Genomic DNA, 144,179 nt, shown 5'->3' on the forward strand with positions numbered 1-144,179 from the left:
ATGGGACTTCAGCCTCCACTGGTATACCCCAGGGATGGGGGCCAGTTGGCCCAGATCCCCAACAACATGATGGACTGAGCCCAGTCACCCTGTCTTCTCTCCAGCGGCTGAAAGGACTCCAGGGAGAAGGGCCAGTCCAGGCCTCTCCTCAGCAGCAGGCATGTTCTCTGAGAGAGACAGAGGTTGGCGGGGTGAGTAATGCTCTGTTTGGAGCAATTTATTTGGGGTACGGTATGGATACCAGCATTGAAGGACTGGTACTACTGACTAACTTCGGAGTCAACCCGTTTGGGGTTCCCTCCTGTGTCAGTCTCTCACCGAAAGGGGAGAGATGTAACGGAATGACCCAGGACAAACAGAGACTTTGGAAGGATGAGGGGTACTCCTGTGCCAGCGTCATTAATAACTCTTATGTCTAGGGTCACCTTATGTCTGATAGGGCCATAGGGTGACTGAGAAATGATATCCTAAATTACAGGACAGGGGACATTACTGATAGCTCATATTGCAAAGTGTTGGTTTATTCTATGACTCATCTCTCTGTGTAGACTGTTGACATGCTAATTGAGTCTGGTCCAGGATCTCTAATTATGTATGCTAAATACTGTTTTGTGTGCGGAGACAGAACGTCTGTCTAAAGATATGGTTTGAGGAGAATTCATTGTGTGATGGTGTTTTATTTGAATTCTGTTAATGAAGGAATGTGACTTCTCAGGTGCAGTGATAATTATAGCCTGGCGCCGAGATGTCTGGAATGTTTAGCAATTAGCCATCTGAAGGTGTATTGAAGCCCCCCAGGGTGTGATGTGTGGGTGGAGAGTTTGATGGTTCCTTTCATGCTTGAACTGTATATAAACTTGAGAGCTAACCAATAAAGCTGTCTTTCATTTGAAACCAGAACAGAGCTGTGTGTCTCGTGTCTGGGGGGAATTCTTATGGATCGTGTTCGTTTTCCTGATTGTGGAGTGTCGATAAGCTGTCGTGGGTTGATGGAAGGTCGTAAACGGTGGTGACTGATACACGCGTTATATTACGTGATTTTGCGCAGCCGTAAAACTACGGGTGGGAGGTCGGCAAACGGTTAAACTCCCTTCCGTGGAAAAGTTTCATCCCTATTGTCCAACAAATTTAAACTAGGTCTCATCTCCAGTCCCCCCCCCCAAAAAAAAGTTTCAGCGTCTAACCTTGAAAGTTTGCTAGAAAGACTTGACAGAAACTGACTTGATACTTCTTAAAGCCCAACTCCAGACACAATAAAAATAAATGAAAAAGTGAAAATCTAGCACCAACAAAAATAAGCCATTGCAGTGAGGTCCCCTGAACTGCAAGGGTTAAATGTTCATTAGGTATCGGGTTAGTTAGTGGTCCTGCAAGGACTCCATGGCTCCAGGACCTCAGTCAAGGCAAGGTGTTGCAAGTCAGATGGCAAAACAATTTTCAGCATTCTTTGTACTTTCTTCTGAGTTAGGATCATGAAGACAGACACCTGAACTCTTTTCTCCTGTATTTATATACAGTATGTGCAAAAAAGAGACATATATTGGCAGCATGTGAAATTCCTGTTTTTCTTACACTGTTATTAGCATTGGCCTAGAACCCATAGCAAACGGTTTACATTTTGCACATTAGAAGCCTCTGGAAATATGCCTAGGCCTTTGAAGCAGTTTATGAGGAATTCCTAGCTATATCTTTTCATCTCCATCGAAATGCTCCATAAAAATAAATGCTTGGATAGGAAATTCCACACTGCATGATTTCTAGCAATATAATTATTTCTCAACATACTAAGGGAATGCTTCCTTCTAGTGTAAATGATGTATTTCCAAATATAAAAATGTAAAGTTGAATAGAATTCTGTACATAAGCTTGATTATATATATATATATATATTGTAAGATATCGGGGTGATTTAAGTGGTGCATGCGGTTTCCAGAAACGTGCCACTCCAGACTGTATCTTTTAAGGGCCTGGCAGCCCACTTGTATTTCAAGCAAACAAAAAAAAATCAAACAAACAGTAATCTTCCCTTGCAGGGGGTTCCACCATTACAGTATAAACACGCACTTCAGCCTCCTGGCCTACTCACTTGCTTCATGCTGTTCGTTCACGGCCGCATCTGCCTGCTACAGATGTGCATGCACAGACTGGCACCTGCAGCCTTTTTAAACCATGAGACATCCTGTCTCTTTCTCCTGGAGACCCTCCTACTGTGACCCTCCCGACCTCTTAGGCCAGACTTCCCAGAGATGTCTCCAAGTCTGAGCTCTGAGCTCTAATCCTGGGAAGAATATAAACCCAGCCATTAAGTGTGCAATCAGCATGCATGTCTTTGTAAAAACCAGGCTGAAAATGCTAATATACACAGTGACACAGGGTCACCTCCGGTAAACCGGAAATGCCAGTAGGCATTTCTGGTTCCGTTGCCATACAATTGTCCAACAAATTGACACTTAGGGTATAAATAGTACCATAACAAACATGGCGCCAGTAGCTTCCTGAAGACACAAGACTGATTGCGAAACGCATAGAGGCTTCTGGGTAACGCCACAGTCACTTCCTGCCGTAAACCGCATGGAATCAAGGCTTGGACCACACACCAGCCACGGGGAAATACACGCTATACACCAGCTCTATAGAGTATTGCTGGAAAGACGGTGCCGGTCTTTAGGCACATAAACATGTGAGTGAGCATTTTTATACTTTTTTATATTTAATAAAGCACAAATATATTGCGCAATGATGGATTTCTGCTTTTTATGATATCTTGAGATTCACAATTACGGAGATATATGAAGTAAACATTGGTATACCGGTTGAATAAACTACAGATTGGTTCCTAGTTGTGGAGTGGTTATCCCTGAGATAAATCAAAGGTGTATTTGCATCCAATTTCTGGTGAGTGTCCACTTCAGAAGGTGGTGGTGGCAACACAAATTGGTGCATTAACAGTTGTTCTTTTGTCACGGATATGGATTTGAGCACAAAGGATATAGTTGAACATCTCTGAAGAGATACACTGGGACTATTTATAACCTTATAATTTAAAGATTGACACAAGTTTGGATTTGTGTATTATGTCCTCTAGGTATATGTGAATGTACACATAGGGGACATCACTTGTTTTAGAGGTTTTTCTTCTTTTTGCCCATTCTTCTTTGCAAAATAGCTCAAGCTCTGTCAGATTGGATAGAGAGCATCTGTGAACAGCAATTTTCAAGTCTTGCCACAGATTCTCAATTGGATTTAGGTCTGGACATTGACTGGGCCATTCCAATACATGAATATGCTTTGATCTAAACCATTCAACTGTAGCTATGGCTATATGTTTAGGGTCATTGTCTTGCTGGAAGTTGAGCCATTGCACCAGTCTCAAATCTTTTGCAGACTCTAAGGCCCTGTACACACGATCAGTCCAAACTGATGAAAACGGACTGAAGTTCAGTTTCATCGGTCCAAACCGACCGGTTGTGGGCCCCATCAGTCTGTTATCCTTTGGTCCAGAAATTTAGAACTTGCTTTAAAATTGAATTGATGGACTGGTAACTGATAGGTCAAAACCGATGGTTAGTACGCAAAAGCATCGGTTCCAAACCTGGGCATGCTCAGAATCAAGTCGACGCATACTTGGAAGCATTGAACTTCATTTTTCTCAGCACGTCATTGTGTTTTACGTCACCACGTTGGGCTCAATCGTTTTTTGAACTGATGGTGTGTAGGCACATCAGACCATCAGTCAGCTTCATCGGTGAACCGATTAAACTGAACTTCAGTCCGTTTTCATCAGTTTGGACTGATCATGTGTACAGGGCCTTACAGGTAACCATCTAAGATTGCCCTGTATTTTGCACCATCCATCTTCCCACCAACTCTGACCAGTTTCCTTATCCCTGCTGAAGAAAAACATCCCCATAACATGATGCTGCCACCACCATGTTTCACGTTGGTATGGTAGGTTCAGGGTGATGTGCAGTGTTAGTATTCTGCCACAGATAGTGCTTTGCTTTTAGGCCAAAATGTTACATTTTGGTCTCATCTGACCAGAGCACCTTCTTCCAAATGTTTTCTTTGTCCCCTAAATTACTTCTCACAAACTGCAAACGGGAATTTTTATGGCTTTCTTTCAACAATGGCTCTCTTCTTACCACTCTTTCATAAAGGCCAGATTTGTGGAGTGCATGACTAATAGTTGTCCGGTGGACAGATTCTCCCACCTGAGCTGTGGATCTCTGCAGCTCCTCCAGAGTTACCATGGACCTCTTGGCTGCTTCTCTGATTAATGCTCTCCTTGCCTGGCCTGTCAGTTTAGGTGCATTTTTGGATGATGGATTGAACAGTGCTCCGTGAGATGTTCAAAGCTTGGGATCTTTATTTTATAACCTAACCCTGCTTTAAACTTCTCCACAACTTTATCCCTGTCCTGTCTGGTGTGTTCCTTGGCCTTCATGATGCTGTTTGTTCACTAATGTTCTCTAAGCTTCACAGAACAGCTGTATTTATACTGAGATTAAATTACACACAGGTGGACTCTATTTAATAATTAGGTGACTTCTGAAGGTGATTGGTTCCACTATATTTTAGTTAGGGGTATCAGAGTAAAGGGAGCTGAATACAAATGCATGCCACACTTTTCACATATTTACTTGTAAAACATTTTGAAAACCATTTCTCATTTTCCACTTCACAATTATGTGCCACATTGTGTTGGTCTATCACATAAAATCCCAATAAAATGCATTTACTTTTTTGGTTGTAACATGACAAAATGTGGAACATTTCAAGGGGTATGAATACTCTTTCAAGGCACTGTACAGCACACAAGAGGATAAATCAGGGTGTGATAAATATCTGTATTAAAAAGATCTCCAGGACTGGGGCCAGCATAAGGCAGCTTAGACAGCTAGTGTCTGAATTCCTAGCCACTTGATGGGGATTCCACACCAGACCAGAACGATGGTAGGTGTGCTGGAGGTGGAAGAGATTGGAAGCATAAAGTATGTTTGCTGGATTGGAGGGGGGGGGGGGGTTGAGGCATAGGTATGTTGGAGAATGGGGGATGGAACCAAGGGTTGAGAGAGGGAGATTGGAGGCATAGGTATGATGGATTGGGGGGGGGTGGAATTGGAGGCATAAGTATGATGAACCAGAGGTGTGCTGGAGGGGGGATGAAATCTTAGATGTGCTGGATTAGGGGGGGGGATTGGAGGCATATGTATGATGGATTGGGGGAAGGGGGTGGAATTGGAGGCATAGGTATGAGGGATTGGGGGGGAGTTTGAATTGGAGGCATAGGTATGATGGATTAGGGGAAAGGGGGAGGGTGGAATTGGAGGCATAGGTTTGCTGGAGGATGGGGGATGGAACCAGAGGTGTGCTGGAGGAGGAGGGAGGGGGGAATATTAGAAGCAAAGGTGGGAGGGATTGGAGGCATAGGTGTGGTGGAGAGGGGAGGATAGAGGTATGCTGGGGGAGGGTTGTAAGCACACCTGTGCTGATGGAGAGGGGGCTGTAAGCACAGGTGTGCTGGAGGGCTTGGAGGTGGAGATATGTTGGAAAGAAGAATTAGAGGCAGAGGTGTGCTGGGGAAAGGCATTGGAGGTATGGGGAGGGGGGATTGGGCACTCCTCAGGTTCTATAAAGACGCCAAAGCAGTGCCTGAGCAAGGCAGTCACAATTGGGTGGACTCAAACCCTCCTGGTCCACCCTCAGTGTACACCAATGTCTGACCCGCGGCAGCTACACACCAGACCCGAAAGATGATCTGGAGAATAGTAATGGCATAGGTGTGCTGGGGGTGGAAGAGATTGGAAGCATAAAATACGTGTGCTGTATTTGGGGGGAGGTTGGAGGCATAGGCATGTTGGAGGATGGGGGATGGAACCAGAGGTGTGCTGGAGGGGGGATGAAAGCTTAGATGTGCTGGATTGGGGGGGGGATTGGCAGCATAGGTATGATGGATTGGGGGAGGCAGAACTGGAGTCATAGGTCAGATGGATTGGGGGACAGGGGGGTTGGGGTGGAATTGGAACCAAAGGTGTGCTGGAGAGGGGAGGATGGACGACAAGGTGTACTCAGGGGGTAGGGTTGGAAGCAGAGGTATGCTGGGGGGGATTGTAAGTACAGGTGTTGTAGGCAGAGGTATTTTGAGAAGAGGAATTAGAGACAGAGCTGTGCTGGGGAGAGACATTGGCGGCAGAGGAGGGGGGATTGGGGACATAGGTGTGCTGGAGAAGGGAGGCATCTGAGGTAGAGGTATTCTGGGGAAGGGTTCGAGCTAGAGGTATTCTCGGGGAAATAGTCAAGCAGGAAGTGAGAAGTAATCCTTGCAAATTAACCACTTCTGGACCAACCACCACACATATACTGCAGTAGGGTGGCGCGGCTGCGCAAAACAAAGTACCTGTACCTGTACGTGCATGAGATACTGCGTACACCCATTGCATGCCGGAATCGATATCTGCCGGCAACCTGCGATCGCTCCACAGAGAGGCAGAACGGGGATCTGCCCATGTAGCAGCGTCAGTCTTCCTCTTCTCAAGTCCCTCTTCAGCCCTCCTGGCCCCTCCCTCCTGCAGAGTTCCCCCACAGCAAGTGGCCTGCTATGGGGGGCAACCAAGCCGAGCGGCTTGTTTTTAGATTCAGATGCAGGGCTGCAGTTCGGCCTTGCCCCCTCTCTTGATTGGCTAACTGACTTTGATTGACAGCAGTGGGATCCAATGGGGCTGCTTCTGTGTCTCAGCCATTCAGGAGGTAGAGTCCCAGATGGCTGAGGAACTCGTGTACATCGCTGGATAGAGATGGGGCTCAGGCAAGTATAAGGGGGGGGGGCTGAGGGGGGCTGCTGCACACAGAAGTTTTTTTTTTTATCTTCATGCATAGAAAAAAAAATGCATGAAGATAAAAACAAGCTTCTGCCTTTACAACCACTTTCATTTTAACATTTCACCAAAACTCTTTAGGATTTAATTCTACTGAAATGACCTGTTCTTAGGAATACAAATTTTCTGAACCTGAAATGTGGAACAATTCAGCATACTAAACTCTACTCTGCAATTAATAGGAGTGTACAATCTCAAAATGATGGAAAAAGAACCTTAACTGCTCAGTGCAAGCAATATTGAGACAAGATTATCACCTCATCTCATGGAGGAACAGCTCTGCCTAGCAATAAATCCTGAATGAAAATTTTCTGGCCTCAGCAAAAGCCCCCACTTTTTTTTGTATAAGTCTCAAATTGTATATTGTGCCCAATGTATTGTCTATTGTATACCGTATTTGAATGTCTGTGAAATGCAACGCACAAAGAGATAAAAATATTAAAATGTGTTTATTTTCAGTATTTTGTGACAGATGGTTGTGATGAAAAATTAATTATTCCATTCGTTTTCATAAACCTGTAACTCAAAATTTAAGAAAATCAAGGGGAACGTACAATCATGACGGCTATCTAGAAACAGCTCTAATTCAATATGGAATGAAATGGCATAGAGAATGTCAATGTACATATACAAAATATAATTATACAGAAAGAACAAACAATAAAACATTTTGGTATTGCTGTTGTCACAATAGTTGTAATAATACAAATGAAAAATGTTTGTGTAAGTTTAAATAGCTTCCATCCCCAGCTTGAATCAGAAAACTTCCTTACTTCCCACAGATGTGCATACTTGGCAAAGAATGTATGAAATACCTTCAAAGTTTAAGCCAAAGTCCAGGCAAAAATGAAAACCCATCAATCAAAATCTCATGTAATGGTGACAGATGGGGTTCACTTGATAAAATGCTTTATTGTCTTTACAGGACACGCATATTCACTACCCCAGTCAGAACTCCTAACCTAAAACTATTATATCAGCACCCAAAACTCAGTTGCTTACTTTCAGAACAGTCATGGCCTGTTCTGATTTTTATAAAAAATGTTATTCTTTGTCCAAAGTCTTATTTGGTTCTGGCCATACCTATGCACTGAGCCCTCAGTCTGGGATCAGGCTATCTGCAGAGACTAGAGATGCATGGAAGATGGTTCGATATAAGACGATGCGGGCTATCTGCAGAGGTTGATTATAAGTGTATATGAGTTTGGCTGGAGGAGGTACACATTGGCAAATGCTGGCCTCCTGAAATACATAAGCAACTGGTGTGAAGGCTTTATGGTACAGTTTTGCCCAGAAAGTTAGTAATTGGGAGGTAAGTGTGTGCAAGTTTGTTTTGTGAATTATACTTTCACTTTAAGAAATTCAAAACCATAGGGCTGAAATTGTTGTGTTGTTCTAGTGGTGTAGATTGTTCCCTGCTAACTCTATGTCCTTTTTCAGTCTGACCTGCTACCCACCCCAATGTTTATCTGTGTACAGCAGCTTTTGGTCACACATTCCAAGCTGCTTGTGGTGAGAACTAAACATCTGGTTGCCCCACGCAGCAGAACATCTGCTCATTTAATTATTTGTACAAGGAGTAGTTACATATTTCATAGGCAGTGTTGTTGTTGTTATTCATAATTCCCCAAGTAAATGCCCATGCAAACCCACATGACTAGTTAGCTGCAAGAAAGGTGGGAAAAGCAGTCCAGGAAATGTTACTGACATTTTTTGGAGCTGCTGAACTACATCATATGACCTGAACTAAGATATTCATACCAATAAACATTCTATATATATATTTTTTTTAATTAGCGCTTTATTAGCTGGATTTTGAGGCGGCATAGTGTATCGCATATACGCTACGCCGCCGTAAGTCAGAGAGGCAAGTGCTGTATTCACAAAGCACTTGCCGCCTAAGTTACGGCGGCGTAGCGTAAATGGGCCGGCGTAAGCACGCCTAATTCAAATGTGGAACAGGGGGGCGTGTTTTATGTTAATGACTGGTGACCCGACGTGATTGACGTTTTTAACGTACGGCGAATGTAAATTACAGTACGTCCAGCCCGATTCGCGTACGATTTACGCAAACAACATAAAAAGATAGGCCTGTTCTGACGTCCATACCTTGCATGGGCTGCGCTACCTAGGGAGCAGCTTTATCTTTACGCCGGCGTATCTCTAACGTAAGCGGTGTAACTAATCGCAACGGCGCACGTACGTTTCTGAATCGGCGTATCTAGTCATTTGCATATTCTACGCCAAACTCAACGGAAGCGCCACCTAGCGGCCAGTGTAAATATGCACCCTAAGATACAACGGTGTAGGAGACTTACGCCGCTCGTATCTTAGCCTAATTTAAGCGTATCTGGTTTCCAGAATACGCTTAAATTTACGACGGCGTAGATTCAGAGTTACGACGGCGTATCTACTGATAAGCCGGCTTAAACTTATCTGAATCTAGCTATTTGTCTGTAAGCTGTGTGTTTTAAGCATACTGTAAGCTTCTTAATGCTGTGCAGTCTGTCAGCAGTAGAACTGGGTTATTACAATGGTATTGTGAACAGCTTAAATTAGTTTTCAGACTTCAAATAACTTCAGCTGGGTATACACTAGTAAAAATTTGAACAAACATTCTTATTTAATTTGGGAAAGCATAGTACCAAGATAAGTGTAACTAACACATTATACTTACCTCTCTCTATCCTTTCTGCAGAAAACTCCTGGAGATCTTTATTAAGTGTTTACATAGCATATAATAGAATTCAACTTGCAAAAGGGCCATCAACAACAACTGATCAGCTACTTGTGTATAACTAGGTTGGCAAAGTGATAAATGAACTGTCATTTTCGACTAAAAATATCATTACAAACCCTTTAAAATATACATTTTACCATCCATTTGGACAATCATGTTGGTTGAATGTCATTCAAGTAAACAATCTGCGCATGTCAAGATCTAAAGCAGGCTGTATGATTAGTATGACATTTCTTGTTTTCATACCACACGGAGAAGGCAAGGGATGGTGTAATCGAAAAGCCACCTGTCCCATAGCAGCTGCATATATTGCTATAATCTACTAGCTCTACTACAAATTATATTGAAGCAACATCAATGTATTATTACCAATTAGGAATTTAAATGTGATTTTCAAACATAGTGGGGTTGATTTACTAAAACTGGAGAGTGCAAAATCTGGTGCAGCTCTGCATATAAACCAATCAGCTTTCAGGTTTTGTTGATAAAGTTTAATTGAACAAGCCGAAGTTAGAAGCTGATTGGCTACCATGCACAGCTCCACCAGATTCTGTGTTTTCCAGTTTTAGTAAATTAACCCCACTGTGTCTTAGCCATGATTAAGCACTAACCAATAGTGTGAAACACGTAGGCTGTTATCCCTATTTTTAGTGTGATTTGTAGTGCTATTTTTATCCTTTTTACTAATAAAGACAACCATCAAGGTTTTTTTTTTGAGTGCGGCTGTCCATTTATCTTCTCTATCACGTGTCAGCTATCTTGTTATCTTTTTAAATGAAAAGGACATTGACAGGTTTATTTACAGATTGTATATTTTTTTGTTGACTTTTAAAACGTATATATATATGTGTAATCTTCTCTCTCTCTGTACTAATTGAAATCTTGATCTTGATTTTTTTTTATAATGGCTCCATTTAAATGTATCGACTAGCACAAACTGGCATGAGGGAGAAAGTTACATTGCCAAGGCCAATGTAAACAAATACATAAATCCTTCCATGAAAAAGAAAGAAAGTAATTCAAATTCCAAAGCACAGATCTGTTATTTCACATATATATTCGGTTTAGTAAAATTACAATTGCACAAAAAACATTTTTCACTTCAAAAGGTACTGTTCTTTTAGGATTTCTTGGCTACAGTTCATGAAAAAGATGTCATCCCAAGAAATAAACACTTTATTGTTAACAAGCAAGTTTTCTTAGATTGCCACCATGTGTATCTAGCGCACAAGCCTCGAGCAAGGATAACTGTTTAGAGATTTTGGCTAGATTTTAAACCTTTTAAACAAAAAACATTGTTACTTTACAAAGTCAATGTACTGTAACAAAACGTGGTTTCTTTTTAAAAACAAAGAGGCACTTAGGGCAATGGCTGCTTCCTGTTTTTCACCCCAGAGACTTCACTTCTATTGCTTCATTCTAGCCAATAACCGGGTATATGGAGGTACTGAAAAAAAAAATAGAGGGAGAGGAAGCTTTAATCTTGCAATATAAATGAAAGTGAATTGCAAGTATGATACCTTCCATTTCAGTAGTGGTAGTCCATAACTAATAGTATATGAGCCAGATGTGGCTGTCAGCTGCCTTTGGAATAGCTGAAAATAGCATTGGAAACACTTCTTAATAATGCAGCCCCGGGGGAGAAACTTACAAAAAAATTATCTTGCCATTATTGTTAGACACCAATACTACATAATTTGAGCTCAATGTATTACCACCTCTATGTATGAGTCAATACTAGTGGCAATATTGACACCAGGTAAGGCTGGGAAATAACCAGATTCATACTGCCCAATATCCTTGCTTACACTGTTAGGGCCCTTTCACATGGGCGGATACGTTTTTAGACATCAGCTTGCTCAGCGGGGAGCCTGTGAAATAGGAGTGCAACTAGCTGAATTTTTCAACTAGCTGGAAACCTTGTAATAAAACTTTTTTTTTTGTAATTGTAGCAATTGACAGGTTCATCTCCTACTATACAGATGGAAAAAGTTGGAAATTATTTCTACAGAAATTCTTATGGTGATGACAAAGAGTTGAAAAAAAAATCCTCTCTTTGAATAGATATTCAATTAAATAAAACGGAGGGTGTATGGTGAAGTGGAAAATATGTGCGGTCACAGAAATAAATTAATATTAAAACGTTTCTTATAATATGCTTTACCTAATCGAGCCCTCTTTTTGGATACCTAAAAATAAATAAAAATAAAACAGATCTGTTACCAAATGTACTTGAACAAAGGAAACAAACACATTCCAGCCTATGACTGATGACTCCATATGTTTCTGCAGTCTGGGAAAGCTCAATAGAAACATCCATTCCACATTGGTAACACAGTCACAATGAATGGCATGCTTACACAATATGTATACAAATGTATTTGTTCTACAAATAAAGCCATACAAAGATAAGACACACATACAAATGTGTTTGCTCTACAAATAAAGCCATACAAGGATAAGACACAAAATAACTACAACATATGTTGTATAATTTTAATTGATTTCCTCTAAGTAAATAGCACCACATGATTAACTTCGTTGAAGGAGCCACATGCATGTACCTTCTATTATAGCTTGGTTTCTGAGTCCTAAAAAGGGTCTATTGAGTGTCGGTTAACACAAAAGTGGTTAGCCTTTGTTTTCTGCAGGAACCAGTGTCAAGTCTTTTGTAGACTTAGTGGAAAAAACTCCAAGCAGAATTTTGGTAGGAGAGTGTAATTTGTAAGATACAAGTACCTCTGTTATATGCTATATGAGCAGGAAATGCTACAGAGAAAGGCTTTCCTTACAGTTCACCAGCTGCTACAGCCTTTCTCTCCCAATCATATTCTTTAAATTCTAGCTGTAAATGTCTACAGGGCCAACTCCTTCAGTTTATATAATGCAGAGCAGTAGACCAAAGCTAGAAAAACCACAGGCAGTGGAGAGAGAGCCAAGAGTTCTCTGCAGCATTTGCAGCACTTACCTCCACAAATGCTGCAGGTTTAAAGCAATCAGCTTTGTTGAGTACTTCTTTAATCACCTCAGTATCAGCATGACATTCCCACTTCCTTCACAGACCATTTTTCGGTTTTCAGTTATGTGATAATTTGACAATTACTCAGTTATGCATTTTAAATTCCCCACTCTGAATAAATATAAGCCTGCCCCTGTTTAGGACAGCCATTCTCAACCGGTTTGTTGCAGTACCCTGGGGTGCCATCTGTTCCCTTTAGGGGTGCTGTGGCAAAATGCTAAAAACGGCTCCAAAAAAGGCAGGTGGATCAAGTACGGTAGTTTGATTCAAGCTTGTCTTATTTTACAGAAACCCATAGGTTGCAATACAAATACAAGCCTGCCAGTGTCCCACCAACCAATGACATAATTGGTTTCTAAAGAGCATGTCAGACACCTGTGCAGAGACTGAGATTCCCTCATCTGCTTCCAAGGCCACTAAGGGAAGTATGGGTCAGTGGGGGTCAGTGGGGGTGGGGAGATGGATTGTTGGGATACTTGTGGCTTTCTCCCTCAAGGTAAACTTTAATGTCTTCTCTCTTGTGCCCTGTGCAATTAATTGCAGGACCGAGCTGTACTGCTGCTCAGCAGCTTTTCCTTAGTCAGCCGGAGCTGATGGGTAGGACCAGGGGTGCAGCCACCTTTCCCTCATCACACAGGTGGCTGATCCAGAGATTGCAGCCTTGCATGTCTTCCATCTCCAGTTCTGTGGTAAGTGTTTGTATGCTCACTAAATGCCCTGCCACTACATACTTCTCAATGACCACTCTGCCACCAGGTACTATTTACTGACTGCCTCGCCACTACATACTGCTCACTGACCACCCAGCCATGTATTGCTCACTGACCATCCTGTCACTACATACTGTTCACTGACTACCCTGTCACGACACTGTCCTTCCACTGCATACTGCTCACTGCCCACCCTGCCCCTACACACTGCTCAATGACTGTCTTTCCACTAAGTACTGCTCACTGATTACCCTGCTACTATGCACTGTTTACTGATCACCTTGCCACTACGTACTGCCCACTGACTGCTCTATCAATACATACTGCTCATGGAGCACCCTACCACTACTTTCTGCTCCCTGACTGTCTTGCCACTAAGTACTGCTCACTGATTACCCTGCTACTCTGTACTGTTTACTGATCACCTTGCTACTACATACTGTCCACTGACTTCTCTATCAATACATAGTGCTCACTGAGCACCCTGCCACTAAGTACTGCTTACTGGCTGCCTTGTCACTGCTTGTTGCTCCCTGCCACTGTGTACTGCTCCATTACAACATTACCACTGTTCTGCTCACTGACTATCCTGCCGGTATGTATTGCTAACTGACTGCCCTACCACTATGTACTGCTAACTGACCTCCCAGCCACTGCCTACTGCTTAATGACTGTCTTGTCACTACATACTGCTCCCTGACCAAGCTGTCACTACATACTGCTCACCAACTGCCCTGCCACTACATAGTACTCAATGACCACCCTGTCACTACATACTGTTCACTGACTGCCCTACAACTACTGCTCCCTGACTGTCTTGCCACTAAGTACTGCTCACTGATTACCCTGCCACTATGTGATGTTTACTGATCACCTTGCCACTACATACTGCCCACTGACTGCTCTATCAATACATACTGCTCACTAACCACCCTGCCACTACATACTGCTCACTGACTACCTTGTCACTGCTTACTGCTCCCTGCCACTGTGTACTGCTCCATTACCACATTACCACTGTGCTACTCACTGACTATCCTGCCAGTATGTACTGCTCAGTGACTGTCCTACCACTATGTACTGCTTACTGACCTCCCCACCACTGCCTACTGCTTAATGACTGCCTTGTCACTGCATACTGCTCCCTGACCAAGCTGTCACTACATACTGCTCACCAACTGCCCTGCCACTACATATTACTCAATGACCACCCTGCCACTGGATACTGTTCAGTGACTGCCATACCACTACTGCTCACAGATCAACATGCCACTACACACTGAACATTGACCAATATGTACTGATGACTAGTTGCCCTACCACTATATACTGCTGACTGATCTAAATATTGTACAGGTACAAGGCAACTCTGTGTCACAAGCTATGCACCAGCTGTGCGAGGGCCATGTTTGCCCACACATGGATGCACATGTTTTCCATACATTCCTATACAGGCAGACCTATTCATGTCAATTGGAATGCAGCGGCTGCATTGACAGGCACCTGCACGAAGGTCAAATTGGGAGCAGTGGCTGTGTCTGCACAGTCACTGCATCTTAATTGACATGAAAAGGACTGTCTTCATGCAGATGCAATGGACAACTATACATCCCAATAAGGGAAAATATGGCCCTTACATATGTGTAGGCTTAGTTCATGTGAACGTAGACTGCTATGCCCTGAGACTGTGCATAATTATAAATGGTAGCTTGAATTAAAAAAATACTGGTTTAGGGGTTAGGTAAGCTATTGTGTATGATCAGGTAGGAGCTAGTACAGCCCAGGTGGGACAGTTTGTTTGACACAAAACTGGATGTGACAAAGTGTTGAATTTGTGCAGAGAAAATCTCAGGGACTACAGAGTTCTGAAAGTTTGGAGGCTTGAAATTTCAATATCTTGTTGTTTTCCTGAAAACCCCATGCAAGGGTAACCTTGTTTGAGTTTCTGAGTTTTACTTTTAAATAAAAGTGGGCAAATAGTCCTAAAATGTACTTTACTGACTGGACTGAAGTTGGTGGAAAGCACTATATCTTAGTGAACCACCCACAACTGATATTTGCTGCCTTTCCCATTTTGAATACATATAGCCAGATTCAGAGAGACGGGTGCATCTTTAGTTCGGCGTAGAGCATCCCATTTGCACTACTCCGACGTAACATAGTGAGGCAAGGCCAGTATTCAGTTACGTCGGCGTAGCGCAAATGGCCCGGCGTAACCCCGCCTAATTCAAATTAGGCAGGTAGTGGGCGTGCTACATGTAAAGTAACCGTGACCCCATGTAAATGAGGGCCGTTGGTACGGCACATGCGCGCGCATGCGCGCGCATGCTCAGAATCACGTTGCAAATACTCAATGCTTTCGACGTAAATGTAACCACGCCCAGCCCCATTCACGTATGCTTACGCAAACGACGTAAAATACGATGGCTGTTCCGTCGTCCATACCTTGCATGGGCTGTGCCATCTTTTTGGTGGTTTATCTTTACGCCGCGTATGTCTTCCGTAAACGGCGTAGCTTACTGCGACGGGCGTACGTACGTTCGTGAATCAGCGTATCTTGCTCATTTACATATTCGACGCGTAAATCCACGTACACGCCCCTAGCGGCCAGCGTAAATATGCACATAAGATACGACGGCGTAGGAGACATACGTCGGTCGTATCTTAGCAACAGTGAGGCGTATCTCATTTTAAGAATGCGCGCAAAGATACGACGGCGCTCATTCGGACTTACGACGGCGTATCTACTGATACGTCGTCATAAATCTCTCTGAATCTGGCTAATACTGTACATTTGCATTTGAGTACCAACCCTTTTTTGTCTCATTCCTTCCTATACACTTGTGATTATTGTAGGCTACTGTACAGCTGAACAATTTTCAGGTGTTTTCAGTCATTTTAATTTAAAAAAATGTTAAGCTTTTTTTTTAAAAAATGTATTGCAAGCATTTTGCATGTGTATCCAACCTTCTGGCGTTTTTCTTTTAGCCAATGGAAAAGCACTGGGGGGAAAAGACCAGTTCTAAAAGGCCAAAAATAAAATGAAATATGCCTGGAAAAAATGATTAATTGATTGATTAATTAAAACATTAAAATTCATTCCTATTAAAGTCAATGGGGCCACAAATACCCCAAATTTGCCTCAAAAGTAGCTCATGTAGCTTTTAAAGTGTCAAACAGTGAGCTACAGAACCCGAACACTCATATGTGATTGGCCACTATTGATATACATGGGATTTTTGATTGTGGAAAGGCTTTAAGCTTCAAACTACAAAATTCTTGACTGAGAATGGAGCCCTAAGAATGACATGATATACGCACTCATGTTGTGTCAAAATTTACTACACACAAACATACTAATTTAGGTAAAATTGTCTTACACAATTACCAATGATCTTACTTTAAAACAGTAAACCTTTACATTTAAGTTGCAACAGATGGGGGAATCTACTTCTCCACTAGATACATTACTTTGGCCTGGCACATATTTATCAGTTTAGTATTGAAGACAGTTTTGATGCAAAACTACACAAAGTTTAGTAGAGTATAATGTACATTCCATGTGGTCAGTTAGAGCAGAAGATTTGAACTAAAAAAAAATAAGTTACTATGATGTTTATTCAAGATAATATAATTGGTAGTTCTAAATTATCTTACTTTTTTATTGAGAAGGTCTTCAGAAGGTTTGTATGTAATCTATAAGTAAACTCAGGGTCAGGGCAAGGGCATGGCAGAAAGAACATGTGCCCCAAATGCAGTGATGTAATGTGGAGGGGGCACCAAAGGTGCAGCTAGCATTGTGCATCCAGGGCACATGCCCTGCATCTCCTGCGTGGTGCACCAGGTCCCCGCTGCTGTTATTGTCGACACCCACAGCAGCCAACCTCTCCCTGCTGGCTGCCACCTATCACAACACTAAAGCAATATCAGAGCTGAGGGAGAGAGTCTGGGAGGAGGCCTGGCATTGAGCCACACTTTATCTTAGGTCTGTGATGGGAGTGGAGATTTGTGGGGGGAATAAGAGGACTTATGGTGGCATTTGTACTGTAAAGAAGGAGGGGGGGCTTCAGAGGGGATGTGTATGATCTGTGCTTGGGGGGTGAAAAGAGGGGATGCAAGAGGATTTGTGCTAGAAGTGGGGGTTAAGGGGGATTGTACTAGAAGGATGGAAGGGGGAATATAAGAGAGGGTGGATAGGATCTGGGCTTGGAGGGGAGTTTAACAGGATTTGTGGTAGACGCAGTGGTTAGGAGTAGAAAAAAAAATGTTGCAGGGAGGTGATTAGGGGTGGGGATGAGAAGAGGATTTATGTTATCCTGATATTTTTACTAGAAGGCGGGAGAAAGGATTTGGAAGAGGATGGATAGGATCTGTGCTTGAAGGAGTGATTTGGGAGGGGTGTAAGAGACGTTGTGCCAGAAGGAGAGATTGGGGGGAGCAAGATTTATGCTGGATTGGGGATGGGGGGATAAGAGGTGTTATGATGCTGTTTGTACTAGAAGGTAGGGGGAATTTGTGGGGGAATAAGAGGATTTGTGCTAGAAATTGGTTTTGGAAGGGGGAGGATTTGTGTGTGTGTGTGGGGGGGGGGTGTAGGGGTGAGGGGTTGGGGGAAACAGGGAATTTGTAGAAGAAATTTTTTCCCTAAGATTTACAAATTTTTCTATTTGTATTCAACTGGAATAATGTGTGTATCCGGGGTGAACATATAAGTAGGCTCCTTCATGTCTCATCTGAAATTTACCTTTGAGTATGCAGCAGCTTGCCTCAGGATATCGAGTCCAGAATCTGAGAGTTCATCTCCTCGTTCTTGGGACTCTGGGGAGTAATAAAATATAACAAAATAATTAAAATGACAAGATCTTCACTTTGTATTGCTGTAAAGGTCAAAGTTCTTTGCAGTCCCAAAATGTTTGAGATTCACATGAAATACTATGCACAAGAGTAATTGCAGAATAAAACAGTTTGGCTGCCTACAGATGCCCAAATGTGGCCTGCCCTTTGCATCCAATATATCCATGGAATAATCTTGCTAACTGAAAAAAAACACCAAAAGGTGAACATTTCCAGTGGGCAAACATGCTTGTTGGTGCTTATGTAGCAGTGAGTGGGTCACAAAAAAAAACCCTTTCACACTGATCTGCATTTTTTGCACAATGTCGGATTAGCGCAGTGTACCCATGGTTTCTGTTCAGATTACTTGCTCTTTGCCATAGACTTCTATTAGCTTCATGCAGGACTTTTGGCGCTCTTTCAGAAAATGCACCAAAACAGCCTGATCTAATAGAAGTCTATGGCGAAGCACAGGCAGCCCGCACAAAAACCACAGTATACCTGTTTATCAGGAGAAGTAATTAGTGTCTCACTAATGTGATCTGCCTAATATTGTCAATATCCACAAGACATAAACTATTAGTGGGACTGTAATTGTTAATCTGATGTACAATGTACTGTACATCTGTATTTTATCCCATATAGGTGTGATCTGGCCAGACAGACATGATGGATCTTTCATGATCTCTGTTTATCTATTTAGACAGACTTTAGTTTTTAGGCGCCTGGAGAAAACCAGACTCACACTTACGCTGATGGCAGCCTGTTTAGAGACATGGATAGTTTTCTAACTAAATATAGTAGTGCATTCTTTTGTAATTCCTAATTTCTCTCATTCCTTAATGAACAACTTTGTTTTTAGGTATATGTTTATTTTTCTGCCATTAGATGCAACCCAGAACTTCTACGTAGATATTCTACTCCCTCTTGCATGCTTAACATACTGATATACTGTATTTGAAAACAGAAAACGCTTTAACATTTAATTTGCAACAGATGGGGGTTTAACTTCCCCCACTAGACACATTACTTTGGCCTGGCACGTATGAATCAGTTTAGCATTAGACAGTACTGATGTAAAACTACACAAAGTTGAGTATAATGTACATTCCATATGGCCAGCTAAAGCACAGACTTTGAACTGGAACCAAACAAATTGCTAAGATGTTTATTTAAGATAATAAAATTGGTAGCTCCAAAGTATCGTACTTTTTAATGAGTTAGAAGGTCTCTATGTAAACCAGATTTAATTGACTCTGCAAATTTGATTAGCCAGACTAATGTCTTTAATGTATTAAACAAAATATGGTGCATATACTTTGTTGGCTATTAGTCATCTAATGACATAGGCGAGTGAATGTTACCTTCAATACTAATAGGTTTTATTTCTTTCATTTTGGATCATACAGATCCTTGGAAAATCTATTTTAACCAGTGTATGCTTGCTTGTTATACATTCTTTCACTGCACTCTTAATACAAATAGCAGAAATAATGAATCTGTTTATTTCCCAGAAAGCAACTAGTTATACCCAATGCACTTATATTCAATTGCTTTCCATTACTTTTCTAATGGAAGGACAACTCTAGCATGTAAATGTAAAATAAAAGAAAGGCATCTACAAATTCAGCACTGATTTATTCTTACTTGGTGGCTGTAACACAGTTTTGATAGCATGGACCACACCATTTGTTGCCATCAGGTCTGCTTCAGAAACACCTTGTTTGTTGACATGCAGTGTGGAGTTTCTCTGTAAAAACATCACAGATCAAACTACAAGAACAGCTACTTATAAAAACGTATATGGGCTAATGGTAGATCCAAACTTAAAATAACAACATTACAATGATCAAAATCTGTAGCAGGGATAGATATATTTATATATTTATAATACCCGGAAGGGCAATTAAAACAGCTACAGACATGGATAAGACAGGAAAGAGCAGGAGGAGTGGAAAAGTACCTATTGGAAATACTCCAGGTAAAGGATTAGTGGTAGGATTGGTGGCACAAACAGAGAGGTTGCCTAAAATTATGAAAGGTGTGATTTTATTAGAGCAGTGTATGAACATGGAACTATGTGACCATTTGAATACCTGAATAAACAATATGATATAGCACATAAACACTTTTATAAATATTTAAAACTAAGACATGTCTTGCAGGCACAATTTGGCAACCAGAATCTCAAGATATCAAAATACCCCCTTATGGGAATTCTAAAGTCACAGGGGCCAAAAGGTACTGATATCAATGTTGTACTAATTTCTATCACAAGCTAAAATAGGTAGAGAACCATTGAAAGTAAGAGACAAATGGCAGGTTTTGATCTCAGAAATGACAGATAAGAAATGGGAGGAGATATGCACCTCGCATTTGTTGGTATCACCAATAGACAATAATAAGATGCCACCATTGTATATAATGCACCAGATATATCTTAGCTCTATTAGACTATATGAAATGGGTAGAAGGTCAACATCAGAATGCTTGCAATATCATGAAGATGAACAAGGTTTCTGCCAATTGATTTGGTCATGTAGGGAGGTAATGGGATATTGGAGTTAAGTAATAAAAAAATGAACTGAAATGATTAAAAGACCGGTGCCTTGTACCCCTGAAGTATGTTTGTTGGGGGTGTTGAATGATGAAGAATGGTCAAGACATGTAAAGATCTTTTTGCAAAAAACACTTTTTCATGCTCGAAAGCAAATTGCTAAGAGATGGATGCAAGTTATAACTCCTATCAGAGTACAGTATACAGCTAACCATATCATAGCATATGAAAAAGTTATGTACACAAGTAGGGGAAACCTACAAAAATATCAGAAAAATTGGAGTCATGGGTGTAGTATGGAAGGGAGAGATAGAGTAGATGAACAGAATGATTAATGCGGAAAATTGTAAATGTAATATTTATTATTATGTATGTTTTTGATATGCAATAGAGAGTATGAAAGAAAAAAAGAACAGCTACTTTGGAATGATGTCTTTATCTTATGTGGCATACATAATGTCTGATAATGCTAATATATGCAATTTTTTAAGGAACATGAGGAAGAAAATGTAACTCTGTGGCTCTACCAGGGTCATAGAGCCAACATTGATTACCCACACACTCTGGTCCAAAATGGGCTTCCTTAACATTGAAGTTGTTTTTTTACATGCTGAAATAATTGTTTAACTTGACTGTCTAATCCATGGGTGTCCAACGTTTTGGCCTTACCGATCACTTCTATAGATTATATACCTATCTAATCTATCTAAAGTAAAAGAGGGCAGCATAAAACTAGTACAATATTTGACACTGTTTTTGCTAAACTAACGCATCAATATCTGGTTAGATGGATTTAGTAGCAATTCTCAATGAGTTATCAAGGGGCTCATCAGATATTTTGGTTCTAATTTTGCCCTTCATGTGCTTCATTTTTGAAAATAGTTGCTCACAAATAAAGGTGCAGCTGAAAACTGACATTAATAAGGCGTGAATGTGAAGAGTAGGAGATTTTTCTTTGGCAAGGTAACACAGTAAAAAAACGCTGAAAAAAATGAATTGCCACGTTTTCACTAAGTGTAAATGCATTTTCCCAAAAAATCTAAATTCTTAACTAAGTTTATGATTTTGTATTGGCCCGCATTTAAAGCCGCCTTAGGATGCATGAACATCCCTACACTAAACAGCAGCTTATAGGCTCCAGTAATAAAAATGAAATCAAAGGTGACTGTATTGGTATACCACAGTTGCGCCCCATATAGTATTGGGGGCATTAGTGGTAGGTTGACTAAAGCACATAAACCCAAGATAAGTATAGTAACAAGTCCTATTTGCAATCTCTGAACACCCAATAAGAGGACAGTATGCGACCGGACTAAACTACGTGGCATGTTCACCAATGCCAGGAGCCTGAAAGACAAGACGGGTGAACTAGAGATACTGTTGAACGAGGAGGATTTAGATTTTGTGGGAATTTCAGATACCTGGTTATAGCTCTTATGATTGGCTGGAAACCATTGAAGGGCAACCATGGAAGGGTATTTCCTTTTATTGCAGGCATAGAGAGGGTAAAAAAGGGGGAGGGGTATGCCCATATAGCAAGAATAATGTACTAGTGAATGTGCAAAATCACATCAATAAGAAAGCTAGGAAAATGGTGGAATCCTTATGGGTAGAGCTCCAAATGGATGAAGCTAAGGGGGAAATAATACTGGGAGTATGCTATAGGCCCCCTAACCTGAGGGAGGAAGGGGAGACCGACCTCCTATCACAATTTGGATTAGCAGCCTGGGAAGTGTTATCATAATGGGACATAAACTGGGTGGAGGGAACCACACATTCTTCTAAAGTTTCCCAGTTCCCAAATGTCTTGCAGGACAATTTCATGGGTCAGATGGTAGAGGCACCAACTAGAAACAAGGCGCTACTATATCTACTTATTACCAACAATACAGACCTGATCATGGATGTGGAAATGCGGGGCAATTTAGGAAGCAGCGATCACAGGCTTCAGCACAAATCACACAAATAGAAAACACAAGGGGAGCACCAAGTCATTGAATTTCAAAAGGACCAACTTCCCTAAACTACAAACCTTGCTAGAAAATATAAATTGGGATAAAATCTTATAAACAAAGAACATGGAGAAGAGATGGATTTGCTTTAAGAGCATATTAAGTAAGGGCATTAGCCTTTTTGTTTTTTAAGTAAAAAAGGAAGGACAGACCATATTGGCCTCATAAAGAATGAGGAAGGACATCTGGTTACAAAGGATGAGGAGATGGCAAAGGTATTGAATTTATTCTTCTCCTCAGTCTTCATGAGGGAATCGGGGGGGTTCAGTAACCAAAACTGCAGTGTTTGTCCTCATGATATAACACAGGAAGCACCCTCATGGCTAACAGAGGACAGAATTAGAAATAGATTTGGGAAACTTAACATTAATAAATCACTGGGACCAGAAGGTTTGCACCTATGGGTACTTAGGAACTCAGTCAAGTAATTGCCAGACCATTATCCCTAAGACTACTGACTGGAATGGTACCAGCTGATTCGAGAAAAGCGAATGTAGCACCAATATTTAAAAAAAAAGGCCAAAATACATAACTGGGAATTACAGATCAGTTAGCCAGTATGAAAGCTCTGGGAGGGGATGATAAGGGACTATATACAAGATTTTAGTAGTGAAAATGGTATCATTAGCAGTAATCATAATGGATTCATCTATTAATTTTCTATGAGGAGCTGAGCTGCCATCTAGATAAAGGAAAGCCTGTAGACGTGGTGTATCAAGATTTTGCAAAAGCATTTGACACAGTTCCCCATAAACATTTACTGTACAAAGTAAGGTCCATTGGCATAGACCATAGGGTGAGTACATGGATTAAAAACTGGCTACAAGGGTGAGTTCAGAGGGTGGTGATACATGGGGAATGGTCAAGGGTGGGAAGTGGGGTCCCCCAGAGTTCTTGCTGGGGCCAATCCTGTTTATTTGTTCATAAACGACCTGAAGGATGGGATGGGACACTGAGCTAAGTAGGGCAATAACTGCCGCAGGATGTGAAAACCTTTCAAGAAGATCTGAACAAATGAATGGGGTGGGCAACTACATGGCAAATTAGGTTTAATGTAGAAAAATTTAAATAATGAATTTGGGTGGCAAACATATGAATGCAATCTACTCACTAGGGGGGGTCCTCTACTCACTAGGATGGAAAAGGACCTGGGGGTCCTAGTAGATGACAGGCTCAGCAATGGAATGCAATGCCAAGCTGCTGCTAACAAAGCAAACAGAATATTGGCATGCATTAAAAAAGGATTAACTCCAGGCATAAAGCGATAATTCTCCCACTCTGCAAGACTTTGATCCGGCCTCATCTGGAGTATGCTGTCCAGTTCTGGGCACCAGTCCTCAGGAAGAATGTACTGGAAATGGAGCGAGTAGAAAGAAGGGCAACAAAGCTAATAAAGGGTCTGGAGGATATTAATTGTGAAGAAAGGTTGTGAGCACTGAACTTAGTCTCTCTAGAGAAGAGGCGCTTGAGAGGGGATATGATTTGAATTTACAAATACCATACTGGTGACCCCACAATAGGGATAAATCTGTAAATAAAAAACTTGGCCACTCACTAAAATTTGAAGAAAAGAGGTTTAACCTTAAACTGCTTAAAGGGTTCTTTACTGTAAGGGTGGCAAGGATGTGGAATGTCCTTCCACAGGCGGTGGTTTCAGGGGGTGGCATCAATAGTTTAAAAAAATATTAGATAAGCACCTGAATGACTGCAACCTACAAGGATATACAATGTAATACTGACATATACTCACACACATAGGTTGGACTTGTGTCTTTTTTCAACCTCACCTACTATGTAACTATGTATTGTATTTGTGTATGGCATAATACTGTCCTTCTGTGAATGTTGTTTGTACATTGTATGCTATTTGTATTGTGTGTGCTCTGTGCTGAAAATAGACAATCTTCTGCCCCTTAACTTTCAATCATTCCAGAGTCAGCAGTCAGTAAGGGCAAGACAAGTGGCATCATAATATTAAAGGATAAGGGATGATTGTAAGTTATGCAGTACTTTGTGCTATTTTTCTAAATGTATTATATACATTTCATGTTTCCTTATGAATGCATTCTATGTTAAAAAAACTAACAAAAAGGATACAAATAATGAAGACAATTAACCTACCGAGATGGCTTCCAGTTTTCCACCCTGCAGAGACTTTAATCTTACAAGTTGACTAACTGATCCGCTGACCAGGATCTCATCACCAATGTGATACTTCAAAAGGTTGGAAAGCTCTTTGGCATTACCTACACAGCAACACAAAATATATATTATACCTTACATCAAAACTGATATACTACATAATACGGAATACTGCTTTAAAGCACCAGTGCGTGTAAACTCAAATTTCTCTTTAGATTAATGTAATATTAAACATGTTGTTTTGGATTGATCATGGCTCCAGCCATACTGTATACCTTTTGGTAAACAACTTTAAAAGGTAAACTAGCAAGCACCTTCATGAAGAACTGAGCCAGTGCAGGCCACTGGCCCATTTTGCACACCAAATAATTATTGGGGTCCAACTGTAGGGTTAACTGCTTCTGATGTGTTTAGTAATGACACTGCAGCTCATGTTATTGCTGCCAAAGGCTTCCAAGATATGTGTCTGCTTGGCAAATACAGCCACAAGCTTGGCTGAGAAAATTGCTTAGTTCAACCTTAGTTTAACCTCTTCTTCAGCCGACTGTTGGTTTCCGCTGAAAGTGAGTTGGGTGGCTTTAAAGCTGCCAGATCACTTTCACATGCACCAGAACATGCCTCCTTGATTTGAGAGCCACCATTTCCAATCCTCTGTGGCCAGGGAAGAGGCTAATCAAGCTAGATCTGTGCTTTACCAGACTTTATGGAGTGTAGGGAAGACATTAAAGGTCTAATAGTCCCCTGATTTCTCATTAAAGAGACATTTTTCATTGTGCTATTACATGGTCATTGTCAGTTAAGTAAAAAAAAAATCACAAAAATTGAAGTTACTAAAAAAATGTAAATCGTACAAAAAGAACAATTACGTCAGACATTAGGTATTGTTATGCAGGAATAAATGTAATATTTGATTCACGGTAAATTCTACAGTTTTGACCTGTAACAGCTTTTAAAACATTGCCTGTGGACAATTTTGGGTATTGTAGTTTGTTGCAAATTTCACAGCTTTGTGCAGTTGTAATGATTAACATGCTTGGTATGTATTTACTCAATGTAACCTCATCTTATATATTTTACACCAAAATTAGGTAATATACTGCAGTTGATTTACTAAAGCCAAATAGACTGTGCACTTTGCAAATGCAATTGCACTCTGCAACTGCAGTTATACTTATTTTCCTTAGTAAATGTGATTTGGTAAAGCTTCACTTTGTAAAGAGTACCCTATCAGGAGCAAGAAAATCAAAAAAGGGCATTTTTGCTTGCACATGATTGGATGATGCAAATTACCACATTTACTAAGCTCTGAGGAAAATTTGTGCAACCACACTTTCTAAAGTGCACTAAAATAATGTTACTGTATTTTTTACTGAACAGTTGTTTTAATATTGCGTGGTCTTTGCTTTCAGAATACATGTATATACTGCTTAAAGTAATCTTCAGGCCCAAAATGTGCCTATTTACATATGTGCAAAATACAAAAACAGCTCTGGCAGCAAAATAGATCATTTGCCTTTTGGAAGGCTTGAACAATTGTTATCATCTTTTATATCAAGCATGCAACATAATTTATACCCACTAGTCTTTGATATCCAATATACTCGTCACTCTAAGAACATGCAAGCATGCTGCTTGCCATGTTTGCCAAGCTGTCTGTAATATTGTCTATCCCTGATTGCAATCTTGCATTGTCTGCAACAAGAAACTGTGGAAAAATGCATATTTTTTTTGTCATTTAAAAATGTTGAATAATAAATCCAGATTTAGGGAAGCAGAATAAAAGACTCTATTGTTCTCTATTGCCGCGTACACACGAAGAAAAAAGTGTCCAATGATGTTGGACACTTTTGCAACATCATTGTGAACAAGTACAAGGCTTCTATACTAATATGTTTGCTATTTTTGTTGCAGTAACATTGTTTACTATGGTAAAGTAGAGACAATTTGAGAAAGTCAATAATCCTGTTAAACTCTTTTGTGCAACCATATCATTGAAGAGATGACAATGGTTGGTAAGTATGGGTAAAAATGGTCACGCAAAAGACCCCATATCAGAGTCTAATGACTAGTCATTTTAAAGAGAATCTGACATCAGAGGAAAGCAGATTCACTTGTCACCTAAGACCTTGTAAAAACACTGTTATTAAGAATTAATTTCCATTCCTCTGTTTAGAATGCCATCTCAAAAACAAAAAATGCTGTTTTGGTTGCTAACTTGATGACTACCAGTTATGACTTGTGCAAATTGATTTTATAGCGAGGAGGGAGACAGTTAAACAAAAACACTGTAAAAACAACACATATCTAACACAAGGAAGAAAGTTACAAATTCATGCTTCACCTCAAGGCAAGAAAATAAAAAAAAAAATCATATTTTATTAGTAAGTGATATGTCTGCCAAATTTTGTTAGTGTATAAAAGCCTTTTTATAGCTTCGGATAGGTTAAGATTGACGTCTCCAAAAAAAAGATACACACTTTTTATTTGTACAGTAATATTGGGAATTGTTCCAATTGTTCTGTGGACAACTATCTAGGAGTGGATTTATCTTAAGCCTAGTACACACGATCAGAATATCGTACAAAAAATATCGCTTTCAAAACGATTGTATAATATTCTGATCATTATTATACAGCTTTCGTCTGAAATTTTCCGAATGGACCAACATAAACATTTTTTCCGTACGATACCAGATCGTACGATTTTTCTTTAGTCAGTACAGTTTTTGTCCAAAAATACTATATAAATAAATTTAGACACTTCCGAATTTTTATTCTGTCGTACGAGAATTTGCATACTTTAGTAACCTATTAGTTTTCGATATCGGGACTAGCATGCAAAAAAACTAACAATCATCCATCCGATAATGTCATCAAGTGTACTAGGCTTTACTGGATAGATTTCCACTCACTTTCTTTTGTATCTACATGACAAAAAGTGACAATAAATCTCTCAAAAGAAACCAATAAAACTGACAGGGTTTAACCATTATCTAATCAGATAAAAAAGAAACAGACTTGTTTTTTTTTTTTTTTTTTTTTAAGTGTATTTTGTGCGTGTACTCGAGAGAGGAGCCGGACTGCAGGAGTTGGGAGTAGGCAGGCCTCCCCCAGAGGCAATCTGCCACCTTTCTCCATGCCCCGGGTGGCAATGGCAGGTGTGTGAGGGGGTCCTCCCACACAGCCCGCCCTACCTGCTCCGCTTTGAAGCCCAACGGGGCAGAGGGACTCCCTATAAGGGAGTGAGAGGATTAGCCCGCTCAACCAGCCCCGTTAGTCCTTCGCCTCTCTTTTTAGAGACCGCGTGGTCAAAGTGCGTGATGTTAACCCAATTTCAAGTGCGTGTAAGTGTGGTGGTTTTTGTGGGAGGGGGTGGGCGTACTAAGCGCAGGCTTACCTCGCATAGCACACCCATCGGGAGCCGGGCTGAGACCACCAAACTCAATTCACATGTAGCCGAGAGCGTGATCCGAACCCCTAGCTGCAGAGGTGAATGGCATGTCAGCGCAGTGCCAATCGTGTTGAGCCACCGCAGCTCCACCAGACTTGGTTTTAACCCTTTCGGTGGCAGCAACGTTTTTTGCATTTACATTTTTTTGCACGCTTTAAAAAAAAAAAAAAACCAGGGCTGAAAAACCTTAAGCATTATGTATTTTCTGAAAACAGACACCCTAGATATTAACGTAACGGTTTATGAAATGGAAAGTGTAAGTACAAAATACAATACAGTTAATTTTAGGGCACATAAACTCAATATTTTACCCAATTTTGTGGTAAAATATAAAAGATGAAGTTTCATTGAGTAAATAAATACCAAACATGTCAAGTCTTAAAATTGCGTGCACCTGTAAAACAGCGACAAATGTATTTTCTGAAAACAGACACCCTAGATATTAATGTAATGGTTTATGAAATGGAAAATGTAAGTACAAAATACACTAAAGTTAATTTTAGGGCACATAAACTCAATATATTACCAAATTTGTAGGTAAAATATAAAAGATGTTTCATTGAGTAAATAGATACCAAACATGTCAAGTCTTAAACGTCTTGTGTGAGCCTGTAAAACAGCGTCAAATTTCGGTACACTATATTTTCCATAGGTGATGCTTAAAAAGCCCCTAAAGGTCATCAGTTAAGAGTTGACTGTGAATAATGGACCTAGAATTATTGCTCTCACTCTCCCGGAGATATGTAACACAACTGACATTTTCCTGCATAGGCATTCCCAGCATGTGCATTTATGTGTGTATGTGGGGGGGGGGGGGTAGGGTTGGCTCATTACATTTTTGGGATTGTTTTTAAGTGCTTGGGTGTTACTTTATTCAAATTTTTTTCTTAACTAAACTTATTTTTTTTACCACATGGGCTAAAAAAAACTAAAAGGAGACTTTTCTTACTGAATATTTTTCCTTTGACTTCCTGTTGAGTCTACAAGACAGTGAAGGGGAAATCTCTCAAATGAGACAAGAAAAAGAGGGTTTAATCACTCTCTAATCCATAAAAAAAAAAAAAAAAATATTTCAACTTTAGCCTAGGTTCATACTGGGCTGAGGGAACTTGCACAATTTCACTCCCGCTGGCAGTGCCGATTTCGGCCGCGATTACAGAGACAACTGTGCAGGTTTGTGCACAGATGTCAATGTAAATAGCGGCCCGAAATTGCAAAAAGTAGTACAGAAAGTACTCTTTGAAATTGGTGCAGCGCCGCAGATGCGTCGTCGCACAGATTAAGATGTTGTTATTGCCGGCAGTTGCCGCCGATTTGACATGCGATTTGCCATGTCAAAACGCAGCAGTGTGAACCAGGGTTTAAATATACTTAAATAGCCACGGAAAATTTTACGTGACATGCCGTGTTGACTGGTCGCACTGCCTGTCAAACATGGCTGTATATGTTAATAGGGAACACTACAACCGCAAACCAAACGAGAATGAAAAACAAGAAAAATACAGGCATTTAGGCTAGGCTGCCTAGCTATGTTCTGAGAAGTGATCCATCATGGATCACTGGCTAGGTTTCGCTAGTGTGAACCTAGCCAAAAAGAGGGTGCCATTACTTCAGGAAGTACACTCACCATAAACATTGAGATACTCTCAGGACTTCTGATGCAGCGGATTATACAGAAAACAAATCAAAAAAGTTGCAGTGTTTGCTTATGTATTGATCAGCCCTAAACCTTCACCATCAGCTGGAATTTGCACTGGAGTTCAGGGCTCTGCTGTTCACACTTGTCCTGATAAGCTGAATATAAATACTTCAAAAACAAATAATAATTAAAACCACATTATGATTTTGTAAATGTATTTATTATTTTTTTTAGAAGTAGGTATCCTTAGTCCACTCAGATAATTATTTTCATGCATGTATGCGTAAATGTGTTTTAAATTGCATGAATGAGACCTTTCATTCTTTTATCAATAAATTTATATTATTGTGTTTATGGTATGTTGTTGCCTTGATGAAGGGGGAGAAGTATAGCCCCTAAAATATGTTGACTGTTGCCCAAAAATGTATGTTTGATTTAAAACCATACTTTGGACTTTAATACTATGATATGGGGCTTCGATTTTTAGATTCCAGTACAATCTTTACAATTAGAGTGTCCGGTGTCCAGTGGTAGTCCCATGGGATATCAGAACAGTATTAATAAAATACATTTTAATTACTAAAGTGTGACTTAAGCAGGCCATACATGGTTCTAATCTCCTGCTGAACTGGCCGAGATTTGCAACATGTATGGTAGGGACCGGCGAATGGTTCAGTCCGAGCATAAGTTAGGGCCGAACTTTGGTTGTTCGGGTGTTCTGGCGAACACTGAACAATATGATGAGTTCGGGGGAAATTCTAAAAAGCCGCGGAACCCTGTTAAAGTCTATGGGACAAAAGTGCTCATTTTAAAGGCTTATATGCATGGTATTGTGGTATTGTCATGAAAAGTGTTTGGGGACCTGGGTCCTGCCCCAGGGAACTTGTATCAATGCAAAAAAAAGGAGCAGTAATTTTAATAATGGTTAAAGTGAAACAATAAAAGTGAAATGTTCCTTTAAATTTCATACCTGGGGGGTGTCTATAGTATGCCTGTAAAGTAGCAAATTTTTCCCATGATTAGAACAGACTCTTCACACATTTTTTTATTTTATTTTGGTTCAAGGTTCCCTTTAATATTCATACCAGACCCAAAGGGCCTGGTAATGGACTGGGGGGGGGGGGTTTCCAATGACTTTTATCTGTATTGCCGGGACCTGACAATTCATTATAGCCGCGAGTAGTTTTAAATTACTTTTTTTCCTTTAGAAATGTCATTTTGTGCAGGGACTGTTCTAAACAAGGGAAACGTATGCCACTTTACAGGCATACTATAGACATCCCCCAGGTACAAAATTTAAAGGAATAGTTCACTTTTATTGTTTTACTTTAAGCATTATTAAAAACACTGCTCCCGAAAAACGGCTGTTTTTAAAACCTTGTCTTGCATTGATACATGTCCCCTGGGGCAGGACCCAGGTCTCCAAACACTTTTCATAACAATACCATGCATCTAAGCCTTTAAAATTAGCTCGGGCTGAACCGTTCACCCATCCCTACCATACACGTTGGAAATCGGTTCAGCAGGAGATTAGAACCACGTATGGCCTGCTTAAGTCACACTTTAGTATTTAAAATGTATTTTATTAATACTGTTAGGATACTGTCCCCATGGGACTTCCACTCCCCAAACACTTTTTATGACAATACCATGCATATAAGCCTTTAAAACTAGCACTTTTGATTTTTCATGTTCGTATCCCATAGACTTTAACCGTGTTCATACAAATTTTTTGCCTATTCGGCAAGTTCTGGTACAAACCGAATTGGGGGGTGTTTTTCCCATCCTTAGTGTATGGGCAGGCTGAATGTACCAAGTTGATCAGTAGATCAACTTGGGTACAACCAGCATGTCGGTTTTTACTTGCGATTAGTGCTAGCAGCCAGCAGAAAAATCCCTGTCTTCTCCTGACGTGGATGACTTACCCTGCCCTTCCCTGCCCCCCTCGCTGGTGGAAGACAATGGCCCGGTAGGAGGGATTCCCTGCATGAACAGTGTCTGTGTTAATGGGGGAATCAAGCTAATTTCTTTCCTGCAACCTGTGGCTGCAGGAAAGAAATTTGTTCCGTGTGTGGCTGGCCTAATGCCCCATACACATGATCAGTCCATCCGATAAGAATGGACCGACGGACCGTTGTCATAGGTTAACCGATGAAGCTGACTGATGGTCTGTCATGCCTACACACCATCGGTTAAAAAAACAATCGTGTCAGAACGCGGTGACGTAAAACACGACGACGTGCTTAAAAAAACTAAGTTCAATGCTTCCAAGCATGCGTCGACTTGATTCTGAGCATGCATGGATTTTTAACCGATGGTTGTGCGTACTATCGATCGGTTTTGACCTATCGGTTAGCAATCCATCGGTTAAAATTTAAAGCAAGTTGGCTTTTTTTTTACCGAAGGTTAAATAACCTATGGGGCCTACACACGATCGGTTTGGACCGATGAAAACGGTCCATCAGACCGTTATCCTCTGGTTAACCGATCATGTGTACGAGGCCTTAGGCTGGCTATTCAATATACAATTTTCTTGTAAAACTTTCCTTTAGATTTACCAAAACCATATACTATGGGGACAAACACTTTCAGCTTGTTTACAACAGGCAGGCCCTTGCACTACATAGTTGAATGCAGATCTAAATTTTTGAAGCACTATCAATTTTATTACTCCAAGTATCAGTGGCGGCTGGTGTTTTTTTTTTGGGGGGGGCCGCAAACAGCCAGCTGCACTACCCCCCCTGTCTGCCGGTTGGTCAGGCCCTTACCCCACCTAGGTGGTGGGCTGCGGCTCCGGTATCCTCAGGCAGGGCGGACCCCATCCGGGTGGTGGGCTGCAGCTCCGGTATCCTCAGGCAGGGTGGACTCCATCCGGGTGGCATCGGCTCTGGTATCTTCAAGCACAGTGGACCCTATCTAGGTGGTGGGCAGCAGGCAGCAGCTCCGTGTCCTCTCCTCCAGCACAGCAGCTTCTGCCGTGCAAGCTGCTGCGTGTCTCCTATCTCCTCCTTCTAGGCGTTAGGCATCCAATAGGATTGCCTGACATTTTGGCCAATCCAGAAACAAGTTTCATGACCCACTTCCTGATTGGCAGGGAGGAAATTTAGTGTGAAAATAGTGAATATTCATTCGTTAGCGTCACACAAGTGGCTCTAATCACGTACTTCAAGAAAAAACACCCAACCCCTGTATGTAGATCAGGGGGCCGGACGCATAGATGGGGGGCATGCCCGTGCACCCCTAATGGATGGGCCGCCACTGCTAAGTGTGCAAATAAAAACAGTCACAATATCTTTGTGACAGTATGCCTGTGAGAAAAATGAAGTGATGCAGTAAAAAAAAGAAAAGCTAAAAGAGCTAAAAAAACATGAACATTCAGACTACAGCTACTTTATGGCAGCATATTATTGAAGTGGTTAGCACTCTTGCTTTGCCACTAGGGATGTTATCTGCATGGAGTTTAAATGTTCTACCCATTTTTGCGCATGCTTCTAGGTGTTCCAATAAACATATGCAAACAAGACTTCTTTTTAAAAACCAAATAGAAGAAGCGGTTGGCAAGCTGTATTTACACTTCACTTCACTAGTAGAGAAAGTACCACACTACACTGGTAGTTTGCTAAGCCCTACACAATCCAGAGGTGGAGGAGATTTATCTGAGGTTTGCATGAAAGTATTACATGGAGGAGGCTAAATAGTCAGTTCACGACAACCCTCTAAGTTAGTCTTGGTGGAAAGTATAAGTATGTTGGAGTATAAGAGATCAAGAACAACATTTTATTTTAATCTCCTTCTTCTGTCTAATGTTCAGTTTGACTCTGACTTTACTCACTAAGATACACTGATACACAAATCTACACCAGTGTCAACCTTAAAAGCTCTGTACAAATATTTAGAAGTTGTGGGAAAAGAGATATGACAAGCTCACTTATCTATAAAGGCTTTCTATACTGGACAAATACTGAATCTCATGTAACATGTGCCAAAAGGGATCAGGTATTAGGGCCTTTTATGACTAATATTCTGATTAGTTTACTAAATATTTAAAGTGGTATGGTAAAACTAGATAAGGTGGTGAGGTATTAGAACCCCTGCCATGTCTTACTGCTGTCTCTGTCCCTACTGGGGAAGCTGGCAAAGACTAAAAATGATGGAAACATCTTAAATTTAGGGCTACCACCAGAACCAGAATAAACTGAAAAATCCAAATGGGGATACTAGTTATACTGTATTGACAAAGAAGGGATTTACTTAATTTTAAGATATGTCTTCAACTTCTTGTTGTGACTTTCATATAGGAAGTCAAGGGAAATTTATTTTTTGGGACACAGAATGTAACAAAAAAAAGCCAAGGGGTTTTAACCATTCCCTGCTCTATCATAAATGAGAATACAAAAAATATGGTTTTAGATATATTTTAATAAATTGAACAACCATTTGAATGGGTTTCTGTGTTTTAACTAATATAATATGAAATTATAGGATGCTTTGAATACTCTGTATATTCCTGATGTCCTAATTGCAAACAGACATAAGCTGTACTGAATTAGCAATCATACGCATGTATAGTATATCTGGTTAACCTGGAGAAAATGTAAACCATGCATACACAATTTTCCTGCAGATTTCTGTGAAAAGCAATGAACATATGCTACTTAAATCCAGCTTTGCTGTCAGTTGGGCTTAATCACTGACTGGATTTAGACCTCACGCTGTGCATTTTTATAGACCCCTCCAGCAGTGTCATAATATTTCTTGCTTAGACAGTATAATTTCACAGAAGGTTAGTATGGTAACATTTTTCCTATTAAAGTGTCGAGTTGGTATTAAAATACTTGATCTGCAACAATGACAATTCTTTAACTTGTGGATTTGTGGCTGTTTAGACTTGTTGAAAATAGCAAATATTGCATTGGTTGCCTAACTGTGTTCGCAAGTTGGTAACACATTATTGACTAATGCTGACAATAGGTATAAATAGGTAATTCAGTGTAGGCAATCTATGATGTCTCCTATACAGGATCAGTGCTAGACTGTTTTGTGCTCCAGGCAAGACCAGCTGCTTGCACCCCCCCCCCCCAAAAAAAAAAATACAACTTCAACATTTTTAAAAAATGGGAAATATTAAAACAGCCTGTAGCTCAAGTAACATGGTCCCACTTTAGGTGTCTGGCGGTGTGCCGCACTGGGATCACAGAAACCTTGTTCTCTGTATGTCCTGAGTACGGAGCCCTAACATAGGGTCTCACATCCTGGGCCTACTATGGAGGGGGACAGTAAGTCGGTTGGTGTACCTGACAGTACCTCAGTCGGAGGGGGGAGCATGGTAGGTCAGTTGGTGTACCTGTCAGTTCCTCAGCCAGAGTTGCGTAGGATGTTGGGATTGGCGGAGGAAGTTGTTGTTCTTGGTTGTTATAGTGACAGCAGTTCCCTCTCCTCTCGGTGCATGTACTTTGATCTCTTAGAAGAGAAGGGGTGGGGACACAACATTCAGGCCATCATATTTATTATAGGGAGGCTTGGTCAATTATTTGTTGATGAGTGGGGGGAGTAGAACAAGTCTATGATAAAACAGTTGGTTCCTCTCCCCTTTTCCCGCCATCACACAATCCTAATTATACAACAATGGAGAGCCAATTCCTACCCCGACCCTTCACATCTTTGGTCATGTGATTTTGAGTCTAGTCCTCTCTTGACTACTCTCATCCCTTCCGTTCTACTCCACCCCTCCTGGTTCATCCCACCTGTAGAAAGATGTGATGATTATCAGTGTAGTCTGGATGGTGAGAGAGAATGGGAGGAGCTGTGTGGAGAGTCATGAGAGGAGCTGTGCTGGGGGCAAGAGATATGGGAATGTACATAGCGTGTACAGATGATCAGTGTCTGCCCTCATTATTCATTTCTCCTCTATGGACACTTCCCCCCCTCCTTGGTGGAGGCAGAATTCGATGTCAGAGGGAGGGTAGAAGACAAGCTAGGAGACCCCCAAACACCCCCCATCCAGAAGCAGGCAGAGAATAGGGAAACCAGTAGCATGGATGCACCCTAGGAGTCAGTGCGTCCTTTGCAGCTGCCTTGTTTACCAAGAAATAGCGCCGGCCCTGCTCCTATAGTTACAATGAGCACAAATGTCCCTGTTTATTAGCATTGTGCAAATAGCAGTGCCAGTCAGAAACACATAATGGGCTGTCAAATATCTAATTTCTGCAACTTAGCTCATGTTACATAAATTAACTTTAGCTTCTTATTAGTTTTTGTTGGCTGCCAGTCTTTATAGATCACTGTATGCATTTTTTAAAGAGCAATTTCAAACAACAAGTTAAATGAGTTAATGAGATGACCAATATAACAGGGCAGCTACAGTATGCTAAAATCAAAAAGTTTGTCTTTTTGCTTTTCTTTTTGCATGGAAGATACCACAAAGAGCTTAAATTGGATGTGTTTGGAAATCATCTTTTACATCACCTACAGGAGAACCTCAGATCAGCAGATTACTAACAAAAGAAAGTGGGATGGGCTGGTGCACTACACCTATGCCTGGATTAAAAACATGAACATGTAGGCTAAGATATATGTATGCATTTTGTTTGTTTTTTTTGGCTGTGGCTTCACATTCAAATTGAGATAAAAAAATCATTTTATGTACAGTTAATGGTGGAAACGCAATGTTCAAATATGTAAATACCTCTTTAAATGTAATGATAACTGACACTTATATTTTATTATATATTATATGGACAAAGTATAGGCTTCTCTAAACTCAGGCAGGGTTCATTGGATCTAGTATTACCTCTAACAGAGCACACTACTTTGTCATAATCCCTTATCTGCTGTATGCTGGCAGCATCTGTCAAAGTGACATCCTGCCAGGCAATGCCTGCAAAGTTCTGGTGTGATGTCACTCAGCACAGACACAGAAGGCAGGGAAGCAGCAGTGTGGCACCTCTATGTAAGCTCTTAAAAACCAATAGTGACAGGGGCCCGGACCTGCCTACTAGGGACCAATGCATAATGGGGTACTTTCCACTGAACACCAATGTAAAAGGGGACACTTTTAAATAAATAAAATATTTAACATTTTTGAATGAGTAATATGGGGCACTAATAGGGGGCAGTAATGTACCACCAATGTACCTTTTACTCATCTCCCTGAGGGGAGGGCAGCCTTGTTTCAAAGGGGGCTTTGAGATTCCTGTAGGTTTGCCCCCCTCCCAACACATACAAACCCAGACATCATCATGGGGGCTGGATGTGTGGATGAGGAGCAATGCCCTCAACATGGGAACAAGGTGCCTTGCAATGAGGGCTTTACCCAGCCTATAACCATATTTGGTCCATGACATTACCCAGGGTCTCATCTCACTTGTTTACACAGCCAGGGATCTGTTATTTAGTAATAGATCTGTGGGGCAACATCGTTGGACAGATTGATTGTTGAGGATTTACATTGGGGGACATTATTCACAATGAAAATTTGATTAAATTATTTTTTTAATATTGTGTGTGATTGTTTACTTTTTACTTTTTTTTTGGGAAGAGTAAGAAGGGGACTAATCTACCCAGTATTCATTAATATTCATTCCCGGGGGGGACGGGGGGACTCAGGGACTTTTAGATCTCTAAATGTGCCCTCCCCTAGACAAACTCTCACATACTTTTGGGGACTGGATGTAGGGAAGAAACCCTTGTCCCCTGTCATTGGATGTGCCTTGCAAGAGGTGGGAGGCTTGTTAAAAGGCATATGTCCTGATATGGCTCAAAAAAGGGAATGAGGGCTCACATTATTTGGTCTCTCTTTCCTGACCATCTAGGCTGTATAACTGGATAATGGTCTGGGAGAAGGCATAATACAAGGGAGAAGTAAAAATAAACAAAAGCACAACCAGCATAGCAATCAACAGAGAGCCAATAAGAGCAAGATGGAATACAGATTGACTGTCTTTTGAATGACTGGTTGGTAATGATTGCTTACCATTTTATACGTAACTTTGCATGCAGCTAAGACTAGAGATGACAGTTTGGCATCAGTGATGTACCAGATACATTTTCTTAAGTTATGCCAAATTACTTACCAACCTTTTAACCCAAAGAAATTTTAAGTGGTCTTATAAAAGCAAGATATCACTGCTCACAGGTGAGCCGGAAAGGCTTAATCCAAGGCAGTAGTCCATAAGAGGTGCACAGCGTGTGACTGCAGCAGTGGTCAGAATGAACACAAATTCAGATGGCTGAACTCCCAAAGACATTGTAAAAACTGGATTATTGGCAAAAAATTATTAAAAGCATCACAAAAATGCCCTGCCTATATGCCTGTTTTTGTGATGCTTTTAATCATTTTTTTTGCCAATAAAGCCAATTTTTACATAATCTTTGGGAGTGCAGCCATCTGAATTTGTGTTCATTATGAAGTGGTCTTAGTTTACCAGTAATGAACCAGCAGCAAACCTCCTCAATCTGATTCCAGTTTCATTATGTATACACAATTTGGATGCTTTCCATTTAATTTATATTGAAATTTATTTTAAGCAATGCATTTCTCGGTGTAGCCTGTTGAAGGTCAAGACACTATGCATACCTAACAATCTGTTTAATTCTGCTTTTGGGAGAGCATTGAAAGCTTCATCTGTTGGAGCGAAGACCGTGAAAGTGCCTTCTCTGTTCAGTGTCTCAGTAAGTCCAGCAGACTGGATTGCAGCCACCAATAAGCTACAAAAACAAGAGTGAGACTTAGCATTTTAGTATGTCAATTTAAAAGAAGTACATCACAAGACCCATAAGAATCCCTTCAGAATATTATTGCCTAAAAGAAAAAGAAAAAAGCAACAAAGTTTAAAGCAGTGGATTAATGGATATTAAAACATAACTGCAAATACAGCTTTGTTTTATAAGACATCTTGCTTTCTCTGATTGACTGACACAAGTTGTAACTTATGCAAGAATTGAGCTTTCACTCTACATTTGATGAGAAAACTTTTCATATTCATTAATTTGTAAGAAAAGTGTGTTTTAGAGAAAGGTTATCTAGCATACAGATTGGGAATTTGGGTCAGAAAAAAAAATTGGTTTAGTGCACTAAAGCCTACTAAATGTGAAATTTTCAAGAGAAACCCTAAAATATTGGATGACTTATGACCCTTGAGACCTGAGTTGGAAGCTGATGTATAGTAAAATAATCTGGAAGAACCCAGTTAATATTATATGTTTCAAGAGTAAGCACTTGATTAAAACCAGATTTTGGTTGGATTTTTTTATTTAGGAAAATTACAAAAGGCTTTGTGGGTCTAAGGATTACCATTAATATAACCATATAACTCCCATTATTATAATGTGACCTAAAGCATAACTCCACTTTTGTTGAGAAAAAAAAACATTCCCCCCTGCGTGATCTATGTACTTTGCAAGGATTATAACAACCTTTGTTGCAGATTCCTACCTTTTGTTATTCTGAAGAAATCCATGAGTTTTTGTCTGTGCCTGTGTACAGTGGGTCTAATGGGAATGGTTTCATAATTATCAGTCAGCTGTGGCAGCTGCAAGGCACTAATGAAGAAAGCTGCTGGGCCTGCATCCCTCTAGACATACTCCTATTGGAAATATCTTACCAAAATTATATTTTTTTTGCAGGGGGTGCCTGAAATCGGACTTGTATCTTAGACAGACTTCTTGGAAAAATTGGTGAGCCAATCACACAAGCAGGAAATTATGTTTCTGGGGAGTGGTCAGTACACATTCTGGGCCAGATTCACGTAGGGCAGCGGCGGCGGAACGTATCGTAGATACGTTACACCGCCGCAATTTTTCATCGCAAGTGCCTGATTCACCAAGCACTTGCGATGAAAACTACAAGGCGGGCCAATTTAAATGGGCGTGTGCCATTTAAATTAGGAGCGCTCCCGCGCTGGACCTACTGTGCATGCTCCATTTCTTAACTCCCGCCGTGCTTTGCGCGCCGTGACGTCATTTTTTTGAACGGCGACGCTAGTAGCGTAATTCCGTATTCCCAGACGGCTTGCGCAAACGACGTTATTTTTTTAATTTCGACGCGGGAACGAAGGCCATACTTTACACAGCAATACGATTGCTGTGTAAAGTTAAGGCACCAAAAAAAACGACTAACTTTGCGACGGGAAACTAGACTAGTGGCGACGTAGCGAACGCGAAAAACCGTCGGGGATCGCCGTAACTCCTCATTTGCATACCCGACGCTGGTTTACGACACAAACTCCCCCCAGCGGCGGCCGCGGTATTGCATCTTAAGATCCGACAGTGTAAAACAATTACACCTGTCAGATCTTATGGCTATCTATGCGTAACTGATTCTATGAATCAGTCGCATAGATAGAAACAGAGATACGACGGCGTATCAGGATATACGCCGTCGTATCTCATTTGTGAATCTGGCCCTCTGTGTACAGAACAACTCCATGTAGCCATATTGCTTTGCATTTATAGAAATTTACAGTGGATGCAGATTGATAAGGAAAGGTAATTTTTAATAACATTCAATAACAATATGACTTATATCGCAATTGTACATGCTATATTATTTTTTCTCTATTTGCTTTTTCCCCCCACAAGAGTGGAGTTACCCTTTAAGTAATCTTAATTGTGACAGCCAACCCTTTAGACACAATTATTACAATACTGGTATAATGTTTTACATTTTAAGAACACAAGAATGTGTACCTGAAGCGATTATCAGCTTTAAGAACATCCATTACATTTCCTGATGGTGGAGTCAACAGCTTGTCAACAATAAACATAGTGCCATATCTTCCCTTTTTGTCATGTGCATTAATACAACTGTTTTCAATGCAAAGAGCCTATAAAAAGTGACAGAGTCAAATTGTGCAGTATTAATGAACAATAACAAAAACACTTTTGATTGGACCTGTGTCCAGACTATGCACCCTAAAGAATTTACATATTCTGAACAAGCAGTACAATTAAAAGCCATTATTTACCTCTGTAGCAATAGCATTGTAGGGAAATTAATTTCAAAGATCACAGCAAAGGTTGGAGTTTTCAAAGTCTGGTGCAGCTCTGCATAGAAACCAATCAGATTCCAGGTTTTAGTGTCAACGCGTATTCATTGAACAAACTAAAGTAAGAAGTTGATTGGCTACTCTGCACAACTGCACCAATTCTGAATGCTCCAGTTTTAGTACATTTCCTCTACTGAATTCTTAGCTCTATTCCTATTACTTTGTATTGGAGCAGAATTTTGGCTGACAAAAACTGACAGAGACTGGCTGAAACCTAGCTTTAGGGCTTTTCCTGTCCAGGTAAACAAGTCATAAATGGCTTGTTTTAAGCGCTTTTAATACTTGCTAAGAATACACAAGTACTTTCCTGTCCAAAGCCTGCGCACAGGTGCACTTTAATCAATTGTAATGCAGAGATCTTAACAATATCAATTCTGAAAGTTTTTTGCACTGTAGGGATGAGCTCCTGATTTGGCCTGAACCCAGCTTTGGACCAAATTATACTTCTTTGTCCTTGTGGTCTTAAAGGGGCATTAAATACCAGGATTGTATTACATACAGACTGCAGAGTTCAGGGGGGTTACACACAGAGTGCAGAGCTGTCATTTGTAAACACAGAAACCAGACTTCTGTGTTTACAAGTGATTGTGGTGAGCAGGCACCAAAGGGTCTGAGCCAAAGGTGGTGGAACTGAGTTCCTCCAAGTTCCCCCTGAAAAAAAGCCCTGTATATATATATATTAAGGAGGCAGCAGGTGCTGGTAATGGAATCACCCTGCCCCATTCATTTGCTGGCCGAAAAGGTCTGGTATCCATTTTGGGGATCCTCAAAGGGCCCAATGCCATTTTTTACAAAATAAATGAAGCCGTCAGGGAAATGTCAATTGCTGCAATTTAAATTACTTTTTTTCTTTCTAAATGTCTTCTCATTTATATATATATATATTTATATATATATATATATATATATATATATATATATATATATATATATATATATATATATATATATATATATATATATATATATATATATATATAGATATATAGATATAGATATAGATATATACAGTGTATATATATATATATATATATATATATATATGTATATATATATATATGTATATATATATATATATTTTTTTTTTTTTTTTGCAGTACCTCCTACACATTGTACAGATGTGCACAGACAGGTTTAGGACACCCCATAGCATGTTATTAAAATTTACTTCCAGGATAAGCAAATATTGTTTAAATACATTGTGTGTGTGTATTCTTACTTAAAACTTGGTACACTTTGTGCATTTGTTCCAAATCTGTGTAATAATCCATTGTGAAACTTTGTGTCTGTGCAGAAGCTTCCTGTAAAAAAGGACAGTCACTGCTGCTGCCTCTCCTTGTGTGGGGTGATTGGTCTTGCCATTCACCAGCAGGCAGATTGACAAGATTTGTAAATGGTAATTAATTGCAGCAGATAAAAATCAGGTCTCTGACCCTGCCAGCCTGAACTTTACTGTGTAGCAGTAATGTGTAAATCTCAGGACTGGATTCTGAGTCAGATCCTTTCTACTGTATATATTTTATGTGTATTTAGCTGTTTGACTGGAGTTCAGCTTTAATTAACCAGGATCCATAGAAAAACATATACACTTTTGTGGAAATACCAAATTGGTCATTGACACAGCAGTAAAATAAAAAAAGGCTCATTTATGACATGTTGGTACCACATATTACTACCTGGATAAAAATATTTTTCAAATTGTAATTTTTGTTTATGCCGGTACTATAATTTTTTAGAAGCAAGGGATATCTTACATGTTTTATAGACAAAGAGGCTTGAAGAAAATCAATAATTGTAAAATAAATTTCTAAAAATGAAAAACGTACATTCCGATATACAAATACTCTCAGTTTCTTCCCACCAGCTGTTTCCAGAACTTGGCCATGATAAAGATATTTGGAAGAAAGCTGATCTTTTATAATGTGATTCTGAAGTAAGTTGGTCATGTCTTTGTCAATTTTCGGTGCTCCATCTGAAGTACAAAAGTTGTAGAGTTTATACTATGCATCCACACTATATATAGCTCCATTCGTTAACTTACTTTCAATTTAATGTATACCTAACAGAGATTCAAAATAAATAATTGCTGGGAGCCTACTATGGGAAAACATGTAACATATTTGTGACTGACCACCATCAAATGAGAGATCAATTGAGATCAACTGAGAAACATCTTCTCCAGTCAAATCAAGTATATCAGGGTCATTGTCATGGCTAATATGCCTAAGGGAGTTGGGTTTGCAGGTGTTTGATCCTATTCTGACACATGCGAAGATACTCATGTCAGAGTGAACACTCCTTGCATTCCCCTAAGGTGGCTGCTGGATCACTTATACAAATGGCCTTGATACCCAAGGCCTAAATCCTAGTACACACAGACTAAATGCCAGCTGACATTTGCCCTGTGTATGGCAGCCAATCCAACAGTAAAAAAAGGTCTGCCGACCGGCTCCCTAATACTAATGGCTAAATGTGCTGACCAGAGTGGTCTGTAGGGGGGTCAACCTCTTGTCAGAACAAAATAGAACAGCAGGGGAGATCTCTGTACTAACAACGGATTGTTATTATATTCAGTGGTTGCCCCAGGGGTGTCCTTAGTAACACTTGGGTGTTGGGATCCCAGACACATGGGCACAGCACTAAAAACCTTTTTTAGTTAGGCCTTTTGGTTAAGTTCCAGGGCAATTTTTGCTACCAGGCCTCAGGGCCTAGCCAGTGCACATTGCACGGCCACTATTTATTTATTTATTTATTTTCTCCTCATGCTTGTGACTTTTCACTTTTGTGTGAATTTTTACGCTGGATGGAGGGTGAATCCTCTAGAAGGGAGGAGGTGTGCCCATTAGGTTCCTCCCCCCCTGAACCTGGGTGGTCTCTTTTTGGGAGAGCCCCTCGACCTAGCACTCACTTACGCTAAAGGAAGGATGGAAAGGAGGGAGCTATATATGAAAATAATAAGGTTGGAGGAGGAAATACCTGGAAGAGAGGTAAAGAAGGAATAAGAAAGAGAATAAAAGTAGAAAATAATGTATGGTCACCTAGTATAGGTATATGGAATGGATGTACAGTAAATCTGTGGGCATTTACAACTGTGGTAATAGATTTTCTGATGGCACCTCAGTAAATAATAGTTAATAATCTCAATTAAACTTTAATTTATGTCATTATGGTACACTGTGATCTAATTAGTAAACTATGGTTTACTGCACTTTCCATATAGTCATTGTTCTTTTCAAAGGTTTCCTCATAACTAAAGCAAATGTACATACAACTTCAACATTTATCCTAATGAACCTCAATCACATCATGATCACTCTCTGAAAATGTGTCAAGTCCCTCTAGGCACATGGTGAATCAAAATCAAGCATTATTGGTATACCATTGCTAAATAGATCCATGCAAACTACATTTGTTGGCATACTTGGAGGGGACATATGAAGATTTCATAAATTACTGTCATTTTACTGAGCTTGATGGCCTGTGGTATCACTACTTCTTCACTAATCTGCACTATAAAAGATAAAAAACAATAAAAAAGGACAGACCTTTAAATGCATTGTTGTGTGGAGCTATTACTGTAACACGTTCATTTACTGCAAGGTGAGAACCCAATCCAGCTTGATTAAACAAATCAATAGCTGTAGAGGCAACTGAATCTTTTCCTAGTTCAGATACAGTTTTAGCTGTGAAGTAAAAAAAGAAAACAATACATTTATTAATACATTCATGAATAGATAAATAATCATAATCACTTGGCAGTAGATAAACACCATAACAATGTTAACATTTACTTCTTGGTAAAATGGTACGTTAATAGTAATTGCACTTATAAATACAGATGTGCCAAAGTACTGCATATTGTCTGGCTTACGTTTATTCCCCAGGAAAGATGACTGAAATTTAAAAAAAATATCTATTTAACTTCTTTTGGGTCTTATTCATCCCTGCAGTTGTAAATTTCAGAATTTCCCATTCAATAATTTTATAATGTGGAGAATACCACAAATATTTTGCTATTAAGCTCCCACAATAATATTAACTATGTTTCATGTGAGCACACATTGAGAAAAAAATCCATTTGAAACTATTATACTACAGTATAGTTTGCAAAGGTCAGAGACTTTATTGTTAGCATTCGTCTTGTGTTTGTTTTGAGTGAAAACATAATAGAGATAAAGCTTAACTATTTTTTTTTACATGAATATGAATGAAGCACTTTTTGGGTAGTGTGGAAAAGACAAATTTACCCAACATTTCCACTGAAAAAAAAATGATAGAAGCCAGTAGAGCTTCCCCTCCTTTCAGAGCTTCCCCTCAGATCTACAGCAAATGCACGTGAAGCTTGACTTTTTTTTTTTTTACATGAATGAAGCACTTTTTGGGTAGTTTTGGATAGTTGAGAGTGTGGAAAAGACAAATTTACCTAACATTTCCACTGAAAAAAATCATAAGTGTAGTGTTCAGCCCCACTGCCTGCAGCCTGTAAAAGTTTATGGCAGTCTACAATTGTATTGAGTTGAATGTTGTACCAAGTAGTTCTGGATATTCGGGCCCTATGCATTCAGAGTAGACTGCCCATGCTCTCATATAATATAGTATATTACTGTATTATATAAAATACAATTTGCTTATGTAGGGATGAGCATTGCTTTGCACAGATTGCACATACAATTTATTCACTTATTTATTTTATGGTAGGGCTCTAAGCATTTTTAAGTATTAGTCTGAAGGCCTTAGCTTTCTTTCAGAATGTAAAAGAAAAACATACAGCACAAACGGTTCTTAGCAGAGAATCACATCAGTAAATAATACGAAAAAATGTGCATTAACGCAAGTAATTTTTTTGGGAAAATATTTGTATTATGGAATCCTGCCCAAAACTGGCCTTTTCTAAAGCTGGCCATACACTGAGAGAATTTCTGCTGGTTCCTGATGGAATAGCAGAAATGTGATCTATAGGTGGCCCTGTCGGCGCCAGTCCTCACAGCATCTTTCGATCTGAAAAATCAAAAAAGTTGGATGGAAAGTTGTTAGCCGAACAATGACTCCAGCCAATCAGCTACAGTTGCTTTTCAGGTAGTGTGACAGCTGTGGCTACCAGACTTCTATAGCCCGCAGGGGAGATTCATTCATCCACCTTGTTTAATGTGGATAGGGAATAGATTGATAGACAAAACAAGCATAATCTAGGAGTCTATGGTCAGTCTAACACATGTTAACTTTGTGTTGAAATGACAACAACAGCAATCATGTGCTACTGAGAAGAGGACTTCCTATGAAGCTCTGGTGGGTTAAGGCAGTGCTGGAAAATAATGGTGGCCACACAAAATATTGACACTTTGGGCCCAATTTGGACATTTTCACTGTACTGGTGTACTAACTTTTGTTGCCAGCGGTTTAGACATTTATGGCTGTGTGCTGAGTTATTTTGAGGGGACAGAAAATTTACACTGTTATACAAGCTGTACACTACTTTTCATTGTAGCAAAGTGTCAACAAAAATGTGAGGGGTGTACTCACTTTTGTGAGATGATGTGTGTATCTGTTTCCCCCAAGGTTCAGTTTCTTATGAAAATGCATGTCTATATATATATATATATATATATATATATATATATATATATATATATATGCAGGTGGTCCCCTAGTTACAAACATCCGACTTACAAATGACTCCTACTTACAAATGGAGGGAGACAACAGGAAGTGGAAATCTATCCCTAGGAAGGGAAATTCACTCCTGTAAGCATCATTATGGGAAAAAGATACCTCCACTGGAGCTTTATCACCAGTCCATGTGAACTGGGGGGGAAACACAAAATTTAGACGCTACACTGAAAACCCAGTGGCCTAATTACATTTTAGTTCTCATTGAGTAACAGTGGCCTTTTTAACTAATTTGAACTTGTCCAAGAGTCTGTGACAGAGACCTCCTATGCTGTTCATAAATAGGATTATTAACAAAATATATGTCCTACTTTTCATTTTACTGTCTGCATTTACTTTTTTAATAAAATATTCAGAGAAAAAAACATACCTGCATCTGGAATCAACAATTCATCAACAAAGTGAACGACTCCATTTGTAGCCAAAATGTCTTTTTTAGAGATGATAGCTTTTCCGTTGAGTGTGAGCTCATCACCATGGCAGCCAACTTCCACTGGAGTTCCCTCAACCGTTTCAATAGAAGATCCAGCAACGATTGCTTCTGAGCAATGGGCATTGTTCAGGAGGTGGTGATTCAACAGATCTGTAAACATATTTGTAAGTCACTTGAGAGAAAGAAACTACATACCAAAGTAATTTTATACTCCTCAGAGCACTGCAGCTTCAATCTACTTTTAGTAGTATTGTGACATTATATAACTATAGTACTCAAGTGGCATGTAAAATATCTTATGAAGTTTACAAAGATTAATGGGATCATTAAAAAAAAGGGTCAAAGAGCAATGGCTTTTAGTGTCTCCTTTTGCTCAAACCGTTGTTTTAAATTTTTATCTTTCTCCACTAAGGAGGTAATTTAAAAAACAAGCTTTAGCTACGGTACATACACAAATGTTTCACAGCACTGAGTAATAGCCACATATTTCACAGGCTTAGCCTAAAGCTGTAAAAGATAAAATGATCAACTTGTTGCTAAGAACATCACTGTCCCAAAATTGGCATTATGTCAGCTCTCAATAAAAGCTTGCCATGTCTGCATTCAGCATGCAAAATTTAAAACTTGGAAACGGTTCTGCTTGGATTTTAAAACAAGTGTGTGACATGACACCTTTTTAGAGCATTCCTGGGTGTAATTCATAACTATTTAAATACACAACAGGTCAGTAGCTTAAAACAAGGGTAGGCAACCTGGGGCCCTCCAGCTGTTGCAGAACTACACATTCCATCATGCCTTTGGGAGTAATTATAACTGCCAGCCTTGCAATGCCCCATGAGAAATGTAGCTGGAGCACCCCAGGTTGCCTACTCCTGGCTTGGGAACATCATCATCAAACAGAATCTGACATTAATACATGGATAAACACACCAAGTATGCACTTACAGGCTGATTTAGGGCTCATTCATACGATATGTGGTGAGCTGCGTTGATCTGCATAGCATTAATGCAGGCTCAACACACGGGCACCTAGAGAACAATTGCTCTCTATGTGCCCTGTTCACACCATGCATTGGTGTGTGTTGCGTAAAAATGCAGCATGTTGGCATTTTTATACAGTACAACGCATAAAATAGAGATAGGGCTCAAGGACCCCAAAAATCCAAAAGTCCAAGTAGCAGATCACTGCAAGAAAGGGGCGGGGAAGGACTATAGCGGTACGATGTATACAGGTAAACTCAGAAAGAGTACTTAAGTAAAAAAAATTACAAATTTATAAATATGATGACATCAAGAAAACAATTTTTTTTAAAAGGCAACTATACATCAAGACAAAAAACACAATACATCACAATAAACATCAAACAAGACCAGCCATATGGAACACCGAGCTGAGGTAGTTCCCCAGAGGGGAGATCACAGTGAAGGCCGCGTAGAGGAAGGTCTCAGCTAGTTTCGCGACTGGGTCGCTTCATCAGGAGAATTCTAAAGATAGCCCAACAGCTCAAACATCCAAGCCAACCATGAGGACAGTCTCCCGCGGCGGCCGAGGGGGACAGGTGTGGAAATGTCCAACACGCTAGGCCCTAGTACACTCGTTGTTCTACCCAGCAACAAGTTGCCTCTACCCTGTGAGACCTACATAGTCTCTCCTGTGTGTTCCCATGGTTGGCTTGGATGTTTGAGCTGTTGGGCTATCTTTAGAATTCTCCTGATGAAGCGACCCAGTTGCGAAACTAGTTGAGACCTTCCTCTACGCGACCTCCGACTTCACCGTGATCTCCCCTCTGGGGAACTACCTCAGCTCGGTGTTCCATATGGCTGGTCTCGTTTGATGTTTATTGTGATGTATTGTGTTTTTTGTCTTGATGTATAGTTGCCTTTTTAAAAAAAAAAAATTCTTGATGTCATCATATTAATAAATTAGTATTTTTTTTTTACATAAGTTCTCTTTCTGAGTTTACCTGTCTACATCGTACCGCTATAGTCCTTCCCCGCCCCTCTTCTGCAGTGATCTGCTACTTGGACCTTTGGATTTTTGGGGTCCTTAAGCCCTATCTCTATTTAATTGACTTTTAGGATGATGGTACTACATTTTTTGTATATGTTGTTTACTAAGAGGCCAACAAAATAAATCACAGTACAACGCATGTCACCACATGTCAACGCAGTAAAGCATCTTGCACATAAAGTTGGATTAAGTAACATAGCAGACAGAACTTCTTTATTGGAGGACAAACTAGTCACATAACTTTCATCGTTCATGTGACAAGACTCTCCTCTTGGCTTTTTTGTTCTGCACTCCTGCTAAAAGAAGAGATCATATATTTACTTTAGTGAAAACCTGTGTCTTGAAACAGCGCTGCTTTGCTGTGCCAAGTCCGGTGCAAGTATTAAAATTTTTGGGTGTGTGGAAAAATGATTCCCCCTGCTGCACACTGTGGTTTCACTTTTAATAAAGGATATACAAGCTTGTGGGAGGAACCACAGCGTGCAGTGGGGAAAACAGATATTGGACCCACCAAAGACTTTGGTATTTGCAACAACTGGGGATCAGCAAAGCAACAGTTTTTCAAGAAATTGGCTACTAAAAAAGCAAATATATTTACTCCTGAGTACCAGCCTGTAATATTCTTTTATTACAGTTGTATAATAGTTTGACTGAACCTAGGCTTGGTACACAGCGATTGGGGATGCAAAGGCTGCCCAAAGGTGTTTTGCTCATCAGTGTTTGTAAATGGTGCTGGAAAAATAACAGTCTGCCAATCCACCATTTATAAACTTACAAAAACAGGTTAAACAGGTATTCGTTTATGTATACAACCGTGGTCAAAAGTTTTGAGAAGGCACAAATATTAATTCATCACAAAGTCTGCTGCTTCAGTGTTTTTAGATATTTTTGCCAGATTTTTCTATTGTATACTGAATTATAATTACAAGCATGCGAACAGAAAAGGTACTGAAAAAAAATCAAAAAACGCCCTACTTAGCAGCACCACTCAGCGCTTAGAATATAGCTAAAAAGATCTATGGGAGTAGGTCATGTGATGTGAAATAATCCAATGTGTAGCAGCTGCCTAAAAATTAGAAAACATGCATAAACAGTAATATTAAAAAAAAAAAAAATATTACCTGCTTGGGCTTGTTTCTGGGTGCAGAGATCACACCGGTAACCCAGAGGCCCCGCCCACACAGGTGATTGCGGGATCTTATATCAAGTAAATGGTGGGGAGTAATAACGCTGGAAGTGGATGGTGGTTGAATGCTCATTTTGATCTTACATTTGATGAGTGCATCCCCATAAGGGGGATCAAATCCCCCCCCCCCCACGTGGTAAACATACCTTGGTGAAAGTAGCACTTATATTAGGACCATTGACCAATCACAGCCATTCTCTCCTGCCTCACTAGCTGTTATCTATATGAACTGTATATAGAAGTCTTTCAAACAAGGGTTTGATTGCAGCGCTGCTACAGTGTTATTGTGGACTCTTTTATTCTGAGTTTCAATATAATTTTTTATGGATAATTACAAGCATGTCATAAGTGTCAAAAGCTTTTATTGAACATGACAATAAGTTTATGCAAGACCTCTGAAATTTGCCCTGGCATTCTATCAATCAACTTTTGGCCCATATCCTGACTGATTTCAGCCCATTCTTGCATAATCAATGTTTGGAATTTATCAGAATGTGTGCTTTTTTTGTTCACATGCCTCTTGAGGATTGACCACAAGTTCTTAATGGGATTAAGGTCTGGGGAGTTTCCCAGCCATGGACCCAACATTTTGATGTTTTGTTCCCCAAGCCACTTGGTTATCACTTTTTCTATCGCTGCCTGATGCCCTCTACCTGCTCGCTCGTTGGCTGTCTGACGGTTGGTCCGGCACTTACCCCATCTAGGTGGCAGGTGGCGGGCATCGGCTCCTGTGTCCTCTCCTCCATCACAGTGGCTTGCGCAGTGAATCTCCCCCCCTTCCTAGACACCCAATAGAATCGCCTGTCCTTTCAGCCAACCGGGTGATGGGTCTCCAGACCCGCTTCCCGATTGGCCCGGAGGAGGATTAGTGTTACAATAATGAATATTCATTACCAGCATTTATTCATTTATTCACAATGACAGAAAATGTATCTTCACTCCTGTTCTAATACCAGTATGTGTAGAAATTAACTGTGGTACTTAAAGCGGGGGTTCACCCTTAGAGGGCACTTTTCCCCCTTAGATTCCTGCTCGTTATTACTAGGGGAATCGGCTATTTATTTAAAAATATGTGCAGTACTTACCCGTTTACGAGACGCATCCTCTCCGTCGCTTCCGGGTATGGGCTTCGGGAATGGGCGTTCCTTCTTGATTGACAGGTTTCCGAGAGGCTTCCGACGGTCGCATCCATCGCGTCACGATTTTCCGAAAGAAGCCGAACGTCGGTGCGCAGGCGCAGTATAGAGCCGCACCGACGTTCGGCTTCTTTCGGCTACGAGTGACGCGATGGATGCGACCGTCGGAAGCCTCTCGGAAGACTGTCAATCAAGAAGGAACGCCCGCTCCCGAAGACCATACCCGGAAGCGACGGAAGAAGATGCAGCTCGAAAACGGGTAAGTACTGCACCTATTTTAATACAAATAGCCGATTCCCCTAGACCGAACGAGCAGGAATCTAGGGGAAGAAAAAAAAAATTTTTAGAAATGGGTGAACTCCCGCTTTAATTTCAAAATATTGAAAATTAAAGATTTTAATATGTGAATGGTCGATTTTTAGCAAGCATGTTTTTTTTTTGAGATACTGATAAATGAGACGGGTTGGTTTTGTTATTCATCCTAGCACAAATAGTGTTTTACTATGCAGGTTTGTATGTTATATGTTTAGAATACTTTGCAAAACATAGCTCTCAGTGATTGTACAGTATACAACATGATGTTAAAAGGTCAACCTAATATTCAAAATATGATCAGATTTTTGCACAGGTAGGCTACCTTTCAATGCTTCTGGGTCACCAAGGATTCTGTTGAGTGTTTCCGGTGAAACCTTTTCAAAGGCTTCATTGGTGGGAGCAAGAAGTGTGTACTGTTTATCTTCAGATTCCAGCATATCAATGAGCCCTGAAGCCGCTATAGCAGCCTTAAACATAAAAAGAACATGCCATTAAAGTTATTTTTATATAGTGATCTTCCAATCTCTATTCTTTTTTTTTTTTTTTTTTTTAATAGACTACAGTAAAAAATACAATACAATGGCATTATGTATGGACATGCCATATTAAAGCAATATCATGTACCCACCTCCTGTAATTTACACTAAGAAAAAGACAAAAAGAGATGGATATTTCAGGTACTAAACAGATCATATTACAACTTACTGTAAACATTATATAGTTTTTATTCTATTTCATTAAATACTTTTACAAACCAATGCTATTAATAAAAAATTGTAATCATAGCTTGTGCCTAGAACATATAGGCCCAGATCCACAAAGATCTACCTATCTTTAGGCAGGCGTAGCGTACTTTCCATATCCAGAAAGAATTTGTTACGGCGGCGTAGTGTAAATGTGTCAGCGTAAGGGCGCGCAATTCAAATGACTAACATGTGGGCGTGTTTTATGTGAATTCAACTTGCCCCCACGTAAATTATGTTTTTTTTAATGGCGCATGCGCCGTCCGTGGGGGTATCCCAGTACGCATGCTCGAAATCACGTCGCAAATAGTCAATGCTTTCGACGTGAACGTAATTTACGCAAAGCCTATTCGCGTAGGTCTTACGCAAACAACGTAAACGACGGAAAAGTTCGATGCTGTCCCTACGTCCATACTGAACATTGCGTATGCCTCATAGACCCAGGGGTAACGTTACGCCGAAAAAAGCCTTACGTAAACGACGTAAAAAAATGCGCCGGGCGGACGTACGTTTGAGGATCGGCGTATCTAGCTACTTTGCATACTCTACGTGGAAATCAACGGAAGCGCCATCTAGCGGCCAGCGTAAATATGCACCTAAGATCCGACGGCGTACTAAGACGTACGTCAGTCAGATCGAGCCCACATTCAGTCGTATCTTGTTTTGTGGATACAAAACAAAGATACAACGGGGCATCGTAGAACTTACGCGGCGTATCAATAGATATGTGGATCTGGGCCATAGAGGTTATTCTTGGTTTACCAATCATACTTTTCTAAAATCTATCTATTCATTATATTTATCACCCATTGCCACCCAAATAACAGTGTCCCATCCTTTTAGAGACAAGGTGAAACTAACCCTCCCCAACTATAACTAGAGTTTCATCTTATCCCTGCAGGGGGTGGCACACTGGCATTTGCCTAGAAGGGTTGAGCATATTTGCCCTTGCTATTAAAGTGCTGTAGGTAGGAGGATTTTGTCTTGGGCTGGTTCCAGTATTGAACCCACCCTTGTGATTCCGCCAGAGAAATGTTCTGTGCACTCTTTTCATGCTGCTGCATATGCAGAATTATGTCCCCAATGTGGTTTTGCTGGATATCTTACATCATTATTCTGTGCCATGAAACAGGTCTTGAGATTTTTCAAGGGAGCTCCCATTGGACCCTGGGCTTACATGTGAAGGCCAGGAACCTGGTGGAAGTGCTGGTGACTCCTATATGTCAATACAATGCTATTAGAGTAAGTTGGATTAAAAAAATATATATATTTTGGATATGTATTGCCATCTTTAATATGTTTTATTAGAAGGACTGATTCATGTTTTTATTATCTTGATCCATAGACCATTGATATTTAGCCATTTAAAAGAAAGGAGATGCAAAATCTCATCAATATTTTGGATACCCCAAATATTAATGAGATTTTGCATCTCCTTTTTTTTTTTTTTTTTTTTATAAAGGAGATACATACGTACATTGGGGCGAATTTGTAATTTTATGAAAAAATGTTATGAAAAGTTTTAGCAGTATTTATAAATGTTTGTGATATCCATTCACATACACTTTCCATTAAGGACAAGCTCCTCAATAATCCTCTGCAGTCTCCCCTTCTGTTATTTTGGATTACTGCACATGTGAATGTTGAAACAGATTTGAATTACTGTATCTTATTCATAAAGTGCTATTCTAGTAAGTTCTTTTTTCTACATAACTTTTACTAAAAATGATTGAAATTTGGTATGCTAAATTGATGTATTTGTATTACATTAGATATTTACCCCCATATTTGCTTCTCAGGAAACCCACATCCAATTTGCATAAGTGTGAACCCAGCCAAAATCTTGTTCAGATGAACTGTTTCTATGCACAGACTACAAAAATGTTTATTCACAGAATAGTTCCTTTTTTGCTTTAACTTTTCTTACCAACAGCTGTTTTTGAACTTCTGCAAAATCAACAGTCATACTGATTTGCGAGGAAGTGGTTTTTATTCCTCCCACCATTGTCAGCTCAATAAAATGTAACTTTCCATCACTTTTATGGTGACTAAAACACAGTTTATACAAGTCCAGCATTTTCTAATATGGGAAATAACTTACTCGAAGGGTCTCCAGGCTGTCCTCAGTATCAACCACTTGGGCAATATTGTTTGTGATGGCTGTAATTACTTTATCAATCACATGGACTACACCATTTGTTGCATGATGGTCAGCTTTTATAAGTCTGGCACAGTTTACTGTAACAATCTTTAAAGAAAACAATAAAATATTAAACTTATACATGGCAATTGTCTTTTGTTTCCAATATATATATATATATATATATATATATATATATATATATATATATATACACACATGTTAAAGAGATCAGTAGTGTATGCAAACCCAAAATGTAAAACTGCAAAGTTTGGCTACCAAATGCACCTCTGCAGTGTAACAGAAAATTATTACTACGTATCCCTGTGCCTTTTCATGATTTTACCTGCCCATCCTGTCAGATATCACAAATATTGTAAAGATGACAAAGCTTGTTTGTTGCGTAGCTGTATAGTAATGACATTTTCACCCTTGCTTGCCTACTATTGCAAAGAGACAGTAGAAGGGTGTGCACATGCTATACGTTGCTGTTGGAATTTGTATGGCATTAACCACTTAAGGACCGCCTCCTGCACATTTACGTCGGCAGAATGGCATTAACCACTTAAGGACCGCCTCCTGCACATTTACGTTGGCAGAATGGCACGGCTGGGCACAAGCATGTACAGGGACGTCCTCTTTAAGTGCCCAGCCGTGCGGTCCGAAGCTCCGTGACCGTGACCGCAGGACCCGCGGACCCGATCGCCGCTGGAGTCCCGCAATTGGTCCCCGGAGCTGAAGAACGGGGAGAGCTGTGTGTAAACACAGCTTCCCCGTTCTTCACTGTGGCGCAGTGATCGATCGTGTGTTCCCTTTTATAGGGAAACACAATCGATGACATCACACCTACAGCCACACCCCCCTACAGTTAGAAACAGACATGAGGTCACACATAACACCTTCAGCGCCCCCTTGTGGTTAACTCCCAAACTGCAATTGTCATTTTCATAGTAAACAATGCATTTTTAATGCATTTTTTGCTGTGAAAATGACAATGGTCCCAAAAATGTGTCAAAATTGTCCGAAGTGTCCTCCATAGTGTCGCAGTCATGAAAAAAATCGCTGATCACCGCCATTAGTAGTAAAAAAAATAAAAAATAAAAATGCAATAAAACTATCCCCTATTTTGTAAATGCTATACATTTTGCGCAAACCAACCGATAAACGCTTATTGCGATTTTTTTTTACCAAAAATAGGTAGAAAAATACATATCGGCCTAAACTGAGGAAAAAAAATGTATACATTTTTGGGGGATATTTATTATAGCAAAAAGTAAAAAAATATTGAATTTTTTTCAAAATTGTTTATAGCGCAAAAAATAAAAACTGCAAAGGTGATCAAATACCACCAAAAGAAAGCTCTATTTGTGGGGGAAAAAGGACGCCAATTTTGTTTGGGAGCCACGTCGCACGACCGTGCAATTGTCAGTTAAAGCGACGCAGTGCAGAATCGCAAAAACTGTCTGGGTCCTTTAGCTGCCTAAAGGTCCGGGTCTTAAGTGGTTAAAAATAATAGTAAAAATCCTTATTCTCCCACACAGCAGTGTGGATTTATGCATGGGCTTGTAGGCACTACAATCTGAGACAGGCATGAACAAAACAGGAAATGACAGGGAATGGTCACATGGTATCTATTGCTCTATTTTCTAACTTTTAGATTGGCTTGCATTATGTCAATTGGTTTACCCCAGGTACAGGCATTTTGATTTATAGATTTACATATACTTTAAAAAATATAGACGGGGGGGGGGGGATACTAAAACAGGTACACACAGAATCTGATGCTGCTGTGCATAATAACCAATAAGCCTCTATGTTTTAGCCCTGTATTTACAGAAGTATATACCTAGCATGGAAAAAAAAACATGCAACCACCATATAGAAGAACTACAATATCCCATTAAACAATATCTCCAAATGTTCTCTTAGTTCCCCTGCAAAATCTCACAAATATCTTTGGAGTCTGCCAAAAAAATATCCTCCTAATGTGACTTTCTGTGATGATGCAGCAACAATGCTACACTGCTCCTAATACCGCAAGTTGCACTGGGATGCCATTCAGAATGAAAGCTTCAATATATTATCATTTTTGTTTTAGGCTTCAGATATATGTTAAGGTAAACACTGTAATAATAATAAGAAAAATATGCACATAGATAGCACGCATTATACATTAATCTTAATATGTATAGCAGCTACGAATTGATATCAATTAGATGGTTAGACATATGTCATCAAGTCATCATCCATAATTCTGTTTTTGCCTAAAAAAAGGCTTGAACATATTTTGTTAACCACAATCCTGGGTTAAATGCCCACAATTGACAATCAAATACAAGCATGTGAAGAATTGTGTGTACATTTATATGCACCATTTATTAATATTTTCCTGATTGCGGATTTTTATGTCGTCGTTGTAGTTCACTATCAAGCTATAAATCTGTGCTGGATCAAAATATACTTACACCATTGGGATAGTGGTGTACATGTATGTCAAGGTTTTGGTACATTGATGGTATGGTAATTCCATGTTTCATCTCATCTGTGAGAAGGCGTCTGTCGACCATATGATACCGGAGTGCGTTCAGAAGCTCAATGTTTACGTTGCTCACTAAGGCATCTAATATTTCCTGTAGAACATATGAAGAAATAAAAATGTCAAAAGGAAGCTAGAAAAATGGCCCATATGTTTTTTATTTACCACGTTTTCTGCTAATTTACATAACCGATTAATCCTACATTATTCTTATTGGAGAGTACTTACAGCTGGTAAAGCTTTCCATGCATCATTGCTTGGTGCAAAAATAGTAAAACTGCCAGGACCTTCAATTTCAGGCTTTAGGTTGGCTTTCTCTGAATATATTTGTGTTGTAGCTGCTTGAACAATTCCCAGGGTTTCATAAATGTTTGAAAGAGGAAGTGCTGTGGGTGATATGAAAGTTTGTTAAAGTCATTAGGATGTTAACTGTAAAATCTTTTGGGTTCCACATGTCCTTTTAATCCATTTTTGAATCCACATTAAATTTCTAATTTGCACCCATGCAAATAATCAAAAGGTCTATTTTGCATTTGACCTGTAGATGCAACTAGCAAGCTTTGATTTTATCATCTGCATTGGTCCACTGAGCTATAAACAACCGGGCCTACTTTGGCACTTCACTCCTTCATGTAAAAATAACATTTATTTTGGTAGAAAATTAATCAGAACCCCCAAACATTATATATTTTTTTAGCAGACCCCTAGGGAATAAAATGGCAGTCATTGCAACTTTTTGTCTCTCACGGTATTTGCGCAATCATTTTTCAAATGCCTTTTTTTGGGGAAAAAAACGGTTTCATGATATAAAAAATAACAAAACAGTAAAGTTAGCCCAATTTTTTTGTATACTGTGAAAGATGATGTTACGCAGAGTAATCAGATACCTAACATGTCACGCTTTAAAATTGCGCACACTCATGGAATGGTGCCAAACTTCGGTACTTAAAAATCTCCATAGGCGACACTTTAATTTTTTTTACAGGTTACTATTTTCGAGTTACAGAGGAGGTCTAGTGCTAGAATTGTTGCACACGCTCTAACACACGAGACGATACCTAAGAAGTGGGGTTTTAACAGCGTTTACATATGTGGGCGGGACTTGCATGCGTGTTCGCTTCTGCACGCGAGCTACCGGGGACAGGGGCGTTTAAAAAAAAAAATGAGTTTATTTTTATTTTACTTATTTATTATTTTTTTTTACACTTTTTTTACTTTTTTTTATCACTGCTATCGCTGCTATTTTGGTCAATCTTTCAGACTGCTCAGTCAGCAGCGTGTATCTGTTCATCTGCCGTTTTTAAATGGTCGAATCCATGGTAAAATGGCCGCGGATCTGACACTAGAGGCCAACAGGGCGTGGGCCGCAAAAGCATGGCCGCCAGCTTAGATGGGATCTACAGGAAAATGTCGGCTAGAGGCATACCCAGCGCGGCTACAGGAACAATCGTTCAGAGCGCCGCCATATCTGGGAGCCTGGAGAAAAAATGCGGAGGCCAATGAGCCGGCCCTTTTAGCAGAAAACCACAATGCAGCAGAGTAATGCAGCAGTCAGTACACATCAGCAGGAATCACCAGGAAAATGGCCGCCGAGCATCACTAGAGGCCAATACAAATGCGGCTACAAGAACATGGCCGCCAGTGCAAGTAAAGAAATACAGCATGGACACAGCAAACATGGCCGCCGACAGCATGGAGCAGGACACACAGGTAAGCAGAATCTCTTATGCAGCTTTATAAACTGATTTAGTAACTCATGGTTCCCCAAGTGAAGCTCCCCAGAGGAATCCCTGCCCAGCAGCTAGCTCAGAGAGTCTAAGGAGGAGGGAAGGAAGGGAGGGGAGAAGGGGGATAAGGCCCTTTACTCACCTCTCCAGGGATGCCCAGCTCTGTCTTCCTGTTGAAGCAGGGGATTACATCTTACCCTTCCTGAGAGTTGTGCTGGAAGCATCCTAGACAGACCATCTCCCGCATGGTAACTGTAGGGAGGTGACTGTCGGCCCGGCTGCTGCGACTCGGCCCTATAGACTGGTCATATGCATGGGGACTACAAGGATCTGGGATCCAGCCTGTCGCTCAGTCGGCAGTTGATCGAAGATCACAGGAAAAAAATAAAAGCAAAAAAAATAATCCAACACTGAATTTGAGATAAAGCCTCCAGGCCTATGGGCCCGAAGGGAGCCATGTCTTCTCCTTAGCTAGACAGGAAAAAACTGATCTGCGAGATGCAGAGAGAGGGGTTATACCCTAGGCGGGGCTGTAGGGTGTGTATGATGTGTTTAAACATTTACTATAAGTTTCTGCCTAGTCACTCCTAAAGTAAGGATAATACCCACTTTGTCAAGATTAATGCTGTGTCCGTCCATGAACGAAAGAGAAAAACAGACTGTCACACAAATAAATAAAACAACCAAAAATTCAAGTTACAGTAAGTCTTAAAACAAACCCACTGGAAATACATTGTCCAAAGGACATTTTCTATCCACATACCAATTTCATCCCCACCCTACACAAGGATACCACTGGATACCACCAAGTCAAAGGATACCACTGAAAGTGATATATGTACCCATAGTGTGAGTCACACTTTCAGCCATGGTGACACGAAGAACACATCACCATATAGAAGACCCAATGTGGAATCCACAACGTGAACAAAAAAAAACATGCTGCCACAAAGTAGAAAGCTGTAGAAAGCAAAAGGAGAGGGAGGGAGGGAGCAAGAGAGAGGGGAGAGAGATTTCCATCAAATATCCCATACATTTTGGAGGAAGACAAGGCACCATAACATTTACAGCAATCAATGTTGTGAACAGACCTCAAAGCCCGTACCCTATATGACTATTTAGCAACAACAGACAGAAAAAATTCCTACATCTGGAGTCCACAGCAGAAAAACTCTAAAAACCACTAATGCAAAAATATATCTATAACAGGCCTACCATGGAAGTTTGAATATAACGAAAAGAAAAATATATCCAGATGCTCCCTAACAAACATTTAATTGAAAATACATTTTAAAAACACACCATTTGAAAAGATATGTTAAACATAGAAAGACACTAAAACATTTACCTGCAGGGCACCCTTTCTCTCCGGGCACTTCTTCATATCCAGGACAACATTCATAGGCGATTATTCTATAAAAAATAAAACATACGCATTTTTAATTAAATACCACACCAGAAAATTTATATCGAGTCGCCTAATGTTCTAGTGCGCTGCGAATGCGGCCTCTCTGCGCTGGAACACGTACCTAGTACGTAATACACATGCTCGCGGCACGGCTATGCTGTGATTTAAATATAAATATAATCTAAAATCCTGATTATGTATTTATCCAAATGTTCATGGCATAAAGATGATAAAAATGAAACTGGTGAGCCAAAAAAAAATGTGTTTCACTCCTAATAAAATATCGCCCACCTTCGATCTATGAGATGATGAGGGGGTGAAATGAGTGATAATAATGTGAAGCGTGATCCAATTGGTAGTAAAACAAGTACCAAAAAATTAGTAAAAATATATATATATAAATATATATGATAAAAGGGTGCTGACAAATACTAATAAAATAAGTAAATAAGCCTTCTTCACAAACACTCAGTTTCATGTATGACTCATAAGGCTGAGGCAAAGATACCACTTCCCTAATCTATCGTAGCCATTTTAAAACCCTTTTTCTGCCATGCGACTTTTGGAAACGTATGCATTCAGGGTACAAAGAAAGCAATGTCAAGGGAGAAGAATCTGAGGGGATTGGTCGTGCAGCATAGAAGAGCCTGCAGGGCAGATCAGAAAATGTACATAGCCTGAAAAAAGAAAACGGACGCAGCCGCCACAATCAAGGACTGTTTTGCGCTATGGAGCCTATATTGTTGTTTCTTTGAGACCCATCCACCCCGTGAGTTCAGTGCTGGGGACCTGGGAAACACTTACCCTGGGAAGCTGGAGTGACGTGGGTAAACAGGCTTGCCGGGGATTGTCTATCCTGAAACAGAACCTGCTGTGCGTACAAGCCAGCATTATTGGAGAGGTGAGAGGCTTGTGGAAACAAAGCACATAGTTTCTTTTGCACGCATGCACTGCAGGATCTATTGGATTTTTATCTAAATTTTATGCACATTTATTTGGATCATTGAGTGTGCACAGTGACTCACATTAATTATAAATTTTTTACTTGCTTTTATTTTGCATGTTTCTGTCTATTAATACTAATTATTATATATTTTCGGTTGTTATAGTTGTTGATTGACCTATCACATATATTTACTTATTTTATTAGTATTTGTCAGCACCCTTGTATCATATATATTTATATTTTTGTATATATATATTTTTTTACTAATTGGTTGGTACTTGTTTTACTACCAATTGGATCACGCTTCACATTATTATCACTCATTTCACCCCCCTCATAATCTCATAGATCGAAGGTGGGCGATATTTCTTGGCTCACCAGTTTCATTTTTATCATCTTTATGCCATGAACATTTGGATTAATACATAAGCAGCATTTTAGATTATATTTTAATATATTATGTTATTATATTGATTATTAGCAAACGCCATTACCCCCCTCATTTATCAATTATTACCTGTGCGTGAGCACCCATTGTTGTGGCTGCTGCTTAGTGTTAATTTTTTATTATTTTAGTTTATATTGCTCTAGTTAGTGTGGTTTGCACATTAGTTCCCCCCATTATCCATATGCTGTGATTAGTTACAGCACAAGCCGATTAGCAGGTCTCGGCCAATGATTGACTGTGGGCACTCGCTGATCAGCTAAGTGATTCACTAAATAGAACTGTGATTGTAAACAATACTCTATTTACTGACAGAGAATCCTTATTAAAAGCAGCACACTGTACACACATTACACATAGTTAGGCACACATTTAACCCCTTGATCACCCTAGATGTTAAAGTGATTGTAAAGGTTTTTTTTAATAACAAACATGTCATACTTACCTCCACTGTGCAGTTTGCTTTGCAGAGAGTGGCCCCGAACATCCTCTTCTGGGGTCCCACGGCGGCTCTCGCAGCTTTTTTCAGCATTAGATAACCCCCTCTGGGAAGATCTCTTCCGAGGGGGTTACCTTGCGGGCGTGCTCCTGTGTCATACAATTGGTGTCCATAGACGCCAAGTGTATGACTCGACCCCGCCCCCCAGCGCCCGCGTCATTGGATTTGATTGACAGCTGCGGGAGCCAATGGCTGCGCTGCTATCAATATATCCAATCAACGCCAGGACACCGTGGAGAAGAGAATGCCGGGGACACAGCATTTTTATTATAATTTTTTTTACTAGTTATGGCGGCGATCTGTTTTTTTTGGGACCATTGACATTTATACAGTGATCAGAGCTAAAAATAGTCACTGATTACTGTATAAATGTCACTGGCAGGAAAGGGGTATCTGTCACGAGTGATCGCGGGTGCCCGGCAGTCATCGTACCCGCCGGGCATACGCATTGGCTCCGGGTACAAGCTGCGGGTGAGCGTGCTTGCTAGAGCATATTAAAGAGCCGACATACAACTATGACGGCTCGTCCAGGGGAGCCGACCTGCCGCAGTATAACTGTGGCGGCTGGTCAGGAAGGGGTTAATGTGGCCAGTCTGATTTAAGCCAGCCAAGCCTGCAGTCTAATGCTTGTTATATTGCATTTGTAACACATACTTCAAGCTCTCTGCTTGTCTGTCCTGCTCTGCTGTTTGGATTCCCTCATTGATGACCTTAAATCAGATATTGACTACTCTCTGAACACTGCCTACCTTTTGACTATGGATTTGACCCTAAATATTCGAGACGTTGACCTGTACCTGGACTGTCATTGAACCACTCTACCTGCAAGTACCTGTTTGCTGTGCTTAGTTCGTATCTGCCCCGGCGTGGAAGCCAGGCACTATAGTATTGTGTGTAAGTCCTGGGAGCAACAGAGTACCGGTAGGCCTGCTTGCCCTATGGGAACGGAGGCTGCTATAGGTGAAAAACACAGAAACCAGCTATAGTGTCTGATCACTGTGATCCAGTGAGTGATCCAGTCAGTCAGTGCTAGTCAGTGGTGGAGTAGGACGCTTCCCGACGAGTCTGCTCTCACCCAGGGCTAGTCAGACAGGCAGACAGACAGTTTCTCCTAGCTCAGCGGTGCAGCAGGACACTCTCACGCGAGTCTGCTCACCTTAGGGCAGTTACGCTCCAACACCAGTCGGCTCTCCACAGGCAGGGGTAGATCAGCTAGGCAGGGATCTCCCAGCTCTCTGCTGCAGCATCCGGAAACAACACCCAGGACGAGCACTGCCTCCCTCTCCGTGGGCTCTCCCTCTTCCTTCACCGCCGCTTCCTCCCTGTAGCCCTCCTCACCCAGCAACCTCACAGGTAAGGCCTGTTATCCTCTCGCCGTCCCCCCACCATCATCCTCTGCCTTGGGTACACTTCCGCGGCCGTCTATTTCAGGATAACCTGCGGAGGTGCCCAATCAGATCGGACAAATGGCCCAAGGTGACTGCTTCTCCTCGCAAAACTCTCTCCGCAACCCCCGGTCCCCCCAACCGTAAACGCCACCGCCGCATCTAAATTAAAACCCCTGGTCCGCAGAATCCAGGAAGTAGCTTTTCGCGGTGGCCGCGGCTAGGAAAGTCCCCGGCTTCAGCCGGGGCCTAGCAGCGCGCCACACCTACACCAATGACACCCCATCTCAAACATCACCAAACCCACCAATCCTCCACACAGACCCCCACTATCTCCCTGGTGGTCCTAAGAGGGACGCTACCATCTCATCTCGCCCCCCAAAACCTCAGCCACCGGCTTGGGCCTAGCTCCGGTGGCTATCTTGCTACACCCCAAACAACACTGACCCCCAACCAATTACCCCTATTCACCCCCCTCAGCCTTATTGCTGGGGTTTTCTGCTCCCACCTGCAAACTTAGGGGTTCGCGTACCCCAAGCCCCCCCCCTCCAGTAGCTTGTCAGCTTTGAATCCAGGGACGCCCACCATTCATCACCTGATCCAGGCTTTGCTCGATCGCCCTGAGGGATCAGGAAGGAATTTTTGCTGTAGATTGGCACAGAACGGCCAGGTTTTTTTTGCCTTCCTCTGGATCAACCTGGAGGGAAGATTTAGCGGGTGAGACCCACCTGGAAATCTTCCTCCCATCAACCTTCAAATACCCCCCGATCGATATCATCTTCCCCGCGGTTCTGCGATTATGGCTAATTTGAGATATACCACAGAAACCATTTGGGATTTTAAAACCTACTCATCGCAAGATTATCAGAGGTCACCATAAAAAATCTAAGGAGTATGCAACTGTTAAGAACCGATCGTCGATCGACAGTTAAACATTATACCCACTCTCCCCAGCCTAAGCGCATATCATGCGCTTTGCTCAACACAAGATCGTCAGTAAAACACTGACAAGAAATCTATGATTTCATCCTACAATACGACTTAGATTGCCTCTTTATCACTGAAATCTGGCTCACAACCGACTGTAACACTATTCTGGGAGAATTGGTGCCAGCAAATTACCGCATTCAAATGCAAAACAGAGTGGGTCAAAGAAGGGGAGGCCTGGCAGTGATCCACAAGACTCACCTCTCGATCACCAAACTAGTCCTCCAAAACTCGCTTCCATCCATGGAAACTCTCAGGCCTCGTACACACGACAGAGTTTCTCGGCAGAATTCACAGAGAAACTCGGTCAAAACCCAGATTCTGCCGAGAAACTCTGTCGTCTGTACACTTTTGGCTCGATGGAGCCGCCGAGGAGCTCGTCGAGAAAATAGAGAACATGTTCTCTATTTTCTCGTTGTTCTATGGGAGAAGGCGGCCCGCCGAGCTCCTCGGCGGCTTCATCCCAGAACTCGACGAGGAACTCGACGTGCTTGGCACGTCGAGTTCCTCGGCCGTGTGTACGGGGCCTTACTCTGCAATTGCAAACAAATCCCCAAGACACAGTCCATATTCTTCTCTGCTATAGACCTCCCGGTCCGAAAACGCACCTTATCACCTCACTGACGGAGTTCATCTCCACCTATACCCTAAACATCAAACACCTTTTGATGCTTGGGGACTTCAACCTCTGGGCCAACTCCTCACCAGACCCCGTCGCCGATGCCTGCATCGACCATCTGGAAGGATTAGGTCTGCAGCAACTAGTACATGGGCCCACTCACACCTCAGGTCACACACTCGATCTCATTTTCAAACAAGATGTGGAAATCGACGTCCTGGAGAATGAGCCGCAACCATGGACAGACCACCATGCCATTAAATTCACAATTACCAATAATGCCCCAGCAAAAAAAACAATAAAACCGGTGACAACTCACTGGACCAGATCTCAGAAGAAGCTCCACTCGGAACTCTTTAAAACAACACTAGGGAACAAAATAAAAACAATCCAACCACAGCTAACAGCCACAGAAACACTCTACGCCCTTAACAAGGCTCTACTACAGTCAGCCGACTTAGTAGCACCAAAACGCAAAACATGCATCCGGGAAAACAACGCCAGCTGGTTCAATGACCAGCTGTCGCTGCTAAAGCAAGAGCGCAGAAGAGCAGAAGCCGCCTAGAAAAGAAGCCCTTCAGAGGTAAACCACACCACATATAAGACAATAACCAAGAAATACCATAAAGAAATCTTTATGGCCAAAAAAAATCACATCTCCAACACCATCGCAAATGCCCTAAACCGCCCCCGCGAACTCTTCAAGCTGGTCACTCAGACTATGAACCCAGCTTGCTTAGAGGCCCCCAATTCTGATTCACAAGAATTTTGCAATGAATTATCGGATTATTTCATTAATAAAATTGAGAAAATCCGTGTAAGCATTCAGCAAAATAAACCCATTGTCAATCCCTCCCCAAAGCTTAAACCAAACACCCACATAAAACCATTGAAATCAACTAACTTCTCCCTAAAGCCCATCACCATCGAGGCAACAAAAAATATCATCGTACTCTGCGAAATAGCACAGCGCCCAATGATATCATCCCCACCAAACTGCTGAAAGAATGTGCCGATATATTGGCACCAGCTATAATGCAGCTCTTAAACCAATCATTCAAGGAGGGCACGGTGCCCACCTTGCTGAAACAAGGTATAATAAAACCAATTCTAAAAAAAAAAACTCGACCCAAAAGATCCAAGCAATCGTCGTCCCATAACAGCCCTAAATGTCTTCTCCAAGGTAATGGAGAAAGAAGTGGTACAACAGCTGCAACATCATTTAGACACCCATAAATTACTCAATCCGTTTCAATCGGGTTTCCGTCCGGGTCACGGAACAGAAACAGCGCTGCTCAAAATATGGGATGACGCCCTCGAGGCAGCAGACGAAGGAGAATCTTGTCTTCTGGTACGGTTGGACCTAAGCGCTGCTTTTGACACGGTAGACCATGGATTATTACTGACTCGGCTAACTGAAGTAGCCAGAGTCGCGGAATGTGATTTAGCTTGGTTCTCCTCCTTCTTGGAAAACCGATCACAAACAGTGAAACTGGGGCCTTTCACTTCTGAAAAAAGGACGGTATCGTGTGGAGTCCCTCAGGGATCCCCTTTGTCACCGGTTCTGTTCAATATTTATCTCCGCCCCCTCTTTGAAATCATCAGTAACCAGAAGTTACTATATCACTCTTATGCAGATGATACACAATTGTATTTTCGCATCTGCAACAAAAAGGATAATTCTCTTGGACTAGAGAACTGCCTTTCTTTAATAGAAAACTGGATGACAAACAGTTATCTTAAACTCAACGGTTCAAAAACAGAACTTCTCCTGTTTCAAGCCAGCCGGAAAAATCAGCACGTGACAACATGGACCCCCCTGCCCATTCTGGGCAAAACAATCACCCCTAGTCAAAAGCCTGGGAGTCATCTTTGACACCAACATGACAATGGATGCACAAATAGGGTCAGTAGTCAGCGGATCGCACCATTTGCTGCGCCTACTACGTAGACTCACCCCCTTCATCCCGTTTCAGTCGTGGTGGGAACAATCATCAATTCCAGACTCGACTATGTAAATGCCCTCTACCTTGGACTCCCCAAATTCCAAATCACTCGTCTGCAAGTCGTGCAAAATACGGCTGCTCGATTAGTGTCCGGCAAAAAAACATGGGAATCAATCTCACCTTCTTTGAGATCCCTTCACTGGTTGCCGGTAAAAGACAGAATCACTTTCAAGGCTCTCTGCCTAATGCATAAGTGTATTCAAGGAATCGCCCCCCAATATCTGTGCAAAAAAATAAAGGCTCATAAACACAATCGCATTCTGCGATCCACCAATCAAAACCTTGTGCAGATACCCAAAGCCAGATACAAATCCAAAGGAGACCGAAGATTTGCAGTCCAGGGACCTCGACTGTGGAACGCCCTACCAACTACCATTCGACTGGCATTGGACCACTTGGCCTTCAGGAGAAGGATTAAAACCCATCTCTTCTGAGGTCAGGCGGTTTCACAAAATGGATACAGCGACCAGAGGCGACTCAGTTTGCATGTGCTGCGCTATACAAGTTTTTCACTCACTCACTCACTCACTCACTCACTCACTCACTCACCACCTGTGTTAGAGGTAAGCATGACACTCTCTGGCTCCAACACTTTCTAAATCGCTTACTAAGACCAAATGTGTGGAACGGAATGCATTGCATGTCAATTTGACTCTGTGCATGGATAAATAAATAAGGGGAAATGTCATGAGGGCTGTTACTAGTCACATTAAAGTGAAACTCAATTCTGGAAGTTGTGCCAAAAAAAAAACGCAAGTAAAGAACTAGTCACTGGCATTGCCTATGGTCTCCCAGAAGTTGATCTTTCCCTGTTATTGACTTTGTGTGTCTTTGTGCGGGGATGATCATCTTGGTAGAGGCAGCCCTGAGCCTCCATGAAAGATCTGTGAAAAGCACAGCAGTGACATTGTCAAATCTTATGCAAAATATTCAGAGATCAACAGTCAGAGGCAGCAGTACCGTATATCACACACCTCAGATATACAGCTATGAGTGTGTAGTCACAGAAATACCAGGACAGGACATACACTGTTCTTTTTAGCAGAACATTAGGACAAATGGTCAATTTTTCAGGATACTACTTTGGCACAATAACATTTTCTAGATATTCCCTATGACATAGCACATTTTCATTTTTTTACTTCAGTTCCACTTTAGCTGGATTTCTATAGCATGTACTTTATATAACAAACATAGAGAACAGTATCATACAACAGGGCTCAAAATTTCAAGTCCTGAGCTACTAGCCAGGCCTTAAGGCATACTTGCCACCAGTTTCCCCGCCCAACCCCTACCATGTCCCGCCAATAATCCCGCCCCTAAACACGCCCCCCATAAATCTCATGAAATTACACTTAAATGTTTTATGTAGAATTAAGTAATAAATATTAACAACAACTTAATCCGTGCCCAAAAATGCAGCCTGCCCATGTCTACCAATGCAGCAAAATGTCCCCATTTTCCAGCCAGAGTCCCCTCACCCACATTGCAGCCAGAGTCCCCTCACCCACATTGCAGCCAGAGTCCCCTCACCCACATTGCAGCCAGAGTCCCCTCACCCACATTGCAGCCAGAGTCCCCCCCCCCACATTGCAGCCAGAGTCCCCCCACATTGCAGCCAGAGTCCCCCCCCCACATTGCAGCCAGAGTCCCCTCACCCACATTGCAGCCAGAGTCCCCTCACCCACATTGCAGCCAGAGTTCTTCCCCCCCCCACACACATATTAGCCAGAGTTCTTCTTTCCTCCCCACACACATATTAGCCAGAGTTCTTCTCCCCCCCCCACACACACATATTAGCCAGAGTTCTTCTTCCCCCCCCCCACACACATCTTAGCCAGAGTTCTTCTTCCCCCCCCCCACACACATATTAGCCAGAGTTCTCCCCCCCCCCACACACATATTAGCCAGAGTTCTTCTTTCCCCCCCCCCACACACATATTAGCCAGAGTTCTTCCAGACCCCCCCCCACACACATATTAGCCAGAGTTATTCCCCGCATCCTACCTGTGCTGGGTAGGAGAGGAGGAGCCGCCGCCGAATGGTTCAAACCGCGGGGAACATTACAGCTTTCAATTCAATAGCTGTGTGTTCCCCCGCAGCACGTGTCTTATACAGCCCCTCCCCTCTTGTCCGGGAATCTTTGATAGACAGATCACCCATCCAATCCTGGGATGGGTGATCTGCCTATCAGTTTCCCAGAGGGGAGGGGCTGTATAAGACGCACTCTGCGGGGAACACACAGCTATTGAATGGAAAGCTGTAATGTTCCCCGCGGTTTGAACGCCGCGGCGGCGGTGGCGGCTCCTCCTCTCCTCTCCTTGCTTGCCCCCCCTGCTCTCAAGCAGCCAGCCAGACACTCGCCAGCCCTCAAAATTTACTCGCAAAATGCGAGAGGCGAGTGTAAATTTTGAGGGCTGACATACAATATACAAAATATTCTGTCGAGTATGTAGAAATATTTATTTTTCCTTGCTGTGGGATCTCACAATAAGTATTTACATGTGGAACTTGCCTACTAAATTTTAAGTAAATATAAAGCTACAGCTTTTTTTTACATTGGATTGAGTAGGGGACCATTAAAACCTCAGCCAGTTATTTTCTTTTTGCCATCTGTTTCCAACTGAGGATATTAGCCTTCATTTATAGTTCTGTGAACACAACAAAAAATTTAAGTACATCTCTCCAAAGAGAGGGAAATCCCTCTCATCAGCTTTCATCAGAAGTGTCCCCGTTGGAAGATTTTCCCCTCTATTCCTGATCTTGGAACAGTCCAAAATGTTGAGGTTTTCTTCTCTTACGGTCATGCCGCATACACACTATCACTTTATGTGATGGAAAAAAACGTCATTTTCTGTGAAGTAAAAAACAACGTTTTTGAAACTTCAATTTTCAAAGACGAAGTTGCCTACACACCATAGTTTTTTCACAATGCTCTAGCAAAGCGAGGTTACGTTCACCACGTTTTTCCATTGAAGCTCGCTTCATAACTAGCTTCTGGGCATGCGCGGGTGTAAAAACGTTGTTTTAAACATCGTTTTTTGATACACATGGTCAATTTCTGTGAATTAAAAAACGACGTTTTGAAAAACGACACATAAAATTGAAGCATGCTTCAATTTTTTTGGGCGTTTTTCAAAAGACATAAAACGACGTTTTCCCCCACACACGGTCATTTAAAGTGACGTTTTTAAAAACGTCGTTTTTTTCATCACATAAAGTGATGGTGTGTACACGGCATTACAGTGACAGCAGTCACCATGACAGAGAGCGAAGTTCCCTAGCAGAAACACAGACAAAATAACAACCTGGGGTACATGCATAAGAGGCACTAGGCCTCATAATATTCATTTCCAGTGTTGGAAAGAATCTTATTGATCAAGCTCACTCCTCATTGGGACTACACACATGCACTGGAGCAGTGAGGAGGGGGTCTTGAGAGTAGTCCAAATATGTAAGAAGCAGTAAAGGCTGCAAACCAATGGTCAGAGTCCAACATGTTTTTTTTTCTTTTTTATTAGATAATCAGTATGTTGAGAAAGCCAACATTTTTCAGATGCTCCAGCTTTCTCACAGCGTATGTGTTATGTAATCTCAAAAATGGCTGGATTAAATTAGATTGTGATAATGGTTGGATGTATAAAATCAGATCCTACCACCAACACTTTGTACAGCATGCCACTCTGCCACTCACATGCCATCTATGTCTCTTGTATTGATGTAGCCTTCTTGTTACTTTATATATTGCTATTTCTTGTTAATTTGTGTGTAGCAAGAGAAAAGTGATCATTGCGCCACAGAATGTTAAGGCTTCATTTCCATGGACGTTTTTACAGCCACTTTTCTGAGCGTTTTTTGCAGCTTAAAAACAGCTCTCCATGTTAGTCTATGGCCTCATGCCCACCATGACGTTTTTCAGCTGTAGATGGCTGAGCCGTTTTTAAGCTCCAGAGTAGAGCTGTAAAAACGCTAGACGTTAAAAAACGCTCAAAAACGCTACCGCTGCGTTTTTGAGCTCCAGCTCAAAAAAATAAAATATTTAAAAAAACGAAATAAATAAATAACATGGACAGGCGTTTTTAAGCTGTAAAAAAGGCTAAAGAAAGTGGCTGTAAAAACGTCCATGGAAATGAAGCCTAAGAATATTAGCAGAATGTATATGTTAGGGATATACACTCACCTGCTACTTTATTAGGTACACCTGTTCAATTACTTGATAACACAAATTTCTAATCAGCCAATCACATGGTAGCAACTTAATGCATTTAGGCATCTAGACGTGGTGAAGACAACTTGCTGACGTTCAAACTGAGCAACAGAATGGGGAAGAGAGGAGATTTAGGTGCCTTGAACGTTACATAGTTGTTTGTGCCAGATGGGCTTGTCAAAGTATTTCAAAAGCTGCCGATCTACTGGGATTTTCATGCACAACCAACTCTAGGATTTACAGAGAGTGGTCTGAAAAAGGGAAAACATCCACTGAGCGACAATTGTGTGGAGGAAAAAGCTTTGTTGATGTCAGAGGTCAGAGGAGAATGCGCAGACTGGTTTGAGATGATAGACAGGCAACAGTAACTCAAAAAATCACCTGTTACAGACAAGGTATGCAGAAAACCATCTCTGAAAGCACAACACATCAAACCTTAAAGCAGATAGGCTACAGCAACAGACAATCGCACCGGGTGCCACTCCTGGCAGCTAAGAACTGGAAACTGAGGCTACAATTCACACAGGCTCACCAAAATTGGACAGTAGAAGATTGGAAAAACGTTGCCTGGTATGATGAGTCTCGATTTCAGCTGCACCATTCAGATAGTAGGGTCAGAATTTGGTATAAACAACATGAAAAGCATGGATCCATCTTGCCTTGTATCAACGGTTCAGGCTGGTGGTGGTGTAATGGTGTGGGGGATATTTTTGTGCCACACATTGGGCCCCTTAGTACCAATTGAGCATCGTTTAAACACCACAGCCTACCTGAGTATTGTAGTAGAGTATTGTAGCTGACCATGTCTATCCCTTTATAACTACAGTGTACCCATCTTCTAATGGCTATTTCCAGCAGGATAGTGCACCATGCTACAAAGCATGGTCTCTGATATCATCTCAAACTGGTTTCTTGAACATGACAATGATCACTGTACTCCAATGGCCTCCACAGTCACTCAGATCTCAATCCAATAGAGCACCTCTGGGATGTGTTGGAACAGAAGATTTGCATTATGGATGTGCAACTGACAAATCTGCAGCAACTGCGTGATGCTATTATGTCACTATGGACCAAAATCTCTGAGGAATGGTTTTCTACAACTTGTTGAATCTATACCATGAAGAATTAAGGCAGTTCTGAAGGCAAGAGGGGGTCAAACCCAGCAAGGTGGGCCTAATAAAGTGGCCGGTGAGTTTAGTTACCTTCTATACCTAATCTACTGGATTAACATGCTGGAAGTTGTTTTTAGTTAGCTTGTGTCTGAGAGGCATTTTTATTCTCATTGTTGAAGGTATACAGAAATGTTTATTTCAAGATAAATAATAGCTGAACTAAAACAGCCTTGTGATTCCATTACATATTACTAAATGGCCTGCTGTGTGCATAAACAATTCGTTGCTCAGATGAGTTAACATGTATTTAGAATTAACATTGGGCTTTGTTTTGATGAACACAAGACACATGACTGATGCAGCAAATCATGCCAACAAACTGTTTTATTTAATGCTAGCTTCCTAAACACTTTTGTACCTCTTTAGTACCGTCCATAAGTAGTTGCAGATGACAAAGCCATGAAAATTTAGTGCTGCCATGGACATAAGAATTTCGACATGAAACAGAAGTCTTCAATAAAGTTGCAATGGGGTTTCTAACGTTTGACCTTAGAGGTTAATACAGTAGGTCTCTCCTGCTGAGATTAAGATGCACACAGAGCTGCTAGTCACATCATAGCATCTACAGACTAACCCCTTCCTTAGCAGTCAAATGTTTATAGAAACGGGCTAATGGAAATGGCTCTTTTTACAGAATAAAAAATAAATACATAAGAAACATCATAAGTCAGGAGTTTCAGACCCAAGGAAAGAAAGACTTTTTTTTAAACTGTACAGTAACTACTAAAATGATTACTAGGCTTTACAATTACCGTATATACTCGAGTATAAGCCGACCCGAATATAAGCCAAGGCACCTAATTTTACCACAAAAAAATGGGAAAATGTATTGACTCAAGTATAAGCCTAGGGTGTCCATCTGCATGCCTCACTGTGTCCATGCCTCACTGTGTCCATGCCTCACTGTGGCCATGCCTTACTGTGTCCATGCCTCACTGTGTCCATGCCTCACTGTGTCTATGTCCATGCCTCACGCTGTCCATGCTTCACTGTGCCCATGCCTCACTGTGCCCATGCCTTACTGTGTCCATGCCTCACTGTGTCCATGTCCATGCCTCACTGTATCCATGCCTCACTGTGTCCATGCCTCACTGTGTCCATGTCCATGCCTCACTGTGCCCATGCCTCACTGTGCCCATGCCTCACTGTGCCCATGCATCACTGTGCCCATGTCTCACTGTGCCCATGCCTCACTATGGCCATTCCTCACTGTGATCATGACTAGACTGATGTTTAACATAGGAGTCTATGGAAGGGGTGCCCGGCTTTGAAAAATCGGTGCTTCCAGGCCGTAGGTCCCTCTGACAACAAACTTTGCACACTTGTAGAGGAATAGTGGGGCTACATGTGTGCCAAGTTTGGGGTCCAGGGGACCGGGTCCACAAAGTCTGGGAGATCAGGCACAAAAAGGTGACTCGAGTATAAGCCGAGGGGGGCATTTTCAGCACAAAAAAATGTACTAGAAAACTCGGCTTATACTCGAGTATATACAGTATTTGAAGCCATCATTTGGTGCTAATGGTTTCAATAGAACTCCACAGTAGGCAGTGAATGGGAAGCAAATAATCTATACAAAGGACCATTATTCTTGTATAAGTAGATATCCGTATGGGAATACATAATGGTAGTATACATATTTTACTTAAATTATTATGGTCAGGTAAATAGAAAATATTGCATATGTCTATTTTGTAGTCTTCTATTTAGCCAAGCTTTATACTCCTTTCAAATGTTTTCTAGCTTATTCTTACAAAAAGGTGTTGTTTACAGAAAACGATAAGCCAAGTTGAGATGCATACAAATAAGTGAGTCAGAGTAGTGCCTCATCCATATCCATATGACCCTGAGGTTTTATTCAGTGTGCCTAGATCTAATTTATTTTTTCCTTTCGTTCAGCCATTAGGTTGAACAAAAGAAAATGACTCGATTCCCCCATCCACACACTTATGCCGTGTACACACGATCGGATTTCTGATGCGATAAAATCCGATAGATTTTTTTGGGGGGAATCCGATGAAGCTGACTTTCATCAGTCTTGCATACACACTATCAGACTAAATTCCAACCGTGCCAAAACGCGGTGATGTAAAACACTACGACAAGCCGAAAAAATGAAGTTCAATGCTTCCGATCATGCGTCGACTTGATTCTGAGCATGCGTGGATTTTTCTCCAATGGAGTTCCACACAGACGAACGGAATTTACTATCGTTTTTTTTTCATCGGAAAAATTTAAAACATGTTCTATTTTTTTACACCGATGGAAAAAAGACTGATGGGGCCCACACACGATCGGTTTGTCCGATGAAAAAAGTCCATTATTAGCAGCCCTGAAGATTAATATCCTTCCCCAAATTATCTATACTTATCACAAACCACTACATGATATCCCTGTCGAGAACTCTTCAATCCTTCATATGGAAGGGGCCATGGGCCAGATGCTCTTACTCATGTTTTACTAGACATAGATCATTAGGTGGAGCTGGTTTCACAGATATTAGGAATTACTATTAGGCTCTGCAATTGAATCAAATTAAACACTGGTTTCCCTCTGAAAATGCCCCTCTGTGGGTAGATATCAAGCTAGCCATCGCCCCTAATCTACTTCTTTCGAGTGACAAGTGTATGTCTTGGGACCTTAAAACCCTGTAGCTAGGCAAGCATCGCTGCTGGCTTTGAGACATCTTAACTGGCTTTGAGACATCTTAACATCTTAACTCCACTACAAACCCCATTCCCTCTAAAAAAAATTAAGGCCATGATCCCTTCACTATCTGTTAAATACCTGCAGCGGCACGGCATTACAGATGCCAGTGTTCTCCTTAAAGGTAGCGTCCATTACTCATTAGAGAGCTTGTAGAGAGACCCCACATTTCCACGCAGCACCAATTTACATGCTTGCGGCTACTTAATTTTATCCCCAAATACCCCATCCCAATAATCATTCTGCCCCCTAGAGCCTGGAACTTTTTTACTTAAACTAAGCTTAAATCACAAAGGCTATCCCTCTTCTACAACATCCTCCAGAATAAACACACCTTTTGCAAATACAGCCCAGTGTTAAAATGGGAAACTGACTCCATACCTCCTTCTCCAGCACAATGGCGAGCCACTTTCAGTTCAATTGTTAAAGCATCCCATTGCACCATTTATCATGAAGTGATGATTAAAATCACCAATAGATGTTATTCAGACTAGCCAACATTTTTTCATCAGTCTCCCCTCTGTACTGGCGAGAATTTGGGCAAACAGGGAATCTGTTACATATTCTTTGGGGCTGCCCTAGCATTACCAGCTTCTGGACACACATATTTCAATTACTATACACCTGCAACAGAATATTAGTCAAACCACAACCAGCCATGGCCCTGCCTAATATTGGAATTGACCACTACCTCTCCTCCCAGCAACCCGTAGTCACCCACATCCTACTGGCACCACGACTAATTATCCTTAAAAACTTGAAATAATACACATCACCCAATCTTTCAGAGGTAGTGAGTATGGTTAATTATATCTACAACTTTGAACGCCTCTTAAGCCCTGTACACGCGATCGGATATCTGATAGAATCTAATCCGATTTTTTCGTCAGATATCCGATGAAGCTGACTTTCATCAGTCTTGCCTACATACCATCGGTCAAAAATCTGACCGTGTCCAAACACGGTGACGTAAAACACTACGACGTGCTGAGAAAAATTAAGTTCAATGCTTCCAAGCATGCGTCGACTTGATTCTGAGCATGTGTGGATTTTTGACCGATGGACTTCCACACAGACGATCGTTTTTTTCTATCGTTTTTTTTTTTACACAGGGAAATTTTAAAACATGTACTATTTTTTTTCACTGATGGAAAACAATCCGTCGGTCTTTTTTCATCAGACAAATCGGTCGTGTGTACAGGGCTTTAGCACTTAATGCCTTGAAATATGCAGAATTTTCACAATCATGGAACATATAAATAAATAAATAAATAAATAAATACCCTCCTTGCTTTTCATAACTACTGTTACACCCTTGAAATTTTGTATCTGATGCTTTTTGAGCCTTGTGACTAGTACTGTGTATCATATCATATACTGTTTGTTTCTTAGTTTGTATTTAAACTTGAATAAAAATCATCGATTCAAAAAAAGAGGAACCTTCTGATGTGGGCATCCTTTGTCATGTGTTTTAAAAAAAAAATTTTTAAAACATGTTTATTAATGATATTAGGATTTAAATTATATTTTTATCGCAGTGTACAGTATGCTGACAATACCAAATTATGCAAAAATCGAATGTAGAACAATATGTATCATCAATACAGGAAGACCTTGATAAATTAGGGGTGGGAAAGGGCAGGACATCTACATGCTAGATGATGTTTCATATTAAAAAAAATATAGTGCTAGAAATATGCATACAACATACATTTTAGGCTCCCTTGGGTAAATCCGTAATAGAAAAAAGGATTTGGGTAATCATAGACTTAGCAACAGGATGCAATATCAATCTGCAGCGAACAAACTTAGCAGAATACTCTTCTGTATTAAAAAAGGTTAAATATACAATAGATAAATACATAGTTCTGCCCCTTTATAAAACACTGAGCTGAATACTGTATGTAGTTTAGTTTTGATCATCAATCCACAGAAAGAATGTCCTTGAACTAGAAAGAGTTCAGGAAAAGAAAGCAAAATTATTAAGGGGTTTGGAGGACCTTAGTTATAAGAAACAATTACAAAAATGAAATGTATTAACTATTGTGCTATTGTGATTACAATGTATAATAATATATAATATATCGAAGGTGATTTTAAAAAACTGTAATAGCCAGTTTACTCTAAGGTCGCTAAATAAGACATCTGGCCATAATCTTAAGATTGGACAAAAATAGGTTGAATCTTAAACTGAGAAAGAGGTTCTTACTGTTAAAGCAGTATTATTAGAACGGGTGATGAATTAAAACAAAATGAGATATCTTTCCCAGTCTTCATAATATACAGGGCTTTGGGAATTTATTAAAGCTGGAGTTTAGCAATTTTTTTTTTTTTTATACATAACATACCTCTATGAAGTGTGTCCTTCATAGTGCTTACTGTAATCATCCTCCCTTCAGTGATGTAAGACCCTCCTCACAGCTGTGAACTTCCTGCACTACATGGGTTAAGAGCAGTGTCTTGTGGCTGTAAAAAGTCTCCTATTGGGCACTCTCCTCCATTAAAAACTCCTTGTATTGTTTTCACAGAATGCAACACGTTCTGTGAATAGGGGGAAGGCAGATTCATAGTTGGTAAGGTTGAATAAAGACACTAGTTCATCCAGTTCAACCTATGTACAGTACTTGGTGTATGAGTGTTCACCAATGACTTATTCTTCCATTCAGATCCATGTGAATGTGAAAAATGGGCACAGTTAGGTTCTGGGGGAAAAAAAGCTTGTGTTTCTTACTCAGGGCCGTCTTAATAGCATCATGGGCCCCTGGGCAAAGTAATGCTCCTGGGTCCCTACAATGGAGACAATTTTGGGGCATCGTGGGCTCAAGGACCAGCTGCTTTGGGGAAAGTACAGGGTCCCCCCATGCAGGGGGGGCCCCTAGACAGTGCCCAGGTGTGCCCTCTCATTAAGACAGCCCTGTTCTTACTATAATCCTGGGGAACTATATGGATACCCAAAGAACCAAGCTAAAACAGCAACATACAGTACTATCTGTAGCCATAAATGAAAACCATGGGTCTTCTAGATAAAATGATTAAACAGCTATTTATTAAGTTAATTATTTATGCATTTCAGAATGTTTTCTGGATTTCACAAAATACAACCAGCCAGTCACATGCTTTTATAAAGTCAAAAAAAGTCAACAGTTGATTCATTCTAAGGCCTCGTACACACGACCGGTTTCCTCGGCAGAATCCATCAAGAAACTTGGTGGGAGAGCTTTTTTGCCAAGGAAAACGGTCGTGTGTACATTTTTCATCGAGGAAACTGTCGAGGAACTCAACGAGGAAAAAAGAGAGCAAGTTCTCTTTTTCCTCGTCGGGAGTCTCAACTTCTTCGTCGTGTTCCTCATCGGGCTGGTTTTCAATGAGAAACTCGAGCGTGTGTATGCTAAGAAACCCGCGCTTGCTCAGAATAAAGTATGAGACGGGAGTAAAAGTAGCATTTGTAATGGAGATAACACATTTTTCAAGCTGTAACAGACTGTAAAGTGCAAATCGTTTCTTAAAGTGGAGGTTCACCCGAAAAGTAAATTTTTAACCTTAGATTGATGCTGATTTTGTCAAGGGGAATCGGGTAGTTTTTTTAAAACTACCCGATTCCCCTTGACAAAATGAGCATCAATCTAAGGTTAAAAAAAAAATTTCGGGTGAACTCCCGCTTTAACAAACTTTTACTTAACATGGGATGAAAGAAAAATCCTGGATCGCCGCACTCCTCAAAAAACAATGTCTTCATTCAAAACATGAAAAAACAACAAAAATTCATATGGAAAAAACATCCAAAATTCATGCAGTCAAACAAGAAGTGGACTAGGAGAAAAGACCTCAACAAAAATTCATATGGAAAAAACAGCCAAAATTCATGCAGTCAAACAAGACGTGGACTAGGAAAAAAGAGCTTAACTTTTACTTAACACGCAAACACATGAGATTAGCAAAAGCAGCCCCAAGAGTTGTACAAGTGGAATCGAACTTCCCCTGCCGTTGTATTTGTTGTAAGTCACCGCATTTGAGAACAAGGAGATTTTGTCTTGACCATGTGTACGCAAAGCAAGCTTGTCGAGTTGCTCGACAAGCCTAACAAGGAACTCGACGAGGAAAACGATGTGTTTAGCCCGACGAGTTACTCGGTCGTGTGTATGAGGCCTCAGAATAGCTAGGATTTCACACTCTCCTTGTCTGTCACTGCATACATATTATATGGACTGGTGGCATGCATAACCATTCAGAGCCTATAATATATAATGACTCTTTAAAGGTTTATTACAACTGTGTGCAAGGCCATGTCTACATGTGCTACCTGAACATTCTTCACAAAAACATAAAAGGCTACCATAGTGGACATCTTTTTCTGAAAATGATAGCTGGCTGTCATCCTCACCCTCTTGTTTCAATAGTTTGGGTCTATAACCACAAACAAAAAAAAGCAGTGAAGAAATGCTGATATTACGCTTGATACATAATTGTTCCTTTAGATGGACACAATTTATGCATCAATCTGAATATCCAGTCTAAAATATTTTTATTTGTGTAGGCTTATTTTAATTATTTAATTATTTTGCCCCTCAGTATTACTTATATTGTACTTATAAATCTGGAGAGTCAAAGAAGGTAGGTCACCCAAAATCGACAATAGTTACTTTATGAACTTCCTGGCCTCCTGCTGAAAACATGTTACCTCTTGGCTCACAAGTGTGTTTGACAGTTATAAACAACTGAGTGCTATATACAAAAGAAATGTAAGCAACTAAAATTTGATACACATATGCATATTTAGAGGCTAAGTTCATCCCCAAAGCTAGCACATTTAGATCTTCCTATTTCAGCCCATGAATAAATTTACTTGATTCTCTCATTCATGCTAAACTATATGGATATAGGAATATTCCCTGCCCCTCTGCCAGGACTAGTAGCTTTTGGTATACCCGAACAGTAAGGGCATCTGATTAAATGCAGTTTCCACCTGTCTCCTTTTAAAATTGAGTTTTGTTAAGCCAACCAGACCACCAGTGACTTAAATGTCAGCCGATTCAGTGGGATTTGGACCAAATCAAAGCTGTGTATGGCTAGCAAAACTCTCAAGCTAAACAGTCATACTCAGTAAAGACAAAGTAAAGATTCATATAAAAAACCTGTATAGTTATAAGAATGTAAAAGTATAAGCCAAACCATGACTATTTTCTTCAGTCATTGAAAATTGCTTGTATTACTCTTCTATTCATTGATGTCATAGACTTTTAAATCACATATCAAGAAATTGTGTTAAAGTATGGTTTTCATTTGGCAAGTTATCAAACACAAGCTAAGTTAATGATCTTTCTTCCAAACGGAGGTGTGATTGTCAGTACAATCACCCTGTATTGTTTTAACAGACACCAACTGGCAACAGAATATCAAGATAAATGTTCTGTGATTTAAAACTCAGCTGTTTGGAATGTGTTAGAAGAATGTTTTAGAAGAATGTTTTTAAAGATTTTGGACAGTGTAAAAGTACAATGCAGACAGATGATGCTGGAAAATTAAAATTAACTGCTCTGTCGTCATGATTCCTAAAGTGATTTCCCGTGTTTAACTTGCATGTAATGTTCTGATTGAATGTTTTACAGTATGTTTCAACTAACTGCTCATCTCTAATCTCATTGTATTTAATATTTCTAATGTAATTTGTAAGTCTGCACAAACACTGTCCAGTTCTGCCATGCAAACGTATGGAATTCTAGTGATAAAATAAAGAGCAGTCACGGTTAAAGTCTCCCAATAAGAGTACACCAAAGTCTGGTGTTGTAAAAAAAAACATAGGTTTATGATGATAAAAATCTGTATAGTACATGTATACATGTATTGAAAATCTCTAAATAAAACTGTTATTGATAAAAAAAAATCTGTATAGTATGTGTTCAATATATAATCAATATTACTGTGGATTCTTATGTTCTTTGTCCAAGACTGGTCATATACAGTAGGTACCAAAAAATACAATATGTGAATAAATGAGTTTATCAAGCCCAGACAAACTACAGTGCTCAGGAGTAGTCTGATAAATCAGGCATAATGTGGGTGGTAATTTAATGAATCTACCAAATGGATCATACACAATTGGTAAAAAAAAACCTAAAAGAACCAAATAAATAATGAAGGATTAGAATTGTAAAAAATATATTGGTAAATGACAAAACTATTTGGGATGTTTATCAACTTGACTCTCACTTACATCTCTTTGCATATTGCATTTTTAAACCATGTATATTGTGTACATTGGAACACTACTGCACGTTTAGCACTTTTTTGCATTCTTGCACTTTTTGCACTTTTTTTGCAGCTTTGCACTTTTTGTCATTTTTTGCAGCTTTGCACTTTTTGTCATTTTTTGCACTTTTTTTCTCTGATTTGCACAGTGACACTTACAATATTCAAGAGTGATCAGATATAAATATTTAATCAGTATCTGTTTGTGGGTCAACATATGTAGGCTTATAGTTTATTGACTATTTATTTTCCATTTCATATGAGCCATTTGATATCACATAGATAGCACTTTATCACATATGTGTACCGTCTTGGAGTTCGTATGCATTGATTTTACACTTTTAGCGCAATTACCCATTACTTACTATACTGGACCACATTGATGTTGCCACCCTATCCTCACCTGTACCTTGTGTAATAAGTCCCAAGGGGGATAGAAGAACTTTCCCTAGCTTTAATGCCAGTTCACACAGGGTTGGCTTCAAAGTCGTCTGACTCTAAAGCCGCCATGCACAGCGCGACCTTAGCGCGGCTTGCAAATTACTTCTCTAATAGAAGTCAATGCAAGCCGCTCGAAATTAGCACAGGGGCCCTTTTCTAAGTTGGTCCGACTTGAGTCGCTCCTTGTAGAACGGTTCCATTGTACTGAATGGAGCGTGACTTGTCAGGCTGACAAGTCGCCTTACAGGTCGCCCCTGTGTGAATCGGCACTGAGGCATTGCTGAATTCCTGCCTGACATTTTAATGGTTCACTTTGGGTACCTGTTATTTCACCAGCTTACATTAGTGGGGAACACCCCAGGGCTGCATTCTGAAAGAGACATACAGCAAAGCTAAAACCTCAAGTCTGTGAGGGTCCAGTAAAGAGCAGGAACACCTTAAAAACCCCAATGAAAAATGCCTAATGCCCATGGTTGCCCAAGCCATTATGACAGTCAGCCAGCTTGAAGATGTATTTCAATATACACTGAACAAAATTATAAATGCAACACTTTTGTGTTTGCCCCTATTTATCATGAACTGAACTCAAAGATCTACACAAAGGCCTATTTCTCTCAAATATTGTTCACAAATCTGTCTGAATCTGTGTTAGTTACCTGTGCCAAGATAATCCATCCAACCTCACAGGTGTGGCATATCAAGATGCTGATTAGACAGCATAATTATTGCACAATTGTGTCTTAGGCCTCGTACACACGACAGTTTTCCTCGACAAAATCCATCAAGAAACTTGGTGGCAGAGCTTTTTTGCCGAGGAAAACGGTTGTGTGTATGTTTTTCGTCGAGCAAACTGTCGTGGATCGCGATGAGAAAAAAAGAGAACAAGTTCTCTTTTTTCTAGTCGGGAGTCTCAATTTCCTCGTTGCGTTTCTCGTCGGGCTGGTTTACGATGAGAAACACTTTCGTGTGTATGCTTAGAAACCCGCGCATGCTCAAAATAAAGTATGAGACAGGAGCGCACCTTCGGTAAAAGTAGCGTTCGTTACCACCATTGTAACATTATTGTTTGGTCTTATCTGATCTGTCCCTTTATAATTAGACCTTTTGTATTTTTAAAGTTAACCTGCCTACTCACAAGCTAATTTTTTGGGTTGATTAAAAAAAACATAGGCAAGTATGAACGGTAAAACAAAATGACAATTTATTCTGGTAAAGAATAGAAATAAAATAAATAGAAGGCAGCACTGTAGAACAGCAAGTCCTATGAAGAACGACCTGAAAACCAGAAACAAGCGGACAGGAACGCACTGTAAAACAAATACGACCTGGCCACACGCCCTGAAAGACAAGATACGAACCCACAAGCACAAACTGAACCGCAGAAAATGATCTGAAAGCACGAAGACTGAAAAGTGCGAATCGTCACTCACCAAACTTTTACTAACACGTGGCAACACAAGATTAGCAAAAGCAGCCCCAAGGGTGGCGCCAATGTAAAAGAACTTCCCCTTTATAGTGCCGTCGTACGTGTTGTACGTCACCACGTTTGAGAACGCCGAGATTTTGTCTTGACAGTGTGTACGCAAAGAAAGCTTGACAAGATTCTCGACAAGCCTGACAAGGAACTCGTCGAGGAAAACGATGTTTCTTTTACGACGAGTTTCTCGGTCGTGTGTACGAGACCTTAGGCTGGCAACAATAAAAGGCCACTCTAAAATGTGCTGTTTCATCACACAGCACAATTCCACAGATGTCACAAGTTTTGAGGGAGCATGCAATTGGAATGCTGACTGCAGAAATGTCCACCAGAGCTGTTGCCCTTGAATTGAATGTTAATTTCTCTACCATAAGCTGTCTTGAAAGGCGTTTCAGAAAATTTGGCAATACACCCAACTGGCCTTACAACCGCAGACCACGTGTAACCACACCAGCCCAGGACCTCCACATCCAGCATCTTCATCTACAAGATTGCCTGAGACCAGCCACCCGGACAGCTGCTGCAACAATCTGTTAGCATAACCAAAGAATTTCTGCACAAACTGTCAGAAACCATCTCAGGGAAGCTCATCTGCATGCTCATCGTCCTCATCGGGGTCTCGACCTGACTGCAGTTCGTCGTCGTAACCGACTTGAGTGGGCAAATACTCACATTCACTGGCATCTGGCACTTTAGAGAGGGGTTCTCTTCACAGTTTTCACTGTACAGAGCAGATGGCAGACAGCGTGTATGGCCTTGTGTGGGTAAGCGGCTTGCTTATTTCAACATTGTGGATCAAGTGGCCCATGGTGGCGGTGGGGTTATGGTATGGGCAGGCATATGCTGTGGACAATGAACACAAGTGTATTTTATTGATGCCATTTTGAATACACAGAGATACTGTGACGAGATTCTGAGGCCCATTGTTGTGCCATTTATACATGACCATCACCTCATGTTGCAGCATGATAATGCACGGCCCCATGTTGCAAGGGTCTGTACACAATTCCTGCAAGCTGAAAACATCCCAGCTCTTGCATGGCCAGCATACTCACTGTACATGTTACCCATTGAGCATGTTTGGGATGCTCTGGATCGGCGTATACGACAGTGTGTTCCAGTTCCTGCTAATATCCAGCAACTTTGCACAGCCATTGAAGAGGAATGGACCAACATTACACAGGCCATGATCAACAACCTGATCAACTCTATGCGAAGGAGATGTTCTACACTGCGTGAGGCAAATGGTGGCCACACCAGATACTCACCAGATACTCACTGCACATTTTAGAGTGGCCTTTTATTGTGGCCAGTCAAAGGCTCACATGTGCAATAATCATGTTGTCTAATCAGCATCTTGATTTGCCACACCAGTGAGGTGGATGGATTATCTTGGCAAATGAGAATAATTTCTGTTATGCCGCGTACACATGATTGGAAATTCTGACAAGAAAAGTTCAATGTGAGCTTTTGGTCGGAAATTCCGACCATATGTAGGCTCCATCGAACTTTTTCTGTCGGAATTTCCGACAGCAACAAATTGAGAAGTGGTTCTCAATATTTCCGACAAGAAAAGTTCTTGTCAGAAATTGCAATCATCTGTATGCATTTCCGATGCGCAAAAAAACATGCATGATTGGAATCAATTTGACGCATGATTAGAATCATTGAACTTAATTTTTCTCGGCTTGTTGTAGTGTTGTATGTCACCACGTTCTTGACGGCCTTTATTTTTTTTTTGTGACCGTGTGTATACAACACAAGGTTGAGCCAACATTCCGTCGGAAAAATATCCACGGTTATCTTGATGGAATTTCCGATCGTGTGTACGTGCCATAACAGATTATTCACCCATGGAACTCTATATTTAAAGCTGAACTCCAGGCATACAGCTGACTACACAAGAAAGTTGCCTCTGATGTTTCCCATTGTGTAGGTCATGATATTGCTAGTAGTAGTTCTGTAACGTTTTGTAGATTCCCCAAGCCACTTCAATTCTAAGATACCCCAACATTTACCATATATACAACACATGCAGTGCAGACACCTATATCTAATTACCATTGACTGTGAAGATATTGATTGTCAAAATCCACACACTCAAGGTTCATTGGTTATGGGTGTCTGTGCTACCTGTGTGGATATACAGTCCCAAAAGTGTTCTATTGTGTTGAGGTCAGGACTCTGTGCAAACTAATCAAGTGCCTCCACCCTATACTCGCTCATCCATGCTTTGTGCACTGGTTCAAATCATTTGGTGGAGTGGGGATTATGGTTGTTGTTTTTTTTCAGGGGTTGGGCTTGGAAGAATGGTCAAACATTCCCATAGACACACAAACCTTGTGGATAGCCTTCCCAGAAGAGTTGAAGTTGTTATAGCTGCAAAGGGTGGGCTAACTCAATGTTGAACCCTATGGACTAAGACTGGGATCCATTAAAGTTTATGTGTAAAGGCAGATGTCCCAATACTTTTGACAATATAACGTAAATGTAAGGCCCCGTACACACGACCAAGTTTCTCGGCAGAATTCAGCCAGAAACTCGGTTCAGAGCTGAATTCTGCCGAGAAACCCGGCCGTGTGTACACTTTCGGCTGAGGAAGCTGACGAGGACCTCGGCGAGGAAATAGAGAACATGTTCTCTATTTCCTCGTTGTTCAATGGCAAATTTCGGCTCGCCGAGATCCTCGGCGGCTTCACAAGGAACTCAACGGGCAAAACGATGTGTTTTGCCCGTCAAGTTCCTCGGACGTGTGTACGGGGCCTAAGGATGTGATAATGATTACAGAGCTGCATTAACGTGTGCCTTTTATACAGCCATGAAGTTCAGCTTTAAATTTAAAAGGAAATCAACCAAGTTATTAGAAATTTAATTTTTACTGTAAAAAGTTACTTTGTAAGAAGCTTCTGGAACATTAAAACCACTCAACTACACTTTCTGAAAAAAATAAAAACAAAGCTATATTTCCACAAAGTCCCACCAGTTGACTTAACACATAGTCCCTGCCCTAAACCACGCCCCTCTGATGTGTAGAGGTCGGTGGAGTTGTTAGAAAGGTATAAATAAAACCAATCATGGTGAAACGCATTGGAAGGGTATGGCTTAAGGTGGGGACTATGTTGGAAGCCAAATGCTTTGATTAAACTTCATGGTGGGACTTTATGGAACTGTGGCTTTGTCTTTTGTTTTTGCAATATTTGCCATTGCCAAGCAGGATGAGATTCCAAAGCCAGCACCCAGTGCAGAGGAGGACTGTAGGAATATGCTTGGTGCTTGGATCAGTACAGGTTTTTTTTTCTTTCTGTCTACACACTCATCTGCACTGTTCTAATAAAGGCGATCATAAACAAACTTCACATAAAAACGCAAAAAATTAATTATAGATCAAAAATATTTATAACAAATATCTTTATTTTAATATAGTATATTTAAAAAACATAATATTTCCCATTTATGGATATTAAAATATGGGGCTACAGCCTCAAAAATATTAGTCTAAACAAGCATGTGGGTAAATAATTTAGATAGAAATTTTTACTGTAACGTCTAGATTTATGAAGTGACTAGCAGTAAGTATATTGTTTAAGCTGTGTACAGTAACTCTAACGTCATTGTATTTGAGAAAAAGATATGCCTGTCACACTTTCATAATGTAAACTACAATGCAAAACCAGACTCATTTAGTCTAGACATAGAAAATTCCATGTGGAAAATGCTTGCATAAAGAAATCCTTTTCTTTGTCTCTGTGGACAGCTCAGCTCTTCACAGCCCTCTCTGAATCTATATTATGTCTTTTATACACAGATTTTTATTGATGTACATTTTTCCAAACCAGGGTGTAAAGTTTGACAGCATCCATAACACAATACAATGTATTAGTAATAGACACCATCAACATATAGTTATTTTAGTCTTACATCCCAAATAAATATTTATTCACTTGAGCACATCACGGTTGAAATTCTCCCCATACAATAATATGTAAAACGATTTGAGGAGAAAAATATAACTATATATATATATATATATATATATATATATATATATATATTCAAAAAATATTGGGACACCTGCCTTTACACGCATATGAACTTTAATGGCATCCCAGTCTTGTGAAACGACGGGCCAACTCAATATTGAACCCTATGGACTAAGACTGGTGTCCTGGAAATAGCCGAGTTATTGGCATTCCTGCCAGTGTTCATCATGGCCACGCCAGACTAACTCCCATGCGCATGTGCGCACACAGATGCTCAGCAGTTGCCTGTACACGCCACGACTGTGTGGGTGCACCCCCCGGCCTATTTAAACCTGTCACTGGCACATACAGGTTGCTGGATTGTCATCAGCTTCCTGTGTCTCCTGTGTCTCCTGTATCCTGTGTATCCTGAATCTCTGGCTTGACCCTTGGCTTACGTCTGAACCTGTGACTCTGCTTATCTCCTCGCATCTGACCCCGGCTTGGCTGACTACTCTATTATCTTCTGCTCCTGTGTATGACCCAGCTTGTTCCTGTAAATTCCCTTGGACTGATTCCTATTTATTACCCCTAGCCTGGCTTCAGACTCCGTTCTTGGTTTACCTACAGTACTGCACCAGAACCCTTCCTTGCACGGCTACTGAGTCCACTCTTCCAGCCCACCCCAGCTACCTTCTGCCTCCATGCACCTTTAGGCCCCGCACTCCCTGTCTCATTCCCAGGGGTGCGGTGCACTTAGTCGCAAGGGGCGCCCTCTCAGCAATCCGGCCTCACACCAGAGACTTGACAACTGGGATGCCATTAAAAGTTCACGTGTATGTAATGGCAGGTGTCCATAGTGCATCCATAGTGGGCGCAGGAGCGCCGCCCTCTCTCTCCTGCACCCGTCAATCTCCAATAGATTAATGGTCGTTTATAGCTCCCTCCGGAAATTCGTACAGCAGGGTGAAAATACAGTAGAATTTTGGATAAAAATGTCACCCTATTACAAGAACCAGGCCATTCATGATATAATCATCATGTATTTTTCAAATGAAAGCTGTACATTTAAAAGAATGAAAATTACTTTTGAAATTACTATAACATGTTAAAGCTTAAACTATTTTTTATTCAATGGGTTTAGATCTTCTAAGAGTGTCTCCCTTTAAGCAGCCTTGCATTATTAAAACAAAAGGGATGAATCGTGATAATAAGTATATGTAGCCTTATTTAAGGCTACCTGGTGATCCTGCCACAAAGGTCCTGGTTCAGCTATTTGTTTTTATTGAGGTAAAAAATTGTGTCACCTCCCCACCAACTATAGTCCCCCCTTAGTACAAACCCCCTCCACTAAGTACAGACCCCCTTCCCTCAGTATAGACCCCCCCCCAATAAGTACAGACCCCCCTCCTGCAGCATAGATGTCCCCCTCATTAAAGACCCCTCTCATAAGTATAGACTCACCTCCCTCAGTACAGACCCCTCTTATCAGTACAGACCCCCTCCTCCTGTACAGACCCCTCTCATCAGTACATACCACCCTACCACAGTATAGACACCCCCTCCTCCAGTGCAGACCCATAATTTGCATAATGTACGTACCTCACATCACAGGACATCTTGAGCAGTGTCCCTCCTCCAGTTAGAATGTAAACAGAGAGCAGAGGGAGGCATAAATTAAACTTTCACTTTTTAATACTTGGTTGCAAATCATTTGCACCTAATTACAGCCTGAAGTCTGGAACGCATAGCCATCACCAGATGCTGGGTTTCATCCCTGGTGATGCTCTGCCAGGCCTCTACTGCAACTATCTTCAGTTCCTGCTTGTTCTTGGGGCATTTTCCCTTCAGTTTTGTCTTCTGAAAGTGAAATGCATGCTCAATCAGATACAGGTCAGGTAATTGACTTGGACATTTTACTTCATTCCCTTAAAAAACTCTTTGGTTGCTTTTGCAGTATGCTTCGGCTCATTGTCCATCTACACTGTGAAGCGTCGTCCAATGAGTTCTGAAGCATTTGGCTGAATATGAGCAGATAATATTGCCCAAAACACTTCAGAATTCATCCTGCTGCTTTTGTCAGCAGTCACATCATCAATAAAATACAAGAGAACCAGTTCCATTGGCAGCCATACATGCCCATGCCTTGACACTACCACCACCATGATTCACTGATAAGGTGGTATGCTTTGGATAATGAGCGGAACCTGAAGTGTGTTCTTGATCTGGCCAACTGTTGTGAAGGGTGTTTTCTTCACCAGGGAAATAATTATTCGGTCATCCACCACAGTTGTTTTCAGTGGTCTTCCGGGTCTTTTGGTGTTGCTGAGCTCACCGGTGCGTTCTTTCTTTGTAAGGATGTTCCATACAGTTGATTTGGCCACACCTAATGTTTTTGCTATCTCTCTAATGGGTTTTTTTTGTTTTTTCAGCCCAATGATGGCTTGCTTTACTGATAGTGACAGCTATTTGGATGTCATATTGAGAGTTGACAGCAACAGATTCCAAATGAAAATAGGACACTTGAAATGAACTCTGGACCTTTTATCTGCTCCTTGTAAATAGGATAATGAGGGAATAACACACACCTGTGGAACAGCTGAGCAGCCAATTGTCCCATTACTTTTGGTCCCTTATAAAGTGGGAGGCACATATACAAACTGTTGTAATTCCTACACCATTCACCTGATTTGGATGTAAATACCCTCAAATTAAAGCTGAAAGTCTGCAGTTATAGCACATTTTGTCTGTTTCATTTCAAATCCATTGTGGTGGCATATGGAGCCAAAAAGATTAGAATTGTGTCAATGTCCCAATATTTATGGACCTGACTGTATTTATCATGGCTATAGCCAAAGAATTGATGACCACTACACTGCTATGCTATACAACCAATAATTAACCTCTTTGGTAGCCATCGAAGGACAATAGCTACATTCAAACCGTAATTTATTAATATAGCCTCAGAATAACACTATTAGAGCTAAGTAATTACCACTATAATAAGATCACTACAGCTAAGTAATGGATACCATATTAAAACCACTACAGTCTGGGAATGATAGTCATTACAATCAGAGAATAAATAATACATTTTTACCAAAAAAAATAAAGCCAGATATTGGCCACAAACCTAACTGTTATAACAGTAGTCTGAACATGAACACAACTAGAGCCAGGATTTTACAACCAGTATAACCATGTGACCTAGGGAATAGCCAGATAGTAGATTCAAATTGAAGCAAATAAATTCCACACTTAGAGCGCTACACACATATATTGTTTTCTATCAAACCTGCCTACCTTCTGTTCCAGGGAGAGGGATTAAAGTACTAGTTTCTAGCTTGTGTTGTGTATGACTGCACACTAAACAAGTGCCACCCTTTACAAAAACACAATACCACCAGCAGCTGGCCCTCAGGTCCCACCCATGGAATAGCAGTCAGTTGGGTCTGTGCCCAGTTGCCAGAGAGACTAGCGTAACAGCTGCCGATATCTGTTGTGCACTTGTGTTTTTGTAAATGGTGGTGCACATCTCCAGCATGCCATCATAAACAACACAAACTGCAAAAAGTATGGTCAAGTTCTGGTGATACTGGCAAACATGTGAAAATCATTCTGGACATCTGATCAAACTTTTAGAATATGTTCCTCTGCTTTAAAAAATGTTGATGCTACACACTATGGTGTTTTGCCATATGTTTCAGTGTGCTGCAAAGCATATGTGTTGCCCTAATGCATTTGGGTGCTGTTTAAAATGAATGGCACCAAAACACATTAATGAATGTAATGCTTACATTACAATGTAATGTAACATTTTTCTTTTCCATAAATTGTTTTTATTCACTTGCAATGTACTTCCTAACTTACTAGCTAATTGGGCTTCTTTAGTCCAGGGAGTTAACTCCCTAGCACCCCCTCCTATCCCTCTTCATGCACATAACAGCCCTCTCTACTGGTGTCTTTTTAATCTCTGTACATACCAAAAAAAGGAAGAAAAAGAAGACTTCTAAATACACATAAATACTATATAAAATGTATTGATAAATGAAGCCTGCTTATTAATTTAACTGCCAAGCTGTCAAAATGAAGCCTCGTACACACGACCGAGGAACTCGACGGGCGAAACACATCGTTTTCCTCGTCAAATTCCTTGTTAGGCTGTCGAGGAACTCGACAAGGCAAGTTTCTCCATTCCCGTCGAGGATAAGAAGACATGCTCTCTATTTAGCTCAACGGGATCCTCGACAGTTTCCTCGTCGAAAAATGTACACACGACCGGTTTCCTCGATAAAAAAAAATAAATCCCAGCAAGCTTCTTGCTGGTTTTTGCCGAGAAACTCGGTCGTGTGTACGAGGCCTTATAGTTCATGGAACTTTGGCAGGGAAAGAGTTCCAGTGAATACCATGTATGTACAAGATTTGTCAAAAAGTATATATGGTTGTCCATGGTATTCCCAAAGTGCTAGGATGAACTGGGTTAAGTGTATCTAAAGCCAAAACATTTTTGTAGTTGGATAGAGTGTGTAAGTGTTAAGTTTTTATTGCTGTCTGTGTGCCTGCTGGGGAGATTTATCAGAAATTTGGGGAATTGGACCATTGTTGGAAGGACAAAAAGATATGGAAAATCCAACATTTACAGATCTCACCAGAAAAAGAACAAGATTAGAGGATACAATTTGCGATGGGACGTCTGCTCTGGTGACAACAGTCTGAGGATTTCCTCTCAGTTTGAAGAGATTTCCTCTCACTTCCAGTTGTGACTAAGGATGAGCCGAACAACCCCCGATCCGGTTCACTCCAGAACTTGCGAACAGGCAAAAAATTTGTTCGACCCCCACGCCATATATTTTTAATTTTGTTGCGAGGTTCCCCTTAACCACTTCAGGCCCGGACCATTTGGCTGGCCAAAGACCAGAGCACTTTTTGTGATTTGGCGCTGCATTGCTTTAACTGACAATTGCGCGGTCGTGCGACGTGGCTCCCAAACAAAATTGACATCCTTTTTTCCCCACAAATAGAGCTTTCTTTTGGTGGTATTTGATCACCTCTGTGGTTTTTATTTTTGCGCTATAAACAAAAAAAGAGCGAACATTTTGAAAAAAAAGTAATATTTTTTACTTTTTGCTATAATAAATATTCCCAAAAAATATATAAAAAAACATTTTTTTTCCCTAAGTTTAGGCCGATACGTATTCTTCTACATATTTTATGTTAAAAAAATGCAATAAGCGTTTATTGATTGGTTTGCACAAAAGTTATAGGGGCAGATCAACAAAAGGATTACGCCGGCGTAATTTTAAATTTCCTGCGTCGTACCTTAGTTTTGTATCCACAAAACAATATACAACGGCATCTGGGATCGATCCGACAGGCATACGTCTTAGTACGCCATCGGATCTAAGCTGCAATTTTTCGGCGGCCGCTAGGTGGCGTTCCCTGTCGAAATCAGCGGAGAGTATGCAAATTAGCTAGTTACGGCGATCCACGAACGTACGTCAGCCCGGCGCATTTTTTTACGTTGTTTTCGTTCGGCTTTTTCCGGCGTAGTTAAAGCTGCTATATGGTGGCGTACTCAATGTTAAGTATAGCCGTCGTTCCCGTGTACAATTTTGAATTTCTTACGTCGTTTGCGTAAGTCATTCGCGAATAGGAATTTGCGTAGAATGACGTCACCGTCGTAAGCATTGGCTTGTTCCGGTTTAATTTCGAGCATGCGCACTGGGATACCCCCAGGGACGGCGCATGCACAGTTAAAAAAAAATGTTGTTTACGTCGGGTCATGACGTATTTACATAAAACACACCCCCATTACATCCATTTGAATTCCGCGCCCTTACGCCGCAAGAGATACACTACGCCGCCGTAACTTACGGCGCAAATTCATTGAGGATTCAAAAGAAAGAAAGGTAAGTTATAGCAGCGTAGTGTATATTAGATACGCTATGCCCGGTGCACTAATGCGCCGTTGTCTGTGGATCTACCCCATAGTGTCTAAAAAATAGGGATAGTTTTATGGCATTTTTATTAATATATTTTTTTTATTAGTAATGGCAGCAATCAGAGATTTTTATAGTGACTGTGACATTATGGCGGACAAATCGGACACATTTAAACAGCGATCAGTGCTATAAATATGCACTTATTACTGTGTAAAGGTGACTTGCAGTGAAGGGGTTAACCAGGAGGGGGCACTGAAGAGGTTAAGTGTGTCCTAGGAATGTGTTCTAACTGTAGGGGGCTGGGCTATGTGTGTCATGACACTGATCACTGCTCTCGGTTACAGGGAGCTGTGATCAGTGTCCTGTCACTAGGAAGAATGGGGAAATGCTTGTTTACATTAGCATTTCCCCATTCTTCCTCTCCGTGAGATGATCACGGGTATCCCTGCGCACATTGAGTCTGCGGGACCCGCAGTCACACTCACAGAGCTCACGATAGAACTGAAGGGCCTGGTGTTGAATTTAGGGGGACCCCCACACATTTTTTTTTTAATTTTGGTTCAGGGTTCCCCTTAATATTCATACCAGACCAAAAAGTCCTGGTAATGGACTAGGGGAAACCCACAGCGTTTTTTTTTTAGGACTTTTATCTGCATTGCCAGGATCTGACAATTGATTAAAGCCACAAGCAGTTTTAAATTACTTTTTGCCTTTAAAAATGTAATTTTGCTGCAGGGACTGTTCTAAACACAGGGAGAATGTGCCACTTTACAGACATACTATCGACACCCCCCAGGTATGAAATTTAAAGAATATTTAACTTTTATTGTTTCACTTTAAGCATTATTAAAATCACTGCTCCCAAAAAAACTGCCATTTTTAAAACTTTTTTTTTGCATTGATATTGATACATGTCCCCTGGGGCAGGAGGATCCAGGTCCCCAAACACTCTAACGTAACATCGGGCTTATTCCTAGTTGTGACTCTGGGACAGGTAGTGAAGGCGATCCTTCTCAAAGTGTCAAAAAGGACTAAAAAAAAAAAAAAATTAATAGGAGTTTTAACCATTCTCTTCTCTATTTGAAACTAAAAATGGGCTTTTGCTGTGCCTTTAAGTTTTTGAACTTACCCCGTTTCCTCCCTTTTAAAATCATGTATCGGTTGTTAATACTGTCATAGGCTTAAAAGCATGCTTGCTAAATGACTCCTTGTTGAAAGTCTGGCTCTGGTCTATCCTTTCTTCATTCATTGCTTACTTCACCTCACAGTTCTACATTTCACACCTCTCTTATATCCCTCTATCCCCAAATTACCTTAACACCATACACAAATTATGTTAGTTTGTCCTGAAAAGTGTGCTAGATATTGAATTCACTCTATTGTATGATTAATCCCTTGGAAACATTTGCCTTAATTATGCTCATATAAGATTTGTGGGTATCTATTTCCTCTATTGTTGGTTTAATTTTACTTCTCTCATGTAAAGGTGACAATACCCCTTTTGTTAATGTTCTTTTATTTTTAAAATTAACATTTAGGTGTGTGGCTATAATTATACAAAAGCTAAGAAGATAATAGAAAACTCTTATATTAAATTTAAAGTAAAACTTTTGTTTTTACTTTGAATAGAGTAAGGGAGAGTTAAAACTCTGGATTTGTTGTGCAATTTGTATCCACTTTGGAAGATTTTACACCACTTTCAGTTCTCTAGACACAGCAGGGATGAAGAGAAACCTCTCAAAACAGAGGAAAATGTCCCATCAGTTAGTTGTAACTAAAAATGGTGTCCCTTTTGAAAGATTTTCACTTTATTTATTAAGCGTGTAGATTTTGCCTCCTTTTATATTCGGTTGACTGTGTTCAATAGAAGAATCTTATGCCCTGTACACACGATCACTTTTTATGATGAAATAAAATGACATTTTTAAAAATGTCATTTAAAATGATGGTGTGTGGGCAAAATGTCATTTTATGTCTTCTGAAAAATGACAAAAAAAAATTCGAACATGCTTGAATTTTTTATGTCACTTTTTAAAATGTCATTTTTTGTGTCATAAAAAATTATCGTGTGTGGGCAAAGATGACGTTTTAAACCCGCACATGCCCAGAAGCAAGTTTTGAGACGGGAGGTAAAACTACCATTCATAATGGAGTAAGCACATTCATCACGCTGTAACAGACAAAAAAGCACGAATTGTCTTTTACTAACAAGTAACCAGCTAAAAGCAGCCTCAAGGCGAATAGAACTTCCCCTTTAAAATGCCGTCACTTTGTTCATCATTTTTCAAAAACGATGGTGTGTGGGCAACATCATTTTTAATGATGAAGTTGGAAAAATTTCATTTTTTTTCATGATAAAAAATGACATTTTTTTTCATCACAAAAAGTGATCGTGTGTACAGGGCATAAGAGAATGTTAATTTCCCCATTCTAGCAATTAAAAAAATGACAATGGATCTAATCCATGCGCTGTTATAGTCAAAGAAAAAAAAAGAGGGTTTATATACATTTTATCCAGTGTTTCTCAAATCCGGTCGTCAACAGGTCATGTTTTCATGTTTTCCATTATTTTGTATAGGTGATTTGATCAGTTTCACTGCCTTAGTAAGTACCACAGCCTTTTTATCTGAGGTAAATTCTTAACCACTTAACCCCCGGACCATATTGCTGCCCAAAGGCCAGAGCACTTTTTGCGATTCGGCAATGCGTCGCTTTAACTGACAATTGCGGGATCGTGCGACGTGGCTCCCAAACAAAATTGGCGTCCTTTTTTCCCCACAAATAGAGCTTTCTTTTGGTGGTATTTGATCACCTCTGCGGTTTTTAGTTTTTGCGCTATAAACAAAAAAAGAGCGACAATTTTGAAAAAAAATTATATTTTTTACTTTTTGCTATATTAAATATCCCCCAAAAGTATATTAAAAAAACATTTTTTTTCCTCAGTTTAGGCCGATACGTGTTCTTCTACATATTTTTCGTAAAAAAAAAATCGCAATAAGGTTTATTGATTGGTTTGAGCAAATGTTATAGCGTTTACAAAATAGGGGGTATTTTTATGGCATTTTTATTAATATTTTTTTTTACTCGTAATGGCGGCGATCAGCGTTTTTTTTTCCGGTACTGCGACATTATGGCGGACACTTCGGACACTTTTGACACATTTTTGGGACCATTTGCATTTTTATAGCGATCAGTGCTATAAAAATGCATTGGATTACTATAAAAATGCCACTGGCAGTGAATGGGTTAACACTAGGGGCGGGGAAGGGGTTAAGTATGTTCCCTGGGTGTGTTCTAACTGTAAGGGGGGTGGCCTCACTAGGGGAAATGACTGATCTTCTGTTCATTAATTGTATGAACAGGGGATTAGCATTTCCCCCCCTGACAGGACCGGGAGCTCCCGGTCCCCGCTCTGTAATGAGCAATCGCGGGTGCCCGGCGGCGATCACCAGGCATGCGCATGCGGGCAGGGGGAGGCCGACGTAGAGCTACGGGCTCTCGCGCAGGGGAGCCGACTTGCCGCCGTAATATGACGGTGGGCAGTCGGCAAGTAGTTAAAACATGACTGGAGTTGAGAAACACTGATTTAATCCTCAAAGCTTTAGTTAACTTTATTGACTGCTGTCAGAGTTATAAACCAAACATCAAAGAACAACTGAGGAGCTTGGTAGGTCTGATGCATGAACTCTACCAATGTAATGCAAGCTGCTTGGAATAAGTTTACATAGAGCAACCTCCATATCAACCTGCACCCAATATAAGAATATTTGGTAGAGTTTTTTTGAGGGGTTATTTGAACATATTGTCTAAGAAACATAACCCACCCAAACAAAAATTTCAGTTCTGACTAGATGTCTGTCAAGCTGCTTATAATTGTCATGGATTCTAGCACCTGCATCTGAGTTCCCAGGTCTGTGAATATATTACAGCCATTACAAAAAGGTCTTATAATCCCATTTACTTTATGGTAAATGGTGCAAGAAAAGTTAGACTTCATAACAAACTTTGGAATTTGGTCTCTACACAACAAGGTCCATCCATAACAGATACACTAACTTTGGGATTACTGATGCTATATACATGTTACCATTGCTCTCCAACTCACTATTACCTGTCTCAGTGGATCCTCTGAAGGCTGGGCTTCATGAATAAATGGTTAACTATAATGACTGACACAAGAAAAAGGTTGTAAACCTAATAAAAAACATGAATGCAGGGCTGGATTCCTGCTTAGCCAAAATAGGCCTTGGAGGCAGAGATGCCAAGGGCTGTACACAGCTACTCACACATGATATTGTTGGCTATCAGTAACACTTTCTGATGTGCAACTAAAGGTTCCTGGCTGCCATCCTCCATGTCAAAGCAATCTGGCTAGCTCCTCATTGTTGCTGTACCTTTAGGCTGGATTCACACCATTGCAATTCGCAATAGCAGGAGATTTTGACCAGCTCTCTATGGAGTCGGTTCACATATCTCCACTGCAGATCCAGTGCTAATTTGCAAAGGAGCCCTGTGCGTCTTTTGGTTCATTTCAGGTCCAAATTCAGCCTAAAATTCGGGCTGAAATCAGACCTGAAACTGTGAACCAGGACGCACCGGAACCCTGCTGGCATGTGGCAAGGGTGTGAACCCATCCTTAGAGTCTGTCCATTTTTGTTGATGGACTTGAATTAGATACAGATCTGATACCTAGTACCAAACTTCTATGATAGACGGGTTATAGTTTGGCCTTTTATTTGTTGGCCATAAGTATACTGATCCAAAAAAAAAAATGTCTCTTTCAACTCCTCTACTCTAAGCCTCGGTGTGCCTTGTGAGGCTATGTCAAAATAAAAGATCCACAAGCCCCATATCATGAAGCAGACCTATGTGCATGAAGTGAGATGAATGGCCCAAGCCAGGACACGCCCCCAACACATTTCACTTTGCCCCTTGGGGCTTTATCATGGGGATTGTGTGTGGCTATGATTATACCAAAGCTAACCAGATAACTGAGAAAGAGTGGTGGAAAATGGCAGATAGTCTGGGAGGGGAGCAATGATTAGAAATTCAGTGCTATTTACATGTAAAGTTGGTTTAGATAATGGAATTCTGCAAAATGATTATATAGTGTTCTGTAATCATTGAGTCTGCCATACTATAGCCCTAGACTAGTTGAACTTTATATATAAATGATTTAAATAAATCTCATTCACAACATCAGACAGCCTTAGAATGAACACGTCATTATGTATGAGTTATTAAACTGAGAAAGGTAACAGCACCACAAGATACCTTTGCATGCCCTGCAAAATGCAAAGTGTGCACCTTGGTGAATTTAAAGCAGAGCGCAACCCAAAAGAGGAAACTCCGCTTATCTGCTTTCTCCCTCCGGTGCCAAATTTGGCACCTTTCGGGGGGAGGGGGGAACGAGTACCTGGTCTTGACAGGTACCTATCCCCACTTCCGGTAGACTTGGCTGTGGCGAGATGCGGCAAGGTCCCCCAAAAGTTCAGCACCCCTCCTGGGCCATTCATAAAGCACAGCCTGTTTTGCGCAGGTGCAGTACAGGCAATGGTAGCGGCAGCACCCGAGAGCTGATGGAAACATTGGCTGGGGTGCCAACATCGCTGGATTCCAGGACAGGTAATTGTCTTAATATTAAACGTCAGCAGCTACAGATACTTTTATTTTTTTCATTGGGGGACTTGACCTCCTCTTTAAGAAAGACACGCACTGTAAATTAAAAAACGTGTGGGGGAGTGATCCAAAACTCTGAAATGGTCGATGTTTGTTTACAGGAAGTATTGGAAACTCCATTACTTACATGTGGAACTCTTTCAGGAATTACATACATGCAAGCCAGATCATTTGTTAAGAGTCAGTAACTACTAGTTTTTCAATTCTGATTACTTAAATATTGTAACAAATAATGTAACACACATTGGAAACTGTATTGATGCCAAAATATAATATGAAAAATATAAGCATCAACATTTCTGATGCTACAACCTGAAACCAATGGACCATGATTATTTTTTGAAACCAAAAGGTACCTTAGACAGACACGTTGTGGTGGCTTCTGTCAGGCAATCATTCCAATTTAACATTTCGATGTGATTATGTATGTAGCTCCCTGGCCCCGGGCTGGCTAAATTTAGTGTATGGCTTTGCTGTAAGCAGCTGAGCTTAAATTAAATTTTTAGGTCTGGCTATTCCCAAACCTAGTGGCTGATTGCTTCTGCCTGTTTTTGGAAGAATGTTTCAGAAATAGTGCGGGATAATCAGTCATTGGATTATGAATACAGTAGTTATCTGTCCTTAGCCAAGCCATGGGAAGCTGATTCAGAAGGTTTGGCTAGGGAGAAGATAAATAGTTGGGAGGATGTGATCAGAGCTCTTTTCCTCTGAGGCCTTTCCTACTGGGAGGGGGAGCATGTGTGTGTCCCATAGATGTTACTGTAGCTAGGTCTCAGCAGGTGTCATGGCTGAGGGCCTGAAGAAAGCTGAACCCAAGGAAACATTGCCTGTGAAAGCTCAGCTAGAAAGATGGGTGCCTTTCACCTGAGACTCCAAATACAGAACTGCTCACAAAGGAAGAGACACCAGAGGTTGCTGCAGCTTAAGGACTTTGATTGCTCAGATAGAGTCTTGGATACAATATAATAACACCCATGCTATCCTTCCATAAGACAAGTAAATTAGCTGCTATCTTAGGAAAAGTTCAAATGTGTGGATATAGTTTATAAACCACCATACAATAGACAGAGCTACACAATTCTTTGATAATTACCAGTGTGTCACATGTAAAGTATATACATACTTTAAAATAAGTAAGTCCACATATATTTCCTAGTGCTCTACTATTAAATAAGTCCACAAACAAATGGTGATCGGTGCTCTTGTATTAATCCACATGTGCTACTAAAGAGGAAATCCCAGTGCATTAGACCACTCCACCACACTCACCAGATTTCAGTTAGCCTCTTGCAACTTACAAGAGACTCAAGATGTGCTTTTTGGTGACCAGATGTACCATGAAAATTGGCCCCATGCTTCAGAACTTTCACTCATGCACCAATAACCAAGATCTGCTTCCCCTTTAAGACCTCTCAACCCTCTGGACTGTACTCCAGGGGATAATTACTTCAAGCTAAATATAGTAAGACAAAAAAACGAAAGCCTCACATAGTGTAAACCATTTTTATAAGAACCCCATACAAAGATAAATGCACTCACAGGGTAAATGTTCAATGCAGTCCCTGAATAATTACACGTCACTGTGCCTTCCAATGTGCGTTCCATACAAGTGGAAATGTCATACTGGAAGTTCCCCCCTATGCATTTTGTCACTACCATGCAATGTCTGCAGAATGTTGCACGCTAGTGATGAAACACGTAGGGTGGGACTTCTGGTATGTAATTTCTGCTTAAATCGAATGCACACGGGAGGGTACAGCAGCTTTCCTGAGTAATTATTTGTAAGGATTGCATTGAATATTTACCCTGTGAGTGCATTCATGTGTGGGGTTCTAAAAAACTGGTTTACACTATGAGAGGCTTTCCTTTCTTCTGTCTTACCATATTTTGATTGGAGTAAGTATCCCCTGGAGCACAGTCTGAAGTCTTAAAGGGGCAAAGGATTACGTTGAGCTCTTGGAAAGAAGATCTTGGCCAATGGTTCATGAGTGAAAGTTTGGAGGTGTGGGGTCTATTTCTATGATACTTCTGGACACCAAAATGCGCATCTGGACTTTCTTGTAAATTACAATGGGTGAAATGAAATCTGTTGAGTGCGGTGCGTGGTGGAGTGGCCTAACACACTGGGATATCCTCTTTATTTGTGCATGTGTCCATTAATACAGTGCATGAGCATGTATCATCATTTGGATGAGGACTTATTTGATATTACAGCACAGAGCACTAAGAAATACACGTGGACTTACTTATTTAGAATCATGTGTATACATGTGACACACTGGTAATTAACAAAAAGGTTTTGTGCTTAGTGCTGTCTTACCCTATTGAATTGTGGTTTATGATAGATAGTGATTTATGATATAGAGTCTCAGACATGCTGGTGGTCCCCTCTTTCTTCAGCATTATTTTTGAAGTTGCTACTAAAGGGACAAATATAGCTGAAACATGATTTTAAGGGAAGCTGTCCCTGAAGATGTGCATTGAGCACCCTACAACCCTAAACCCTGCTTTTTTCTCAAGATCTGCAATCAAATGTAAAAAGACCCATAGATTAAGCTTGACTTTGTCAGTGTGCTTCTAGGACTGGAACCCAGGTTGGCAGCTTCTGAACAGATAAAAAGGATGTTTATATTCCCAGTGGCCATTCCAGTAGTTAGCACTACATGTATTAAAGTCAATGTGTCAGTACAAGATACATCATTTTCAATGGCACTACCACAGATGGTTTGAAGTTTAGGTGATACCATTTATGGCTAGCTGGTGTTATTAAAAATGTAGGTTTGTGGAATGCTTTAGACCCCTTGTTCATGCTTTATATGAGAGGTTTACAAACTGTGGTCCCCGAGGCCAGATGTGGCGCTTTGCTTGCATTTATTCAGTCCTTTGGGTACTTTTCATCCCACTGATACGAGACACTATTCTGCCAACTGAAACCAAAATTGGGGCATAATTCCTGCCACTGACTTCAACAATGGGGCACCATTTCTCCTACTGACACCAACTATAGGGCACTATTCCTCCCCCTAATACCAAAGATGGGGCAATATCTACTCCCACTGATGCCAGAAAATGTTTCTATTCCCACTGGCCACAGTCCAGCCCCTCTAAAGTCTGAAGGACAGTAAATTTGATCATTGTTTAGAAAGTTTGAAGACCCCTGCTTTATACAAATCAAAAAGGGATCTAGTCATCACAAAAGCTTGCAAATGTAGTACTTATTTAAAGTATCACGGCTAACATGGGTACAATATGGTACTACTGCAAAGACATTGCATCCAAATACAAAATCAAAAGTCCCATACAGAAGCAGTTAGTCATGTAACCTAATATTTTAGCATACACATGTATCACTGTTAGCAGGACTGAAAAGCATCAATTTTGCATCACAACCTTCATGTTTTTCATTGGTAAAAAAAATGTTTTGGCAGATTACTCAACTTGCCAAAAGTATTAACTTCAGACAAATCTTTGTATCTGTACTTGGATACCAAAGAACATGAGAATAATAATTCTCTTTGAGCAATGGATTAAGATTTCCCCTACATCTGAACTAATGTTAGGATTATGGTTTGGGAAATGATCCAGTATGCAGTGGGTGGAAAAATATTATACATCATAACTAGGCAGATGTACAGCATATTAATTTGCTATTTCTTTTAGCTTATATGAATAAGTTACCTTTTAAGGTATGAATACTGCTAGTATCATGAACCCTATATAAAGGTCAGATTTGTATCATATTGTATGTAATTCAGCCATTTTCTCACACATGTATAGTTTCACACTATGACCCATAGGGTAGGCATGTTTCCCCCAAGCACTACATCTACAACATGACAGTTAATATCAACATGACAAGGGGATGAAAGTTTTCTGCCTTCACCTGTCATGAAAATACCACTAATGTTTAGTTTTTTAGCAAAAATCAGAACTGTGGCCTCCTTTTAAAATATTTTCTGGAGCAGGTATTTATAAGTATATCTGCACTTACTGTTATCCAAAAATCCCCTTGCATGGTTCCTCAAATTCCTGATGATCTTAACCTCCCTAGCAGTATGATTATGTCAGATATTTGCGTCTCAAATCGGTACATTGTTTTGCATTGAAATTTGACGTTTTATATTGTAGGCCTGTAATTTTTAGGAATAACTCACTTAAATCTGTCCAAACAAGAGTCTAGTGGACCTCCCGGGTATGATAAAGTTTGAAACATGAAATCATAAATTATTATATAATAAATAACTATAAATAATTATAACAAATAATATAATAATAATAATAATAAAAATATAAAATAAATAGATATACGGCTTCCGCAATGTCCGCTAACATCTTCTGTAGGGTGTGTGAAGACAAAAATCCAGATATTACACCCATTTCAACGAGTGGAGAAAAAATCTCAATAAAATAATGTAAACGAATCAAGAACAATGAAATTTGCTTAGTCGCAGAATTGTTTCTGTTGTCACTTTCAGTGTCTGATGACAAATTTCCCCACAAATCACTATCGCTCAATTCTGAAAGTGATTCTAATTTACTATCGCTGTATTCTAGATGGTCAAAAACTGCTTTTGATGTAAAGGGACACTTTTTGGATGTTATGGACATTCTCAAGTTTCCAGGCAGAAAGCACTGTATATATATTATAAAACTGCATGCAGGGCACTGGACAAAGCACTAGGGACAAAAGGGATGTGAAATTATGTGATACAGTTATGTAATCTGTAAGATTACAGTGTACTGTATGTATTATGTTTTTTTTTCACTTTTTGAATTTGGCGCCTCTCGCAGGGACTGGAGCCCGACACAGTAATAGATCGAGCCAAGGACACAGCCCGCACACACAGCAGTGAGACATCACAGGATCCTGGGGACAAGGTAAGTATCTTTGCCCTGATCATGCGATGCAATCCTGGGTGTGGCTCGGGGTTATCTCTTTTGGTAATGAAAATTCACCTTGAGCCACCTTTGGGATTACCGCCAGGGAGGTTAAGTAAAGTCCACCTTTTGCAGCTTCTTAGAATGGTGTGGCAATGATACTTCACTGCCCTTGAATTCAGAGCAGAGTTGTCATTCCCATATAAGCTTGACAATGTTTCAGGGGGCATGGCTATCAGCATTGTCACTGCTGATTCAAAAGACTGTATCTTGTCAATCAGCACGTGACCACACCTAGTCCCACCTATTGCACTCTGGATTGACAGCAATATTTGTTGCTGGAACTCTCCCACTGTGAGCTTTTGAATCTGGGAAAAGGAGCATTTAAGACACATCTGAAGGCTGATTTATTTTCAGTCAAGGTAGGTAAAAGAATATTTTGTTTTCTTTGAAGTTTGTGCATCACATACTAACTGGATGTGGTACTTGTTTAGATTCCATCCAAGAGCTTTTAAGGACGGTTCATGCCAAATGCATCTAAGTTGCCCTGGTGGCTTCTTCCAATGCAGCCCCAATGCATACATAAGGCAAAATGCCTTGTATCTAACGGTGTCACTTGTGACATTTTAATAAAGTTTTGTGAAAAAAGTAAACTGTGCAATGCACTGGGATCAGCGCACCAGCACTGTGTCATACAAAGAGTGATTGTAAACCTTATTTTTTTTTTTTTTAAATAACAAACATATCATACTTAACTTCACTGTGAACCTCATCTTCTGGGGTCCCCCCGGTGGTGCTTGTGGCTCATCCTTGCATCAATAAACCCCCTGGGAGAAGCGCTCTTCCGGGGGGTTACCTTGCGGGCATGCTCGCAAGTCCAGCATTTGCGTGCATAAACACAGAATGACGAACCTGAGCCCCACCCCCCGGCACCCACGTCATTGGATTTGATTGACATCAGCGGGAGCCAATGGCTGCGCTGCTAGCAATCTATCCAATCAAGAACCGAGAAGAGAGGTAGAGAGTGTCTCCGCTGAGGGAACAAACAGGCTCAGGGGAGTAAAACAGGGGGGCTAGGGGGCTGGTCAATTTCAGAAGTTCTTTTAATGCAAAGGATGCATTAAGGTGAAAAAACACGAGAGTTTACAACCCCTTTAAATTAAACATATGCCCTAGAAGTACATAACTATATAAAATACAGTGCTTTGACCTCTCACTCTAATAAATTATATATTCAAAAAATTTCCATCAATGTCAGCTGAATGTGCAAGAAAGGTAACATTCACCATTTTAATCAAGTATGCAGCAAAGAGGCTAAGTGGTTAGCATTTCCAGCTAGGAGCACTAGGCTCATTGGTTCAAATACAAACCACAGCACTACCTAACTGGAGTGTGTTCTCCATGTGCCTTTGTAGGTTTCCTCCCACACTTCAAGACATGCTGGTAAGTGCTAGGGACCTTGGTTTATAAGCTCCTTGAGGGTAGAGACTGATGTGAATGTACAATATATTAAATTGACAGTGCTATTTAAGTACCATAATTAATATGAATGTTACAGTAAACACCTTTTTCCAGGCTAAAACAGCTGTTGCAAAATGTCAGGGAATATATTGCTTCCCCTGGCAATATTAGGTCAATGTACATACTGTAGATATATGCTGATTTCTGACCACCTGAGTAGTGATGGTGAGAACTTATGGTAGTGCCCAGGTATTGCCCTCAGGGAAATTTCCCAGCCTGTTGGAAAATCTCCCTGCATACAAGTCAAATTTGTTTCTATCTTGTGGATTAGAAGTTCCTGGAGCTAGAGCTATAAGAATAACAAATAGGTTTCTTAATAACATTTTAAAGTGCTTTGTGAACATCTGGACAATCTCCACTTAGGCCCTGTTCACACCTGTGCATTTTATGTCCATTTTAAGTACAGTGCATTTAAAAAAGGCCATTCAATGGTAACAAACGTATGTAAACAGCGCCTAAAACACACTGCACAGATGTGAACCAGCCTTTACACATAGTCCTGATAGAGGTAAAACAACATTTCTAAAGAGGGTTTGGGGCTTCCTTAAAATTACTATGGACTTTTATGTGGGAATTTTAGATTTAAAGAGTAAACCTATATATATATATATGTATATATATATATATATATATATATATATATATATATATATATATATATATATATATATATATATATATATATATATATATGTATATATATATTAGTGAAAATGTAAACCACCTGACAATTTCTTATAGCTCTTGAGAACTCTACTGGAGAGATATCTCTGCCTGGGTCTGCATTCTTGTGTCGATTATGAGCGACCCCCACTGTCTCTACTGGAATTTTAACTTGTTTCATATTACACAAAATGCGATAGGAGGCGCTGGAACTCCTAACAATCAAGAAATATGTCATGGAGCTCTCCTTGACCTATAAGAAACGTGGGGCTACTTATAACAAAATTATTACTTCTAGGTAAAGTGACCCTTTAAGAACAGTTTTTATATCGATTTGTTAAACCTTTTTTTTATATTACAGGAAATGCAATAGTAGGTGCTGAAACTCATAAAGGTGGTCTAGGAACACAATTAAGAATTATGTCATGGAGATCTCTCTGACCTAATAGAAACCTGGGGCCACGTATAACAAAATTATTACTTCTAGGTAAAGTGACCCTTTAAAAACAGTTTTTATATCGATTTGTTAAACCCCAAGTGACCCTTAAGTGCCGGTTCACACTACAGCGACTTGGGATCCGACTTGTCAGACCTCAAGTTGCCCCAAGTCGCTGGACAAAAGAAATTCCATTTAAGTGAATGAAAGCTGTCTTAGTGTACACTACTGAAGTCACTCCGACTTCAGAAAAGGTTCCTGTACTATTTCAAGGCGACTTCTAGGCAACTTATACCCATAGATTTCAATGGAAGTTGCCTCCAAAGTCGGATCTCCATCTTAAAGTGGAGGTTCACCCAAAATATTAATTTTTAACATTATATTTAGGCTAATTAAGGGGAGCAGAAACGGGTATTTTTTTTTAAATCAATGCCGTACTTACCGTTGTAGAGATAGATGTTCTCCCGCCGCTTCCGGGTATTGGCTGCGGGACTGGGCGTTCCTATTTGATTGACAGCCTTCCGACCGTCGCATTCAGCGCGTCACGAGTTTCCGAAAGTAGCCAAACGTCAGTGCGCAGGCGCCGTATAGAGCCGCACCAACGTTCGGCTTCTTTCGGCAACTGGTGACGCGCTGTATGCGACCGTCGGAATGCTGTCAATCAAATAGGAACGCCCAGTCCCGAAGTTCATACCCGGAAGCGGCAGGAGAACATATATCTGTAAAACGGTAAGTACGTCATTGATTTAAAAAAAAATACCTGTTTCTGCTCCCCTTAATTAGCCTAAATCTAATGTTAACATTTTTTTTTCGGGTGAACTCCCGCTTTAACTGAAGCAACTTTACAGGAAAATAAAATAGTTTACCCAGCCAAACCCTTCCCTCCCACAGAGCTGATTATTCTGTGATTGGCCACAGCAAAAGTCGCCTGTCCTGGAGGAAACTTCAAGTCACATTGTAAGTTGCTCAAAGTCAGGCTGAAGTCGTGCTGAAGTTACCTCCAAATCGCCTTGCAAAGTCGCGCTGTAAGTCGGGCAAATATGTTTCTTATAGACATTTCAAAGTGATACTTTTAGGTAAAGTGACCCTTTAAGAACAGTTTTTATATCTATTTGTCAAACCTAACAAATACATTTCTTATTAACATTACATAGTGGAATTTTTAAGTATAGTGACCCTTTAAGAACCGTTTTTTTTTTTTTTTGTTATTATTATATGTTATTATTTAAACATTAAATTAAAGAAAAAGGAACCAAATAAGCTACCAACCCAGCAAAATTAACCTTGCCCTTATATTGACTTGATCTGAAAATGCAATAGTGTCTCTCTTGTAAAATATGCAGTTACTTTCATAGTTTATTTCATCTACGGCATACTCCACATAGGTGGTATATTCATATTTACACTCTCACTAAACTTTTATTACTTGCATAGTGTCAGTGGTTTGACTGGCAGTGAAACTTTTAGCATTAGCATGGTGTTTGTGGTTGCTGCACTTCCACAGTTAACATCCAAATTCTCTAACAGCCAACAGTCAGCAAACAGTAGCATTAACCCCCCACAACACAGTCCAGGCTGGCTGGTACACATAAAGTGATAGGACACTACTCATAACTCAGACGCTGCCAATACAAACACTGAAAATCCGACTCTCATATACTTTGTGCATGCAGAAATTACTGTCAGCCAATACATATATTATATAAGAAGACTTACGTTGATTTGCCACATATCTTTCTTTGGTACCACTGTTTGCAGTTTGTGTAGTATTGCTTGTTTGACCCAATGACCTTCTGTACTGCACACACATTAGGGCTAAAGTATAAAAAGTAGGCAGACAATTTATTGTGAATAATAATAATAATAATAATAATAATAATAATAATAATAATAATAATAATAATAATAATAATAATAATAATAATAAAATGATGTATAATATAAAATTAATAAATACAATTTTATAAGAACAATTTGTTCAAAATGATTTCTAATTTCCGAAACATCAGCACATCAGTGAGCACCTCTTAAAATGAACTAACTGTACTGGACATAATTAAGCAAATCGGCAGAGTTTGAAATAATGTTTTATAACTGCTTGCTCATTATGTAGGAGTGCCCTCAAATAACACCAAGAAGTAATAGAGTGGCGAGGGAATGTACATATTGGTTTGTTTGTTATGGAACAGAAACATAAGGTGGAGACACCTATTGTATAAGTTGTAAACTGAAAAATGTATAAATAAAGAGATAATATACAAAAAAAAAAAGAAGTAATAGCGTTTTACTGCAAAGCAATAAAACACTGTAATGCACATATTTATGATATTAAGATACAGACTTTCAAACACTAGCAAGCTTAAAATCAGCATGAAAAAAACAAAACAAAAAAAACACAGAATATAAAATTAAAATGTATTGTTAGAACTTACACTTTGCTAGAAAATCTGAATATTTTCAGAAAAGAAAATAAATAAATAAAAAAAAATGAATAAAAAGGTTCTTACCCATGCGGCCTGCCTCGAATCATGCTGTGCCGCAAGACCTGTTGGTAAGGATACCTGGCTGTAGTTACCAATGTGGCCAGTAACGTAAGAGCCAGGGCAAGCAGCACAATGCGATTCATTCTGAGAGGAGTAAGTGCAGGTTGTGAACTCCCACAGCTCTGAACTAAAAGCCAGGAAACATAAGCTGTGCTGTGTTAAATAGACCGAGAGCTGGAATGGGTGGAGAGAACAAGCTACTGCTGCAATATGAGCTTGACTTTCCAGGCTGACTCTTTGGGGAATATGTAACCTCTTGGCTGCATGTCTGAAAGAGTTTTAGAAATTCAGAAGTTACAATTATTAGGCCTGCCCTGCTCTGCCCGCTGTCATCTCTTTCATGCAAAATGCAGCTATTATTTCTGTCACTAGATCCTACATTGCAATGCATATTTATATCTGGATTCAGATAAGTGGTCAGAATAACATTTGCAAAGAGTTTAGAAGTTTTCCTTTGTCCAGTGTAGAGATTTTTAGACACTGACATTATTGTTTGTATACTGGAGTCAGTGGGTAAGCATTAAGTAAACGATGGGGTAATGCATCACTTAAGAAAACAGCTAATGCTATTTGAGGTAAACAAAACATACAAATAGCCCATGTGAATAATGGCAATGATTCCGGTAACTAAGAGAAAAGTCTAAAAAAATGTTTACTAGAATTTCAAATGGAGGAAACCAGACACTTAAAGTGTATGTTCTGCCAAAACATTGTTTTAATTGCGGATGCAATGGAGGTGAGTGGAAACCTCCGTCATGTGTTACTGTTATCTGGAGTTTTGTTGGCAAGATTTATCCTCATTTATTGTCTTAGTTAAAGGGGTTGTAAAGGAATTTTTTTTTCCTAAATAACTTCCTTTACCTTAGTGCAGTCATCCTTCACTTACCTCATCCTTCCATTTTGCTTTTAAATGCCCTTATTTCTTCTGAGAAATGCTCACTTCCTGTTCTTCTGTCTGTAACTACACACAGTAATGCAGGGCTTTTCCCCTGGTCGTGCTCGCCACCTCCCTTGGACTACAGGAGAGTCAGGATGTCCACTAACACACAGCTCCTTTCTCTATCTGCAACGTAGAGAACGTAATGACTCTACTGTAGTCCAAGGGAGGGGGCAAGCACGACACTCCACACCAGGGAGAAAGCCTCACATTGCTGTGTGTAGTTACAGACAGAAGAACAGGAAGTGAGGATTTCTCAGAAGAAATAAGGACATTTTAAAGCAAAATGGAAGGATGAGGTAAGTGAAGGAGGACTGCACTAAGGTAAAGGAAGCTATTTAGGAAAATAAATTGTACCTTTACAACCCCTTTAAGAGATGTATTAAACCTAAAAGCAGACATTTATTATATTGCAACCTACCAATTCTTAGGCCCCGTACACACCATAGAATCCATCCGCAGATAAATCCCAGCAAATGGGTTTCAGCGGATAGATCCTATGGTGTGTACACGCCAGCGGATCTGTTTCCGCGGAGAAATCTCCTCTGGGATGGATTCCAGCAGATCGGATATTTGCTGACATGCACAACAAATCCATCTGCTGAAGTCCATCCCAACGGATGGATCCGCTCGTCTGTACAGACTCACCGGATCCATCCGTCCAAAGGGATTCCCCGCACGCGTCGTAATGATTTGACGCATGCGTGGAATTCCTTATATGACAGCGTCGCGCCCGTCGCCGCGTCATAATCGCGGCGACGGCGCGACACGTCATCGCCAGAGGATTTCCGCGCGGATTTCAATGCGATGGTGAGTACACTCCATCGCATAGAAATCTGCAGAAATCTTTGAGAGGATTTATCCGTGGAAACGGTCCGCTGGACCGTATCCGCGGATAAATTCTCTCGTGTGTATGGGGCCTTAGATGTTGTGGCTCTATTTGTCTTTTTTTTCTTTTATTGCCACCTGGTGATCCATTCAGTAAGTCTGTTGTTTTTCAACCGAACAAGCTATTCTGCAGCTGTAGCAGTTAGAGGCTTGGGTCAAACCATTTACCAGTGACATGGGGAGCTTATAATGATCATCTTTTAATCATTTGTGTAAAATCTTTACCCCCCAAAAAACCTTGTTGCTGTAACTGCCTAAAAATGCTTTCAGACTGATGCAGTCCAGTTTTATTGCACTGTGGCTTCAGCGCTGCTTATCTGCATGTTTGGAGCAGGTTAGCTGCACTTTCCCGTAAAGTAGTGTTCCACAGTTTTGTGCTCTTTCTGAAAGCGCACCAAAACTCATACATGATGCATCTTTGGTGCAGTTTTAAAAAGTACACCAAACAGGCTTAATATAACTCTATGGGAAAGCACAGCTAACCTGCTCCTAACATATGGGTAAGCTGCACTGCACGATCAGTGAGGTCAACCTGCACCGCATCAGCCTGACTGCAGCCTAAAAAGTGTAAGCTTGAGTCTGACTTCAATTTGAATTTAAATCTGCTAGTACATCTCAGGGCCCTTTCACACCCACGGATCCTGTGAGGATCCGTTCCTTATACATCCACTTGCTCGACGGGGATCGCTACACTGATCCCCGCTGAGCTGGCAGATGACAGCGGGCCCTGCACATTGTGCAGGGACCACCCTGTCAGATTTCCGCACTCCTCTGAGGGGGGATCGGATGAACACGGACCGTCTGTCCGTGTTCACCCAATCCGCTCTGTAGACGGATGGAAAAATAGGATTTTCCCCCGTCTGCAGAAGCAGAGCATAGCGGAGATCAGCGGATGTTCATCCCATAGGGATACATGTATGTCCGTTTTTCATCTGAAAATGGATGAATGAAAAACGGACATACAGTCCGCAGGTGTGAAAGGGGCCTAACACTTCCCCTCTTCCCTGACTGACAGTGCTGCTGTCCAAAGGTGTCGCTATGCTCCTTCCTTAGGTATTCTAATACAGGAGATGTCTTAGTGGCCTGATCACCATGAACCTAAATTGACTTTAGGGTCTCTGCTCTTGTATCTATGTCCCCCGTTTAGTGTGCTCCACTGAGGGTGCAGGTCAGGCTAGGAGTTCACCCTGACTCGAGGAGAGAAAAATCTCAGCCACTGCACACAATAAAAGACCAGTGTATAATAGGTAATAACAGCCTCAGTCTCCATCCAGGCCATGACCCCCCAGATCACCAGGTGAAAAAATCCTGAAAAAGAAATTGAATGCAGCCGCCACCTCTAGTGATTGGTAAGCTGCAATATATTATATTTTGGTTTGGGGTTTAATTGCACTTTAAAGTGTATGTTCTGCCAAAAAATGTGTTTTAATTTTGGATGCAAGGGAGGGATGAATTAGAACCCCTGTCATGATTTTCTGCTATTTGGGGCATTGTTAGTGAGATTTACACTCAATTACTACGTTGGTTAGGACAAAATCTTTAACAAGGACCCAGAAAGCAAAAAAAAAAAAAAAAAAATGACAGTAACCTTCCTCTACTAATTCAAAAACATTACCAATGTTTGACATTTGTGTCTCATTAGGGAGATTTTCCTTTACTTCCTGTCTTAAGCATAGAATAGGAACGAATGAGGGAAATTACTGCTTAGACAAAAATAGGTGTCCCCACTGGAAAATTTCACCTTGTTCCTCTTCTGGTGGAAAATTGAAATTTTGGATTTATCTTTGCTTTTATCCACAGTGACATTGGTGATCAGAACAATTAGAGAGAATATATTTCCCTAACAGAGGTATAGACAGTAATAAAAACCTGACAGTCGTTCTGACCCCTCTATTCATATCTAAAGCCTCGTACACACGACCGAGGAACTCGACGGGCGAAACACATCGTTTTCCTCGTCGAGTTCCTTGTTAGGCTGTCGAGGAACTTAACAAGGCATGTTTCTCCATTCCCGTCGAGGAAAAAGAAGACATGCTCTCTTTTTGGCTCGACGGGATCCTCGACAGTTTCCTCTTCGAAAAATGTACACACGACCGGTTTCCTCGGCAAAAAAAAAATCCCAGCAAGTTTCTTGCTGGTTTTTGCCAAGAAACTCGGTCGTGTGTACGAGGCCTAAGAAAAACGGTTTATTTTTCCTTTAAAATTAAAGGAAATTTATAAAAGAAGAAACATTTGAGTGTCTTTGCTGGCCCCTTCATTTGGAAATGCTAGTTGTTTGACTGTGATAATGACCCAGTGGTTTCAATACTTTTTGAATAATTGACCTGTAACAAGCAAGCAGATAAGGAGTTCTGAGTTTCTTTTGAATTTGTCTGCTGCATGCTGATTCTGGCCCAGTAATGTAATGTGGTGGATTTACTAATTGAGTAAAGACTGTTTCACTTAGCAATGTGCTAATTCACTGAACTTAGTAAATAAGGTGAAGTTATGTTCACTTTAATAGGTCAATCATTTGCAAGAAACACTCTTGTATCTTTAATTTCCCTTGCTCATGATTGGGTATTAAAAGTGAACACAAATTAACTGTATTCACACTACTCAGTGAATAAAGATGGGCAACACCACCCTGTTTGGTTCACAGCAGAACTCCCGAACAGGGGAAAAGTTCTGACCCGAATGGCAAATCTCATTGAAGTATATGGGAGCCAAACAGAAAAAACAAAAGTGCCCATTTTGAAGGCTTACAGTATATGCAAGTAATTGGCCATCAAAAGGGGTATGGGGGTCTGGGTATTGCCCTGGGCGACATGTATCAATGCAAAAAATGTTTTTTAATTCCTTTAAATATAGTGTCTGGGTGTCCTCCAAAGCCCCGTACACACGACCGAGTTCCTCTGCAGAATTCAGCCAGAAACTCGATCGGAGTCGTATTCTGCCGAGAAACCCGGCCGTGTGTACACTTTTGGCCGAGGAAACCGTTGAGGAACTCGTCGAGCCAAATAGAGACCATGTTCTCTATTTCCTCGTTAGTCAATGAGGAAACTTGGCTTGCCGAGATCCTCGGCGGCTTCACAAGGAACTTGACGAGCAAAACAATGTGTTTTGCCCGTCAAGTTTCTCGGACGTGTGTATGGGGCCTTAGTCTGCCTGTAAAGTGGTGCATCTGCACCATGTATAGAACATGCTAAAAATTGCATTTCTAAAGGAAAAAAAATAGTCAAATCACATTTAAAAAGACCTGTGGATGCAATTGCCAGCACCCGGCTATTGAAAAAATAAATAAAGAAAAAAAACAGTGTGGGGTCCTCCTTCCCAGAGTCAAAGGAAATATTTGAGAACAGTGCCAGTCACTTCCTGAAGGAAGAAGAGATTATGTGAAGCATATATGCAATCTGTCCATACCAGTCCATACCAGGCCCTCTGTCTGGTATGTATTTTAAGGGGAACCCCATGGCAATTTTTCTTTTAAATGGAGCTAGCACCCCCCTCCTGAACCATACCAGACCACATGCCCTTAACATGGGGGTGGGGGCTTTGAGGCATTGGGCACCCCAAAGCACTTTGTCCCCATGTTAAAGGGAACAAGGGCCTCATCTCCACAACCATGGTCAGTGGTTGTGTGAGTCTGCAGACAGGGGGCTTATTGGAATCTAGAATCCCCCTGTAACAAGGGGGCCCCAGGATCCCACCCCCCCATGTGAATGAATATGGGGTGTCAAAAAGTAATAAAAACACAGAGACAGTTCATGACAAACCCTTATTAAAAAAAAACAAAAAAAACGTGTCCCCTGATGTAAATCCATTGGCAATCACCAAAACACAGATCGCAGCACCTGAAAAATAAAATAAATTCAAATGCTCCCGCTGACATGACTGACATGCATCGGTTCCCAATGTCAGAAGAGGAGCGGTGCCACCAGGTGCCTCCAGGTGATGTAGTCAGGTGCCCCTACCCCTTACCTATATAAAAACCATCAAACAGCTTAACCTGCAGTAGGCTGCCGCAGCAGGAGCGTTTTTATTTTACAGGTGCAGCGGGTGGCGTGATTGATGATGGATTTATATTGGGGGACACTTTTTTTTTTTAATAAAGGAATTGTCAAAAACTCTCTCTTTTTATTACTTTTTAACACTTTTTTGGTGAAAGGGTAGGGATACTATGTACCCCATACTCATTGACATAGGAGGGGAATCAGGATCTGGGCCAAGATCCCGGGGGCCCCCATGTTAAAGAGGTCATTCAGATTCGATAAACCATCTGCCCACAGACCCCCACAACCATGGGCCACGGTTGTTGGGATAAGGCCCTTGTCCCCATCAACATGGGAAGGAGGGCTTTCGGGTGGGGAGGGCAGAGCCCCCTCTAACCTAAAGCAGCCAGCCCCCCCTTGTGCATAAATAGTCTGAGCTGTAAAACAGCAGTGTTTTGCTGTCCAGGGATAACATCTGTTCAGGTGTGGGGGAGGGGGGGCTTACCCCTACCTTGAGCTGTTCTGCTGTTTTTGGAAAGAAGGAAGTCACTTTTTTGCTTATTTGTGCTATTTGTCTTATTTTTGCAGTAAAGCAAAGGAAATAACCAATAGCATACTATTGCGCCTTTACTATACAAACTATTTACAGTTATAGGAATACAATACAAGACATAAAGTGTGTTATAAATATGCATTTACACACATACCCTTTCCTTCCTAGCAAATGCACTAGTCCAGCCCTCAAAAATTCCACTCGCCTACTTGCAATTTGCGAGTGAAATTTAATGCACGGCAAGTGAGGAGCGGGGGTAGACCAGGCTGATCATTTCCTGGTTGAAGCGATCAGCCAGGAAACTGTCAGCCAGAGGACACACAGTGGCAGGACCGGACTGCCCTGGCGCCGCTTTGAGGTGAGGAGGCTGCAGCGTTCCCCTCCCTCTCTCTCCTCTTGTCATGTTTTATCGCACACACAGCGGGGATGTCCCGCTGTTGTTTGACTGCTGCTTACTGAGGAAAGGCTGCTACCTCGGGAAAGGAAAGCCATGTAAGACGCTGGAAGGGAAAGTCAGCTGACCAGCTGACACCAATGCAGTGAAGGGGGAGGAGCTCTCCCCTCTGCAGGAGATCCCATGACACAGGAGCATCCCTGGAGGCATGGGAGTAATGATGGAGAGGAAGTAATCGACTGACAAAGTAAGTGACATAATAGTCAGTGCAGCTGATCCCAACCTCTGCCTCTTACTGACCCCCCTCACCACCACAGATCTTATCCCTACCCCAGGTGCCATCCTCCCCCACCACCACCACCTCTGCCTCTGGCTCTTACTGACAACCCCACCACCACTGATCCCGCCACTAATACCACCACCACCGATCCCACCCACCACCACCGATGTCACCACCCCTGCCACTGATCCCATTCACCACCACCGATTCCACCACCCCTGCCACTGATCCCACCACCACCACCGATCCCACCACCCCTGCCAATGATCGCACCACCGATCCCACCACCCCTTCCACTGATCCCACCACCACCGATCCCACCACCCCTGCCACCGATTCCACCACCACCACTGATACCACCCCCACAGTCACCACTGCCAGTGATCTTACCTCCTTCACAGCCACCACTGATCCCATCCCCCCACCACCACCACTGATCCCATCACCCCTCACCCTCACCACTGCCAGTGATCTAACCCCCTCACAGCCACCACTGATCCCACCCCCCACACCACTGCTGCCACTCACCCCATACAACCCACCACCACTGATCCCATCCCATTCCCCAATCACTGCTACCACCGCTCACTGTCACTCATCCCAGCCCCATGCTTCAGGGGGCCCATGTCTCACCCCTGTACACCCGTATAGAAGGGGCAGTGGGCGCAATATAGAGGAACCAATACCATCCATTTTCCTCCTGCAGCCATGACTGCAGGAGGAAAATGGAGGGTATTGGTTCCTCTATATGCCGCCCGCTGCCCCTCCTATCCGGGTGTACAGGGGTGAGACATGGGCCCCCTACAGCTTGGGGCTGGGATGAGTGACAGTGAGTGATGGTAACAGTGATGGGGGAATGGGATCGGGGATGGGAAAATGTAGGGGATCGGTTACTTTATATGCTGCCCACGGCCCTCTTCCTATCCAGGTGTACAGAGGTGACACATGGGCCCTCTGAAGCATGGGGATGGGTCGCTCCGGGGGTCAGGGGGCCCTTCATGGTTTCTTGCACCGGGGCACTGAAGGTTCTAGTTACGCCTCTGGGCTGGGTTCACAGGCACAGAAAGGCTGCGTTCACAGGCACAAAGAGGCTGCGTTCACAGGCACAGATAGGCTGTGGGCACAGTGAGCCTGCATTCATGGGCACTGCGTTAACGGTCAGTGAGGCTGCATTAATGAGCAGTGCGGCTGCATTAACGGGCAGTGAGACTGCTTTAACAGGCAGTGAGGCTGCATTAACGGGCAGTGAGGCTGCAATGATGGGCACAGTGAGAGTGCATTGATGGGCACAGTGAGGCTGCATTCATTGGCACCGTAAAGCTGCATTTGTTGGGCAGTGAGGCTGCATTGATGGACACAGTGAGGCTGAATTGATAGGCACAGTGAGGCTGCATTGATGGGCACATTGAGGCTGCAATCATTGGCACCATAAAGCTGCATTTGATGGGCACAGTGAGGCTGCATTGATGGGTGCAGTGAGTGTGCATTCATGGGCACCGTAAAGCTGCATTTGATAGGCACAGTGCGGCTACATTTGATGGGCACAGTGAGGCTGCACTTGATGGGTACTGATATGCTTTATGTTAATATTTTTAAAGTTGTTATTTCTTTTTGGAACTTAATTCTACTAAAAACATTTAACAGTGTAATTTCATGAGATAATTTACAAGGGCGTGTTTAGGGGCAGATTTAGGGGTGGGGCAGGGAAGAGGTTGGGCGGGGCAACTGGTGGCGAGTAACTCTGAGGCCAGGTTCACACCTATGCGAATTGAGTGCGGTTTAAACCGCATCTAATTCGCAGGACATTTCAAAATACATTGTTTTCAATGAGGCTGGTTCACATATGTGCGATGCATCCGCACTGCGTATTGCCTCCAAACCGCATGCGGTTTTTATGTCTTGCGGTGCGGCTCAGGTGCGAATTCAGTCCCATTATCTTCTATGGGTACGCATCTAATTCGCACATGTGTTCAGTTCTCTGCAGGAGTTTCTCTCATTCAGCTCAATACAATTCTCCCCCACTCTCCTCTCACCCGGAAGTTCTCCCAGGTCTCCAAATTCGCACCTGATCTGCAGCTAAACCGCAGTTGATCTGCAGAACACCCTCTAGAGAAATTTGCAACGACAACGCAGCTCAAAAAAGCAACGCACTAGTGTGATTCCGGCCTTAAGGTCTGGCTAGTGGCTCAGGACTTGAAATTTTGAGCCCTGCACTATATGCAAGAGGAATATATTAAAAAAAACTTAGGTTCTGTTACAGTTGCTCTGCAATCTTGTTAGCAAAACAGGACCATAGGTAGTTAAAATAATTGCAGGAAAAAAGTTTATTTTTGGTCTTGGCAGTCTTTCGCTCTCGTAGTATGGCTTCTAGGGTTGTCCACTGGCAGCTGGCCTTTTATCCTGGAAAATTTGGCAGTCAGTTCCTCATGAATGTAACCCTTTCAAACTGGTTTCCTACATCAGTTTCAAAATCGAGATGGCAGCGTAGTACCAAATATGTCATAAGTCTCCTACGCCGTCATATCTTAGGGTGCATATTTACGCTGGACGCTAGGTGGCGCTTCCGTAGATTCCAGCGTAGAATATGCAAATGAGCTGGATACGCCGATTCAGAAATGTACGTGCGCCCGGCGGATTTTTTTACTTCGTTTGCGTAAGGCTTTTTCCACCGTAATGTTACTCCTGCTATATGAGGCATAGCCAATGTTAAGTGTGGACGTCGGGACAGCGTAAAATTTTGCGTAGTTTATGTCGTTTTCGTAAGTCGTTCGCGAATAGGGCTTCGCGTAAATTACGTTCACGTCGAAAGCATTGACTATTTGCGACGTGATTAGGAGCATGCGCACTGGGATACGTTCACGGCCGGCGCATGCGCCGTTCGTGAGAAACGTCATTTACGTGGGGTCATGTTTTATTTACGTAAAACACGCCCACCTCTTGACAATTTGAATTTGGCGTGCTTACGCCGGCAGATTTACGCTACGCCGCCGCAATTTACGGAGCAAGTGCTTTGTGAATACTGCACTTGCCTCTCTAAATTGTGGCGGCGTAGTGTAAATAACATACGCTACGCCCGCACACATTTACGTCGCCCTACCTGAATCTAGCCCCATGTGTTTATGAGATGTTACCACTGAAAACCTAACGTTTGTTAAGAAATGCTATAAATAATAAATTAGCTCAAACAAACACCCAGATGTTTAAATACCTTGAGAGTATGCTAGCAGCAACCAATTACTTAGGCAATGTAAGAGTCATGACTGCCCCAAACACTGCTCCCAGCTTGGGACCCATCAGGCAGTCAGAGAAAGCCTTCGGCAGGTGTAGTTCTGAAAGCAAGCACATGCAATTGCCATGTTGCTGCACATGCACCATGCACTACCCACACGGACACGCTGACAATCTCATCCTGGAAGTGTTTTTCATTGGTAAGTAACCATTCAACCACGCGGAATGTGGGGAGGGAAGCTCTGATACCAGAGAACAGAGGGAAATATAGAAGGGGAAAAACAAGGGAAATAAGGATAATAGGAGGCAGGTGGAGGCTATAAACAAATAAGAATAAAAAATAGGGATAGTAATGCAATATGGCATCATAAGCAATGCAATAGGCAAGGCTTTTTTTCAGCTGGAACTTGGTGGAACTCACCTCTAGCTGAGGCCCTCTACTTTCTGCTCACCACCATCACTTGTAAACACAGAAGTCCAGTTTCAGTGTTTACAAGTGACAGCTTGTCTCCCAAAGACTCCCACAGATCTGATCTCGTGAGCAGCTCCCACTTAGCACAGGGTGGGGAAAAGGGAGATGCAGGTGTTCAGGGCGCAGTGCGGATGCCGACACCCCCACTGGATGATCTTCCTGCAAGTAAGAAAGACAGGGCGAACTGCAGTGTGAGGGACGGTTCTAGAGACGGCTGGGTTCTTCAGCTCAACACAGCAGCAAAATTTGGACAAGTGGAAGATGGTGGACCTTTTAAAGAGGGGGGAGAATAAGGGGGTGGTGGTGGGTGATTGCATGCAGAGGTCAGAGATGAAGAGGGGTGAAAGTGAGATGTGGATAGGGGTTGCAAAGGTAAGCAGCTGTGGAAGAAGGCTGAACTCTGCACTCTGTGTAGCTCACCTCTGAACTCTGCACTATGTAGGTAGTATACCACCAAGCTCTGCACGTAGCACAACCCTGAACTCTGAACCCTGTGTAACCCCCCTGAACTCTGCCCTCTGTATGTAATGCACTCCTGTTTTTTAATGCCCCCTTAAGACCCTCCCTATGTAAAATTTGACCACACCCACTATTTGATGGATGGCCTGTGTGGGGGAAAAGGGGATTTGGGGGGTTGTGGTTGAGTTCCTGCACCTATTTTCAGAGAAATAAAGGCCTGGCAATAGGTATCAAAGCACAAACAAGCCACATGCTGTGACGCAGCAAAAATAAGGTATAATAAACATATCTAGACAGGTGCAGAACGAAAAAATGTGATTAGTTTTGTTTTGTTATTTACATAAATTTGTTTCGTTAAATTTGTTTATCCCATTTAATTTGTTTTGTTTATTCATATTCAAATCAATTCAAATTTTTGGAATTCAAATTTTCGGAATTCAGATTCGAATCGATTCCAATTAAATTTTGAATAATTTTTGAATCGTTTTTAAACTCAAATTGTTTTCCAATTTCCAAAGAGAATAAAATAAAACAGAAAATAATGGTACAACAATTGAAAAAAATTGAATAGAATAGAAAAGCATGTAACAGAAAATAAAAGAATTGAAAACAAAATAGAATAGAAAATAAAGAGCAGAATAGAATGGAATAGAATAAAAAGAAATAGAATAGAATAGAAATAAAAAGAATAGAATAAAATAGAAATAATATAAATTTGAATAGAAAATAATAGAATAGAAAAGAATAGAATAAAAAAAACACAATAGAATAAAATAAAAACACACATTACAGTTTCCCAAAAATTCAAATAGAATCAATTCAAATTAGAATAGAATAGAAATTAATAGTTTAGAATAGAATAGAAAATAACAGAATCGTATCGAAAAACAAAACAGAATAGAATAACTAAGAATAGAATAGAAAGAATAGAATATTCTAATCTATTCTTTTCTATTTTTTTCAATTTCAAATTGGCTCTATTTGAATTTTGGAAATGGTTATATTATTTCCATTCTATTCTATTGTTTTTTAAAATTTTATGCTTTTTCTATTTTTTTTTCTATTCTATTTGTTTCTATTATAATATTTTATTGTCCATTCTATTTTATCCTAGTATATTCTATTATTTTCTATTCAAATTCAAATGTATTCTATTTGAAATTAGAACTTCAGAAGATGGTTATATTCTTTTTATTCTATTCTCTTGTTTTTTTTCTATACTGTTCTGTTATTTTCTATTCTATTCTATTCTAATCTATTATTTTCTATTTTATTCAAATTAGAATTGATTCTATTAGAATGTTGGGATATGGTTATATTCTTTATATGCTATTCTATTCTATTCTATTCTATTCTATTATATTCTTTTTCTTAATTCTATTATTTTCTACTCTATTATTTTCTGATCTTTTATTTTCTTATGTATTCAAATTTGAATTTCTTTTTTGGGAAATTAGAATTTTAGAAGCTGTTCTTTCTATTTTATTCTATGCGGATGTCGGGAAGAATGGCCGTATGTCGGATGGAGGAGTCTTTGCACAGACGGAATTTGCCCATATATCAATATATTTATCAATAGACAGTAGAGTCCAGAAATGATTGGGACAGGAATGAAAACTGCTGGGGTCAGAATGAGAGTCTTTTCTATTTATTAACATTAAATTTGCAACAGTCATGAGCTGAAAATTGTGTGTAATTGATGAACCAAAAACTAAAACCATGTCCCTTTTTTATACACAGGATGAGGTCAGCCAGGAGGACGAGGCTCTGGAGTGTAGGAGCCAGGAGGAGGAAGGGGTGAGTGGCAGACAGGAGAAGGCAGGGCCAAGTGGCAGTCAGCAGGTGCCCAGGCCAAGTGGCAGCACCCATCCCAAGTGCCTCCCCTCCAAGTCAGACCAAAAAGACCTAGGAGGATGACGCAGGTGGAGGAGGAATCACTTAAAGCGGAGGTTCACCCTAAAAACAATTTTCTAACATTACATTGTGCTTACTCTCGACATTGACAGTACGCTGATTTTTTTTTTTTTTGCCGTACATACCGTTGTATCGCTATTTTCCCCGCCGGCTTCTGGGTAGTGGCTCCCGCGGTAGTGGGCGTTCCTATGCACAGGCTAAGTGATTGACGTGATGACAAAAGCTTCCCCCCGGCGCATAAGGCGCGTCACGAGTTGCCGAAAGAAGCCGTATAGCGCTGACTCGCAGTTTGGCTTCTTTCGGCAACTCGTGATGCGCCGGGGGGAAGCTTTTGTCATCACGTCAATCACTTAGCCTGTGCATAGGAACGCCCACTCCCGCAGGATTCACTACCCAGAAGCCGGCGGGGAAAATAGCGATACAACGGTATGTACGGCAAAAAATAAATAAAAAATCAGCGTACTGTCAATGTCGAGAGTGAGCACAATGTAATGTTAGAAAATTGTTTTTAGGGTGAACCTCCGCTTTAAAATGATAAGGGACGCAGCCGAGATTATGCAAGCACCCCTCAACCCTGTAGAGGCCTATGCCTCTTATCTGGCCAATAAGCTCCAGAAGATTGAGGAGGGACAACGTAGCCTCTCTGAGGAGCTTTTTGCCAGTGTGCTTCACAGGGCGGTGAGGGGTTAGCTGACTGAAACCACATATTTGTGTGATCTTGGCCATCCTTCTCCTCCTCCTCCTCCTCCTGCCACATTAACACCACCAGAGCCACAGCCTGCAAGGGGGCATGGAGGAAGCCGTGGAAGGAACGCTGCAGGGAGGCGTGGAGGGAAGGCTACAAGGAAGACCAAAAAGTGATTCCCTGGCTTCAAGCTGCTCTGCCAGAAGACACAGTTTGTTGGAGTACCACAGCTTAGGGACATGTATGTCTTCTGCTGCTGCTCCTGATTTCTGAGATTTGGGGACCAGATTGTGATCCCAATTAGAGGGACTCCTCATGTTATTTATTTTATTATCTATACACTTCATGTCTGCCTTTGGGGTCCAAAGTCTGCATAAATTCAACAAATTTCCCAATTGTTGCCCTTCCTCTTTATTTTGTTTACCCAGAATAAATGGATATTTGATTTAATCTAAATACTTGCCTATGGGCCAGATCCACAGACGAAGTACGCCGGCGTATCTACTCATACGCCGGTGTACTTTCAAATTTCCCGCGTTGTATCGTTGTTTTGAATCCTCAAAACAAGATACGACGGCATCTGAGTTAGATCCGACAGGTATACGTCTTCGTACGCCTTCGGATCTAAGATGCAATACTTCGGCGTCCGCTGGGTGCGCTGGGTGCGCGGCCGTCGCATTTTCTAACGTCGTCTGTAGTCGGCTTTTTCCGGCGTATATTTAAAGCTGGTATTTTTCGGCGTATACATAGACTTGCCATGTTAAAGCGGATGTGCCACTAAAAAAATATATTAAAAGCCAGCAGCTACAAATACTGCAGCTGCTGACTTTTAATATAAGGACACTTACCTGTCCTGGAGTCCAGCGCCGTCCGCAGCAGATGACGAGCGATCGCTCGTCACCCTGCTTCTCCCCCCTCCATCCACGGTGAGGGAACCAGGAAGTGAAGCGCTCCGGCTTCACTGCCCGGTTCCCTACAGCGCATGCGCGAGTTGCGCTGCTCCCGCCGATTGGCTCCCGCTGTGTGCTGGGAGCCGAGTGTTCCCAGCATACAACAGGGGACGGACGGGAAGTAAGGAAAAAACCCGTCTTTTGCCCGTATCGTAGGACCGGAAGTGGGTGCAGATACCTGTCTGTAGACAGGTATCTGCATGAAAGGTGTCAAATGTGACACCGGAGGGGGGAGGGTGCCGATCAGCGCGACTTCACTTTAGAGTGGAGATCCGCTTTAAGTATGGCCGTCGTTCCCGCGTCGAAATTTGAATTTTTTTTGCGTAAGTCGTCCGTGAATAGGAATGGATGTAACTCACGTCTAAGTTAAAAAAATTACGTTGTTGCGACGTCATTTCGCGCAAAGCACGGCGGAAAATTCCTGGACGACGCATGCGCATTTCATTCGGCGCGGGGACGCGCTTCATTTAAATGAAACCCTCCCCCAACCCACCCAATTTGAAATCCGCCGCCAGAAATACACTACGCCGCCGTAACTTACGGCGCGAAATCGCTGAGTATTCGAAAATGCGCCAGGTAAGGTACGGCGGCGTAGTGTTTTTTTTGATACGCTGCGCCGTTCTACATGTATGTGGATCTGGCCCTATGTGTTTTTCTTGTGAGTAGGCATTACATTTCATAAAGACAATGTGCAATTAACAAGGGACACCAACTTTCTTGAGGGGGAAAAAAAAACAAGCTAATAATGTTGTTGTGATAACTTGACCAAAAAAAATATGGAGACCACAAGAAAATATTAAAAGCAACAAAAAAAAAAAGGAGATGTTAATTGAAATCACACATTTTATCTTTTTTTTCTTTTTAAAATGTATTATTATGGAGATCTGGCTTTAAAATCAAATGCAAGACCAAAATACAAGAAACAATAAAGAAATACGTTTGTCAGAACTCTGTATAAATATCAGCAGCAAAACAACTTCTTTATTCTAGCATTAGGAAAAGAAAACAATGCGCTGCATTAAACTATGCAATAATTTGCAGAATGACGAATGTGCTATCTCCATTACGAAGCCTAGTTTTACCAGAACGAGCACTCATGTCTCCTGATTCAGTCTGACCATGCATGGATTTTTCTCCGATGGAGTTCCACACAGATGATCGGAATTTACTATCGCTTTTTTTTATCCATAGGAAAAATTTAAAGCATGTTCTAATTTTCTACACCGATGGAAAAAAGACCGATGGGGCCCACACGATCGGTTTGTCCAATGAAAACAGTCTGTTTTCATCGGGCAAACCGATCGTGTGTACACGGCTTTATAGATGTGGTGCATGTGTGAAATGTTTCCATCTTCGATTTCTGAAAAAATACACAATTTCCTTTTTTCAGTGTGTTTGTTCTCCCCCTCAGAATTTGTGGCCTATTCAGTAAAGGTTTAAAAGTGTGCTGAAAATCTGTACAATTTTTCTTTCTTCAACCCCTTGGCCACCGGAAGGTTTTACCCCCATGACTAGACCATTTTTTGCTATTGAGCACTATGCTATTTTAACTGATAATTGCTCAGTCATGCAAATAAAATGTATATAATTTTTTTCACATTAAATAAACACTTTTGAACTTAGAATTCATTCATATTGGATTACTTTTGCTGTATGTTGGCCAAAGAATAATGTAAGAGTAAACTAAATTATTACATATGCAATTTATGTGACTCCAGAATGGTATGATGGTGTTCCAGAGGATTTTGGGATTTTCAATGTTCCCTTTATATCTCTTAAAAATAATCCCTTACCACGGAACAAAAGTGTATTTGTTTATTTAATTGTTAATTAAATAACAGCCTGGCAAATTGTCAGAACTGATATTTAAGATTTGACACTGATTCATTGCAATAGGGTTTGGGTTGACGTGACAAACTTAGTAGCAGCTCGGTGTGTGTTCTGTGAACCGATCCCAGGTAGGTTTGGCTCATCCCCACTGATGGTTGTCTGTCATCAGAATTCTCTGTTTAAACACACAGGATCAAATTTCTGGCTTATTCCTTCATATTTTAAGCAAAGTCATTCAACATTCTGTCAGTTTATCACAGCACCTCTAAAACGAGTTCAAACACTCCAGCCCTCAGGCAATAATACATCCAATGTTATTACTGTAATGCTTCTCCCAATGTAGCCCTCCTCAGATCGGGCAGTCTTAACCTCCCTGGCGGTATGATTCTTTCAGAAAAAAGGTGCTGAAAGCGGTACCATTATGTGCAAGGAAATTTGGTGTTTTATACTGTAGGCCTGTAATTCTTAGGAATAACTCACTTAAATCTGACCAAACAAGAATCTAATAGGCATCCCGAGTATGACATTTTTTTAAAAACAAAATTATAAATTATAATATAATAAATAATTATAAATAATTATAACAAGTAATAATATAATTATAATACAAATTATTCAATAATGTAATCAACTCAAAATCACTGAAATTTGCTCAGTTGCAGAATTGTTGCTGTCATTATTTTTTTTTTTTTTATGACGAATTTCCCCACAAATCGCTATCGTACAATTCTGCAAGTGATTATAATTTATTATCGCTGTTTTCTAGCTGATCTAAAACCATTTTTGACATAAAAAGACACTTTTGGTTGCTATGGACAATCTACAGTTTGCAGGGAGAAAGAAAGGTTTTTATTATATAAAAGAACATGTAGGGCACTGGGCAGACCACTAGGGACAAGGGGGTGTGTATTTTTTACATACAGTACTGTAATCTATAAGATTACAGTATACTGTATGTAATGTGTTTGTTTACGTTTTTGAATTTGGCGCCGTTCTCCGCTCCCGTGCGTCGTAACGTCGCAGGGAACGGAGATCGGCGTCACAGGAGGACACTGTGTGAATCAAGCGAGGACCCGCTCGCTCACACAGCGCGGTGGCATCGCTGGATCCAGGGACAAGGTAAGTAACTTTGTCTGCTGCTGCAGCGAGGCGAGCCCGAGTCTGACTCGGGGTTACCGCTTTTGGTATGAAAATCTCACCCCGAGTCAGACTCAGGAATACCGCCAGGGGGGTTAAACACTGGAAACGACATGCCCCCTTACTTAAGAAGGGGGCATGCCTTCCAACTGTGTCATAGTACCGATGTATTGGCAGAAAGGCAAAGTACAGATAAGAATATATACATACTATTCCTTATTTCTATAGCTCCAATTTCCCAATCAACATGTTTATTGAATTAAAAAACAACAAACAGGTAAGAAACAGATAGAAGAAGAAAGGCCTATGGACCTTAATGCGTAAAAATTGTTTAACCTAGGGCCCACACAGGGGTGCATGTAACATAATACAATGGCTTAGACATAGCAAAAATGCAGACCTGAGCAGGGCCGTTTTTAAGGCAGGGCAAAAGGGGTAGCTGCCCTGGGCCCTGTCATTGTTGTGGAGCCCAAAGCAGCTGCCTCATACTTGCCAACTATCCCAGTTTAAATTCCCTTGTCCCTTGAAGTTTTAGTCCTGTGCTGTGTCTAGATATCTCAGTGTGAAGTGCTGCTACTAATGCTGCCCAGCTCTGCCCTACAGATGACTCACCTGCAGACCCTGTGTTTACATGTAAATAACCATCAGTTATTTGATGAGTTATTACATGAGTTCGACTTAAACATTTCCTGTTCGCCTGTTCGGTGAACAGCGAACATTATGGGGCATTGCGGTAATTTTGAGCGGCGTGGAACACCCCATAATACAATGCAACATTGCAGTGCATTGCTGCCTGATGATTGGTCAAGCATGCACTATGGTGCTCTAAGAAGAAAAATGTTACTGCGCTGATCTAATTATCCAGAGGTATTTAATCTCTGGGAATATGGACATAAGTGAAATATCAGGGCCACAATGTACCCAATCTTAAGTGTGAATAACCTGAATACAAACAATAAAAAATATAAGAAATATATGAGTCATACAAATGTGACACAGTGATTTCAAACTTAAATCATATATCTAGATCAGTGTGTCAGCATACAATCCATATGCCACAGTGCTTCTATGAGAAAAATGGCTGTTGCTGCTACTGACCAACCAAATCGTGAAAACAATACAAAAGATATTACAAAAAAAAAAATATATATATTATATATATATGTGTGTGTAAAAACCCAATATGCAGTATGCCAACTGCACCGTGAGTTGTCCAATAACCGATATTGGAACAAAATAAAATAAATATCAATAAAAGTGAAATAATTATCAAATAACCATACAAATGTGCAATGTGCTGGCTGCACTTAAAAATAGTCCAAATGACAGGCAATCTTGCTCTTATACAATAGGTTCCAGCAAACACAAGGTTCAATGTTGGTAATGCTGTGTACAGGAAAGTGCCGCTATCTCTTCCACCCGACAAAGATGTGCCACCATCACCAATGGTTAAAATCAACACTCACCAGACCCCAGATATTATTAGGCTCCAAAGTGGTGTCTTTTCTTTGTCGGTCAGTGGGTGTTGCCTCCTTTTCCCTTTTACAAGGTGTCATCAATTCCTCAAAAACAAGGGGCTCATCATGGTGTAGTATATTAAAATATGTATTTATTTAAAAAAGGTAAAAAAATATAACACAATATAAAGTGCCTCTGACCGGCACTGAGTGTCTTTGGCAGTGTCAACCGTTAAAAGCCGCTGACCAGCATTTAAGTGGCGTCCTAAGAGGTGTGCTTGCCCCGCTGTGCTCCGCATGTATTGCTACAAGGGGTCCGTGCGCGCTGGTGTGCTGCACCCTCAATGTGTGTGTCCAAACAGCCTCTACGCGTTTCGCTAGTTGCGTCGTCAGGAGAGCTGTGGACACTACTGTTTAGGCTGTATTTATACCCCTGTGGATTCCCTGAAATGCTGCAAGGTAGTCACAGGAAACAGGAAGTCTTCCGGCCACCATCTTAGCTGGTGGTGCAGGAAGTTCCTGTTCCACCATTTTGGTTCCTGGATACCTGGCTGTTTGCCAGTCCTGGCCATTCACAGGAAACAGGAAGTATTCCGGCCGCCATCTTAGCTGATGGTGCCGGAAGTTCCTGTTCCACCATTTTGGTTCCTGGATACCTGGCTGTTTGCCAGTCCTGGCCATTCACAGGAAACAGGAAGTCTTCCGGCCGCCATCTTAGCTGATGGTGCCGGAAGTTCCTGTTCCTACATTTTGGTTACTGGATACCTGGCTATTTGCCAGTCCTGGCTGTTGTTACTGGGTGTCAGCAATAAAAATATAAATATAAATATGCCCAGCAGCCAGGGTGGCTGTATGTGTGGGGCGCTATGTGCGCTGCTACCTCCGTTCGTTTGTGCACCTCCCCCCACCCCCGTGTGCGGGCGCTTGTCGCCCTGTGTGTTATTCCCTGTATTATCGCCGCAACCGGAAGTGCTTGTGCGGCCACCTTGCCTCCGTTACCGGAAGTGTCCGTTCCGCCATTTTGGTTACTGGCATCCTGTGTTAGTCTATGCCTATTTTAGGTAATGGCTAATTCCCCACACAGGATGTAATATTGGTTATTTTAGCTACTGGCAATAGTCCCTGTGTAGCAGTCACCGTCTCTGGTTGACGCTGCCAGGGACACTTTACAAAAAACAACATTTTATCACCTATATTACTGTAAGTGGTCAAAAACTATGTTTACTAAAAGTTTTATTTACTAAAAATTAATCAAACACCATGAGGCCATAAAAAGCAGGAAACAAATACAGTTTTCATTTTTCTGCTGCTATATTTTAACTTTTCTATATAAACCCTTCTCAGTGTATATCATTACTGATATTTTAACCCTATATAATTAATACACATACTCGTTGGTTTCTGATACTTGATGGTAGGTGATCCATCATCAAGTGATCTAGTGCTGTTTCTTAAATGCTGTTTCTTAAAGGGGAACTGCTCTAATTGCATACATACTAGAAATATTGATGTTATCAACTTATTAATGGAATGCTTAGGGGGAATGAAGTGCGGAATACTTAAAACATCAAAAATCTTCCAAAAAAACAATTTATATCTAATTCCACATTCATTCCCTTAGGCTTTAATGTGTCTAATCTAAAAATCCACTCAGTTTCATTCCTCGATACTTCCCTTCTTAAATTTATGTTCCTCCAATTCTGTTCAATTTTATCTATGGCATAAAACTTCATTTTACTGGGGTCTCTGTTATGTTTATTTCTGAAGTGTAATGACACACTATGATGTATATACCCTTTTTTGATATTTCTAATGTGTTCTCCCATTCGCACCGAGAGTTTCCTTGTGGTTCTGCCCACGTATTGCAGCCCACACTCGCACTCTATTACGTACGTTACGTGTGTGCTGCTGCACGTGATCAGTTTACCCACTTTAAATTGTTCATTATTGGCGTGAGATTGAAACTGGTCAACCTTTCTTGATCCTTTTGTGGTGCGACAAGGTTTGCATCTTCCGCACCTATAAAAACCCTTCTGGTCAAGGAAGGATATCATCTTTTTGGGTGGGTCCGGTACATTTTTAACCAAGGAATCTCGTATTCTCTTTGCTCTTCTGTACACAAATTTTGGTCTAGCTGGTAAAATTGTACTGAGTTGTGGGTCTCCCAAAATAATGGGCCAGTGTTTTCTAATGATGTCTTCAAACACTCTGTAGTCTGCATTGAAACCCGTTATGAAGGTGACATCATTCTTTTTAGGGGGTGCAATTACTCTCTTTTTTAGCATATCATCCCGGTTCAGAGATCCAACCTCCAATCTAGTTTGCTCCAACCTTCCTCTATCATAACCTTTGTTAGCAAACCTATCAATTAAGATGTTTGTCTGTGTCTGATAGTCGGCCATAGAGTTACAATTTCGTTTTATTCTGATGAACTGGCCTTTGGGTATAGCCCGCTTCCACTGCGGATGGTGGCAGCTTCCGAATGGTATATAACCGTTACGGTCGGTTTCTTTAAAGTGTGTTTTCGTGTGCAGTTCACCTTCGACCTTGAATATTTCCAGGTCTAAGAACTGGGTCACATCAGGTTGTACGTTTACCGTGAATTTAATTTCATAGTGGTTGGCGTTGATATGCTCTATGAAATTACTTAATTGCTCGCGATTCCCTTTCCAAACGATTAGGATATCGTCGATGAATCTTTTGTATATTTGTATGTGTGGCCAGCATTTTCCGAATATTTCCTCGTTCTCCCACTTATTCAGGAAAATGTTGGCGACACTTGGGGCGTACTTATTCCCCATGCCAACCCCCTTTATTTGGCTATAGTACTTATGGTTGTGCCAGAAGAAATTGTTCTTCATGGCCATCCGCAGACCTTCAAGTATAAACCTTCTTTGTTTTAATTTGAGTTCCGAGTGTTTTTTTAGAGCCCATGCCACTGCTGCCAGTGCATCTGCTTGTTTTATATTCGTATACAGAGACTCCACATCTATGGTTATCAATAGTGTGGAGTTATCTACAGGTACCTGTTTCAGTGCGTTTATGACGTCTTTGCTATCTTTAATAAATGATTCACCTTTCGCTGCCAATGGCTGTAGGAATACATCTAAGTACTCTCCCAGTCTTGAATGAACGGAGTTTATGCCGCTTATTATTGGGCGGCCGGGAGGTTTCGATTTATTTTTATGTACTTTTGGTACCTGATAGATCACTGGTATTCTGGGGGCCTTAGGTAGTATGTATCTCCCCTCTTTTTTGTTCAAAATGTGATCCGCGATCCCTTTGTTTAGAAAATCTCTCAGTTTATTTTTTAGTTCTTTATTGGGGTTCTTTTTTAATAGTTGATAAGTGGTGATGTCATCAACTAACCTGTTTAGTTCACTCGCATAATCTTGTTTGGTCAGGATGACCAGCCCCCCCCCCTTATCTGCCGGCCTCACCACTATGTTTTTACGTTTTTTCTAGTTTTCTTATCCCTTGCCATATTCTATCTTGTTTGATGTTTTTCTTTGGTTTGATATTTTTTATTTCCTTTTCCACCATCTTTTTAAATACTTCTATATGGTGGTTGGAACTGATTTTGGGATTAAAAGTGGATTTGTTTTTTAGTTGACTGTGTGCGTATTCAGGGGTACTTGCCTTATGGGCATTCTCCCCTTTCCCCTCGAAGAATTTTTTTAGGTTTAATTTTCTTATAAATTTTTGCAAATCTATAAAAGTTTCAAAACTGTTAAAGGCCCTGCTTGGCGCAAACTTAATGCCCTTGTCTAATACCAGTAGTTCCTCCTGGGAGAATTCAATGTTAGTTAGGTTGAAGATCCCTTCACCTAACCCACCCTTTTTCTTTTTGCTTCCCCCTCTGCACCCTCTCCTTCTTGGGGGTTGTGATTCCACCCCCCTCTGCCAGTCTGAAAAACCGGCATAGGTGGTCTGAAAGACTCCCCCCAGTCCCTCCATTCCCCCTGCCATTGGGGTGTATACGAATATAAAACAAGCAGATGCACTGGCAGCAGTGGCATGGGCTCTAAAAAAACACTCGGAACTCAAATTAAAACAAAGAAGGTTTATACTTGAAGGTCTGCGGATGGCCATGAAGAACAATTTCTTCTGGCACAACCATAAGTACTATAGCCAAATAAAGGGGGTTGGCATGGGGAATAAGTACGCCCCAAGTGTCGCCAACATTTTCCTGAATAAGTGGGAGAACGAGGAAATATTCGGAAAATGCTGGCCACACATACAAATATACAAAAGATTCATCGACGATATCCTAATCGTTTGGAAAGGGAATCGCGAGCAATTAAGTAATTTCATAGAGCATATCAACGCCAACCACTATGAAATTAAATTCACGGTAAACGTACAACCTGATGTGACCCAGTTCTTAGACCTGGAAATATTCAAGGTCGAAGGTGAACTGCACACGAAAACACACTTTAAAGAAACCGACCGTAACGGTTATATACCATTCGGAAGCTGCCACCATCCGCAGTGGAAGCGGGCTATACCCAAAGGCCAGTTCATCAGAATAAAACGAAATTGTAACTCTATGGCCGACTATCAGACACAGACAAACATCTTAATTGATAGGTTTGCTAACAAAGGTTATGATAGAGGAAGGTTGGAGCAAACTAGATTGGAGGTTGGATCTCTGAACCGGGATGATATGCTAAAAAAGAGAGTAATTGCACCCCCTAAAAAGAATGATGTCACCTTCATAACGGGTTTCAATGCAGACTACAGAGTGTTTGAAGACATCATTAGAAAACACTGGCCCATTATTTTGGGAGACCCACAACTCAGTACAATTTTACCAGCTAGACCAAAATTTGTGTACAGAAGAGCAAAGAGAATACGAGATTCCTTGGTTAAAAATGTACCGGACCCACCCAAAAAGATGATATCCTTCCTTGACCAGAAGGGTTTTTATAGGTGCGGAAGATGCAAACCTTGTCGCACCACAAAAGGATCAAGAAAGGTTGACCAGTTTCAATCTCACGCCAATAATGAACAATTTAAAGTGGGTAAACTGATCACGTGCAGCAGCACACATGTAACGTACGTAATAGAGTGCGAGTGTGGGCTGCAATACGTGGGCAGAACCACAAGGAAACTCTCGGTGCGAATGGGAGAACACATTAGAAATATCAAAAAAGGGTATATACATCATAGTGTGTCATTACACTTCAGAAATAAACATAACAGAGACCCCAGTAAAATGAAGTTTTATGCCATAGATAAAATTGAACAGAATTGGAGGAACATAAATTTAAGAAGGGAAGTATCGAGGAATGAAACTGAGTGGATTTTTAGATTAGACACATTAAAGCCTAAGGGAATGAATGTGGAATTAGATATAAATTGTTTTTTGGAAGATTTTTGATGTTTTAAGTATTCCGCACTTCATTCCCCCTAAGCATTCCATTAATAAGTTGATAACATCAATATTTCTAGTATGTATGCAATTAGAGCAGTTCCCCTTTAAGAAACAGCATTTAAGAAACAGCACTAGATCACTTGATGATGGATCACCTACCATCAAGTATCAGAAACCAACGAGTATGTGTATTAATTATATAGGGTTAAAATATCAGTAATGATATACACTGAGAAGCGAATATATATATATACACACACTGTATCCAGTTTAGCTAGATCTCACTGAAGACCATTCCTGGTGTACTGTTTCTAATATACTTCAGGCAGGCAGGCGATTCAGTTAGCTGCAGTGTATTTAGTATATACATCTCGGCTTTGTGTATATATATATATATATATATATATATATATATACACAGTCATGGCCGAAATTGTTGGCACCCCAGAATTTTTTCCAGAAAATCAAGTATTTCTCACAGAAAAGTATTGCCGTAACACAAGTTTTGCTATACACATGTTTATTCCCGTTGTGTGTATTGGAACAAAACAAAAAAAGGGAGGAAAAAAAGCAAATTGGACATGATGTCACATAAAACTCCACAAATGGGCTGGTCAAAATTCTTGGTGCTCTCAAAATTGTGGATAAATAAGATTGTTTCAAACATGTTATACTCCTTTAAAGGGTCACTAAAGGAATTTTTTTTTTTAGCTAAATAGCTTCCTTTACCTTACTGCAGTACTGGTTTCATGTCCTCATTGTTCGTTTTTGCTTTGAAGTAGATGTAATTCTGCTGTGATCTCCACACTTCCTGGTTGCCTGTTTCCTTATAACCATCATACTGGGAGATTTTCACGGTGGTCTAAGCTGTCATTACTGTGTGTCTAAAACTCCTCAGAACCAATCAGATTCATTTTAAAAACAAAACACTGCCCTGGATTTGTTTGTTTTTGTTCTGTGAGTCTTCCCAACTCACCTCTCACCCGGAACTTCATGTATGTCCTTTAAAACCGAAAGTGAAACTAGAGGCACATTATATGATAGATTAAATTCAATTTTTAATAATTTTTAAAAGCAATCAGTTAACTTTTATGTCTCTATACCCAATAAACAGTCATTTCAGCAAAAAAATGTTTTTCCTTTAGTGACCCTTTAAACTCACCCGGGGCAAGTAACAGGTGTGGGCAATATAAAAATCACACCTGAAAGCAGATAAAAAGGAGAGAAGTTCACTTAGTCTTTGCATTGTGTGTCTGTGTGTGCCACACTAAGCATAGACAACAGAAAGAGGAGAAGAGAACTGTCTGAGGACTTGAGAACCAAAATTGTGAAAAAATATCAACAATCTCAAGGCTACAAGTCCATCTCCAGAGATCTAGATTTGCCTTTGTCCACAGTGTACAACATTATTAAGAAGTTTACAACCCATGGCACTGTTGCTAATCTCTCTGGACTTAGACGGAAGAAAAAAAATTGATGAAAGGTTGCAACGCAGGATAGTCCAAATGGTGGATAAGCACCCCCAAACAAGTTCCAAAGGGCTTCTCCCTTCATGGTCTTCGCCGGCGGTTCCCGCTTACTTCGCAGGTAGGATTCAAACCTTTTTCGTATCTTGTGCAATCTTGCAATTCGTTATGCTTTCTATCCTGCATCTCTTTTGGGAAAAAAATCTGCTTCTGAGTTACTTTTGCTCATGTTTCAACATCATTTGGCTCAGGCGTAGTACATTTGTAATTTCCTTCTGCCAAACATACGATTCATTTGTAAATCCATTTGGAGATTGACATGTGTTTGTATGGGTTCTTTGGCAGATTGAGGTGGTAATTGGACTCACATGGTGCCTTGTCTGCACTTGATTAGCCTGGGGGATGGGTGGTTGGTAGGTGTTCGGTTTCAAAGCAAGGGGTAGCATACACTCTACAACCAATTCGTATCAGATTCGTTCAATACTCCTTACTATCAATTCGTATCGGATTCATTTCATGCATTTTACAACCATTTTGTATCAGATACATACAGATGCATACTTTCTACCGTTGTCATTCATTGTTTCCATGTCGTGTGTTTTAGTTCCCGCAGCGGAACTTACGAATTGCTTGTACACGGCTCTTCTCTCTCATTTATTTACCAAAGTTATTGCCTGTGTGTCATGCATGGCACCACACCACACTCTTGGGATGTGTTGCACATCCACTCCAGTCCAAAGCAAACCCAGTCGCACGTTCACTGTCCCAGGTAGGATTCGTTAGCTTGTTTGTCATGTCAAATTCGTGGCCACTCATGGTGTCACCTGTACCATATGTTTGGTTCCCGCAGTGGAGCTTACAAAGCATTGATACGCACTTTTCGTGTTCTATTTTCTACACCCGGAATCACGCTACACGTTCCCGATATGTTTCACTCCAGCCACAGTCCGCCGCAAACTCACTCGCATGGCCCACTGTCGCAAGTAAGATTTGTTATTACATTCTTTATGTCTTATCAATTTGCTACCATTCGTTGTCTCCCATATCGTTCATTAGTGGCCCCTGCAGAACCTACAATTCAAACAGGCATTGTCCTTCTACCTTATACTGCTTGCTTAAGGTACAAACAAACCAGGTGTTTCTATCCTTTTTCAGTAACCCAATTCTTATTGATTGAGACCTTGCAACCATGCAAATCATCTCAGCAGTCTGATACCCTTGCTGAGACCCTTGCAACACATGACCCTTACAAAATGCAAAAAAAAAAAAAACCCTTGTTAAGACCCTTGCAAACGCAATACCGTCTCAGCAGCCCCACACTCATGGAGACTCTTGGAAAGCACGCAAAATTCGTCTCTGCAGCCTGACACCCTTGTTGAGACCCTTGAAAACGCAATACCGTCTCAGCAGCCCCACACTCATGGAGACTCTTGCAAGCACACAAAATTGTCTCAGCAGCCTGACACCCTTGTTAAGACCCTTGCAACACATGACCCTTATAAAACGCCAAAAAAAAAATGCAAAAAAAAATAAAACGCAAGAAGAAATATAAAAAGTGCAAAAAAAAAATAAAAAATTGTCACCACACAATCTCGGCCCAGCAACCTGACACCTATTGAGACCATTACAACTATGCAAAATCGTCTCAGCAGCCTCACACCATTGTTGAGACCCTTGCAAATGCAATACCGTCTCAGCAGCCCTACACTCATCAAGACTCTTGCAACCACGCAATACCATCTCAGTAGCCTCACACCATTGTTGAGACCCATGCAAACGCAATACCATCTCAGCAGCCCTACACTCATCAAGACCCTTGCAACCACGCAATACCGTCTCAGCAGCCTCACATCATTGTTGAGACCCTTGCAAACGCAATACCGTCTCAGCAGCCCCACACTCATCGAGACCCTTGCAACCACGCAATACCGTCTCAGCAGCCTTACACCATAGTTCAGACCCTTGCAAACGCAATACCGTCTCAGCAGCCCCACACTCATCGAGACCCTTGCAACCACGCAATACCGTCTCAGCAGCCTTACACCATAGTTCAGACCCTTGCAAACGCAATACCGTCTCAGCAGCCCCACACTCATCAAGGCCCTTGCAACCACGGAATACCGTCTCAGCAGCCTCACACCATAGTTCAGACCCTTGCAAACGCAATACCGTCTCAGCAGCGCCACACTCATCGAGACCCTTGCAACCACGCAATACTGTCTTGAGCAACCTCCCACTCGTCAAAGACCTTTGTGACCATGCAGTCTCGCCCCAGCAACCTGGCATTCATTGAGACCCTTGCAGCCAGACAAATCATCTTTGGCCTCATGTACACTGCTGTTGGTAAAAAAAAAAAAAAATGGGTTCAGACGGATGTTCAGAGGCATTCGAAACGCATTCGAAACGCCAATGCCTGTAACAGCTTGTAAACACTGCCAGATGCGGTAACTCATGTTTACCAGCGTTTCATTCACAGTCGTTTTCATAAAAAAATTAAAATAAAGGGGAATATTGTCTCAGCAACTTGACACTCATTTGAGACCCTTGCTAAATGTAATATCATCTCAGCTACCTCACACCCGTCTAGACCTTTGCAACCACACAATCTCATCTCAGCAACCTGACACCCGTTCAGACCTTTGCAGCCATACAAAGTCGTGGCAACCACACAATGCCATCTCAAAACAAACCTCATAATCATCGCGACCTTTGCAACCATGCAATATCGTCTCAGCAAACCAGACTGAGACCCTTGCAAACACGCAATGCCGTCTCAAAACAAACCTTCATACTCAAGGCCCCTGCAACCACACAATATCGTCCCAGCAACCTGACACTCACTGACACCCTTGCAACCGCACAATATTGTCTGCAGTAGTATAAAACACTTTGCGGCAGGCACCTACGTGCAAACCCGAATACAAACTAAACTTGCAAACACACCTCAGTGACAAACAATCAGCCACACAAACACACAGTGGCACCCAGTTGGCCATTCATCTTCAGTGGCACGCGGGCCACTCATCTTTTCTCTGTGTTTTTTCCCTGCGGTTAGTTCAGGTTTTCATCCAGCACCAGCGAGTGCACGTTGGCCTGCGAGTGCACGTTGGCCTGCGAGTGCATGTATATCGTCTTGTTGAGCACCTGTGTATTGTCTTGATTTTCTCACACCAATGCAAGATCCAGTCCAAGTTCTCAAACTAGACCAAGCATCAGTAGCAGACTTAGCTATGTGGGACAACTTCCCCACCTGATAGAACAGCATTTCAATCTTCATCCCGGCAGTGTCAGCCGAGCCACCAAAGGCTTTTGCAGCCATTTTTAGGCCGCCACTGGTTCTCCAAAACTTGGCCCCCAGAAATTCTCTTAAATTTTTGCTTCACCCAGTCTTCATCACACCTCGTGCTGCACCCCATCGTGGCAGCTGCCCAGGTCTGGGACCACACTTGAACAGGACAGACACTGTTCTTCACCACAGACAATCAGGCCACAGCCGACATCATCAATTAAGGTAGATCTAAATCACTCCCCATCACTTCCTGCACAGACTCGCGCAGCTGTCACTCCGTCACCAGTCAATATCTTATGTAGACCTTTTCCAGGCAAATGCAAAAAGCAGTTGATGCGCTTTCCTATTCCAACCTTGGAATGGATGTTTTTTCCAGCAAGAGCCTGGAGCCGACCCAACAACTATCCCTGTCCCACCATGGACATTGCTGACGATGGACTGAAGTCACATCTCACCAACGCAATCCAACTTATTAACCACTCCTTGGCACGCAACACACTGAAGGCCTATCGCACTGCTTGGAACACTAATCGCAAATTTTTGGCCCCTTGCCCCAGAGCAGCAATAGGCAACGTTGGACACATCCTAGCCTTCATATCGTATTGCCACATGCAGCTGACCATTTCTAAATACTATCACGCCATATCTAGATGGCATCCAGCATTTCCTGTCCCTGCAGGACCCCAGTAAACCGTCAGTATTCTCGAGCCCATGTAGTCAAGTCCCTCCTACAGGGCATACAGAAGCACCAACCTGTAGTCAGTGGCAAGCGCCTACCTTTCAAGAGTCCCCTCTTAGGGACATGTCTAAAATCCTTACTCGTTCCCTGTTTAGGGCTTTGCCCAGACTAGTCACCCAAACAGCCATCTACCAGGTCTTCTACGGTTCCCTACAACCTAGTGAATTTAGTCAGCGGCTCCGGCAGTCACACACTGCTCCGACGCCACCCGACTCGCTTTCGAACCACTACACTCTCACAGTTTGCAAACGCAACAAACCAGCCCCTGGGGTTGACATCAACCTGTTTCAGACTGACAACGCCTGACGCCCAGTGACGGTGCTCGACCCACTACTGCTCCATCTACCCAGCCTATCTGATGGTAGCTTGTTGCTACCCTTTCTAAACCAGCTCCCTGAGTGTCAGCCAGTGTGTCAAGCATGTCAGAATCCTCCTAAGTAACTTGGGCTTCAAACCCCAGTCAGTTCCCTGGACATTCTTTCCGAATTGGAGCAGCCTCAGTTGCCTCCCAACAGGGAGTACCAGACTACGTAATCAAAATACCAGGCTGATGGAAGTCTCCTTGTTTTGCCACATACATCCCAAATCCTCATGAAGGAATGGCACAAGCCTTTACCAAGCTGGCACAATAAATACAAGAAATCAATATAAACTATTTCCCTATCTGAGTCTTTTGCCCCCTTTTCTTGGCATACTGACCAGACCACCAAGGCACACTTCAGGTCTATTTATGTTGTAAGTCTTGTCGTGTGTTTATGTGATCCACATCTCTCTCTCAGAGGGTAACGACCATAAATAAGAAGGCCAGTATGGTGGCCTGAGTTTATGGGAGGAGCCCGGAGGGTATTTAAGCAGCCCACTCACACATGCTCTTTGTCGGTTCAGTGTGCGGTACTACACGTCACTGGGCCGACTCTTCCCAGCTCACCTCATGTCCGTGAGTCTGCGCATTCAATCGCATTCGACACCCTCCCGCCCTTCCCTTTTTCAGGGCACTTCTCAGCATATCCTTCTTCAATTAACTACCCATTACTTACCTTGGGTATGCCCCCTTTTCTTGGCATACTGACCAGACCACCAAGGCACACTTCAGGTCTATTTATGTTGTAAGTCTTGTCGCGTGTTTATGTGATCCACATCTCTCTCTCAGAGGGTAACGACCATAAATATATATATATATACTGTATATATATATATATATATATATATATATATATATATATATATATATTTATATATATATATATATAGTCTAGCCAAGTCTATACCTGACTGTAGGCCATTCCCGAAGTGCATGTTCAAGGACACTTTCAGGCAGGCAGACAGACAACTCAGTGAGATGCAGTGCATAAAATATATATACAGTCTCCTACATATATATCCACTGCATTCTAGTCCAGCCAAGCCTATACCTGACTGTAGACCATTTCTGGAATATGTGTTCAAAGACACTTTCAGGCAGGCAGGTGACTCAGTGAGCTGCATTGCATAAAATATATATCCACTGCATTCGAGTCCAGCCAAGCCTATACCTGACTGTAGGCCATTGGTCTCCAAACTGCGGCCCGGGAGCCAGATGCCCTTTGCTTGCATTTATCTGGCCCCTGGGGCACTATTTCATACATTGATTCTAACTGTGGGACATAATCCCTCCCAATGACACCAACGATGGGGCCCAATTTCTACCATTGGCACCAACAATGGGGGCCGATAAAAACCAATGATGGAGCCCAATTCTTTCCTATGATGCCAATGATGGGGCTCTATTCCTCCCAATGACATCAACAAAGGGGCACAATTGCTTCCACTGACACCAAAGAAGGGGCATTGTTTTTTTTCCCATTGACATCAGGACCTGTTCTACGCCCAGTGATCACAGTCCGGCCCCCATAATGTCTGAAGGACCGTTAATTGGCCCTTTGTTTCAACAGTTTAGAGACCCCTGCTGTAGGCCATTCCTGGAGTGCACGTTCAAAGACACTTTCAGGCAGGCAGGCAGGCAATTCAGTGATCTGCAATGCATAAAATATATGTGCAGTCTCCTACATATATATCCACTGCATTCAAGTCCAGCCAAGCCTATACCTGAATTACAGGCCATTCCTGGTGTACTGTTTTTAGTAAACTTCTTGCTAATCTTATTGTAGAGTATGTCTGGAAGGCCACCAAGGAGAGGCAGATGCTCACAGGCCACTAAAAGAGGACAAGCAGGCTCTGTGTCTACAGCCAACAGTGCTGGTCCTGGACACGGTGCATCCTCAGCACGTGGCTGTGGGGCACGCTTGACCTTTTCTTCGGCAGCTGGCTGTGTTGAGCCACAACATGCAGAAGAGTTTTTAGAGTGGATTACCAAGCCGTCCTCATCCTCCTCATCCACTGTCACCCAGGCTCAGAGTACTTTGGCTGCCAATGTAGCTGCCAAAGTGGCCTCTTCCATCGGCTCAATTTCATCAGTCACTCCTTCCCTAGCTTCACCATCATGCCCTGAGGAGTCCCCCGAACTGTTCAACCACAGTGTAGGGTACATGCTGCAGGAGGATGCGCAGCGTTTTGAGGGCTCCAATGATGGTGCCCAGGTTGAGGATGAAGGCAGTAACGTGAACCCAAAGAGAGGGGGTGCCCAAGAAGGACAAGAAACTGGCAGTCATGTTCCCCCAGCTTCAGCATACTGCCAGGTTTGTTCCAGTGAAGAGGAGGGAGGGGATGATGAGATCACTGACTCTACGTGGGTGCCTGATAGAAGAGAGGAGGAGGCACATCTCCAATGATGCAGGATGCCCTCCAGGTGCCAGCTTAATGGCAGCCAAACGGCTGCATCACATCGCAGAGCTACGCATATGCAGGGCGCTGCTGACTGCGTTTTTTCAAAAGTTATTTGGTGTGGGCCTTTTTTGAGACGTGTGCAGCAGATCGCACCATTTCTGTTTGCAGCAAATGTCTGAAGCGTATCAAGCGTGGCCAAAACACCAGCTGCTTGGGCACCACATGCTTGACCAGACATATATGTCGACCTGCCATGCAGTATGTTGGCAACAGTACTAAAAAAAGACCCACACCAAAGAACAAGGCGGTCCTCTCCTTGCTCCACATCAGCTGGGATCTCCAACCCCACTATCCTTCAGTCCTCTCAGAGACCTGCACTGAGAGAAATCAAGGTGTAGAAACTAGGTGTCCCAAGCACTTCCGGGCAATCTGCTAGCGGTACACATCCAATTGTAGCAGGCAAATTTCCCTACCACAGTTGTTAAACCGGCAAAAGAAATTCAGTCCCAGCCATCCACATGCTCAGCGGCTAAATTACTAGTACTCCAACTGCTGCCTTTTCAGCTGGTAGACTCTGCCCCCTTGCGAGAATTTGTGGGAATGTGCGGTACCTCAGTGGCAGGTTCCCAAAAAACTTTTTTTTTCTCAGAAGGCCATTCCGGCCATTTTGACTCTACCAACATGTGGAAGGCAATGTCTTGGCCTCGTTGGACAGGGTGGTCAGTGGTAAGGTGCATATTACGGCTGACTCATGGTCCAGCAGGCATGGACAGGGATGTGACCTTTCCTTCACAGCGCACTGGGTAACTCTGCTGGCAGCTCGAAAGGATGCCGGACAGGGTGCACTATTGTTGGAGCTTATTCCGCCACCACGCCTCCAATATGCTGGTAGGGGTGATTCTGCCACACCTCTCTCCTCCACCCTCTCCTCTTCTTCTTCCTCTAAGGCCTCTTCCTGTGTAGATTTGTCCTCAGAACCAGCAGTGCTCCATAGGCGTTCTAGGGGCTACGTAAGCACTCAGGCAAAAAGATGCCATGCAGTGCTTGAGTTGGTCTGCTTAGGGGACAGGAGCCATACTGGGGCTGAGATTCTGTCAGCTCTGCAGGGGTAGGCTCAGAGGTGGTTGACACCACGCCAGCTTCAGCCAGGAATGGTGGTTTGCGACAATGGCACCAACCTCCTCTCCACCCTCCTAAAGGGACAGTTGGCCCATGTTCCCTGTTTGGCTCACGTCCTTAATTTGGTAGTGAAGTGGTTCTTGTGCAGGAACCTGGGCTTACAGGATCTCCTGAGGCAGGCCAGGAAAGTCTGTGGGCAATTCCGACAGTCATTTAATGCCAGTGCTTGGCTTGCTGACCTTCAAAAGGAATGCAACCTGCCCAAGAACCGCCTCATCTGTGACATTCAACGTTGGCAATGCTGCAGCAGCTCTACATGCAGCAGGGGGCCATCAATTAGTACCTGTGTGAGTATGGCACCAGGACAGGGTCAGGGGAGCTTGGCTTTTTTTTTGCCATGCCAGTGGCTACTGATCAAGGATGCATGCACTGTCCTGTCCCCATTTGAGGAGGCCACAAGGATGGGGAGCAGTGACAGTGTATTCATCAGTGATACTGTCCCTCTTGTCTTCCTGTTGGAGCACATGCTGCGTGGAATAATGGACAGGGCACTTGGGGCAGAACAGAGGAAGAAGAGGACTTCCTTACCTCTCAAGGCCCACTTTATTAATAAAGTATTCCTGCGGCCCATCTCTCACACAGGAGGAGGAGGAGTATTGTGTCAGCATGGAGGTGGAGCCTAGCACTCAGCATGAGCATCAGTCTTCAAGGGATCATTTACAGTCCACAGAGGACCCATGTACGTGGCTGGGAGGTGGTGGCTGCAGATCATGTCACCCTTAGTGACTAAGAGGACTCCGGATCGAATGCCTTAGCAAACCTATGCTGCATGGCCTCCCTGATCCGGCAAATCCTGTAAAAGGACCCTCAGATTTGAGGTATCCAAGAGAGGGATCACTACTGGATCACTACCCTTCTTGATCCACGTTACAAGGGTAACGTTGCGGACCTTATCCAGCCTTCGCAGAGGGAGCAGAGGATTTAACATCTTTGGAAGGCCTTGCAGAAAGGTTTGTGCAATGGGTTTACATAGCCTGGGAGGTTACAATTTCCTGGTCCTCCTGGACAACGTGTTGCTGAGGCTTCGGTCAGTCACAGAAGGAGCGATGAAGAAGGTGGCCGTCTGACTGATGCGTTCAGACAATTTTTTAGTCCGCAGCTCCAAGGTCTGATCGGTTCCAGCAACCATC

At 41.3% G+C, this 144,179-nt stretch overlaps 1 protein-coding gene across 1 annotated transcript; it reads right to left on the minus strand.

The window, feature by feature from the left end:
- Positions 1–10,639: 10,639 nt before the first annotated feature.
- On the minus strand, positions 10,640–109,288 carry TGFBI (transforming growth factor beta induced). The gene is made up of 17 exons (XM_040344659.1): positions 109,046–109,288; positions 108,255–108,353; positions 60,265–60,329; positions 57,418–57,575; positions 57,119–57,283; positions 54,615–54,761; positions 52,093–52,237; positions 47,060–47,272; positions 44,568–44,705; positions 42,849–42,994; positions 40,664–40,800; positions 38,553–38,683; positions 24,868–24,992; positions 19,825–19,927; positions 18,089–18,162; positions 11,780–11,804; positions 10,640–11,062 (listed from the first exon to the last, which is right to left on the minus strand). Exons 1-17 carry the CDS (start codon positions 109,162–109,164, stop codon positions 11,022–11,024), a joined length of 2,031 nt encoding a protein of 676 aa, XP_040200593.1. The 5' UTR covers positions 109,165–109,288; the 3' UTR covers positions 10,640–11,021.
- Positions 109,289–144,179: the final 34,891 nt, after the last annotated feature.

Source organism: Rana temporaria, chromosome 3 (genome assembly GCF_905171775.1).
Source record: "Rana temporaria chromosome 3, aRanTem1.1, whole genome shotgun sequence".
Taxonomy (NCBI): domain Eukaryota; kingdom Metazoa; phylum Chordata; class Amphibia; order Anura; family Ranidae; genus Rana; species Rana temporaria.

Coding starts and splice junctions, on each gene's coding strand:
- TGFBI (XM_040344659.1), bottom strand. CDS start 109,164: ATGAATCGCATTGTGCTGCTTGCCCTGGCTCTTACGTTACTGGCCACA. Junction 52,238..54,614: donor ACAGCCTGGAGACCCTTCGA/GTAAGTTATTTC, acceptor TTTATGTTTAAG/GCTGCTATAGCGGCTTCAGG. Junction 42,995..44,567: donor ACACAACAATGCATTTAAAG/GTCTGTCCTTTT, acceptor TTTGTACTTCAG/ATGGAGCACCGAAAATTGAC.